The sequence below is a fragment of the Colias eurytheme genome, chromosome 31, assembly GCF_061535395.1.
Source record: "Colias eurytheme isolate Ceu_HAF_F1 chromosome 31, ilColEury1 Martin Lab GWU primary, whole genome shotgun sequence".
Classification (NCBI taxonomy): domain Eukaryota; kingdom Metazoa; phylum Arthropoda; class Insecta; order Lepidoptera; family Pieridae; genus Colias; species Colias eurytheme.
The window spans coordinates 374,468-506,688 of NC_143010.1; the positions used below are offsets into that span (position 1 = coordinate 374,468).

The following is a 132,221-nucleotide window of genomic DNA, read 5'->3' on the forward strand; positions in this document are numbered from 1 at the left end:
CCTTATTCCTGTTGTATTTTTTTTTCGAAACTGATTCAGCCCTTTTTGGTAGATACTGTCTTAATATCAGTTCTTGTTCTAAACAAAGACTATTTAATTAAAAAACTAACATTTTTCAGTAAATGCTGAAAATTATAGTATGTGTATAGCAAAATTGTATGTATTATTTTCTGTTACCTTAGTCTGTTACCTACAGCTTCGGCATTGGTTCAATTTTATTACGAACTAGCTTTCCGCCCGCGGTTTCGCCCGCTTTGTCTAAAACCTAATAAATTATATACTGAATCCTTCCTCTGGAATTACACTATCTATTAAAAAAAACGCATCAAAAGCCGTTGCGTAGTTTTAAAGATTTAAATCTTATATATAAAAATGAATCGCAAAATGTGTTGGTAAGCGCATAACTCGAGAACGGCTGAACCGATTTCGATAATTCTTTTTTTATTATGTTCCTTGAAGTACGAGGATGGTTTTTATGTAGAGAAAACGTAAATATTATATACCACGGGCGAAGCCGGGGCGGACCGCTAGTCTTATATATAAAAATGAATCGCAAAATGTGTTGGTAAGCGCATAACTCGAGAACGGCTGAACCGATTTCGATAATTCTTTTTTTATTATATTCCTTGAAGTACAAGGATGGTTCTTATGTAGAGAAAACGTAAACATGTACCACGGGCGAGGCCGGGGCGGACCGCTAGTAAATAAATAAACGTTTATTGTCAACATAACACAAATACACCAGAGCATGAGATTTTACACAATATAAACATTTAGCAACCTGCAACACACATATAATACAAACATTAAATTATTTATCATACAAATTTAAGCATACAAAGAGACATAGGGACAGAGAAAGCGACTTTGTTTTATACTGTGTAGTGAAACCACGTAATATATTTATATCAAACATAATAATATAATGTTTGTTGTTTTTTTACAGGTTTTATTTCATCATCAAGAAAGCAAGAGACGTGTTTTTACATACTTACGTATTTATAAGTACCGCAGAATGATGAGCACTTTTAACACTCATTTAGAACCAAAAAAAATTGCAATAAGTAAATTGTGATTTGTGGGTTTTTTCTAAAAAGGACAGGAAGAGGAGGGTCTATAGGCCTTTGGGAATACTCATCTTTATCCATAATTATGTATATGTTACAGTCATCTGGTTGAATCTGCTATTTGATAGAATGACTAGCGCGTTCGTTGAATGACGACTGACTAAATCAACATTCGTCCTAGTCATTCAATTAAATATCAGATTCAACCTGATGATGGTGACATATACCATAATATTATTAAAGTATTATGTTTGTTTGTGTTTATTTTGTATGGAATGAGCGCAGATACGAATTACAAGCCGATTTTATATCAATCGTTTTATTTATTAAGCTATTGCATAGCTTCTATCGCGAGCCTTGAGCGCGGGGACCGAATCAAGAAATTCCGTAACGAAAAAACCTCACGCTCCCCACTCCGACGGGCTCGGAGGTGTGGCTTGAAGACATGCTATGCAATAGCTTTACCGCGGCAGTCCCCGAGTGCCACACGTTTTTTTTTTTAATTTATTATTATGAATTCAAATTCAAATTCGAAATAATTTATTGTGATCATAGTTATTGTGAGAGTTATTATGTAGGTAAATTAAAATTAAAAGTTATCGATGATATTTGGCCTATTTTTAACTTACTTCAAAAAAAAGGATCAATTTGGCCGGTATATTTATGAGCATTTTTGTCTATACTCAATGACTAAATTGAAATGTAGCAAGTAACTTTGATTCACTTCCCGGTAACCTATTGAGCTGAAATTTTGTATACGTTTGTAAATTCGATAGCGATAAAACATTAACATGACATAGAGCTGATTTGACGGTGCTACGTGCTACGGAAACCTAGAAAACAATAAAACTAACAACTTCATGAAATTGTTCAATTTTTTATTCAAATAAAAACCTTTTTCTTTATTTTATCAGCGAAATTATTAGTGTAACCGAATGCTTTATACACTTTTGCTTTTAAAATAGCTTCTTCGTTACTATAACTCGAATAAGTGTCTGCTTTCCGAACTATATGTCTTCGTTTATCCCTATATACTTCTAATCCATTTTCTTTCCCATGTACTAAAGCATCTAAAACGTTAGCTTTCAAATATTTCTCATCACTACTGTAATCAGAATTATCATGCATTTTTCTGAAATTTGATTGTTTCTTATTTACTTTGTTGGCAGTTTTTATCAAATCACGATACACCATCATTGGTTTTTGAACGGTTGTTTCGTATTCGATATTTTTGTCAATACCTTGATACTTTTTATTGAAACTTTTACGATATTCATTTCTTATATTTTCATTGAAACTGTCTCTGAAATCTTTAATTTCAGTGTGTCTAGATGATTTAATTTCTTCAATCGTATCTTTATTAGTATTTATATCGCTATTAATAGATGCGCCATCATCATATTTATAATTAAAATTGTCTCTGAAACCATCTTTTATTTTACCATATCTAGATGATTTTATTTCAATAGTATCTTCATTCGTATTTATCCTGCTAGTTTCACTTATTTCATCACTTATAGATGAACAAGTTTCATCACCTTTATCAACATAATATCGTCTCATCCATGGATATAATTTGGTTGTAGTTGTACTGGGTGTCGTTGTTTTCATTTTGTACAAGTTTTTAAACACATGCTTTCTCCAATAGTATTTACTTCGATGCATTGTTGGTTTTATTGTGGTGGTTGTGGTTGTAGTTGTGGTTGTTTTGCCGCGTTTCGTGCCGATTATTCTTTCGCTTTCTCGAATTTTCTGGAAAAAAGATAAGTGAATTAGAGGTATGTAGAATGAAAGTTTTACTACTAAATTCATTCAGAAAGGTAAATAATTTAAATTATGATAAATAATAGGATGTGTCTGCTGGGATCAAACTTCTCACATCACAGATTATATACATACGATTAGCATTTCCTATTATAGTTGATAGCAAATGCTAATCGTAGATAAGTGGGGACGATCCACTGTATATTTATTATCAATGCATAAATATTGTCGAGTTTTATTTAGAGTTGCTTGATTGTCAGATTTTAAGCCTCCGCAAATGCTGAAAGGCGGTGATACTGCTTATTACCAGAGGAACTACCAGCTCCTTTGCTAACAAACATAAATAAACACATATAAGAAATGACTGTCTCCTTTTCCATAACATTACCTTCCATTTCTTCTTATACCGCCTTTGCTTCTTCTTCAGCATCCTATTTATCGATACATTTCTGAAGTAACTCAAGTCGGTCACAACAAACTCAGTTGTCGCCGCGAAACGAAAGTTCCTGTAATTCCTAAATCTTCTGGTGGCTTGTCCACGTCTGAATAGGTTTCGGAGACGCTTTTGAGGTTTCCTTTGTAGTCCTGTAAAATTTAATTATTATTTAAAGATATGAGACATTGTTATTTGCCCATTTAAACGTCTCAAAACATGTATGTATTGAGAAATCTATCCCTATAGCGATATTTAAGATCCTACTAATATTATAAATGCGAAAGTTTGTGAGGCTGTGTGTGTGTGTGTTTGTTACTCTTTCACGCAAATATTACTGTACCGATTACAATGAAATTTAACACACATATAGAGGGTAACTTGAATTAACACATAGGCTAGGTTTTATCTCGGAAATCCCACTGGAACGGGAACTATGCGGGTCTTGCGGGTTCTCCTTTGATAACGCAGGCGAAGCCGCGGGCGGAAATCTAGTAAGATATAAAAGAGTACAATTTATTAAGCTATCATTGATTGAATAATCTTCTTCAATCCAAAATCAACATAATATAAAATACAATTGTCGTCGAAGATTACTTTTGCTTACAAATAAAAAATTTAATCGATTTTATTAACAAGTCGCTCGCCCTGATTTCACTCGAAGATGATCTACTACAACTATAAAGTATACCTTTACCTCTGTAAATATTAATATAGATTCATTTAATAAGTAAATGCCAAATCTACAATTCAAGAAACCAAAATAAACTCACGTCTAAAATAATTCTTCATTGGTATGAACGTAATGCCGCTCCTGCGCTGCATAGGTCCCGGGTTAATATTCACATTTTTAGATATTACATTTTCTATTTCAAGCATTAACAATTGCTCCTTATGAGTTCCCTTTATCCTTGAATACGGTATAAAAAGTACAGCTTCAATCAATTCTTGCACAATTTCATGTTCGTTTTTTGTTGTGTTCGGGAAATCATCTATATTGGCGATACAAGTTATGACGTTTAAGGCATCTTCGTCTGTATATATGTTGTCTATAAGGTCCATAATTGCGTTCACTTCTGGGTTTAGTGTTGATTTTCGTGTTGTTAGAGCGAAGTTTAGGAGGGATGCTTGCGCTATGAGAAATTTTATCATTGTTAGATTGTTAGTAATATTCTCTTTTATTATTGTCCAAATCGGGTAAGTACAAATGCGTAAGTAGTTCTTTTCCTAATAGCTTTGAAATTAGACCTTTTTTCGATATCAAAATAATACAATACAATTAATATCGTTCAAACGTATCTTTACAATAATTTACAGACACAACATTTGACAAATTAGAAAATACTGCAATACCTAATATTTATAGTGCATCTGAATCTACCTATCTTTTAATATTATGAAGAGATTGTTTGTTTGTTTGAACACGCTAATCTCAGGAACTACTGGTCCGATTTGAAAAATTCTTTCAGTGTTAGATAGCCCATTTATCGAGGAAGGCTATAATACATCACCACGAGATCCACAGGAACGGAGCAGTGCGGGTAAAACCGGCACAGCAAGTGCAAAATTATATTATTTGACAAATAAATAAATTTTGAATACTTACATTGTACTAGATCGGCGGGAGACAAAGCCATCATTTGGGCCAAAGCTTCTACTGTGTAGATTCCAACAGGACCAAACATCCCGAAACGATTTGCTCTGTTTAATCTGAAATATTAATTAAACTTACCATTAAATGTACGAATCCTACTATCTATACTTCTATACTAATCTATATACTAATATTATAAAGAGGAAAGGTTTGTAATTATAATTATACTAGCGGTCCGCCCCGGCTTCGCCCGTGGTACATGTTTACATTTTCTCTACATAAGAACCATCCTCGTACTTCAAGGAATATAATAAAAAAAGAATTATCGAAATCGGTTCAGCCGTTCTCAAGTTATGCGCTTACCAACACATTTTGGGATTCATTTTTATATTATAGAAAGAATGTATGTATGTATGTATGGTTTTCACGCATTAACTACTGGACCGATTTCAAAAATTCTTTCACCATTAGAAAGCTGCATCTTCACTGAGCAACATAGGCTACGTTTTATCCCGAAAATCCCACGGGAACGGGAACTATGCGGGTTTTTCTTTGAAAACGCGGGCGAGGCCGCATGCGGAAAGCTAGATATAAATATGAAAGTTTGTATGTTTGTTTGTTATTTCTTCACGCAAAAACTGCTAAGCCGATTTTCATGAAATTTAGCATACAGAGGGTAACTTTTTCTAACTTTTTCTGAAAACGCGGGCAATGTCGCGGGCGGAATGCTATTTTTAAATAATAACAAACAGAAACTCTCCTACCGCATAATCTCCGTGTTGAAAGCTGTCAACAGCAGATGCAGATCACCCTCATCCTTGGAAGCTACCACTCGTGTTAAAGATATCATCGTGGTGGTGAAAAAGCCAAACTTCAAGGTCTCTGTGAGGTCTTTCACTTCCCAGACGATTGGATGGATTGTAGATGATGGTGGAATAATTTGGGAAGCGTCTGAAATTGAATTATCTTAGCGTGATGATATATACCCTATAGCCTTGCTCGATAAATGGGCTATCCAACGAAATAATTTTTCAAATCGGACCAGTAGTTCCTGAGATTAGCGCGTTCAAACAAACAAACAAACTCTTCAGCTTTATAATATTTTACGAAATACAACTTACTTTATCTATTAATTTATTGCTTCGTCTATTTAAAACTTACTTTCAACAGTTACATCCGGAGTAATCAACAACTCAGCTTGATGTGTTGTTGTCAAATAATTGTACAATAGTTCATCTAAATCGGTATCATTTAGAGGCGCTATACTACTAGCTGTAACTGTAGTAGTTTCTATCACTTTAGTAGTATCTGTTGCACTTTCAGTAGCATTTGTTGTTGAATTATCTGTATCACTAAATATAGTATTATCTATAGTTGTATCATTCGCGATAGTATCTTTTACATTGGAATCTAAAGTCACATTAGTAGTTTCTGTAGTAACACTTGAAGTGACAGTCGCTAGAGGTGTAGTAGACGTTACTACTATAGTTGACGTAGTTGTAGTTGAACTAGATACTGTAGTACTAGCCGTATTTATAATGTCATAAACAGATAGTGTAGATGTCTCCCAATCGTCGTAGCTGTAGTCAAATACGTTGTTTTTTCGTAATGTGCCTGGTGTATTCATGGAATTAGCTGAAACGGAGGAATGAAAATATAAGAAACATAAGTTTAAATTAAATATTATTAGATACTACGCTGGTCAGAGATTTAAGACACTCATTTGACAGCTGCGGGCATTTAATTACGGCATTTCTTATATTATTGTCAGGGCCGAATAAAACAAGCTATCCTACAATCTATATATTTTTTGGTATATTTCACTGAAAAACTGATGGAAAACTCATATGTAGATGTTTTTCAATGATCAAAATGTAATTTATAATATTAAAAAACAATTTGGCACTTTAGGTGGAAAACTATGCGAATCCTAACACTCTTTTTTTGCTATTCTATATCTATCTATATACTTACTAGCGGCCCGCCCCAGCGTCGCCCTCGGTACATATGAAAAATAGATGTTGGCCGATTCTCAGACTTACCCGATATGCACAGAAAATTTCATGAGAATCGGTCCACCCGTTTCGGAGGAGTATGCAGACTAACATTGTGACACGAGAATTTTATATATAAGAAGATATAAAAATAAAAATGAAACCCGTTTTGCGTTGTCATCAGGCGTAAATGGGTGGACCGATTTGGATAATTCTTTTTTTATTATATTCCTTGAAGTACGAGGATGGTTCTTATGGAAAGAAAACATAAACATGTACCACGGGCGAAGCCGGGGCGGACCGCTAGTTTTAAATAAATGTAGAGTTTTTTTCAGGTCATGGATAAGTTGAAATTGACTGTAGAATTATTATGTAACATGAAAATTGAAAATGAAAATAAAAATAATACCGTAAGTAAAATCAATAGAACCAAACACAAAAATATAGTATAACCACGTGAATTCAAAAGACATTTGATTTAAACATAACATATAAATATTTTTATATCTTGATAATATTTATTGTTGCATTTATTATTTGATTCAACTACTATGGACGTTGGATAAAATTTGTTTGTACATACGTATGTTTTTTTAACAATTTTTCAAAAAATTTCACTGTAGATTTTTACCTTATTTTCATAAAACCTTAACAGTCATCCATCCATACAATTTACAAACATTCACCCTCAACTTTCATCCATACAATTTTTAAACATCTTTGACCTTCATAATATAAGTAACTAGCTGCGTTCCGCGGTTTCACCCGCGTGGCTCCGCTCCTGTGAGTCTTAGCTTAATGATATATAGCCTTCCTCGATGAATGGGCTATCTAACGACTAACACCGAAAGAATTTTTCAAATCGGACCAGTAGTTCCTGAGGTTAGCGCGTTCAAACAAACAAACTCTTCAGCTTTATAATATTAGTATAGATAAGATGGCATACTAAGGATAAAATTTCAGTTCTTGGACTATACCTGATCGTCCTGCATATAGGAGTAGGTACTAAAAATTATTTAAAGTTTATGATTCTTATGATTTTAAATCTCCTTTAAAACCTTAAATTTTCTTTCTAGAGAAACGACTGTAAGTAACTGTAAGAAACACAGATGTACAGAGACCGGAGTAAAATGTTAGTTTCACATTATGTTAACCAGTATAAAACATGATTTTATTGTTGATATTGGCTTTAATGCAATTCGGTATATTTTTTTTTATTTTAATAATTTATCCGACCAGACAGTCCTTGCTAGTTGCGTAGTACGAATCGAAGCAAATAAATAATTTTATGTGGTTTTCCTTTCTATAATAAAAAAGAAAGGAAAACATGTTTTTCAGCACTTTTATACGTACATTGTACAAGTTTTTAAATTACGTTATAATATTATAATAATATTATAATGAGGAAAAGTTTGTATGTACCTATGTATGGTTTTCACGCATAAACTACTGGACCGAATTTGATGAAATTTGGCGCAGACAATCTTTAGACCCTGAGAAAGAACATAGGCTCCCTTTTTTTGCGAAATATGTACCACGGGCGAAGCCGGGGCGGACCGCTAGTTACGTTAATTGTAAAATGTGAAAATTTCCTTTAGGTGAGATAATAATTAACTAAACTTTTTATTTTTTTGCAGATCCTCTGGAATGTTCAAAACCAAGAAGTGTTAACCTAGCACTCGAAACTGTACTAGAATTCGACAAAGATGCCGACATAGCCTTACTAGATACAGTACAAGGCTTCCTAACTAAAGTAAAATCAACTATAGAAGAAACTAGATTGAATGCAGATACTAGAAGAACGAATTCTGTCTCATTTACTGATATTTTAGAGCAACTGTTATTCATATTACAATCCTACAATGAAATAGACTTCACGACTCTATTAGAAAGTATATTTGAAGAAATAAACAACATTGATTTGAGTAATTGTGATAATGACGATGAAGAAACAAACTTTCTAAGCTTTTTACACGACCGATTGGCTGATATCATGAAAACTCCATTAAGTGATGTTAGAAGGAATTTAGATGATGTTTTACGAAAGATGAGAGATGATGAATACAAAAAGGAAAGCGCTTTGTTCAGTTTTCTTGATACCTTCTTAAAGAAGAGGTCGCAAGATAAATTTCAAAATATTTTAAATCATTTGCAATTGTTTAGAAGGCATCAGAATGGAGCTAATGTAAACTTACGATCAATCGTAAGAAAAAGCATTAATTTGGTGATAACAGATTACTATTGTCAATTAGATAGAGGACAAAGACGGGAAATAAAACAATTAGTGAAACCCTTCTTGAGTAGCAAATCAAAAATTAAATCAAAGAGGTTAAAAAAGAAATCGAAATTACGAATTGAGATAAGAGATAGAACGAAGAAAACACCACTTTTTAAAAATAAATATAAACATTCTAAATTACAACACATAAGAGATAAAAGTGAACATACTACAGAGGAAGATGATTCAAAAACAATACAGATATATAAACCTTTTAGAGGTGTCCAAAAAACAAAAGACGATAACAGTAAATTCATACAATCTTTTTTTAATAAACATGATAGAGAAAGTATTAATTCTCAAAAGATAAAGGTTAAAACAGAATTTGACAATGAAAGTGAAATACCTATTGAAGGAAGCAAAGAATTTATTAAAATAAGAAAAAGAAAAGCAAAAACAACTAAACAGTCTAAAAGGGAGTACGATAAACTAAACGAATATAAAAGCAGAGAATCCGACGAATATAAGAAGAAACGTAAACGATTTAAAATTAAAAATGGAAGAACATCAAAATCCAAACAGGAAAATCAAATAATAAAGAGTACACAAAATTTACAACTAGTATCAAGACATGCAAATTCAGAAAAAAATATAAATAAGGAATTGTTACAAAAGCTTCTGTCAAAGAATGATGATACTGAGTATGGAAGCAAATCAAATGATGAACTACCAGTGTGGAAGAAATATACAAAGAAACGTGCAACAAATAAATTAAAAACATTCATAACTCTATATCCTGAACGAATTGATATTTATAGAGCTAATACTATTACAGAGAGAGGAGAAAAAGAATTAGATGCTGAAAGAAAAAGATTCACGATTGAACCTGATAAAGACAGTAAAGATACTTATAAAATTATTACCACGCATGCTGAAATAGACATTGATATAGACAAGTCTTTAATACAACCGGATTCGTTTTTTAAAAGTATTTATCCAGAAAACAAGAGGTAAGCAATGAATAAATTAAATAGTTAAGGGCTGATTTTTCAATCCTTGGTTAAAACTTTTCGTCGAATAATGTATATAAAACTACCATTATAAAACCGTATTCTAATTGCCCGTATTTGACAGCTTACGTGACATTTTAATATTATCGTGTAATACTTTATTGGACGGATAAGTTTTATCCAAGCATTGAAAAATCGGCCCTAAGTCGAACACTCTATTCGTAATGATGATAATGAAACGATTAGAACTTTTTAACTATTTTATTGTCATGTGTTTAACTGTATTTTTTATTATCTTTCAGGTACAAGGAATCATCTCAAAGAAAACAGCGTAGAAAGAAAACGAAACAACGCACTAAATCGAAGATGGATAATGTTTTTAGAGGCAATGAAAATAACGCTCATACATTAATAGAATCTTCAAGCACAACTGGTGCAAATTATGACAGTGACTCCGTGGAGTATTTTGGCAGTCTATACAATCATAACAATAAAAACAAAGAAATTAAAGGTTACAGAAAAAGTAATGACAAAGACGAGCTTAAAATTACAACTACAGTTGTTCCAGACAATATTACAACTGTTTCTACTGATAAAGCAGAAAATGTAACTAATCCAGCAAAATATGAAACTAAATATAATTCACAAAGTGAAGAAGTAACAGAAACGTTTGGAACGTTAGCATTTTGGGATGGCACGAACGAACCATCCACCATAAAACTAGACGATGTAACTGAAAATTTAGAGATTCTCAATGCAACTAATATAACAACAAAATATTTTAAAATACCTGAAGAGGAGAAACTGCAATTGAATGTATCTACAACTGAAATAGTTTTTCGAAGCCAAGATTTAAACGATACGAGAGATAGCAGGAAAAGTTCATTTGTAAATGATACTTTTAACTTTAATGTAACAGAAGCAAAGAGTTCTAATTTAAGCAATATAAATGTTACTAGTGAACTGAATAACATAATAAGTACAACTACTGTTAAAGAAAATAATGCTATCAATAAGATAAATGAAACAATAGCAACAAAGGCTACAAAACCATTTTTGAGACGGTATTTGGATAATATAGCAATAAACGAAGTAGACGATGACAAGAAGACGAGAATAAAAAGTAAAATTCAAGAGGATTTAAAAAAGCTGTTCATGATCCCAACTTCGAAAACTACACTAAAGGATCCCATCGATGAACTGGAGGAAGCGTTTAATTTGTAACGATTTTAGAAAATAAAATTTTTTTAATAAACAAGTCTTTTCCATTTCATTCCCTACTTTGGATTTTCAGTAGTCAATAGCTTAGGTAGAGATTGTCTAATCTAAAAATGAACGCCCCTCCACTAAACTTAATTGTTTCAATGTGTGAGGACAAATAATTATTGAACCACTTTATATGTGTGCGCGCGTCGATTCTACTGCAAACTTTGACTTTCGCGCACTGATTTGTCAACTAATCGGGCGATCAGTTCAGGTGCCTAGCATTGTATGGCGGGGAGAGCGCGCTATGTACGGAATGACACGTCCGTTCTGTCGTGCATCGCGTCATTTATGCACTAGTTGGCCAACTGGTCCTGTCGTTCGGGCATGGACGGGACTGGAGGACTGAACGACCAATGAGGCAGACCAATTTGTGTGTATTGCGTCTATACACGTACTTTGAATGTGAGCGTAAACACAGTGGAGGGGCGTTCATTTTTAGATTAGACAATCTCTAGCAATAGACGAATCTATCATGATCAATTTGAAATTCAGACAAAGTAAATAAAAAAAAATTGAACTGAAAAATAGGTTTAGATTGTTAGGTTTTATCATAATCAATGTGCTTGTGTCAGTAATTTTCTTCATAAATATCCATACTTTTAATATTATAAATACGAAAGTAACTCTGTCTGTCTGTCTGTTACTCAATCACGCCTTAACTACTGAACCAATTTGCATGAAATTTGGTATAGAGATATTTTGATACCCGAGAAAGGACATAGGATAGGTTTTATCCCTGTGACACACGTGACACTCACACGTGACACACGTGACACTTACACGTGACACACGTGAAACTCACACGTGACACACGAGAGGACAAGTTCATTCACCCTTATGTTTTTTATTACTTTCACACCTAAGTTGGTATTGCCACAGAAAAATAGAAGTTTTCCCAAGGCTATGTATTCTGTGCAAAGGTTAGTTTTTGTACATGAGTTGGTGAGCTCTTGGTCTATATTACTTGCTGTGTGCTTTTGGTGAGCTCATATTACTTGCTCTATGGCAGTATGGCTCAGTGCTCTGTGGTGAGCTCGCAATCGAAGTACTGACTACAGCTGACTTTGCTTTTTAACAGCTCCACGCCTATGAAGGATTGTATTGTTAAATGTTTAATTGTTAAATGTTTTTGGTGAAATAAATGATTTATTTATTAATTTATTTATTGTCTATGTTAAAATGTCATACAAATTATTATTGTACTTCATGGACAGGCCTCGCCCACTTAGTGATGTCTTCACAGAATTATTCAATGATGAGTCGATATCTCGATAAGTCGATAAGTCGATATATCCGTTACAGAAAAACTCCTCTAATAAGTTATATAATTTAAACATAAAGACAACCAAATTGTAAGATAGAAACCAAGAAATAATAAAATATTATTAGTTTAATTTAGTTTTAACATAAAATGCATACATATGTGGTCTTATTATCACATATCTTATTAGTACGTTTACGTTGTAATTATTATTTACGTACGTAATTCGATTTATGATAATATTTTGAATTTATAATTGAAATGATATCACAATCGATAATCTTTTGGATGCTTTTGGACATCACTTCTGGTATCACCCGTCGAGCTGTCAAAAAGCAATTCTTCTATTCTATTGACAGCTGTGTATTACTTGCTCTTTGCTTCGCTTCGAAAAGAACGCTGTTGTTAGGTTGTTGTGACTTGTGATTGATTGAATACATTTAAAGAATGTATTGTGTTGTGAAAAATTGTAAAAGTTTTTGGAAACCAAATTCAGATATAAAATTTCACAGGCAAGTGTATATTTATGTTATTTACAGTATTCCTCAATACCATACATGCATTTACCTGTTTAGAATTATTTTAATGGCAAAAATCGTCATATTTAATGCAAACTTATCATCATTTTAGTAAGCAGTCATGTTAAATATGTTCTTTTCGTAATACTAATCAAGTAAGGAGCTATGACTTTTTATGGATAGCGAAGAGAATATTATATTGTAATAACAATATTATGATGAACATTTAGAACACCATTTCAAAGATTTTTATACTAGTAATGAAACAACACACGACATCGGTATTGCACTCACATGTGGTTTTAAGTTTGTTCTTTTTTACATAGAAATTTATACTTTTTTTTAAGTTACCTAATATTTTATTGTTTTACTTATTTCAGCTTTCCAAAAAATGAAGTTAAAAAAAATAAATGGCTGTCTATAGTGCCTATCAAGGGTAAAATGTATCAACATGCCAGGATATGCAGTTTACATTTTAAGCCTGAAGATTACGAGCCAGGAAAAAAATTTCTTTTGAAAAATGTTGTACCTTTTTACTTACCACATCCTTGTAACTGCTCTTCACCTGTGGATGAGGTAATCTATACTAATATTATAAAGCTGAATAATTTGTATGTTTGAACGCTCTAATCTCAGGAACTACTGGTCAGATTTGAAAAATTCCTTCAGTGTTAGATAGCCCATTTATCGAGGAGGGCTATATGCTATATATCATCATGTTAAGACCAACAGGAGCAGATTAATGTGGGTGAAACCGCGGGGAACAGCTAGTTATATAATTAACCACCATGAGACCATTATATTTCATTGAATATTTTATACTAAAATAACAAAAGTATTTGTATAATCTTAAAATGTGTTTCAGGCGTGTAGTGATTGCATGAAACTTTCAACGAGTACAAATATAGAAGATGATAGCGATCCGATGTCTGTTGACATTGATACAACTCAAGAAGAAACAGATCTGGAAGAATGTAATAAAAATGTTGTAAGTTATTAATTTAAGCATTCAATTTCTTCTTTCTATTGAAATTATAGTCCTTTAACCAATCTTGGGGACATTTGGGTTAGAGTCAGGTAAATTTGTCTTGTAGGGATAAAATTACCTAATTTATTACTTACCAACTTTCCGCCCGCGGCTTCGCCTGCGTTTTCAAAGAAAATCCCGTATAGTTCCTGTGGGATTTCTATACCAGTTGAACAAAGACTCGCCTAATATCAATTAGGGTTTTTTTTATAAAAAAATGGTAGATACTGAATATATAATATACTGAATATACTGAATAATTAATATATAATATAATAATATACTAATATATAATATACTAGTGGTCCGCCCCGGCTTCGCCCGTGGTACATATTTCGCAATAAAAGGTAGCCTATGTTCTTTCTCAGGGTCTAAAGATTATCCATGCCAAATTTCATCAAAATCGGTCCAGTAGTTTATGCGTGAAAACCATACATACATACATACATACAAACCTTTCCTCTTTATAATATTATACAATATAATATACTGAATTGCGCACTCTTTGGTCTATGTGTCGTCGACTGTCAATATGACGGATGGAATACGCCTCAACTGCAAGCGTCATAACCAAGAAGCTTATATCTAATACACTGGAGATTTCAGTATGAACATTAACTTGTAACAAGAAAATATGACCTTGAATGACGCCTGTATGTTTTTTATCTCTTTCACACCTCGGTAGTCAGTTAGGTGTGAAAGGGATAAAAAACATACAGGCATCATTCAAGGTCATATTTTCTTGTTACAAGTTAATGTTCATACTGAAATCTCCAGTGTATTAGATACTAGATTTCCGCCCGCGGCTTCGCCCGCGTTTGCAAAGGAAAACCCGCATAGTTCCCGTTCCCGTGGGATTTCCGGGATAAAAACTATCCCATGTGTTAATCCAAGTTACCCTCTATATGTGTGCTAAATTTCATTGTAATCGGTTCAGTAAACTACTGACGTGAAAAAGTAACAAACATCCATACATCCTTACAAACTTTCGCCTTTATAATATATATTAGAATATTAGATAAGCTTCTTGGTCATACCCTATCGATGGCTGCCGTCGACGTTTTGACGGCTGAAGTAGCCTCTGCCGTTCGTCTGTAAGAACTTATATTTCACTGAATATTTAACAAAGTACCTATATAATATTAAAATGTGTTTCAGGCATGTAGTGATTGCATGGAACTTTCTACAAGTATAAATGAACAAGATATTAGCGATCCGTCGTCCGATGACTCATGTCAGTTGTATTCATCTACAACTCAAAAGGAAACAGCTCTGGAAGAAAGTGAAAGAAATGTTGTAAGTTATTCAAACTCAAACTCAAACATTTATTTATTCAATTAGACTTCTTCTAGAAGCACTTTTGAAACTTCATAACATATTTTTAACATTTACCACCGATTCGGAAAGCAGTATCTACGGAGAAGAATCGGCAAGAAACTCCATAGTTGCTCTTTGTTTTTCTATTCATAGTTTTTCTATTATTTTAAACATTTCCTTCAGCCAACCTTGGGGACATTTGCGACAGAGTCGAGTCAATTTGTCTTGTAGGGATAAAATTACCTAATTTATTACTTTGCTGGCTCGTCGACCGAAAGTGGAAACTAGCCTCCAATCTTTAAATTATACTAGCGGTCCGCCCCGGCTTCGCCCATGGTACATATTTACGTTTTCTCTCCATAAGAACCATCCTCGTACTTCAAGAAATATAAAATAAGAATTATCGAAATCGGTCGAGCCGTTCACGCGTGATGCCGTGACCAAGGGAAATATGGATTCATTTTTATATACAGGGTGTAATCGTTAAGTGTGCACAGGCGATTATTCCGTAACTATTGCAGATATCAAAAAGCTTTAAACTGATTTTTTTTTTTTTTGTGTGGTGTCTCTCAATGTTAGCCAGAAGGGCTTCTACATTTTAACGCGGACGCGGGGGTGAACTGAAGGTTCACCCTGGTAGCGACATGCACAAGGGCATCCCCCCGCCACGGGGACCACGAACCTCGGCTTGAGCTGTCGCTTGATTGGAGGAGGCCAGAAGGGCCCTAATCGGACGGGTTTAAACTGATATCGAAAGCCCTTGTATGGGCGTGTTTGATGTAATTTTATTGGATACTAGAGGTCCGCCCCGGCTTCGCCCGTGGTACATATTTCGCAATAAAAGGTAGCCTATGTTCTTTCTCAGGGTCTAAAGATTATCTGTGCCAAATTTCATCAAAATCGGTCCAGTAGTTTATGCGTGAAAACCATACATACATACATACACACAAACCTTTCCTCTTTATAATATTAGTATAGATTTCCCGTTTTAATTTTAAAAAGTTATTATTGTTATTTTACTCATTAAGTAAAGGTCTTTCGATATCAGTTTTAAATTTTTTGATATCTGCAATAGTTACGGAATAATCGCCTGTGCACACTTTTACACCCTGTATAGAGATTGCCATGCCACTAAAGGTCTTTTAATCCACTTAAACTGTTAATTATTTAAAGCCTACACTTTTTTTTATTATACTTCACAACCTATAATAACTAATGGTTGTTTTAGCAACTCAAAATGATAATTATTTTTTTTATGCAGATCTTAAGGGCATTGTTGGAACCGAAGATTGACTCACAACAAAAAACTTCTCAAGCACAACCCAGACCATCAAGAGATATTAACAAAGTAAGTAAAACATATTATAAAAATAATTTGTGATATTATTTAAGTGATAACAAGGTACAAAATAGAACGGCATTCATTTATAAAATAATTCGATTCCTGAATTATTATCAGAGATATTTGTTTACTGCAAAACATTAATTATTTTGGAAATTATTCAAGTTTAATAAACATTAGTTTTTACAAAATTATCCAAAATATATTACTTAAGTATAGTATTTTTTTTTAATTTTAATTTTTAAGGTTTTCATGACAGTCTAAATAGATAAAAGTTATGAAAGCGCGATCTTAGTTCACTTGTTATTACTCCATCGTGACGTGAAAAACGAACAAACTGACTTTATTAGTATACTAGCTTTTCGCCCGCGTCTTCGCCCGCGTTTTCAAAGGAAAACCCGCATAGTTCCCGTTCCCGTGGGATTTCCGGGATAAAACCTATCCTATGTCCCGGCGTAAAAAGTAGCCTATGTCCTTTCTCGGGTATCAAAATATCTCTATATCAAATTTCATGCAAATTGGTTCAGTAGTTAAGGCGTGATTGAGTAACAGACGGACAGACAGAGCTACTTTCGCATTTATAATATGTATATGAAATGGGCTATCAAACACCGAAATAATTTTTCAAATCGGACCAGTAGTTGCTGAGATTAGCGCGTTCAAACAAACATACAAACAAACTCTACAACTTTATAATATTAGTATAGATATATTGATAAGTAAAAATAAGTGTCATTATATGTGTGCCTTTCTTTTCCATAGGTGAATATTGACACTCAAGATGAACCACCAGCAAAAAGAGCACGTTTCGAAGATTTCAGTGTACAAGTGAAAATTAAGACTCCTCGTGAGATATCTTTAGAGAAGACCAAAAGAGCATTGAAGCAAAAGATCAATCGGCAACAGGAAAAAATAAAAAAGTTGGAATCTCTAGTTTCAACTGTAAAAAAATATACGTTAAATACGGAAATTGATAATATATTACAAGGAAACTTTGCTAATATTTGCAAATTGTTTGATCACGAGCCTAAAACTAAAGTGCCGAAGTACAGCGATGAAGTGAAAGGATTCGCTTTGACCATTCATTCTTATTCCCCGCAAGCATACGAGTATCTCAGAAATGTTATATCCTTACCGCATACTTCGACACTTTTTCGGTAACCTATGACTATGGAAATGGCTTTCGACCGCCTCTTTGGTACAGTGGTTGACGCGTGAGCACCGAAGGGTTCAGGATTCGATTCCCGGTGGAGACGAAGAAAAAAAATGTCTCAGTCTGGCAGGACACAGAAGGTTGATCACCTACTTGTCCCTAAAGAAAATCGATCAGTGAAACAGACTCGTATTCCGTATTCCTGACTAGCTGTGCCCGGCGGTTTCACCTACATTGCTCCGCTCCTGTTGGTCTTAGGGTGATGATATATAGCCTATAACTTTTCTCGATAACTGGGCTATCTTACACCTAAAAGAATTTTTCAAATCGGACCAGTAGTTCCTGAGATTAGCGCGTTCAAACAAACAAAGAAACAAACTCTTTATAATATTAGATTTGATTTTTTAAAATCTGGATATTGTTAGTCTGCATATAAATTAACTGTATATGAAAAAAACGTTTTCAGGATTATGATATTCGGAATATTAAAATTCGAGAACTTCGTAAACTAGGCTGAAATTTTTGCAAAGCTGCTATAACCAATTTTTCTTTGATGTTTTTGACGTGACAACGTCTTATAATTCGATAGAGCCGGCTGCACGCACGAAAAAACATGACTCATGCGGCGTTACCTCGCTCTGAGGCGTTCCATGTAAGGCTTGAAGTGCAAGCGAGAGCGCGGAACGAGCGACAAAGAAGCACAATCGGACGTTGTCACGTTCAACTTTCGTCAGTAAACCGACCATACAGACAACCAATTTTTTTAATCATACATTTATGCGGAAAACAATTTTTTTTTAATCCATCAGTCCTCGGAATCACAGACACAATAGAAAATCTATTGTGTCGCGCCCCGATCGGGGCTTACGGTGGTCAATGGGTTAAATCATATATTTGGGTTTTGTATCGATCCAGTAACACCTCCCCTGCTATTTATTTTTTCAATATTTTCAATGTACAGCATTGACCCTTCTACAGATTTATTATTTATGTAAATGTAAATACTGTAAAATTTGTTCTTGTTGATTTATTTAAAGATAAGCGAGTTAATGTATTACACTACATTAGTATAATAAAAAATGTTTACATTAAATATTGAATGTTTTATTTCGCATCTGATCACCTACACTATCTACTATATGTTGTACAGCTCCTCAAAGACATACGAATGTATTAATGTAAAATCGTTACCACATCAACAAGTCTAAATAACAAGACACTATACCCGGCGCGGCGAATGATGATCCCTATGACACTGACAATTATTCTCAAGAGACAAACTTGTAATGGCGTCACCATTAAATTAGAAACGTATTGGAAGCGTCTAAAAATGGCATTTATTAATTTTTACGTAGCTTTATGCCATAACAATGATATTCTGTTGGAATTATAACAATTCTTAACATTTACGAGAAATTATATCAATCTGACTTTACGTTTACGTCCTACAAAATTTACATCGTTGGCATTTATCGACTAGTGCGGAAAGTATCGATAAACAAATTTCGATAATGGAAACGAGATCACATTTTTTCCATGCTTAAGCTTCAGTTCACTCACTATTGAATGGAACAGAAGTTCGCAGCATAATTAATTAATTAATTACCGTTCGCTTTAATTTACTTACCTATGATAATATAAGTTTTTTAGACAAATTAAATGGGGGCTTCCATTTTCACGATAAAATAATATACACTGTGTTAAACGGGTTAAAAATTACGTGAAAATGATAAGGCGAATTTTTATGTTTTGGAAAACTTTCGTTTTACTTTAACCTACTTAATCTATGCAAAAAACTTAAATTAATACAATAACAACATAAAAGACGTTAAAAATTTTAGTTAAAAATTCATTATATAATATTTATAAAAACATGTTTACCGACGTGGATGAATGCAAACCACGCCTTTGCCTATAAAATAGTAAAGTATCGACACGACCCATCATACGAGCAATCACTAAGACGAACTGTCATAGGGTCTAGGGATCATCATTCGCCGCGCCGGGTATAGAAGTCGTAAGCACGCGTGACCTTGTCGCCACTCAGGTGACTTCCAAGCCACCAGTACGTTCGTCACTATTCAGTTGCTCTCGAGAAGTGCGTGTGTAAACGTAGTGTGTTTCATCATTTCCCATTGCGAAAATTCATCCTGTTATACACTCGGCGTCACAAAAATCGCACTAATAAAGGAAACGTCTTGTCATCGCCAGCTCCTCAACAAGAACAGGTAGAGGAGGAGAGGAGTGAGTCGGTACCAGTTGGCTCAGATTCTGAAGGAAGCTCTGTCACGACTAGCGCGAGTTCTCCTTCCGCCCCTATAGACCCCCGGAGTGACGATCAGTTGACACCTCGTAGATATCCTTTGCGTATATGTACTTAAAAAATGTAAATTTTTGTAATACCTAGTTACTTATTAAGTTATAACTAAAGGGGGAGGGATTGTAGTATATTAGTGAGGGTAGACACAAATAATGTCACCGATCGTGTGTCAGTTTGTTGCCGTGAATAAAAGTGATTGCATCATCCTAGTGTTTCAATCTTAATTAAGCCTCAAATACCATAATAATATATGCCAAAGAACTGTCCTGGGATTCTTACGCGACAACCCTCCATAGATTTCCATCTACCAAATAGTGTTTTCATTCCTTAACGCTGTAATAGGCTCCTGAACTAATACATTTTTTACGTTTTAAATTTAGCACTACTAAACTCTTTTTCTGCCGCGTGTCTAGATATATTGCTTAACTAGCTTTCCGCCCGCGGCTTCGCCCGCGTTTTCAAAGAAAAACCCGTTCCCGTAGGATTTCCGGGATAAAACCTATCCTATGTCCTTTCTCGGGTATCAAAATATCTCTATACCAAATTTCATGCAAATTGGTTCAGTAGTTAAGGCGTGATTGAGTAACAGACAGACAGACAGAGTTACTTTCGCATTTATAATATTAGTATGGATGATGATTACATATTGATAATATGAACAATCCTCCAAACACGAAATTACGACCAAATTTCACTCAAATTAAAGAGATGATAGGGTGCTTTATTTCGTTTTCAGTTCGAATAGGCTCGCTGCGTACTCGCTGAAATACGCAGCTTTGTGCGTGAGCACGTTACGTCATTTATAATATTAGTATGGATATAGCCTTCCTCGATAAATGGGCTATCTAACACCGAAAGAATTTTTCAAATTGGACCAGTAGTTCCCGAGATTAGCGCGTTCAAACAAACAAACAAACTGATACACAAAAAGCTATAAGAAGCTGAATCAACACAACGACGACAACAAAAGAGGGCGTTAATTTTTGATAGACATAAATTTGAACCTCAATGTAATAATAGTTAGGTTTATGTGTGACGATTTAATAGTTAGGTTTGTGTTTAGGTTAGGTTAGGTTAGGTTAGGTTAGGTAAGGTTAGGTAAGGTTAGGTTAGGTTAGGTTAGGTTAGGTTAGCTTTTTAAAACTAAATTATTTCTGGCCACGAAATTTATAATCGTAATATTAGCTGTTTCGTCTCTCTTTTCTCGGAAAATTCAAAATTTTTCAAAATCGAAAAAATTCGGATGTTCAACAACAAAAACAGGTACCTCAATGTACTAATAGTTTGGTTTCTGTGTGACGATTTATTAGTTAGGTTTGTGTTTAGGTTAGGTTAGTAAATTTTTAAAACTATATAATATAATTATATTAGCTGTTTCGTTTCTCTTTTCTCAGAAAATTCGAAAAAAAATTTGGCTAGTCAACAACAAAAATAGGTACCTCAATGTACTAATAGTTAGGTTTCTGTGTGTGTGTGTGTGTGTGTGTGCGTGTGTTAAGGTTAGGTTAGGTATAAAACATGGGTAATATATTATCGAAAAATAGTAAATTTTCCGGACTTAGAAAAAATTTCCTAACCTAACCTAACCTATCCTTTTCCACCTTATAGAAATATTTCCTGACGTATAGAAATTTTCCTGGCTTATATAAATTTTCCTGACGTATAGAAATTTTCCTGGCGTATGGAAATTTTCCGGACTTAGAAACATTTTCCTAACCTATCCTTTTCCACCTTATAGAAATTTTTCCTGACGTATAGAAATTTTCCTGGCTTGTATAAATTTTCCGGACGTATAGAAATTTTCCGGGCGTATGGAAATTTTCCGGACTAAGAAAAATTTTCCTAACCTAACCTAACCTATCCTTTTCCACCTTATAGAAATTTTTCCTGACGTATAGAAATTTTCCTGGCTTATATAAATTTTCCGGACGTATAGAAATTTTCCTGGCGTATGGAAATTTTCCGGACTTAGAATAATTTTCCTAACCTAACCTATCTTTTTCCACCTTATAGAAAATTTTCCTGACGTATAGAAATTTTCCTGGCTTATATAAATTTTCCTGACGTATAGAAATTTTCCTGGCGTATGGAAATTTTCCGGACTAAGAAAATTTTTCCTAACCTAACCTAACCTAACATAACCTAACCTATCCTTTTCCACCTTATAGAAATTTTTCCTGACGTATAGAAATTTTCCTGGCTAATATAAATTTTCCTGACGTATAGAAATTTTCCTGACGTATAGAAATTTTCCTGGCGTATGGAAATTTTCCGGACTTAGAAAAATTTTCCTGACTTAAACGAATTTTCCTCAGATAAAATTCATTTATTTATTCCTACTTTTACCCCTATATCAAATAAATGGATGAACCGATTTTGATAAAACGTTCACTTTGCCGAGTGCCCCGAGCGGAACGGAGCAATGCAGGTGAAACCGCCGGGCACAGCTAATAGGCCAGTGGAAATTAACATTAAATTCGCAAAGCACGATGTAGATTTGAATTTTTGGTATGTTGTTTGGATCAGTTAGGGTGATGTAAATCCCAATTTGCAACTTCGAAAAATTTGTGCTCGCTGCGCACCACGTGATAAACTGCGAAAATTTTGGACTTTTTTCACTTTTTGCTCTAAAAGTCATAAACTATGCGTTTCCGACAAGTATGATTCAGTACATAAATTAAGGTTATTAAATTTGCAACAATTTGAGCCTAACCGCAGCTCTCTAAACCTTATAACGACTAAACTGTGGCCATTCGAAATTGGTTCATTTTTCCCGAAATATTGAAATTTTTAGTTTTGCTCCCGTTTGAAGCAAAATATTGGCAAAAACCGCTCGTTCTATGAGAAGTTCGTATAATAAAGTTGTAGTGCATTTAATTTTCTTTCATAAGAGCATAGAACAAAGTCTGTGAGACAAATATTTCACACACAATATCTGAAAAACAAAAAGAAGGTAGAAATAGATTTTTAAAGAATTGAAACTGAGAGCATATAAAATCATAAAAAGAATAATACTTTTTCATTTGCAGGATAGGTAATTAACAAAATTACAAAATTTGGGAAAGTAGGAAAAAAGATTATACGCAAATAATAAACTGCGAAAATTTTGGACTTTTTTCACTTTTTGCTCTAAAAGTCATAAACTATGCGTTTCCGACAAGTATCATTCAGTACATAAATTAAGGTTATTAAATTTGCAACAATTTAAGCCTAATTAAAGCTCTCTAAATCTTATAGCGACTAAACTGTGGCCATTCGAAGATGGTTCATTTTTCCCGAAATATTGAAATTTTTAGTTTTGCTCCCGTTTGAAGCAAAATATTGGCAAAAACCGCTCGTTCTATGAGAAGGTCGTATAATAAAGTTGTAGTGCATTTAATTTTCTTTCATATGAGCATAGAACAAAGTCTGTGAGACAAATAGTTCACTCACAATATCTGAAAAACAAAAAGAAGGTAGAAATAGAATTTTAAAGAATTGAAACTGAGGGCATATAAAATCATAAAAAGGATAATACTTTTTCATTTGCAGGATAGGTAATTAACAAAATTAAATTTTCTACAACTTTATTTTATGACCTTCTCATAGAACGAGCGGTTTTGCCAATATTTTGGTTCAAACGGGAGCAAAACTAAAAATTTGAAAATTTCGGGAAAAACTGACTATCTTTGAAAGGCCACAGCTTAGTTGTTATAAGGTTTAGAGAGCTGCGGTTAGGCTTAAATTGTTGCAAATTTAATTATCTTTGTAATTTTGTTAATTACCTATCCTGCAAATGAAAAAGTATTATCCTTTTTATGATTTTATATGCCCTCAGTTTCAATTCTTTAAAAATCTATTTCTACCTTCTTTTTGTTTTTCAGATATTGTGAGTGAACTATTTGTCTCACAGACTTTGTTCTATGCTCATATGAAAGAAAATTAAATGCACTACAACTTTATTATACGAACTTTTCATAGAACGAGCGGTTTTTGCCAATATTTTGCTTCAAACGGGAGCAAAACTAAAAATTTCAATATTTCGGGAAAAATGAACCATCTTCGAATGGCCACAGTTTAGTCGTTATAAGGTTTAGAGAGCTGCGGTTAGGCTTAAATTGTTGCAAATTTAATAACCTTAATTTATGTACTGAATCATACTTGTCGGAAACGCATAGTTTATGACTTTTAGAGCAAAAAGTGAAAAAAGTCCAAAATTTTCGCAGTTTATCACGTGGTGCGCAGCGAGCACAACTTTTTCGAAGTTGCAAATTGGGATTTACATCACCCTAACTGATCCAAACAACATACCAAAAATTCAAATCTACATCGTGCTTTGCGAATTTAGGGTTTTTTAGTGTCGATTTCTACTGGCCTATAATACATCAGGAATACGATTGTATGGGATCTAAATAAAAACATCATGAAAATTTGGTAATAGTTTATTTGTAAAATGATACGATGGGAAACAAAAAAATGTATTCTAAGAATCTGGTATAACTTAATAAAATTATACAGGGTGTCCCACTAAGTTAGAATAACTTGTAGTTTTGCATGCACTGATCACGTAAAAAAATACTTAAACGACAAAATTACGTCAAAAATTTTTTGCTCAATTTTTCCTGAAAATACATGTTTGGTGCAGCCACAGAACAATAAAAACAAATAGAAGTGCTTTAATGTCATAATTAGTATGAAAACCAGTGTCGCCAAACCCACACATTTAAACCGATAGTTATACAGTACACTACAAGTAAACTATGCCTTTGATTGGACTGCTTAATTTGAGTAAAAACTGACTTAGGTTATAAATTCAGCATTTCAATATGTACCCTAACGCACCATGTTACGGTTTATTTTAGTATAACATCTCTAGGTATATTAGCTGTTTTGTTTCTCATTGCACAGAAATTCCAAATTCGAAAAACATTCAGCTACTCCACAACAGAGGGCGTTAGTTTTCAATAGATATAACTTTGAACCTCAACACATAGAGATAAGGTTGAAATTTGTGTCACTCAACATTAATGACATTAACTTGATATTTATCTGATGCTATGCCCTGAGGGATGTCAGCCTTGTTATCGATATCGAGATATCGATAATTCACAAATAAATATTTTTTGTGTATTTTTTTTTCTTTCTATTATACGAGTATAGTATAATGTGTCACATTTTGAAGTATGTTTATTACTACTAAGTACGTCTTTTTATATTATTATTATTAAATAAAATAACGGAATAGAATAGTATTAATCTATATTTACAAAATACAAACAGAAAATATGCATTATTTTAAATCTTGGAACTGCCGTAGGTTTGCTGTATCGGTGGCCTTTGTTAGACTGCTTAGTGCTGTTCGGCATTCAGTTAACTCGTCACGTTGCATTTATCCATTTCTCTTTTAAATTAGCCTCTTTGGGAAATCTGTAAATAAATTGGACAAATGAAAGCTAAGGAAAAATAAAATAAAATTTAATATTTATAATGTTTGTCTTTTCTAAAGTATCGATACTGTCGATATGCGCCACAAGCATCACTAAAGCGACATTCGTTTGTTTATTGCAATAATATTCCAGAAATTCTTGTTTGCTGTTCAATCTATAATAGTACTAATTTCTAACGGATTAAGGTTCATTTTGACTAGATATTTGTATACAATTTTGACAAATTACAAGCGAAGATATAACATAAAATATTATATGTAAAATAAATAAAAATAAGACTTACCGATGGTATGAAATGCCTCCATTGCTGATATTATTTCGTCTGCTATCATTTTTGCACTCTAATGCCGAACAACACGTCCTTATTAATGAATAAATACGGAAAAAAGGTTTGACAGCTGACAACCGACTCGAATATTTTTCTGCGCACAACTGAGAGCAAGTTAGGTGATCTTACCTTACAAGTGACACGTGGGCCACGCCCACATCACACTTCTATCTACTTTACTGTTCTGTGGGTGCAGCCGGCATATACCGGTTCGCTAATGTGAGCATTTTGTCTATGAAAACACAATCTTAAACGATAGGTCACGTGCTGGTGGCAAAGTTGGGCGGGTTGCTTGTTATGGGTGTACACAGTACACTGTACACACATAGAATTTTAAGAATTCATCTATATGAAAAAAAATGCGTCTGGAATTTTTTAAGTATTTTTTACGAACTCAGCATATGCAAAACTATAACCTCCTTTGAGCTTAGTATACCAACAGTGGGACACCCTGTATATTACGTATGTATATCATCCATCTGGTTTCCACAACACAAGCGAAAGCTTAGTATGGGATCAGATCGTGCCGTGTGTGAAAATTGTCCGGAAATAATTATATCTGGAATATGAAAATACGGGAAACAAAAAAACACATTTTAAAAATTTGGTTTTATTGCATCTGGAAATTGATTCATCAGGGAAATTTTAAAATTGTCATTCATTGCATCTGTCTTAAAAGTTCTGCCAACCATTTACGGGGTTTTAAGATTCGGGTAACAAAAAATCTAGATGTCCATAGCCATAAAAAAGTGAAGTCCCATATCCCTAGTGGGGCAAGGGGCAGATGCATTAAACATCTGTTTCACTGATCGATCTTCTTTAGGGACAAGTAGGTGATCAACCTTCTGTGCCCTGCCAGACCGAGACATTTTTTTTCTTCGTCTCTACCGGGAATCGAATCCTGAACCCCTCGGTGCTCACGCATCAACCACTGTACCAAAGAGGCGGTCAAAAGCCATTTCCATAGTCATAGGTTACCGAAAAAGTGTCGAAGTATGCGGTAAGGATATAACATTTCTGAGATACTCGTATGCTTGCGGGGAATAAGAATGAATGGTCAAAGCAAATCCTTTCACTTCATCGCTGTACTTCGGCACTTTAGTTTTAGGCTCGTGATCAAACAATTTGCAAATATTAGCAAAGTTTCCTTGTAATATATTATCAATTTCTGTATTTAACGTATTTTTTTTTTACAGTTGAAACTAGAGATTTCAATTTTTTTATTTTTTCCCGTTGCCGGTTGATCTTTTGCTTCAATGCTCTTTTGGTCTTCTCTAAAGATATCTCACGAGGAGTCTTAATTTTCACTTGTACACTGAAATCTTGGAAACGTGCTCTTTTTGCTGGTGGTTCATCTTGAGTGTCAATATTCACCTATGGAAAAGAAAGGCAACATATATAATTACATTTATTTGTACTTATCTATATACAGAGTGTAATCGTTAAGTGTCCACAGGCGATTATTCCGTAACTATTGCAGATATCAAAAAATTTAAAACTGATATCGAAAGCCCTGTACTTAATGAGTAAAATGACAATAATAACTTATTAAAAATAAAACGGGAAATATCCAATAAAATTACATCAAACACGCATATCTGCAATAGTTACGGAATAATCGCCTGTGCACACTTAACGATTACACCCTGTATATAAAAATGAATCCATATTTCCCTTGGTTACGGCATCACGCGTGAACGGCTCGACCGATTTCGTTAATTCTTTTTTTTATAATATTCCTTGAAGTATGAGGATGGTTCTTATGGAGAGAAAAAGTAAACATGTACCACGGGCGAAGCCGGGGTGGACCGTTAGTATCTTATAATTTAAAGATTGGAGGCTAGTTACCACTTTCGGTCGACGAGCCAGCAAAGTAATAAATTAGGTAATTTTATCCCTACAAGACAAATTGACTCGACTCTGTCGCAAATGTCCCCAAGGTTTGCTAAAGGAAATGTTAAAAATAATAACTTACAACATTTTTTTCACTTTCTTCCAGAGCTGTTTCCTTTTGAGTTGTATATGAATACAACTGACATGAGTCATCAGACAACGGATCGCTAATATCTTCTTCTTTTATACTTGTACAATGTTCCATGCAATCACTACATGCCTGAAACACATTTTAATATTATATAGGTACTTTGTAAAATATTCAGTGAACTAAAAGTCGATACGTCGACGGCAGCCATAAATACGTCAAATAATTAACAGTTTAAGGGCCGATTTTTCAATCCTTGGTTAAAACGTATCCGTCTAATAAAGTATTACACGAACATATTAAAATGTCACCTGTAAACTGTCAAATACGGACAATTATAATACTTTTTTGAAATGGTAGTTTAATATGTTATTCGACGAATAAGTTTTAACCAAGGATTGAAAAATCAGCCCTAAGTGGATTAAAAAAAATTTTATTCTAGATAGGGAAGCACTTGACCACATTCTTGCCTGATAGAAAGCTAAGATGTGGTCTAAGATAGTACGCGCTTCCCTATAAGGTACCTGCTCCCCTAGACAAGTGGCTTTCTATTAGCGTAAAGTTGAATAGAATAGATTATGAATGTATGAGATTGACGTAATCAATCGTCGTCGTCGTCGTAATCAAACGTCAATCTCATACATTCATAATCTATTCACTCTACGCTTGAAGACCCTCATATTATATTCGTCGAGGACCACAGATTCAGAAAGCATGTTCCAGTCCCTTGCGTGTGTCATTTCAATAGAAAGAAGAAAATGAATGCTTAATAACTCAAGCCCCGGAATCACAGACACAGAATACATAATAGTAGCTAAACGCTACAGAACGGACACTCTCCGCCTCCCGCCAAAATTAAACACTTACCTCACCCCGCGCGATCGTGATTAAAATGGGCCACATTTTTCTACAAGGACGATACGCAACGAAGATTGACAACATTAATCAAATTGACTTAAAGTAATTTTATTATTTTGGATTTGTGATTATCGTTTTTCGTACAAAATGGTTAGATATTGTGCTGTTTACGGATGTATTTCATCAGAAAAACGCGATTTTTTTTTTTACGCTAGTCACAAATGTGCCAACCATAAAGCGTTAACACACACATATTTTGCAGTCTCTACAGTGTGACTGTCAAAACAATAATTTTGTATGGAGTGTCCGGGGTGTGTCACAGACATAATAGAAAATCTATTGTGTCGTGGACCGATCGGGCCATTCGGGGCTTGGGTTAAATAATTAATAACTTACATTTTTTTCACTTTCTTCCAGATCTGTTTCTTCTTTAATTGTATTAATGTCAAAAGACAACGGATCAGTTTCAACTTCTATATTTGTACTTGTAGAAAGGTCCATGCAATCAATACATGCCTGAAAAACATTTTAAGATTAAACAAATACCTTTGTTTTTAGTATAAAACATAGAAATCTAAATAAAAAGGCAATAGAAGTGGTAAGCGCGCGTGACATTGTCGCCGCTCAGGTGGTTACCATGCCACATGACCATGACCATTCTTATTATCACGTTTAACACAAATTTCAACCTTATTTCTATGAGTTTATGTTCAAAGTTATATCTATTGAAAATTGACAACCTCTGTTGTAGAAAAGCCGAATTTTTGCGTATTGGAGCAAAAATAAACAAAACGTCTCATATGCTTAGGGATGTTATTCTAAAATAAACCGTAAATTTGTGCTTTAGGATACATATTAAAAAGCTTAATTTAATATTTAAGTTAGTTTTCACTAAAATCAAGCTGTCCAATAAAAGGCATAGTTTACTTGTGTGTACTGTTTAGCTTTCGGTTTAAATGTGTTGATTTTGGCGACAGCGGTTTTCATACGAATTATGACATTATAGCACTTCTATGTGTCTTGTTATTTAGATTTCTATGGTATAAAATATTCAATGAAATATAATGGTCTCATGGTGGTTAATTATATATCTAGCTGTTCCCCGCTGTTTCACCCGCATTAATCTGCTCCTGTTGGTCTTAACATGATGATATATAGCATAAATGGGCTATCTAACACTGAAGGAATTTTTCAAATCTGACCAGTAGTTCATGAGATTAGCGCATGCAAACATACAAATTATTCAGCTGTATAATATTAGTATAGATTACCTCATCCACAGGTGAAGAGCAGTTACAAGGATGTGGTAAGTAAAAAGGTACAACATTTTTCAAAAGAAATTTATTTCCTGGCTCGTAATCTTCAGGCTTAAAATGTAAACTGCATATCTTGGCATGTTGATACATTTTACCCTTGATAGGCACTATAGACAGCCATTTTTTTCTTTTAACTTCATTCTTTGGAAAGCTGAAATAAGCAAAACAATAAAAGGTATTTCTTTAGAAATTTGCGGCACGAATTAAGGGGGGGGAGGGGAGGGAAAGGGAGGGGGGAGGTAAGGGGAGACCCCCTATAAAGTGGGGGGGTGCGGAAACCCCCCCTTCTATTTTTTTTTTATTTTTTTTTGAGATTATATTTATACTAGCTTTCCGCCCGCGGCTTCGCCCGCTTCGTCTAAAACATAATAAATTATATATTAAAACCTTCCTCTTGAATCACTCTATCTATTAAAAAAAACCGCATCAAAATCCGTTGCATAGTTTTAAAGATTTAAGCATACATAGGGACATAGGGACAGAGAAAGCGAATTTGTTTTATACCATGTATGTAGTGATGTAGTTAGAAATATATCGAAGATTATGGGCTTTCTTGACTGCTCCGGCGCTGCAGAACGTGGCGCTTGCCCCCGTGTACCTCGTTGCAGGCAGGAGTCTTCACTCGCCTTCGTAGCTTCGGCTTTTTGGTCGCCTTTGGCGACCAGCCTCAGCCACTCCGGCTCGCTTGACTCTGCCTGCTCCTCAGCACACGCGGGCGCCACGCTCCTCCGCGCCTCCGACTTTTTAAATACACTCTAGTGTATGACAGACAAGTACCACGTGGAATCGGGGTGGACAGATTCGGTTCTGTGATTAACAATTTGTGTGCAATATACATACCATAAAAACATTTTTTTAAATAATTATTTATTCAAATCTTGTATACATGTTTGATACAATTTACAATGGCAATGAATGGATCCATTTTATTTTTTCCACCGAGCATCTCCACATATTCTATAATATTATCACCGAAGTTTGCTGGGTGGTTATAGTTATCTTTTTTAAAAAATCTTTTTACAACATGCCACTGGGACTCAAATGGGTCAGGAGCAACAAATGGGTTGTCTGGGTCTGAGTGATTAACTTTTTTATGAACATATCCATATCCCGAAACAATCATATGCTCGCCAATAATCCATATGAATTGTTGTCCACTCAGCAACATGCTTTTGAATGAACTATGGTTTTTAATATGTACATTAAGACATTTGTTATCTCTTTCAAACACAATTCTTGTAGTTTTGTCAATGTAACTCAAACAATTTTGAACATAATCTCGAAAATTAAAAAAAAAGATTTCTCTGTAATTACACGTTTCCTCACGAAAAGCCGCTAATGTATGTTTCAGGGCATCATTATCAATCGATAAAAATTAAAATCGCGCCGAAATTCGTGCCGCACGTTTCTAAAGTCAACCCCAATAAAATATTAGGTAACTTAAAAAAAGTATAAATTTCTATGTAAAAAAGAACAAACTTAAAACCACATGTGAGTGCAATACCGATGTCGTGTGTTGTTTCATTACTAGTATAAAAATCTTTGAAATGGTGTTCTAAATGTTCATCATAATATTGTTATTACAATATAATATTTTCTTCGCTATCCATAAAAAGTCATGGCTCCTTACTTGTTAAATTAGTATTACGAAAAGAACATATTTAACATGACTGCTTACTAAAATGATGATAAATTTGCATTAAATATGACGATTTTTGCCATTAAAATAATTCTAAACAGATAAATGCATGCATGGTATTGAGGAATATTGTAAATAACATAAATATACACTTGCCCGTGAAATTTTATATCACAATTTGGTTTCCAAAAACTTTTACAATTTTTCACAACACAATACATTCTTCAAATCTCAATTCTTTTGACACTTACCAACTTAACTTACGCCATTTAATGACAAACTGTCACTAAGAGTTGCCATAATTTTATTATGGTGAATACCCATAATCAGGGAGTGTGACTTTTTAATGATTGGCTCAGATATTGTCGAGCCAATTTAATAGGCAACATTTGACGTCTATCTCGTCTTTTAGACCTTTTACTCACCTCTCATCCAGACGACTACCATGTCTCAGTTGAAGCTCCACTTGGGTCTTCCGATCACTGCCTGGTGCGGTGTACCGTGCCTGTCGTAAACAAATCTCGGTCAAGACCTGCAAGTTTCCGTCGTGTCTGGCATTATAGATCTGCAGATTGGGACGGCATGCGTACATTCTTTGCGTCCTACCCATGGTGTCAGATTTGCTTTGTGTCCGAGGATGTTGACGCTTGCGCTGACTCTGTCGCTGATGTGGTCACACAGGGTATGGAACTATATATTCCTTACTCTGTGGTACCCGGGTGTTTTCAGGCCTGGGCAGAAGCCACAGCAAAAAAGGACCATAACGCAAAGGATCTAAAAAAAAGGTTTAATGCTGCCTCCCGACAATACAAGAAGAGCATTCAAAAGGCCAAAGCAGAGTTCATCAAGAGAACTGGCGAGAGATTAGCACGCTACCCTTCAGGTACACGTGCCTTTTGGTCACTTGCCAAGGCTATCCAAGGGAACTTTTGCAAATCATCCTTCCCATCTTTACGTAGGGATGACGACACCCTGGCCCACACCGCAAACGAGAAAGCCGATACGTTGGCCTCACTCTTTGCGTCGAATTCGACTTTGGATGATAAAGGAAAAGCACCACCTACCATCCCATACTGCAGCAGCAAGATGGCTGACGTGAAGTTCACGCAACGTGCTGTGCGTAGAGCCCTTCTATCACTTGACATTCATAAGTCGAATGGGCCAGACGGAATCCCTGCAATAGTTCTGAAAACCTGTGCTCCAGAACTGGCTCCAGTTCTTACGCGTTTGTTTCGATGCTCGTACAACTCCAGTATAGTCCCAAGCACTTGGAAAACCGCCCTGGTACACCCTATACCCAAGAAAGGTACGCGCTCAGACCCCAAAAACTATAGGCCGATCGCGGTTACCTCCTTGCTCTCAAAAGTGATGGAATCCATCATAAATTCCCAGGTGTTACAGTATCTAGAGGATCACCAGTTGTTAAGTGACCATCAGTACGGTTTCCGTCACAGTCGTTCGGCTGGTGATCTTCTGGTTTATCTGACCCATCGATGGGCATCTGCAATTGAGAGTAAGGGGGAAGCCATGGCAGTTAGTTTAGACGTGGCCAAAGCTTTCGACCGGGTGTGGCACAAGGGGCTCCTCTCCAAACTGCCTTCATACGGACTCCCTGAGAGACTTTGCACATGGATCGCCAGCTTTCTCAAGGCACGAAGCATTAAGGTCGTTGTCGACGGATCATGCTCAGAGTCCTTGCCTGTGAATGCTGGTGTTCCACAGGGCTGCGTGCTGTCGCCTACGCTATTCCTTTTACATATCAATGATATGTTACAAATACGTGACATACATTGTTATGCCGACGATAGCACGGGCGACGCCGCATATACCGGTCTTGCAAATCTCTCTCAGGAGCAAGTGGACGAGCACCGAAAGAAACTTGTGTCTAAAATTGAGAAATCCCTTGAAGAAGTCTCAATATGGGGCCAAAACAATCTTGTACAGTTTAACCCCTCAAAGACACAAGTTTGCGCATTTTCAGCTAAGAAGAAGCCTTTTGCAGTGTTCCCTAAGTTCCAGAATACTCCGCTCAAAGCCACGCCTAGCATCGGAATTCTCGGTGTCGACATTGCGAGTGACGTACAATTTCGCGGTCATTTGGAAGACAAGGCTAAATTAGCCTCAAAGAAACTCGGGGTGCTCGCAAAAGCGAGACAGTACTTCACGCCAGCTCATCGCCTGCTACTTTACAAGGCACAAGTTCGGCCACACATGGAGTACTGTTCTCACTTGTGGGCTGGAGCACCCGAGTATCAATTACTTCCCTTTGACCGCCTTCAGCGTCGTGCCTGCCGCATTGTCGACCTTCCTGAGCTAACCGATCGGCTCGATCCATTGGCTTTGAGGCGTGATGTTGCGTCTCTATGCGTATTTTATCGCATTTACAACGGAGAGTGTTCTGAGGAACTATTTGCACTGATACCACCTGCACAATTCCATCACCGCACCGCTCGGCACAAACAAAAATATCATCGTCACCATCTCGATGCATGGCATTCGTCAACTGTGCGTTTTGCACGGCATTTCCTGCTTAGAACCACACTCTTGTGGAACAAACTACCACCTTCTGTGTTCCCCAACCAATATGACATGGGAACCTTCAAGAAAAAAGCCTACACCCACCTTAAAAGCCTTCTTCCACCTCAAAACCGGCAATACGTTCCCTAATGTTGTGAACTGTCATGGGCGGCGACTATCACCTACCATCAAGTGGGTCGCCTGCTCCATTGCCGGGGTTGCAATAAAAAAAAAAAAAAAATCAATTTTATCTTCCAAGAGAGGTAACCTGCTTAAAAACATCGATTAAAGTGAATTAATCGATACGGATTTGAAACATTTGTAAATCGAATTTATTAATTTATGATGATTTTTGTTCACAAGTAATCAATGCATTCGATTCTAGATGTCAGATCTCGATTTTTAGAGTAACATCTCTGGTATTTAAAAAGAAAAAAGGTTTATTGACACAAAATTGTAGCGACGTCAGTTCTTCAATTCAGAAATTGTTTATTATGTTTAGAATGGTTCATCAGTAAAATGAAATCTTAAAATTACTTGTATCGGTCATTATTATTATAAATATGTAATCGTTATTGAAAAAAGTTAAGCAAATGTGCAGATCTAACAGAAAGAAATATCATGTTATTCTATGTTGTCGTTACTAGGTTACGTTGTTGAATTTTGTTGAACTGTCAAATGTTGCCTATTAAAATGGCTCTACTATACTTAATTTATTTAGCATAAATAATAATTGTCTCATCCAACAGTGCTTCTGAATGATGTTGTTGGCATTTTATCAACAAAATCATGTACAAAATCTTACCTTTTGCACAGAATATTACAGAAATACTATGTTTTCTATGCCCTGGGAAAACTTCGTATTAATAGTGGCAATACCAAGTTAAGTGTGAAAGTGCTAGAAAACATAAAGATCGAATGAACTTGTCCCCATTCGTCAGTCCTAGACGATATCTCCATTGTTTTAAACTTTGTAATTATTTTGCTTATTACTTATCAATTAAGAACAATCAATGTAACAAAAAAATAATTAATCTAATAAATAAATTATTACGTAATAAATTTTTAGTTTATGACAAATGACGCAAGATGGCGCCCGCCAAAAATTTTGCTCGAACCAAGTTTTAACAATGATTATCTAATTAATTACCGATGAAAAGTTATTTCTTTGCACTTTGCTGCATTACTTGAATTATAAGTGCAATACTGCAACACACTCGGGGGCATATTTGATGAGTTTCTTGGTTTTTTGCTTTAAAACAAACAAGAAATGAACGCGACCATCGCACTAAGCGACTGAGTGCAGTTAAACCATATGGCTTATGTTGAGCGGAACATATGTGATGAAGGCGGTGTCGTCTCCATAAGTATATCTCCAATATCAATGTTCTTGGTCTTGTTATTTAGATTTCTATGCTTTCATTTACAATATCATAGAAAACATTTCCAACCATCTAGCGTTTATATCTGTGGTTTATATTTAAGGATGCTGTCACATTTCTGCGTTACTCAAATTTAGGTGTTGTTCGCGGCAACATCACGCTCACGTAAACATAGCGCATTCCATTTTATACTTGATATTATTTTTAATTTTTAAATTTTATTGAAATTGATTCCAACATTATTACGAACTTTAAAAATTCATTTTGTTACTTTTATTAGTAGGTACCTCAGAGCAATAAACCTTATTCCTCTGAGGTAGGTACAATTCTGATAAATATGTTGGTATATATTCAACTAACTTAAAAAAGTGTGAGTGTTTTACAAAACCTCTAGGAATTGTATGCAATATCATGGCAATATCTAAGCTTTTTAAGAAATGTTTAAAATACTTTTTTAAGAGTTATCATGCATATTGTGTTTATGTATTAAATCCGGCATTGAATAAAATTCTTAGAAAAATATGTATGTTATTTCGAGATACGGTCGGAATGAAATAAATTAAATTCGTCATATTACCTAGGAAATCTTAATTTTTCTTAAGGAGCAAACACATTTGCAAATGTGGGTCGTTTTTGGGGAAGCTATTACCCATATGAGGTCAAAACTAAAATCCAAGATGGCGCCGAAAAGTACTAAGTACTTCAAAAGTGCTTCTAGAAGAAGTCTCTTTGAATAAATTAAGGAATAAAAAAAATGTTGTGTGGTTTTATGAAACCACGGTAAAAGTGAAACTGTTCGAACGGTTCCGAACACTGCTTTGTGTAGCGCATGTCGCGTGTCGGTCGGCTGCCGTGTAGGTATACCTACTCGGCAGCCGCGATACACGCGACATGCGCTACACAGACCAAAAAGTTTGAGACGATGTAATAAAAGTTTCACTTTAATAAATGTTTGAGTTTGTATATAATATTTAAAATAACTTTATATATTTTTAATTTTTTATGCTAGTCACAATTCTAAGTTAAAACTTTCACGCTATATTTTTCGTTATAGCAACACAGTGTGATATTGTTTTTGACACGCCTTGTACGTGATAATTTTGTATTTCTCATTTAATTGTGTTTTGTGTGTTAATTCCTTGTATTTACTGTGTTCTTAGTGTATCTAAGGTGAAATTAGGTGTTCGTAAAGTTGCAAAAACGTAAAACAGGTAAATATGACCTAACTTAAATGTCAATACGATAAACCGGCCGAATTGAGAGGTTTAAGCCATCAATACATTATTTATTGGATTCGACCTAGTTGTAATTTTATCGTGTTATTTGTAGCTTGGCTTTATTTTTGTTTTTAATTAAAACAAATGTTCTATCATTCATATTGTCGATAATAAAACAGTTTTAAAGTATGCTCTTTCTACTTTGCCCTTCGCTAAGTAAATACATCGACTCAAATTACGATATATGAGTCATCAATGCAGGACTTTCACAATAAAAATTGCCCTAGAGGCTTTGTACTATCGAAACAAAACATATATTTTATGTTACTACTTATCCCATAGAAAACATATACATTTAAATCTTTTGAGTTACAAATTTCGAATTATACTCAATTATTATGTTAAGTAAATAACTAAGGTAACGGAACGGAAAAATAGGCCGATATAATATCACACGAAGTACTTGCAATTGCAAGTTACATTTTGCTAATAAAGTATGTTCAAGTTTCAAGTGTCATTGATATAAAAAAAGCTGTATAAATGAAATAAAATCCATAGAAGTCCATTAACTAATGTTCTTTTCATGTAGGATTTGTATTTATGAAAGTAAATTATCAAAAACTTACTACTAGTATATACAGATTTGAAATTTGCTTGACTAGCATAAAACTGCCTTATTTCTGAAGTGGACGCTGTAGGAGTGTGTTATGTACCTACATATAACACGCCTTAACTATTAGAGGATGGATGCATGGGGCCACCCAAGAAGGACTTGCACCTGTTAGCAATTGCGACATCGCGCACACCTGCGATTCCAGAGAGTGTTGCGGCAATCATCACCACCGCGACGCTGTAGCTGCCCCGCCGTGGAGGACGAGCACTCTTGGTTCCAACATTGAACCGGGAGGGACGTAGTTTAAGTTAGGAATAATTTATAATGTAAATTTTTTTACAATAAATTATTAATAAGTAAATTTCGGTTTTTTTTGCGCCTTCGCGGGTCGGTCAATATAATTGGCGCAGTCTTGTGGATAATCCTTGAGAGCCGTCTCTCGGAACGCGAAACTACAAGCATCGAGTATCGCTATTCCATCGGAGGGACGACGACGGGGATCCAGAACCTACACCGTTGGCCGCCGCAACGCGAAGGGTATCCGAACATTGATACTGCAAGAAAGGCCGAAATTTAAATCCTGTAAGTACACTAATTCTCTTAGTGACTTGCCAATCCTAGATTTGTAAGTTTTCCTAGATTACCCATTCACGGGAACCGAGGAACCGTAGCGTGTAGGTTTAAAAAATTAATTCATCGCGAATTAATTTTAGAATTTTACAAAATCAATTTGTAAAATTCAAATATAGATTAATAAGTTTAAATATTAATTCATCACGAATTAATTTTCGAATTTTATAAAATCAATTATAAAATTCAAATATAAATCTATATTATTTTATTAAAGATTAATAAGTTCAAATATTAATTAATTATGAATTGAATTGCGAATTTTACCATTTAATTCATTTTATAATTTAAATTTAAATATATTAAGTAAAGATTATTAAGTAATTTTTTTTTTAATCTAACGAAGTTAATAAATTTAATAAAGTTTTATGTATTCCTAATGGTATTACAGATATTTAAAATGTCAGATTTGGATAAAATTTTTAATGCACTTAGACTTTTGCCAGAATTTGATAGTAATGTTAAATAAATTACACAAATTTTATGGCAAAGAGCAAATCCTTCAAGTTAATTATAGAGAATATAGTTATAGTTTTTACGTTCCCGGTTGTCCTTCATGCTACCTTTGAATTATTTAAATTATCCATAGTTCCAAATAAAGATAGTAAAGTCCTAATTCCACCCTATCCTTTTGTGGCAATTCACGACGAGGATTTTATGTACATGGAGGCAGAATGCCCGAAGTCTGGCCTAGGGTATCTATGTGAGGACAAGCTGAACCATCATAGATCCAAAAATGAGTGCCTACATCAAAGCCTATTACTACGAGTGTTCAAGATAATCAAAAAGAAGAAATAGAACACCAATCGGCGGAGTGTGAAATTTCAGCGATATTAACGAGCCTTGCCCGCCAATAGTCGCTGAACTTCAGGAGGGAGGTGTTATGTACCTACATATAACACGCCTTAACTATTAGAGGATGGATGCATGGGGCCACCCAAGAAGGACTTGCACCTGTTAGCAATTGCGACATCGCGCACACCTGCGATTCCAGAGAGTGTTGCGGCAATCATCACCACCGCGACGCTGTAGCTGCCCCACCGTGGAGGACGAGCACTCTTGGTTCCAACATTGAACCGGGAGGGACGTAGTTTAAGTTAGGAATAATTTATAATGTAAATTTTTTTACAATAAATTATTAATAAGTAAATTTCGGTTTTTTTTGCGCCTTCGCGGGTCGGTCAATATAATTAGTGTCTAAGGTTCACATTGTACAAACAATAATGTTTTGTAGTGGAATGAGGGCAAAATATTATTATTATTTTGTTCATACAATTTAATTACTCAATAGGTTTTAAAATACCTTAAATCTTTTAAAGGCTTACACGTATGTTGAAATCATTTGCATGGAAAGTCGGATAAAATATGAAATATGGTATTATTATGATTGATTTGTTAGACGTAACTTTTGATTTAATATTTTTGTGGATGAGTAGTTGGCATTATGTATTTCATGTCTGAACATGCTTAGCTGTCGAATACTATTCCTCAATAATTATCGAATGTCATATCTTCTGTTGAAAACGAATTTGCTCTCCTAATATTACTCGCAAACAGACAGACTTTGCAGCATTATTGCAGCATTATTTTCACACAATATTTCGACTTCCAGCGTAATGTCGACAATAACCGACCCCTACGGGACCACGGGGACACTGTCCCTAAAGTGGGACCCCAAGAATCTGGAAATACGCACTATGTCCGTGGAGCGGACACTTGAGCCGCTAGTGTTGCAAGTGACCACGCTGGTCAATAGCAAGGATAAGACGGCTAAGAAGAAGCGACGTGAGTTTGTTTTTTATAATTTTTAGTGTGAGAAGTTGTTTTTAAAACTTTTGTTAGCTTCAAATTCAAATTACATTTATTTGCAAGACTGCAGTTACAAATATAAGTGTTGTTATTACAATATTATAGTGCTAATACATTCTACCAACAAATATTTAAACAGAAATAAATTCAATCCTTCCTACTTAATAATATTTGTGTAAAAGAGTAATAAACATCCATACTCACAAACTATCGCATTATAATATTAGTACGATAAAAAAAGTGAAGTCCCATATCCCCTAAAGGGCAGAATATGCACTATACATCTGTTTCACTGATCAATTTTCTTTAGGGACAAACAAATAGGTGATCAGCCTTCTGTGTCCTACCATACCGAGACATTTTTTTTTATTATTCTCCACCGGGAATCGAACCCAGGACCCCTGGTATTACCAGGTATTACGCTCACGCGTCAAACACTAGTATAAGACTCGGCACGTAAGTCTAGCGGTGACCTTCAATGTTTTACGACAAGTTCGCCTAAATAGATCCCTTCCACTTCAAGGTGAGCGCTAAACTTACGTGCCGTGAGTGATACCATATTACGGAGATAACTATTTTTCAATGTTTTATTTTCGTTCATTTCGCACAGCCGGTAAATCGAAACGGGCCAGCGCTCTAGTGGCCACCGTCGAACGGGCGACGGAGATTTTCATAGAGCGAGGTCAGACGATCGCGTACGAGAATCCGGAGATCACGCAGGAGATGTTGACTGCAGTGGAGGAGGTGCGGAAGGCTGGTGAGTTTGTGACATTACATACGTTAAAATTGTTTTTGACGTGATAACGTCTTATAATTCGATATAGCCGGCTGCACGCACGAAAAAACATGACTCATGCGGCGTTACCTCGCTCTGAGGCGTTCCATGTAAGGCTTGAAGTGCAAGCGAGAGCGCGGAACGAGCGACAAAGAAGCACAATCGGACGTTGTCACGTTCAACTATCGTCAGTAAACCGACTTTACAATACAGACAACCAATTTTTTTAATTTAAAGGTAAAGTCAGGTTGACATTTATTAAAAGTCAAGTTTATATAGTCAGGGATTGGGCGTATTCAGAAAGAAAGCTTGAAACTTATAAGCGCTTATCGGCGCTTGTCATGTTCATATATTTTCCTGCGCGGGTTACCAGCGCTGACAAGCGCCGATAAGCGCTTATAAGCGCTTATAAGTTTCAAGCTTTCTTTCTGAATACGCCCTATGTAATGGTAAACAGGGGTGATAGTAAACAACTAACAAAGATTTTTTTTCTATAATCAGTCAGATGACTTTGCAAACGTTTGAAAAACTGGAATCGGAACTATAAAATGAAATATTATTTGCAGTAATTGTAAAAGAAGAGCTATTTAGAGTAGGTATTAAAAGTGTGAGTTGTTCCCAATAACTCCTGTTCACAATAATTACCCACATTGACCCTATACAAGTTCTATTCAAAAACAAGTTCACATCAATTTACTTGAACAATTTTATAATTGTTTTAACAATGTTATATAACCTTACAGATTATAAAGAGCGATTGTTTTTTAATTACATGCATGCGAGAATTAATTTTATTAATTTATTTATATTATAGAGTAGTTTTTATATGTATTATATTATTTACTTGGTAAAAAAAAGCAATGTAATTCCTCTGTCCCTTCCAGGTGCAGCGATGAGTCTAGCAGCCCGTGAGTTCTCCGAGGAGCCCTGTGCATCATCAGTCCGCTCCAGCATGGTGCGAGCTGCTCGGAGCCTGCTGTCTGCTGTCACCAGGCTGCTGATCCTCGCTGACATGGTGGATGTGCATCTGCTGCTGTCGAAGCAGAGAATGGTGAGATCCTGTGCATCATCAGTCCGCTCCAGCATGGTGCGAGCTGCTCGGAGCCTGCTGTCTGCTGTCACCAGGCTGCTGATCCTCGCTGACATGGTGGATGTGCATCTGCTGCTGTCGAAGCAGAGAATGGTGAGATCCTGTGCATCATCAGTCCGCTCCAGCATGGTGCGAGCTGCTCGGAGCCTGCTGTCTGCTGTCACCAGGCTGCTGATCCTCGCTGACATGGTGGATGTGCATCTGCTGCTGTCGAAGCAGAGAATGGTGAGATCCTGTGCAGCATCAGGTCGCTGTAATCACCAGTTTCAATAGACGAGAAATAGCTATGACCTGCAATGGAATAGAATATTTCTTATTTTATAGTAATAAAAAAGTGTGTGTTCCAAGCATACGTGTGTACATGAAACTTCTTTGGCTAGGTTCGAAGATACCAAAATCGTCGCCTTACTCAATGACGTGATGGTTTTGCCATGACGCGGCCACTAAATTTTACTCTTCAAGCGCCTAAAGAAGTCACTTCAACAAATATACAGTAGAAGGCTTTCGATATCATTATAAAGGTTTTTGATATCTGCAATAGTTACGGAATAATCGCCTGTGCACACTTAACGATTACACCCTGTATAAACTTTCGCATTTATAATATTAGTAGGCTTATTTAAAACAATTAATTTCCCTTCCCAGGTTGAAAAAGACCTCGACAAGCTGAAATCGGCATCATCCCAATCGGAATTGATAGAAAGTGCCCGTCAGTTTGGCCGTTCAGCGAGTGAACTGGCCGCTCAGGCAGCGAAGAGACAAAGGGAACTGAAGGAACCGAGGATGAAGGATGAGTTGGCTGCGGCGAGGGCTGTTCTGAAAAAGCACTCTACTATGCTGCTTACTGCTTCCAAGGTATGCACGGACAAACTGACAAACTGTGACAAATATAAAGCGAGGGTATGCTAAAACAAACTGATGAAGTTACCCTCTATATGTGTGCTAAATTGTAATCGGTTGAGTAATATTTGCGTGAAAGAGTAACAAACACACACACACCCTCACAAACTTTCGCATTTATAATATTAGTAGGATGTGTTCCACACACTATTTTACATGTATTCCACTTATAATTATTGTTCATGTACACGACATATTATTCTATATGTATTCTATTGTGGAATACACATAGAATATGTATTTCGGAGATTCCTCGCGATTAATTTCATCGTCCGCCATGATCGTAAATAATAAAAAGAATCAGTGCGCACAACTGGCGCGGTTGGCTGTCGGGTGACGAGTGTCGTTCGAACTGACACCCCCCAACCTGCCAAACTACTGACTCAAGTAAGAGCTAGCGCGCACGAGCAACTTTGTCTCCGCAACTATTTTGTCTCCGCAACTATTTTGTCTCCGCAACTATTTTGTCTCCGCAACTATTTTGTCTCTCCCACCTATGGGCTAGTATGAAAGTACGCGCACGTAGCGACGCAACTCCCCATACAATTGATGGGAGAGACAAAATAGTTGCGGAGACAAAGTTGCTCGTGCGCGCTAGCTCTAAAATGTCATTGTCACTTGTCATTGTCATAAATTCATTCGATGTCAATATTAAAAAATAAAAATACTCACAACTTTACCAGTAGATGGCGTTAATACCAACTGAATAAATCAATACTCCGACATGTATATATCTACTTAACATTCTACCGTGTATTCCACCCACTAGTCTACATGTATTCCACTTACTATTTATCCAAACAAAGAATTTTGTTTGTTCCGTCTTATAGTGTCAAACAAATTTTTTTTCTTTCAAATAACTTAATAGAAAAATTAATTGATAATTCATTATACCAGGTATATGTTCGTCACCCGGAATTGGCCGCAGCCAAAGCTAACAGAGATTTCGTACTGCGCGCGGTTTGTTCAGCTGTTGATACTATATCGGCGGTCGCTCAAGGCAGGCCTACGCCTAATGGTGGTGAGTTTTATTTTGTTTGTTTGTGTGTTTTTAACCGACTTGATATGATTTTTTATAATTTTTTCACGTATTATAGGTACAAACCGTGTTCCAGTCGAAGGTCCGGGAGAGTTGGCCCAAGCTCTCGACGATTTTGACGTGAGTTTTGATTTATTTTCAGTTCAATAGACATTGTTTTTTTGTCTTTTTGCAAAATGTCTTACGCGAAATAAGAACGCGACAGCCACAGATTCGAAAAAAAAAACAAAAAACTTTCTAATACTATAATTAAGACAAAATTACAATTAAATATTATATCTAAATATATTCTAATCTATTCGACGATCGAATATAGAATGAATTTTTAATTAACTTAAAATAACACGAGTCGCCGAATTGAGGTCAGCCGTCGTTCTATCCACAATACGCTGAAACTGCAGCGTCGGCAATCTTCTTCTGTTAGGTATATGTAATTCACGTGCAATTTATATTTAACAGATTTTCTTGTGTTGGGAGCCATTGTATGTTTTTATAAAAAAAAGATTAGAAATTTTTTAAAAATAGAAAAGAATCGATCACAAGGCGAGATTCGAATCCGCGTCTGTTTTTGTTCTGTCGCCTCGATATCGATTTTTTTAATTTATAACGCATTTGAAACAAATATCAAATACAGGAAAGATTATATTTCTGTACTCATTTTTGTTACAATAAAAAACTTTAATATTTTTATATTAATTAAATACCTACAATAAGTATATATATTTCAGGAGCGCATGGTTATGGAGCCACTTGCCTATTCCGAACTGAGAACTAGACCATCGCTGGAGGAGCGGCTAGAGTCCATCATTTCTGGCGCAGCACTTATGGCTGATAGCTCTTGTACCAGGTACTTACATATTATATTTAAATTTTATTGAAAATGATGGCTTGCATTCTACATGTGTTCCATTTTGTATTCTACATGTTATTCTACTTGTGTTAACTTGTATTCTACATTTGTTACACTTTTTATTCTATGTGTTAAAATTAATATTTACATGAGTTCCATTTAATATTCTCTGTGTTCCACTTACTATTTTACATGTATTCCACTTTCTGTTCCACGGAATATCCAAAATATCTTCAGCTTTTGCGCTGATTCTACATGTATTCCAGTCTGTATTCTACGTGTGTTCTGCATACAATTCTACGTGGATTCGATTATAGCTTTTATTATTATGTTTGTTTGTCAAATTGACTGTATAATATAATCATCTCATATAAATGTTTAAATGTTCATCAAAAAGTAATACATGTTTGTTTATTTATCTTTTTACAGGAATTTCTTGAGCGTATTCTACACGTGTTCCACTATTTTTATACGTTTCGCTATATATTACGTGTGTTGAAATCCGATACATATATCATATGAAGATACATATAAAATACTAGCGGTCCGCCCCGGCTTCGCCCGTGGTACATGTTTACGTTTTCTCGACATAAGAACCATCCTCGTACTTCAAGGAATATAATAAAAAAATAATTATCGAAATCGGTTCAGCCGTTCTCGAGTTATGCGCTTACCAACACATTTTGCGATTCATTTTTATATATAAGATTAATTTATCTATTCCCAGGGACGAGCGTCGTGAGCGCATAGTTGCCGAGTGTAACGCGGTTCGTCAAGCGTTGCAAGAGCTCTTGCACGAATATATGAGCAATGTGAGTTTGTTTGTCTGTTTATTTAAAAGTAAAAAATATTTGTTCAAAAATCAAGCATACAATCTTGTTGATACTTATGGCAATAGGGCTGTTAATACAGTAAATTGAATATAAATTATTTGAACCAAGATGCCCATACTAGACTCGTGGCCTGTATTGTGAGCATCAATACAAAATATAAAGAAACAAACAAAATTTGCTTATAACTGTTCTGGGGCCGGAACCTCTTATTTCCAGACAGTTTACGCCGTGAATTGAACTGACTGGCAAATTCATATTATGAACGCGACAACCAGTCATGGATATAATATTTGTAATATGAATTTGCCAGACAGTTCAATTCACGGCGTAAACTGTCTGGAAATAAATGGTCATAATACGGCCCCTAAATATCTTTATATCAATTTTATTATCAGTTTTCTGTATATTTTGTGTAGGAATACAGTGTTGTTTAGATCTCTGTTATGAGTTATGATACATGTAATGTACTGTATGCTCTAAATATTCTGAAATGTATTCTTTATATTCTAAAATGTATACTTTACATTCTACGCTCTATCTTTTATATTCTAACTAGCGGCCCGCCCCGGCTTCGCCCGTGGTACATATGAAAAATAGATGTTGGCCGATTCTCAGACTTACCCGATTTGCACAGAAAATTTCATGAGAATCGGTCCACCCGTTTCGGAGGAGTTTGTAGACTAACATTGTGACACGAGAATTTTATATATTCTAATATTTATTCTTCATACGTCAGGAGGTTAGAGTGCAACAATCCGGGAAGCTCTATATGTAATATAAAATAAAATATACTTTAATTAATAAATATACTATGTAAGTTTTTGCTGCACAGTATCAACTGTATGCTCACCTTTTTTGCTCTTTATTCTGAACTTTATGCTATACTAGCTGTTGCCCGCAGCTTCGCCTGTGTGGAAAAGATAAATTTTCATGGTACAAACTTTCATCCCCTATTTGATCCCCTTAGGGGATGAATTTTCTAAAATCTTTTCTTAGGGGACGCCTACGTTATGACATCTACCTGCATGCGAAATTTCAGCCCGATACGTCCAGTGGTTTGGGCTGTGCGTTGATAGATCACTATATCAGTCACCTTTGAGTTTTATATATAAAGATATTCTTAAGTGTATTTTAAATTATATTCTAATCTGTATGTTTTATGTTTGTTCGTCTTTCTACGCTCTATGATCCCTATTTTTTGTCTATACTTCTATGTTAAAAATATGTATTTTTCCATATAGGCTGGTAGAGCAATCATAGAAGCTCTATATTCTAATATTTATTCTATAAGTTTTGCTCTATATTTTAAACTATGATTTATGCTCTTGGCTCTACATTCTGAGCTATATGTTCTGTATTTTTATATTTATTCTTGCTTTTCCATACTTTAAGCTTAAAGAGCGGAAAAATCGGAAATTCTCTATGTTCTAATATTTTATCTTAATTTTTTATATATTTTTCTATACTCATATACCCTTGTACTCTAATTCTATGTTAAAAATATATATTTTTTCCACACTCCTGGTTGACGACGCGGTTGGCGCAGTGGTAAAGTAACTGCCTACTGAGCCGACGGTCCCGGGTTCGATCCCCGGTCAGGGCAAATATTTGTGTGATGAACTCAATTATTTGTTCTTGGTTCTGGGTGTTATATCTATATATGTATTTATTAAATATTATATTTATCGTCGCCTAGTACCCACAACACAAGCTTTAATTAAGCTTACTGTGGGACTAGGTCGATTTGTGTAATAATGTCCTATAATATTTATTTATTTATTTACTCTAGGCGGGTAGAGCGGAACAGTCGGAGGGTTTAGAGCGTGCCCTAGAGCACATGTGCCGCAAGACTCGGGACCTGCGCCGGCAACTGCGCAAGGCCGTCGTGGACCACGTGTCCGACAGGTATACAGACAGACAGACATACACACTAAATAACTGTAAACTCAAACATTTATATATTCAACTAGCGGTCCGCCCCGGCTTCGCCCGTGGTACCTACATGTTTAAACTATCCTATCTCTCAAGTTGGATCGAACTGCACATGGTGTGCGAATTTTATTATAATCGGTTAAGTGGTTTAGGAGTCCATTGAGGACAAACATTGTGACACGAGATTTATATTATATTAAGATTAGACTTCTTCGAGAAGCACTTTTGAATCGTCATAACAGAATTTTTTAAATTACCACCGATTCGGAAAGCAGTATCTATGGAGAAGAACAGGCAAGAAACTCCATAGTTGCTCTTTTAAATCATGTCAATATTACAATTCAATTTTACATAATATTATGTAACTTAATAATATATCATAATATGCCAACGAACTGCTCAATTTTCTTTTGTCACTCATTTTATAATTCTATTAGTGGACTTATTTTAATTGGCGATTTATTATTATATAGTGTTAGACGTAACTTTTAATAATTTTGTGGATGAATAGTTGTCACTATTTCCTGTCAAAACATGCTTAGCTGTCGAATACTATAAAATGCCGCTTTCCTTTGACTCGTGGCGCATTCGTACGAATCGTGCCTAGGGGCTCGGACGTTGTTTATACGACGTTCGACCCAACTACCTTCACTTTGCTAATAGTCGTTGACTTGCTGCGGTTTGTTATCAACTACCTACATCAATTAGGTAGCTGTGTAGAATTGCAGTACATTCTTATTACATTCAAACTAATATTTAACCCGGCCTCGCGTGTTATTTCTTATAGTCTTATAGGTTATTACAGAAATAAATAAATAAATTTGTTTTTCCATAGCTTTTTAGAAACGAACGTACCCCTACTGGTACTGCTAGAAGCGGCTCGAGGCGGTAATGAGAAAGAGGTCGAAGAATATGCGATTGTGTTCGGTGAACATGCTGGGAAACTTGTTGAGGTATATAATATTAAGTATAATAGTTTGTTTGTTTGAACACGTCATTATCAGGAACTAGCTTTGCCCCGCGGTTTCACCCGCATGGCTCTGCTCCTGTTGGTCTTAGCGAGATGATATGTAGCCTATAGCCTTCCTCGATGAATGGGCTATCCAACACTGAAAGAATTTTTCAAATCGGACCAGTAGTTAAAATTTAAATTTATAACTAGTGCAGCACAGAAGGCGGCCTTATCACTTAACAGTGATCTCTTCCAGGCAACCATATATAGAGTTTAAGAGATTTTTTGTTTTGATTGAATGTGTAAATATCAGGAATTTGCAAACAGAGCAGCAGAGCAGACGAAATTGAATTGAATTTTTGATCGAAAAATATTATTTTTATTTTTTATTGTTGCGCTGTGGTCCTTCGAACCGGATCTATGGATCGTGGGTTCAATACAATTTACGATACTCATATATTGAATTTACAAATATTATATTCCAAACGAATTTCTGAATATTTTTATTTATTTTTTTATATATGTAATTAACATTTTTACTTCTCCAATAGGTTGCAAATTTAGTGTGTTCAATGTCGAACAATGAGGATGGAGTTAAAATGGTGCGACACGCGGCCGGACAGATTGAAGCTTTATGCCCACAGGTATGGAATAATAATTATTATTTGGATTTTTGAAGTGAAACTTCTTTATCGGGTTTGGAAAAAAATTTAGTGTAACATTTTTTCGTTACGCGTGACATTTTTCCGTTACGTGCCATCTTTGATTCGACGTATTTCTGTAACTCAACTCAAATTATTTTTTGAAAAATAAGGTCATAGAGAAGTTTCACTTCTTACGTGTGTACACGTGTACACGCACACATTTTTTCATTATTTTTTTTAAACGCGGGTAGGTGATAAACGCGTGTCGCGTGCTGGCGGCGCGCAGTCGGTCGCGCGTGGCGCAGGAGAACGCGCGCGCGTTCGCCCGCGCGTGGGAGGCGGCCGTGCGCCTGCTCACCGACGCGGTCGACGATCTCACCACTATTGATGACTTTTTGGCTGTTAGCGGTGAGTTTTTTATATTTAAATTGGAATTTATGCAATTTTTGTGTGTTTTTAAGCTATTGCATAGCTTCTATCGCGGGCCTTGAGCGCGGGGACCGAATCCAGAAATTCCGTAACGAAAAACCTCACGCTCCCCAATCCGACGGGCGCGGAGGTGTGGCTTGAAGGCATAGCATGCAATAGCTTTACCGCGGCAATCCCCGAGTGCCACACGTCTTTTTTTATTAATATTATGTCTCCAGCTATTTACGACTATGATCAAATATTATGTTTCGATAGCAAATGTGTTGAATTCCAATTTGGTTGTAACATGTTCATGTTTTGTTCTTTCTAATCGATCTAGATAGATTTAATTTATAAAATTGTAATTTCTGCTGGTAACTGATACAAAAAATGAATGACTTCCATGATTAGTGCAAAAAATGAAGAATGAATGAATTCTCTTCAAAATAAATAGTAAAATGTATGTTTTTGTCACGTTTACCAATCAAGACTAGTTATAATAAAAAATAAATGTAAAAATCTGCCCAAAGGCAGAGTTTTTTAATGTGCGATACAATTGACTTTGAACATTACTACCAAATCATAGGTGTTAATTTCAATTAATGTTGTGTACAACACTGCTCGAACATTTTTAGTTGGCTTTTTACAGACTATTGCGAGTCTAATTGCTTATACTGCGACAATGGCACAATATACTAATTATGAATCTATTTATTCTGGAAACATGGACTCACAATTATAAATTTTACTTTATTTCAATTAAACACAAAATTACATTTTATTGAATAGCCGGATTTCTTAATATTTGAAACATTAGATATCATCATATTTCTCTCTTTGCCTTTTTATGTTCACAGAACAAATTATAACATTCTGAAGGCTATTTTTCTAAAATATGTTTTTTGTTTATTGAAGTGAAACTTCTTTATCGGGGTTGGAAAAAACTTTAGTGTAACATTTTTTCGTAACCCGTGACATTTTTCCGTTACGCGCCATCTTTTTCTTATCCCACGCGTGATTCGACGTATTTCTGTAAAGTTTCATATATGTAGTAAATTATTTTTTGAAAAATAAGGTCATAAAGAAGTTTCACTTCTTACATGTGTACACTAGTACACGCACACTTTTTTACATCAATCTCTCCGTATATAGAGAATCACATCCTAGAAGACGTGAACAAGTGTGTCGTAGCACTACAAGAAGGTGACCCGGATTCGCTCGAGCGCACCGCTGGCGCTATACGCGGTAGAGCTAACCGGTAAGTTTTCTTATTACTGGACTTGACAAAAGCGTTTGACTTCATATTCCATGAATATTTACTGGATTAAAAGTTGAAAAATGATGTAATATGTATCTTAATAGGTTCCAGAGACAAGCATATGATTTTGAACATTAATTAAATAAAAAAGTAGTGTCTTTAATTCAGCATACGAATGTTCAAAATGCGGTGTCCCACAGGGTAGTATTCTTGGTCCTGTCATATTTGTTTTATTTATTAATAATATTGTGAATGTAACAAATCATTGATTAATTTAATTTGATAATGGTATAAATGTGACATCTGAGAAGAAGAATAATGTTTATAAAATCAATGAATGGTTTAATTTTAATAATTTAAACATAGCAGCGTTTTTTACTTAAATTTTTCAATACGTTTTTAGATAAGTTTGTGTGAAATTATACATTTATTTATCTCGAAGGATAAGAATATCGAATATTTATTAGCTATAAGTAATTTTATTTGTTTAATATTTTTGTCTGTTTGTCTGTCAGTGTGTGTTCGGTAGTCACGCAAGAGATGGACAATTACGAGCCGTGCATCTACACGAAGAGAGTTTTGGAGGCGGTCACTGTGCTGCGCGATCAAGGTATGTGTTTGTATTGATACAAAAAATGTTTATATAAATTATAATGAGTTTATATTGTTTTATGTTCATGCAAAACTGTGTAAATAAAAAAGTACGTCTGATTTTTTTGTGTTAACACATTTTTGTAGTAATACAATTTTTTTTAATCTAAATACATAAATGGATAAATTTTGAATTCGATTCGACATGACAAAGTTGCATGTACGTACCTTGTCGTAAACTGCATGGATTTTGATAAAAATTTACTAGTAATTAATGTCTTCAAAAAATTATAAAGTACGACTTTTAAAACTGATGGTATATTCATCTATACTTCTATACTAATATTATAAAGAGGAAAGGTTTGTAATTATGTATGTATGTATGGTTTTCACGTATAAACTACTGGACCGATTTCAAAAATTCTTTCACCATTAGAAAGCTGCATCTTCACTGAGCAACATAGGCTAGGTTTTATCCCGGAAATCCCACGGGAACGGGAACTATGCGGGTTTTTCTCTGAAAACGCGGGCGAGGCCGCAGGCGGAAAGCTAGTTTATTATACTTAAACATCATAATCGAGGTCTTGAATGAAACGACAGCATTTTTTAAATAATTTATATTTTTATAAAAGTATATAAAAATAACACTATACACTTATAATAACACTTATAATGACAACATTGGTGACAACACTAAATTCTCAACCGACACTCAAAAAAATTGAGTTACTCAAGTTTGAGTTGACTAAACTTGAGTTGCTTAACTTTGAGTTGACTAAACTTGAGTTGCTCAACTTTGAGTACCATTTGAGAATTAAATTTTTGAGTAATTCATTTGAGTGGAACGGATTTTTCCGTTAATATTAAGTGGGTTAAGGGAAATAGGCGGTATTCAAGCTTCGGGTTTTGGTGGGTGAGCTCTGATGTATTCCAACGAGCGGATGATGGCCGCTGGTACTGGGGGTGGGGTTGGCACGTGGGAGCCCTGTAATGAAAATTATCGTTAAATAATTTAACTAGCTGTGCTTCGCGGTTTCACCCGCATTGATATATAGCATATAGCCTTCCTCGATACATGCGCTATCTAACACCGAGAGAATTTTTCAAATCAGACCAGTAGTTCCTGAGATTAGCGCGTTCAAACAAACTCTTCAGCTTTATAATCTTCTTCTTCTTCTTCTTATATATAAAAATGAATCGCAAAATGTGTTGGTAAGCGCATAACTCGAGAACGGCTGAACCGATTTCGATAATTCTTTTTTTATTATATTCCTTGAAGTACGAGGATGGTTTTTATGTAGAGAAAACGTAAATATGTACCACGGGCGAAGTCGGGGTGGACCGCTAGTATTAGTATAGATTTAAAAATTTCGTGTATGTCCAATTAAATACTGTCTTACTACTATGCACTATTGTGTAATAAAACCGCTTTAGTTCTTTGATAAAAAAGCCGGGTTGCACTGGGGGAGTGCCGGCAGAAGTGAAAACTTGATTATTAACGTTGAACATGTTTGATATTTTGGAATGGTATCCGTCTTACGCTTTTTCGATCAGGTCACGTGTCCTGACGCGAGTTTAAGATTTTATACCCATTACAGAAAAAGTGCTCAACGCCGCTAAAGAAGTTTTCACTTCAAAAATAATAAATGTATCGCGTTAATATTTACCTGTACTTGGTAGCCGTTCTCGTCGGCTGTGTACGCGAATTGCACCACCTCACCCTCGGGGGTTTTCCATTGCGCCGAGCCTTGCACTATTTGGGATGGGTTCTCCTGTGAAATCGGAAAATCTTATATATAAAATTCTCGTGTCACAATGTTAGTCTGCATACTCCTCCGAAACGGGTGGACCGATTCTCATGAAATTTTCTGTGCATATCGGGTAAGTCTGAGAATCGGCCAACATCTATTTTTCATATGTACCACGGGCGAAGCCGGGGCGGACCGCTAGTAAGAATATAAATAAGTGATCATATAATAAAATCGAAGGAAAGTTAAAACTGTACATTGAATATTTTTTTAAATACTTGGGGCGTGATATACCATCGATATCGAAGCCAAAAATATAGTTTTAGAATGTCCGGGCTAAACTAAAAAAATGCTGCATGGATTTATTTAAAATTTTTCATGTATATTACAAATAGGTCGGGTCAAAATTTTAATTTCATTCCACATCGAAATCCTGCTTCAGGGTCTTAGCATTCCCTTTGCTTAGTTGTTCAATGCGCCCTTAGCTTGCGCAGATATAATATTATCAGTCTCTACCAACCCCTGATATTGCCCCTCTACTCCCACATCGAAATCCTGCCTCAGGATCTTGCCATCTTGCTTTCCTGACTTTATTATTCTTATTTGAATGGTTTAGTAAATGGTTTTGAATACTTACGGCTTGTGGGTTGTTCAATGCGCCCTTAGCTTGCGCAGATATTCCATTATCAGTTTCAATTGCCCACTGGTATTGCCCCTCTACTCCCACGTCGAAATTTTGATTTAAAATGTTTGCGTTACGCTCGTGGCCGACGATGTGGGACACGTCGGCGGCAGCGAAGGCCACTAGGCAAGAGATGAGCAGGAGTTTCTGGGGATTAAAATAATCGTTATTTCTTGCGTTATATTTTATACTAGCTGCGCTCCGCGGTTAAACCCGCGTAGCTCCGCTCCTGTTGGTCTTAGCGTGATGATATATAGCCTGTAGCCTTCCTCGATAAATGGGCTATCTAACACCGAAAGAATTTTTTTTATTTTTTCAATAGTTCACGAGATTAGCGCGTTCAAACAAAAAAACTCTTCAGCTTTTATAATATTAGTATAGATTTATATTTATTTGGCACACTAACAATAAATACATTTGACATTCATATCTACAATGAACATTATAAATTCATTAATATTATGCATTTATCAATAACAGGTGTACACAGCATTCACAAGAGTGTTGCGTTTATATTTATGGGGATTGAAATAATCGTTATTTCTTGCGTTTTATGTTTCTGGGGATTGACTGAATCGTTATTTCTCTAGTTGTTTCTGGAGATTAGAAGAATGGTTAGTTCTTGTGTTTTTATTTCTGGGGATTGAACGAATTGTTATTTCTGGTGTTTAAATTCCTGGGGATTGAAAGAATCGTCGTCGAGGATTTTTTATAAATAACGCGAATGGGATTGTTATTTAATGTGTTTAACAAGTTTTGAAATTAAAGAACTTGAAAGTCGATCTATTCAATTTCAATTCAAGTTTAAAACATGGGTATAAATAGTATAAGGCTTTTGGTATTTCCGGAAGTAACGAGATGGTTGTTTCTAACGTTTAACGAGAGCATACGTTTACATTAGTCTTTCGGAATTTCTAGAAGTAATACATAGGTTATTGCTTCTCAATTATTTTTAGCTTTCGTTTAGAAAAATATCGCACATAAATGGAAGGTTTCTTTTTATAAAGTCCGTTTCTATATCTAGCGATAACTAGCCATAGTGGAAAGCGATTGTTTGTAAATTGAAAGCTTTTTATTACCCGACTACGGCAAAGCAAAAGGAGGGTTATGATTTTGACAGGCTATGTATGTATGTATGTATGTATGTATGTATGTATATATGTATGTATGTATGTATGTATGTATGTATGTATGTATGTTCATCTGTTCCCTCGTAACTTCTAAACTACTTATCAGAATTCGACAAATGACTTATCATTAGAAGCGTCTTAATTGTCCGCTGGTTATAGGCTATATGGGGTTTCACAAAATCTAATGTGGCGCCCTCTAGCGGACAAAACATACAGAGTAAAAAAATAAATTTAAGATAAATATGCCGTGTTTGGTATCATTTGAAAGCTTTTTACTTGCACATTTTGAATATATATATATTACTAGCATTTGCTTGTGACTTTACCTGTATTCATGGGCTGATTGCATATAATTCACATCTTTTCGATCATAGCTTCTTTATTACTTCATCAATTTAACTTTTGTTTTATACTTTTTCAGCGTCGTTTTTTGTCGTAGTTGGGTTTTAGTTGTTTTACTTTTTATCTTGTCACGCTTTTATTAGCTGTATTTTTGTATGTAACCGACTCCTTTAGACTTGATTTTGACCCACTTTAAACGGACAGATTCAATTCAAACTTAAGCTATTGCACGCCTCATAAGCGAAGCGTTGAGGTGGGTACTACTGTCACTTCGCGTAAAACATAATTTTTCTGTAATAGTGTTAAGGAAGAGCGGAACCTCCTGACACAAGCATTTTATTTGCTTACTAGGAGTGTTCCAATCACAAATTTGTTTAAGACCTAATGTAAAGGAAAGAAAGAAATAATTTTGATTTTTTTTTTGAATTACGATAATATCATGAGTTTAAGCGTATTTTTTAGTTTTGTAAAACCATATAGGTAATTATGATTACCTATATAATAGTAATGATCCTTCAACACCCGAATAATTTAACTTAACTTTGCCATATCGATGTTTATGTCGTAAATATATATTTTCCAATACCGTTCACCCAAAGGTCACCATGTACGGTGCCCCGGGCGGTCGACCTCTCGCTTCCTTTGAGATGAGCGGGCGTAATGGTTGATGCAATACTGTTTAAGTGTATGAGTAGTGTTGATGGTAATTTAGGTGTGTGTGTTGAGCGGAAAGCGATTTTTCGTTAGTTTGGATAATATGTTATTTTTACACGCTTTATATTAGCTTCACCTGTATGTTTGTAACCGACTTCTTTGGGCGCGATTTTGACTCACTTTAAACGGCCAGATTTCGTTCAAACTTTGTAGATTTATCGAGGACCGATGACAATACACTAATTTGATAAAAATTTTCTACTTTTTAGTTCGGTTTTCTATAAAAAGCGTGTTTTTTAGTTTTTTTAAACTACATATTATTACGGAATAGGTACTTAGTAAGTTATGATAATTAAAAGAAATGGTATTTATAAGAATGATAGTATGTGCAGTAGTTTTATAGGCATTCAAAACATTTTCGAATGATTTTTTTCAATCAATTGACTTATTTGATCGAATGACTATTTTTTCAATCAATTAATTAGTAGAATATGAACTACTGAATTGTTTTCGATTTAAATTATATTCCGGTCTTATTACATGAAGTATTTCTAAAATAGAGCACTTACAATTGATTTAATTATTTTTGTTATAACACACAATCACGAAATCTGATAAAACTACATATTTCGCCTAATTAATACAATATGGCTTTTCATTAATAAAAAAATGAGTATTTAAAAAAAATAATCAAACTATGAAATTCATACAATCCATTCTCGATTACTTAATAAAATAATAACTTGAAAATAGTACAATAAATTAAAATCGCTATCCGCTCCGCTCGTGCCTAAAACCACACGCTCACGCAAATATGTAACCTCGACATTTGTGAGACGCTCGCTTCATTAAAATTTCATCTTTTTTTGTTTATTCATGATGCTTTATTTATTTAATATACAAGTTGCGTAAGTTACGTTTAAGTAATAACTTGGCTTACTTGAAATTAGCGTGGTATTGTTAATAAGTTATATTTAAGTTATTTTTTAGTTCGATTCTATATAACTTATTGGTGTGTTAGCTTTTGGCAACAATAATGATTTGACTTGGGGATATTTTTCGCACGTACATTGATGGTACAATGGCTTAGCAAGTTTTGATTGAGTTTAGATAAGAGATAGATTTCGAGTAAGTAATTTTTTTTAGAACAGTACGGCACGTTGTATGTTCAGTCAGTTTTTATAAACATTAACTTAGAAATAAATCGCACTTTAAAATGTTAAAATCACTCGCGCTTCATAAAGAGTGTGGACTAATTCGGATGATAAACAGTCTTGCTTTGTCTATTTTTGCTTAAAATTTTAAAATAATAATATGTTATTTAGACAAACTATACCTCTCTGATCAGGCATGCTAACCAAGTGGACCGCATCAGTGCTTAACATCAGGCGAGATCGCGGTCAAATGCCTGAACAGTTTTTGAATTAAAAAAAAAAACTACTGATCGTAAAAAATTGAAATTGGTTGAAAATTTGCAAGTAGGTAATGCACAATGGAAAAATAATGAATCTTATAAAAAATAAACAACACCAAACCTAATTTTTAACTCATTTCAATAACCGATTATCTCCTATATTATATAACACTCGTCAACAAAATAAATCCCGGTTTAAAACGGTTAAAATATGCAAGTATTGTGCCCACAAGGGACAAGTAAATAATGAATTTAGTTTAAATCAATCAATATTTTCACTCGAAATAAACCCACTTTAAAACTTGCAAGATTTAAAACGGTTAAAAATCACTCGTAAAAAAGAAAATGAACCAACCATCTTGTCACTAGGGTATCTGGTACACGACTATACTGTGACATGACCCAGTGCCCATATATATACTTGCTAAACTGCTAAGGTCACGCACTCTGTGCTTTTTTGGTGACCTACGGACAAGTTTTGATGGATCGTCTTTTTTTGGGTCATTATAATATATGACTAGATGTGCTCCGCGGTTTTACCCGCAGTGCTCCGCTCCTGTTTGTCTAAGCGTGATGATATATAGCCTATAGCCTTCCTCGATAAATGGGCTATCTAACACCGAAATAATTTTTCAAATCGGACCAGCAGTTCTTGAGATTAGCGCGTTCAAACAAACTCTTCAGCTGTATAATATCATAGTATATACTAGCTTTCCGCCTGCAGCTTTGCCTGCTCTGTCTAAAACCTAATAAATTATATACTAAAACCTTCCTCGAGAATCACGCTATCTATTTAAAAAAATCAGCATCAAAATCCGTTGCGTAGTTTTAAAGATTTACGCATACATATGGGTATAGGGACAGAGAAAGCGACTTTGTTTTATACTATGTAGTGATGTAGACGAATAAGGGATGCCCCCAAAAATTCTTCATCATAACATCTTAATATATATAAATCTTGTACAATGTTTGTCCTCAATGGACTCCTAAACCACTTAGCCGATTATAATAAAATTCGCACACCATGTGCAGTTCGATCCAACTTGAGAGATAGGATAGTTTAAACATGTACATATCACGGGCGAAGCCGGGGCGGACCGCTAGTATATTATATTTTTTTATCAAAACCTTGAAGCCGAAAAAGAAATTCCAATATTAATTTTTTTTTTCAATACGCAATATGTATTGTCCGGCCATAAAGTATTGATACACCCACGCGTTTTAAAATTTATTATTTACTAGCTTTCCGCCCGCGGTTTCACCCGCTTTGTTTATAACTTAACTTATAATAAGTCTGAGGAGTTTGTCTGTTTGTTTGAACGCGCTAATCTCTGGAACTACTGGTCCGATGTGAAAAATTTTTTCTGTGTTTGATGGTCCATTTATCGAGGCAGGCTATAGGCTATATATCATCACGCAAAGCCCGACAGGAGCGGAGCAATGCGGGTAAAACCGCGGGGCACAGCTAGTCTTCTTCTTATATATAAAATTCTCGTGTCACAATGTTAGTCTGCATACTCCTCCGAAACGGGTGGACCGATTCTCATGAAATTTTCTGTGCATATCGGGTAAGTCTGAGAATCGGCCAACATCTATTTTTCATATGTACCACGGGCGAAGCCGGGGCGGGCCGCTAGTTATATTATAAAAATGAATCGCCAAAAGTCATAGTAAATTATAATTTTAGAGAATAAAGAGCTTCTCTTTAATATTCAATAGTAAACGGAACAAAAAATAGAAAAATAATTTTAAGGTCGAGTTGAAAAAACTAAACATGGGTTTTGACAAAACGTTACGCCAAAAAATTCACAAATACATACGTTAGATATCTAAACAAAAGTAGAGTATATCAAAATGGATCCAGCCGTTCCATATTGATGCAATAACCAACAAAAACGATCAGGGGAATTTTATCTTTGAAGAATGACAAGTAGCGATTATTTGATCATAGTTGTCTTATCAAAATATTTCACTGAATATGTCTTGAGATAGATTTCTTACTGATTTTGAGTGTCATGTTTGCGTAAGGGTTTCAGATAATAGACTAGCACCTTGCCCTGGTTTCGCTCGTGTTCATCGGAGATAATTAATCTTTAAAAAACACACTTCAACGATAGACTGAAATAAAAGTAAAATCAATTTTTTTTTATAATTCAAAATAAGATTCACTCATGAAATTATTGTATTGTCACCGATCCTTGTTACTTAAGTGTACAAAGTTTGAATTAAATCTGCCTGTTTCAAGTGGGTCAAAATCTCAAAATTTTAGTATTATTTTTGTCTAGATTAACAGTGTAATTTTACAGAAATCGATTCAGCAGTTTAAACAATACATATAAATTTAGCATATTCAAATAATTATATTCACAAAAATATTAGTTAGGACACCATACATAATGTGTATGCTATTTTTATATGTTAGGTTGCGTAAAGACATAATGTCAAGAGGAAAAAATGCATGTCTTGTTCATCTTTGGAAATATTTTATTGTTTGAGTGTGTTGAAAATATCTTCATCTGAACTACATGTATGTGCTCATATTATTGACTAGCTTCCGCCCGCGGCTTCGCCCGCGCGGTGTTTTGTTTTGCCTATGTTCTTTCTCAGGGTCTAAAGATTGTCTGTGCCAAATTTCATCAAAATCGGTTGAGAGGTTTAAGCGGGAAAGCGTAACAGACAGACATAGTTACTTTTGCATTTATAATATTATTAGTAGGGATGATACGAATTACGAATAATATCGCTATTGCTATAGTTAACATATTTTTTTTTGATGGATTTTGATATTTAGATAGAGAAGAACCTCGGAGAACGATAGACTATATTTTTTTTTGTCAAAAAACTGTTAAAGAATATATTATATAGAGTCGAATATTAATTTGGGTTCTTTAAATTACATAAATAATGTTTAAAATTTATTTTTCGTCTGTATGTATGTCTTTATGTTTGTCAGTCAAAATCCAATTCCATACACGAAAAATGATCGGATTGCTATTGCCGACAGGTGAATCACTACATAGTATAAAACAAAGTCGCTTTCTCTGTCCCTATGTCCCTATGTACTATGCTTAAGTCTTTAATACTACGCAACGGATTTTGATGCGGTTTTTTTTTAATAGATAGAGTGATTCAAGAGGAAGGTTTTAGTATATAATTTATTATGTTTAAGACAAAGCGGGCGAAGCCGCGGGCGGAAAGCTAGTAAGAAATAAAACACACAGTTTTGTTTATAAATAGTTTATTTAAACAATGTTAACATTACTTGGTTATTACCTTAAATTAATCTTATATCATTTTGTAAATCACATCAATTTGTTAATTAATAAATAACAAATAATTCAAACTGACTGGCATAATAATTATTTTCACATGACGCAAAATAACAGTTTCTAACATACACCATGCTTTCTTTGTGAACAAAAATCTTAAAATGTATGAAAATCCAACAATGTTGATGTCAAATTACATCAAGTTTTTATCTAGCTAAGTATCCTTAAAGAAAACAAATTTAAATACCAATTATTTTACAAAATTCATCATGACTATCAGCTTCTTATTCTCAATGGCAAAATTTACAGTCTTCAATTTTCATAACCCCGCACAGCATGTTTATTCGTGTCGTAGAAAAGGTCCCAGAACGCGAGACGGTTCGAGTAAGGCCTTGTACCCAAATGAACCATAGTGTTGATGTTCATATAGTTGAGGCTGTCCTTTGTGACTGCTGGCCAGATGGTAGGGATGAGATTGGAGGTTTCTGGCGTTGGGTTGCTGAAATAAAAATTATAAATTGTTGTGTGAATGGTTTCGTAGGTGTGAGAGATAAGGGTGAGGTATAAAAGATGTTTAGGATTTAAGAATGCAAGATTTCTAGGTATTTGAATAACATTGTCCAAAAGAGATATATGTTAGTTCAATGTACTTTTTTTCCTTTGACAGATTTAGTTAATACATTCCTGTTATTGAGTATTGAAACTTAGTAAATAGGAAGTATATTAGATAGAATTTCAAGTAGTTTTAGTGATGATTCGCAAACACTAGTTCTATCAGAAATAATAATGTGTTTGCTTGAGTTTGAATGATATAGGAATAATATACCGATTTAGATGAAATTCTGTCATTTGACAATATGTTGCTAATTTATCAAACTTTAGTTTATCTATACTAATATTATAAAGCCGAAGAGTTTGTTTGAACGCGCAAATCTCAGGAACTACAGGTCCGATTTGAAAAATTATTTCGGTGTTAGATAGCCCATTCATCGAGGAAGGCTGTAGGATATATATAATCACGCTAAGACCAACAGGAGCGGAGCCACGCGGGTGAAACCGCAGAGCGCAGCTTGTACAGAATATAATTGATTTTAAAATATATAATAAATAATAATCTTACCCGTGCTTAACAAAATTGGCCCACAATTCAGTAATCCTGTCCACGATGAGCTGGTCTTCTTCACTCACGTCCTTATCAAAGATAGTCATATCGAACAGATATCCCAACTCGTCAGCATGATTCGCTCCACCAATAGTGACATTGGCACGCTTCTTCACAAAGTTCCGACCACCGTTGTACGAAAATATGTAGTGATAGACTTTCTTAGCGTTGCTATTGACAAATCTTTCCACGCTGCGTTGCACGGGATGGTTGATGGAGAAGTCGGAGTAGAAATTGATTATGTTCCACTTCATTTTCTGGCTGATTGCGTTATCTCCGATGTAGAAACGGCGGACCAGCTGCTCTCGGCCGTTTAAGTCTTCCACGTTGAAGATTAAGGGAAGTAAAGCGTCGAACGGATCGTTGGTAGTGAAGTACTCTTCTGGTTTATCCACGTATTGGAGTAGATACTCGTGGTTATTGTAACCGCTCAGTATGGCCATGTTCTTGGCTTTAGCTATTTGTTCTACGTTCACGGGATGGCGCGTTAGGAAGCTCTCGACACCTTCAAACTCTTGTTCCACGCAAGGACGGAATGTCAATGATATTTCGTTCGCAGCAGCTATTAATAGTTTCTCGTCTGTCTTCTTCAAGAACGCTAATGCTTCGTCAATACTGTCGGTTTCGAAACCAAGCTGTTTGGCCAGTTTTGACGGTGCAGAACTATCCGAGTCTTTGATGGCCCAACCGCTGTACACAGACCCGCTTTGCAATATAGCCTGGTTGAAAAGTCGCTCGTTGTTCGACAGCAAATGGTATTCAACTGACGCAGCACCAGCGCTTTCTCCGAACACAGTAATCTTATTAATATCTCCTCCAAACTCTTCGATATTCGCCTTGATCCATTTAAGAGCTAAAACTTGATCTTTCAATCCCTGATTGCCTGGTACGTCTGGCGTGTCCAAGCACATGAAGCCATACGGACCGAGACGATAGTTCAAGGTAACTAGAATGACGTCATTGCGAACTATGTACTTTGGACCATATAGATATCGGCCAGAGAATCCAATCTCGAAACCACCGCCATGTATCCAGACGAGTACAGGCAAACGGTGTCGGGAACTGGCCTTGTTAGGAACGTATATGTTCAAGTGTAAGCAGTCTAGTGTACCGACGATGGTATTGTTGAATTCCTCGACTTGGGGACATATGGCTGAGTCGTCATACGCCTCGAAGACGTCTTCGAATTGAGGGTGCGGTTGTGCTACCTGGGGAGAATTGGTTATTGTGTCATTGAAAAGAATTATGAAATAAGAATTTTTTACGACTTTTTTATTGACGGGATTTTACTTCTCAACTATCGATGTTGATAAAAAAATATTTTACTAAGTACTTATAATTTGAAATTAGATGAGAAATAACCTGATTATACCTATTAAACTTTTACACAACTGCAAAAAAAGCAGTGAATGGCATTTTTTATTATTTCAATTTTTTTTGTTATTTCCAATTCTATGGTTCCGTTACACCCCGGACACTCCATACAAAACACACATATCGTTTTGATAGTCACACTGTAGAGACTGCAAATGTGTGTGTTAACGCTTTATGGTTGGCACATTTTTGACTAGCGTAAAAAAAAATTCGCGTTTTTCTGATGAAATACATCCGTAAACAGCACAATATCTAACCATTTTCTACGAAAAACGATAATCACAAATCCAAAATAATAAAATTACTTTAAGTCAATTTGATTAATGTTGTCAATCTTCGTTGCGTATCGTCCCTGTAGAAAAATGTGGACCATTTTTAGACTGATCGTGCGGGGTGAGGTAAGTGTTTAATTTTGGCGGGAGGCGGAGAGTGTCCGTTCTGTAGCGTTTAGCTACTATGTATTATGTATTCTGTGGTTCCGTATCCATTATCTCTATAGTTTCGTTATTTCCGTTCGTCCGTCAGTCCATCCTCACTTTACTATCGAACCGGTTAGGACTAGAAAGACACACCCGGTATAATTAATATTAGTCCGGGATACATCGCCCATTTTTGCAAGTGATTACTATCAAGCTAATTTTTCGTGAGTAGCTTTATTTTGATGAGATGCCCAATAATTTCATGTACGAAACTCTCGATTGTGGTAGCTTACAGAGGTAACAAGGATAAAAATTTTTGATTTGATGGTTCTCAAATATTTATTACGCAATTTGTAGGACAATAATATGTCTGTTGAATTATATAAGTATTAATTAAGTACAATTAAAAAAATCTGCTGGTTAGTAATCATTTATGATGACTTCGTTATCGATACACATTGGAAAGGGGGACTCTTTGATCAAACCATAGATTTTGTAGGACAAATATTTTTTCGAATAATTTAGATAATTATCTTGAGATTGAAAAAAAAAAACATTCAGTTAGTAATTAATATTTGAGAACCATCAAATCAAAATATTTTATCCTTGTTTCCTCTGGTAGCTACCACAATCGAGAGTTTTGTACATGAAATTATTGGGCATCTCATCAAAATAAAGCTACTCACGAAAAATTAGCTTGATAGTAATCACTTGCAAAAATGGGCGATGTATCCCGGACTATATAAATATGGTATTAATAATTCCCTTCATGTACATTGTACATCCTTAGTCCATATAAACATTTTTAGTTATAATCTATCCTACTAATATTATAAATGCGAAAGTTGTGAGGATGGATATATGTAAGTTTGTTACTCTTTCACGCAAATACTACTGAACCGATTACAATGAAATTTAGCACACATATAGTGGGTAACATGATTTACACATAGGCTACGTTTTATCCCGGAAATCCCACGGGAACGGGAACTATGCAGGTTTTTCTTTGAAAACGCGGGCGAAACCGCGAGTGGAAAGCTAGTTCACAATATATAAGGGAATAATAATAAAATAAAACTGCTTAACTAAGATTATTCTTAAGTATTTTAACCTTGATATTTATCTAAAACCGATAGTTACAAATACGTGATCTTTTATCGGAGTTGCGAAATCGCATCTAGTTATCTTTTTACGTATATTTTTTGTGCAAGTTATGTAAAAAATATAAATTATATATTGCAATGGGATAATTTTATTAAATTATATTATTTCCTGTACAAATGATCGATTATGAGAACCGTATTATCTATACTATAGTCACACCCCAGACACTCCATACAAAATGATCGTTTTGACAGTCACACTGTAGAGACTGCAAATGTGTGTGTTAACGCTTTATGGTTGGCACATTTGTGACTAGCGTAAAAAAAAATTCGCGTTTTTCTGATGAAATACATCCGTAAACAGCACAATATCTAACCATTTTCTACGAAAAACGATAATCACAAATCCAAAATAATAAAATTACTTTAAGTCAATTTGATTAATGTTGTCAATCTTCGTTGCGTATCGTCCCTGTAGAAAAATATGGACCATTTTATGTCTGATCGCGCGGGGGTGAGGTAAGTTTAATTTTGGCGGGAGGCGGAGAGTGTCCGTTCTGTAGCGTTTAGCTACTATTATGTATTCTGTGCTATAGTCGAGCCAATTTAATAGGCAACATTTGACGTCTATCAATTTTATCTTGGAAGAGAGGTAACCTGCTTAAAAACATCGATTAAAATGAATTAATCGATACGGACTTGAAACATTTGTCAATCGAACTTGAAACACATGTCAATTTTAAAATTCATCCCTGTCCCAGTAATATTCTTTCGTAAATTTAAGGAGCAAAATAAGACGAGTATAATACATAATTAAAAAAACACAACGCATTTATTAATTTATGATGATTTTTATTCACAAGAAATCAATGCATTCGATTCTAGATGTCAGATTTCGATTTTTAGAGTAACGTCTCTGGAACATATTTAAAAAGAAAAAAAGGTTTATTGACAGAAAATTGTAGCGACGTCAGTTCTTTAAATCAGAAATTGTTTATTATGTTGAGAATGGTTGATCAGTAAAATCAAATCTTAAAATTACTTGTATCGGTCATTATTATTATTATAAATATGTAATCGTAATTGAAAGAAGTTAAGCAAATGTGCAGTTCTAACAAAACGAAATAGTATATTATTCTATGTCGTCGTTACTAGGTTACGTTGTTGAATTTTGTTGAACTGTCAAATGTTGCCTATTAAAATGGCTCTACTATAGTAATTGGTAAATCCGTCTTCCTAGTACTAGTATGTATAATTATAGTTAAAAAAACACGCTTTAGGGCTGATTTTTCAATCCTTGGATAAAACTTATTCGTCGAATAATGTATAAAACTTCCATTTTAAAAACGTATTCTAATTGTCCGTATTTGACAGTTTACGTGACATTTTTATATTATCGTGTAATACTTTATTGGACGTATAAGTTTTAACCGAGCATTGAAAAATCGGCCCCTAATAGTATAAACTAATTCAATTGTATTGCCATCGATCTTTGGTAAGTGCACAAACTCTGAATTAAATCTGTCCGTTTCAAGTTAATCAGTCGAATGAACCGGTTACATACGAACATGCAAGTGAAGCTAATACAAGCGTGTTAAAAACGACTTTATTGCATTAAGCGTGTTAATAGCTCAAAAATTGGCTCAAACTCACCCCAAAAGGATTATCGCCATCGACCACAGCGTAGGGAATGCCCAGGAACATGGAATAGTCTCCATCGTCAGCTCGTAATCCCTTGATCAGGCCCTGCTTGGTGTCGACCAAAGGGTCCAAACGGAGCCTCGCTTCCGCAGCAGCAAATATGAGAAACAGCACGAACGGTAGCATGGTGATGAATGGAAGATGGTCTGGTCGCTAGAGATGGGTTTGCGTGATAAGATTAGGTGCAGATTAGAGATGTAGATAGGTATAAGGGCGCTATTCCACGAATAATGTGCGCGAGAAATGTGTTTGTAAAAATGAAGCGATATTCACTTAGTTTGAAGTGTTTAACGTTTAAAGTGATACTATTGATTACTAGCTGTGCTCCGCGGTTTCAACCGCGTGGCTCCGCTTCTGTTGGTCTAAGCGTGATGATATATATAGCCTATAGCTTCGATAAATGGGCTATCTAATACAGAAAGAATTTTTCGAATCGGACCAGTAATTCCTAAGATTAGCGCGTTCAAACAAACAAACAAACTTTTCAGCTTTATAATATTAAGTATAGATTATAGATTATTGTCTTCATGTGGTTCAAGAGCGTGCTCGTTGGATTCGTATATGATAAGATACGATTTTTGCATCGTTGCGAAACTCACACTTGAAAATTTTGGTCATATTTATATTTAACTGACTTGAAAAAAATGTACCTACCTACTTAGTTTAGATAATTATTAAAAAAAAATCGCCTTCGAGATGTCAGAAATAAACATTATTTAAGTAGGGCCACTTGGCAAGAATTCAAAAAAAGGAAGAAGGTTCTCAATTCAATTTTATTTTGGATTGTTTCGTTGAGGGTAAAATTTCAAGGTCGCGTCATGGCAATACCGTCATGTCAGGCAGCGAGGCGACAATTTTGGCATTTTGTCAAAGTAGTTTCACTTCTGACACTTGTGCTCGGCACATACGCTCTTTTGTTATTTGACATTTATATCCTACTTCCTACTAATCCTTCCTATATTGTAGATGCGAAAGTTTATGAGGATGTATGTGTGTATGTTTGTTACTCTTACACGCAAATACTATTGAACCGATTATAATGAAATTTAGCACACATATAGAGGGTAACTTGTGTTAACACATAGAATAGGTTTTATCCCGGAAATCCCACGGGAACAGGAATTATGCGGGTTTTTCTTTGAAAGCGCGGGCGAAGCTGCGGGCGGAAAGCTAGTGTATAATAAATTGATGGTCCAGATGACGCTTTATTTAATGGCAAACGTCGCATACCGTTATGTGACGCGTCACATGATCGCCTTGACACAGGCTTTTAAGTTATATGTCAATTTTTTATTAATTTATGACAAAAAACATTTAATATATATACGTATACTAGCTTTCCGCCCGCGGATTCGCCCGCGTTTTCAAAGAAATCCCGTATAGTTCTCGTTCCCGTGGGATTTCCGGGATAAAACTATCGTATGTGCTAATCCAAGTTACACTCTATATGTGTGCTAAATTTCATTGTAATCGGTTCAGTAGTACATATTTGCGTGAAAGAGTAACAAACATACCTAGGTATACATACATCCATCCTCACAAACATTCGCATTTATACCTAGTAGGATTTTTTGTCTTTGTTTAAAATAATATTACTTATAAGCAAATATTGATGTTTGTTATTTTTTTTAGGATTAACTAAAAAAACTATTTGACTTTTAAATATTTTTATTATGTAGGTACTTTTAATATTTTTTACCAACAAAAAAATCACATTTTTTGCGTGTAGCGGATGTTTGTTAAAAACACAGACAACTAATACATATAATATTAGAAGAATATATATTTGTTTGTTGTGAATCAAAAAATATTTTATTTTTAAATTGCGATTACATTTCATTTTTATCTCCAAGCGAAGTCAGAACAAGTGACTTGTATACATATTATATTGTATACTTTACTAGCACAGCGGTCCGCCCCGGCTTCGCCCGTGGTACATGTTGACGTTTTCTCTTCATAAGAACCAACCTTGTACTTCAAGGAATATTATAAAAAAATTATTAATGAAATCGGCTCAGCCGTTATCTTTATTTTATTATAAACTAGCTTTCCACCCGCAGCTTCGCCCGCGCAGTCAAAGAAAAACCCGCATAGTTCCCGTTCCCGTGGGATTTCCGGGATAAAACCTATCCTATTTCCCGGGATAAAAAGTAGCCTATATGATTCGGAAAGCAGTATCTATGGAGAAGAACCGGCAAGAAACTCCATAGTTGCTCTTTTTAATCATGACAGTTTTACAAAATACATAATATATAACATTACTAGTGGTCCGCCCCGGCTTCGCCCGTGGTACATATTTCGCAATAAAAGGTAGCCTATGTCCTTTCTCGGGTATAAAAATATCTCTATACCAAATTTCATGCAAATTGGTTCAGTAGTTAAGGCGTGATTGAGTAACAGACAGACAGACAGAGTTACTTTCGCATTTATAATACAGTAAAAGTTCCTTATTCGCGGGTAATAGGTTCCGTAAATGTGCCGCGAATAGAGAAACCGTGAATAAGGAATGGTAATTTATATGGGATACGTTCTTAGGTGACGAAATAAAAAAGCAATTACATAAAGAAAACAGTTTAATTTAACCAAACATATTTATTAATTACCATTTAATTAGGTATTATCTTCAGGTTTAGGCAATTGCTTGTCACTTTTTACTCGTTTTTCATTTTTTTTAGTCGACATTATAAATTCGTAGTTGCTTTCGCTATTTATCCGACGAGTTCGACTAACGCCCACGCGACTAGTCCGCCGGTACCAGCGTTCTGACCACCATTTTTCTTTTTGTCATTGCGTAATAAGACCCCTGTAGAACCGCCATTCTGTTACAAATGACCCGAAATTTTGTGTCAGTATCTCCCGGCCTATGTGTAGCTTTTATTTTGCAATTGTTTATAAATACAGGGTGATGTAATTGGTGTAGTACGAATATCTAAAAATCTATGAAGAATTTTGTGATACAGTAAATGGAAGAATTATAGACTACTAGATTTCCGCCCGCGGCTTCGCCCGCGTTTGCAAAGGAAAACCCGCATAGTTCCTATTTATGACTAGTTATGACCTGAAATTTAATTATTATTTGATAATTGAATGATTATTAATACTTTTATCCAATTGATTATTATAAGAATAAATATAAAATAATTAAGTTCATCAATTTATTTACTTTTAAATTATAATTTTACAGGTAAATTATGAGAGCTTTCATAATTATATTTGCATATATTTATCTACAACGCACCATTTTACAATTCAAGTCTAAAATGAAACTATAGTCGCATTTATTTTTGAACATACTGTAAGTGAAATTGCATAAGTGTGAGTACTGTGAACATGCCAGCTTTCCTTAATTGACCTGATATGTACCGATGTACCGATTCGATCCGCGAATAACGAATTTTAGGCCGCGAATACAGGATTTAGGTCGCATTTCTTCCATCCGCGAATAGTGAAACCGCGAATGAAGGAAGCGCGAATAAGGAACTTTTACTGTATTAGTATGGATGCGCTCCGCGATTTCACCCGCATGGCTCCGCTCCTGTTGGTCTTAGCGTGGTGATATATAGCCTTCCTTGATGAATGGGCTTTCTGACAACGAAAGAATTTATCAAATCGGACCAGTAGTTCCCGAGATTAGCGCGTTCAAACAAACTCTTCAGCTTTATAATATTAGTATAGATTAGAAGTAATCTTTTGGTTTTATTCAACGATGACAATTTTTTATTTATTATTTTTATACATTATTCATAATAAAGGCAGTATAGTAATAAATATTAATGACCAATTTTAAGATTCAGTGACCCGACCTCAACCTTGGTGTTATGTGATGTCGACATATGAATCTTCGATCACTGTATTTTGATTATTTATGAGATATACAAGGTCGATTGTGTTTTTAAGTTTTTTACTGACTTATAGATATGTCACGGCTAAAGGTAGGTGAGAACATAAACTTAAGATTAGCCGGCTAAACTTAGGTTTATTTTCGACGAGGTGTTAATGTTAGTTTGTTCTATCTTTAGCCGGCTAAACTTAAGTGTAACCGCAGGCCCGTGGCTAAAAATGTCGGGGTGGGTAGATTTGGTTAGCGCCGGGCCGGTGGAGGGCTTGAGGGGCCCGCACAGTGCCAGAAAACACTCGCCCTGTTCCTTACATGTATTATAGTAACCAAATCTACCCACCCCGACTCAGGGCAGAAAGCTGGTGGCTAGGTTAGGTTAGGTTAGAACTCTTAAGACCCGCACGAGCCGAGCGAGCGCAGCGAGCGTGCTGCGGCAGCAGCCGGCGAAGTGCCAGAAAACACTCGCCCTGTTCCTTACATGTATTATAGTAACCAAATCTACCCACCCCGACATTTTTAGCCACGGGCCTGCGGTTACACTTAAGTTTAGCCGGCTAAAGATAGAACAAACTAACATTAACACCTCGTCGAAAATAAACCTAAGTTTAGCCGGCTAATCTTAAGTTTATGTTCTCACCTACCTTTAGCCGTAACAGATATACTAGCTCTGCTTCGCGGTTTTACCCGTAGTGCTCCGCTTCTGTTGGTCTTAGTGAGATGATATACAGCCTATAGCCTTCCTGGATAAATGGGATATCTAACACAGGAATAATTGATGAAATCGTACCAGTAGTTCCTAAGATTAGCGCGTTCAAACAAACAAACTCTTCAGATTTATAATATCACTTGTATAGATTATTATTGGGTATTTGTATGTTAAATTCGTAAAAATATGCATTCGTTCAATATACAACACGTTCCCTTATAACAAACGGACAAACAATCCACTTATCTGTCTATTCAAATATTATAAAGCTGGTTTGTGTGTTTGTTTACTTGAACGCACAAATCTCAGGAAACACGGGTCTGATTTGAAAAATTATTGCATTGTTAGATAGTCCATTTATCGAGGAAGGATATTGGCTATACATATATCATCACGCTAAGACCAATAGGAGCAATGCCGGTAAAACCTAGGGCGCAGCTAATATACAGGGTGTCCCACTGTTAGTATACTAAGCTCAAAGGAGGTTATAGTTTTGCATACGCTGAGTACGTAAAAAATACTTATAAAATTCCAGACGCATTTTTGAAGAATTCTTAAAACTCTATGCGTATACCCATAACAAGCAACCTGCCCAACTTTGCCACCCGCACGTGAGCTATCGTTTAAGATTATGTTTTCATAGACAAAATGCTCACATAGCGAAGCGGTATATGTCGGCTGAGTGAAGCTAGAGAAGAAAACATGGATTTTCAGGAAAAATTTAGCAAAAAAATTTTGACGTAATTTTGTTGTGTAAGTATTTTTTTCGTGACTAGTGTATGCAAAACTACAAGTTCTTTCGCGCTTAGTATACGGATAGTGGGACACCCTGTATAAATAAAGTTAATTAAATGTTAAATGAACTCGAGACAACTGTATCAATAATCATTTCATGTGAACTCTATAAATAATTACGTTGAAAAACACTTGTTTGAAATTGTATTTTATGATCTTTAATGTTTTGATGTGAATCATCTATAGGCGGACGATTTCCGCCCGCGGCTTCTCCCGCGGTTTCAAAGAAATTCCCCATAGTTCCCGTTCCCGTGGGATTTCCGGGATAAAATCTATTCTATGTGTTAATCCAAGTTACCCTCTATATGTGTGCTAAATTTGATTGTACATAATTGGTTCTGTAGTATTTGCGTGAAAGAGTAACAAACATATACATACACATACATCCATCCTCACAAACTTTCCCATTTATAATATTAGTAGGATAGGATATAGCGTATATGTCGTATATTTGACCATTTCCATGAAATATCGTAGATTTGCTCATTTCATGGAAATGGTCAAATCTACGATATGGCCACGATACATACATAGTGTTTATGCAGTATTGTGTACGTTGTTTTTCATCTGCCAAGCGTTCCGTGACATATTTTTTTATAAATACTAGTTGATCCTAGACTTTGTCCTGTCTTCGCGCAAATTGTCAAACCCGTGACGTTTACATGGCCGTTATTTTTTTGCATTTTCTTATTTTTTTGTGCAAATTTCTTGAGTTTTTCTTTCATAAGATCCTTCTTTCAACAATAACGAACATATCGCGATCGTAATAAGAATTATCGAAATCCGTCCAGTTGTTCACGCGTAATGCCGTGACTAAGGGCTAGGGAAACATGGATTCATTTTTTAACCGACATCAAAAAAAAGGAAAAGGTTATCAATTCGGCTGGTATATTTTTTGTATAAAGCGATTAATCTGACTTCGAACGGTCGGAACATGACAAAATGCAAATGGCAGCAATTGTAAGGCACTGGCTTTAAAATAAAAAAGGGTCATCAAAATCAGTCCACCCGGTCGAAAGTATTGAGGAAAAATAATCAAAAATGAGATACCTCTGAATTAAGAACATCCTCTTTTTATGGAGTCGGTTTACAATAAAAAGTACTAACCTTTTGATATTCTATAAACACATTTATTGCACATCACACATCTTTCTTTCGCAAGAAACTAAATTGAATTGCATTGAAGTTCGTTATACTTGTACTATAATTAAAATAAAAACAATTAAAATTAAAAACAATAATCGTATAGAAAAGTCACATCTATACAAATAAATATAATTGGCGTGTCGGTTTTTAATATTGTAATAACCTATTTTACTAAACACATATTGACGTATACACGGTGCATATTTCAATATTTTTTTGTACAAGTTCTGTTTGTTTGTTACGACTGATCTCTTGAACGGCTATACCGATTTTAGCGCAACTCTCACTGGCAGATGGCTGATGTAATAAGGAGTAACTTGCTGTTTTTTTTTAATTACGCGTGACCGATGTCGCGGACAGACACAAAATTAAAAAAATCTAATCTTTGTCTCTCTTTCTGGTAGTGGAAGTATTTTTTGGAGTTAGTACATTTTCGTACAAGAAAAACAATGTATGAATTTTCGAAATGTCGAATGTCTCGAAATCAAAGGAAAAAATTACTAAACACAAAATATATTTTTCTAAAATATGTATAGCCTATAGCCTTCTTCGATAAGTGGGCTATCTAACAACTAAAGAATTTTTCAAATTGGAACAGTTCCTGCGATTAGCGTGTTCATACATACAAACAAACAAACTCTTCAGCTTTATAATATTACTAGCGGTCCGCCCCGGCTTCGCCCGTGGTACCTACATTTTTAAACTATCCTATCTCTCAAGTTGGATCGAACTGCACATGGTGTGCGAATTTTATTACAATCGGTTAAGTGGTTTAGGAGTCCATTGAGGACAAACATTGTGACACGAGATTTATATATATTAAGAAGATTGTAGAAACATAATATCACTTTTTCTCTTCCAGTAATGTCCAAATTCGCGGTCCGTGTGGACGCCGCAGTATCTGCTCTTGGAGGAGGCGGTGGCGGTGGACTTGATGAGAACGACTTTATAGACGCGTCTCGACTTGTGTATGACGCTGTGCGTGAGATACGAAGGGCTGTGCTGATGAATCGGGTGAGTGAGGGGTTGGAAGGGGTTACTGGGGTTGGAAGGGGTTACTGGAGTTGGAAAGGGGTCAGGGGGGTTGGGAGGCGTTTGATATTTAGGATGCTGAGCGAAGTAATGACATGATTTCGTTGGTAGACCTAATTGTAGGGGATACAGTGATTTTATTTAATATCCAATACTAGCTGCGCTCCGCGGTTTCACCCGCGTGGCTCCGCTCCTGTTGGTCTTAGCGTGATGATATATAGCCTACAGCCTTCCTCGATGAATGGGCTATCTAACATAGAAATAATTTTTTAAATCGGACCAGTAGTTCCTGAGATTAGCGCGTTTATACAAACAAACTCTTCAGCTTTAAATTATTAGTATAGATTAATAATTTACTTAACACTTGTTGAATGCAATCCAAATAAATATAGAAACGTCAATGGCCTTTAGAAAAGACATCGTTTTGTCAATAAAATTTTCGTTTATTTGACCTGAATGTTACAATAAATTTTAATAAGTACATCTATACTAATATTATAAAGCTGAAGAGTTTGTTTGTTTGATCGAGCTAATCTCGGGAACTACTGGTTCGATTTGAAAAATTATTTCGGTGTTAGAAAGCTTTTATCGAGGAAGGCTATAGGCTATATATCATTACGCTACGACCAACAGGAGCGAAGCCACGGGGGTGAAACCGCGCGGGGCAGCTAGTTATCGATAAAAACAATCGTGAATTCATTTACTACAGGACCGATTTTGGAAACTTTTTGGAAATTTAAAAAAAAATTCTTTATATTTGGTAATATTTCGCTTTGTATCCCGGACGATGCTGTATCGACTAGTATAATATACTAGCTTTCCGCCTGCGGCTTCGCCCGCTTTGTCTAAAACATAATAAATTATATACTAAAACCTTCCTCTTGAATCACTCTATCTATTAAAAAAAACCGCATCAAAATCCGTTGCGTAGTTTTAAAGATTTAAGCATACATAGGGACATAGGGACAGAGAAAGCGACTTTGTTTTATGCTATGTAGTGAAGAACGATTGGTCAATACAAATGAATAATTATAGGACGAAGAAGATTTAGACCCGGAGGACGTGGAACTCGACGAACAATACACGCTAGAGACGAGGAGCAAATGTGAGCGTTGCGATAAACATTAGGGTCTTGTCTTGCGTTCCGCTTTGTTTGCATGCGGCGGGTGATGTTGGATTGTAGAGTTTAGAAGATATAGACGCGGCTGAATAAATTTCTGATATCTATTTACCATTATTTAAGTGAAATAATGGTAAATAAGTTTTTTTTGTATTTTATGGTATCCAGTCTCGAAGGACCAGATTTTGATTTAATTTGCTGTTGTTATTATTTCTTAATTCTGTGTTAGTTATAATTTGTAATAAATAACAAAGAGCGTGTGTGCCGAGCACATGTGTCAGAAGTGAAACTTCTTTGGCAAGATTCACTTCCATAACTGATTTGTTCTGTTTTCGGAAATATTTTGATGAGTTTTTTTTGAGATTTTATTTATAACTCTTAATCCAATGTTAACTGCTTAATGTTCATCGTGTATGGTCATAGACCTGTCTTTTAAGGATCATGTGTCGAATGTCTGAGGGTTTCGTTTTTGCATGATATATTTTTATTTGTTCGTTCGTTTTTGCGTCGCTGTCGATATTTATTTCATTTGTGTTGTCTTTTATGTTTTTTATCATTGCATTGATCCGAATTTTTTATGTATTGTCTATATTATCACGAGAACAACACAAGAAATTAATTTCTTGTGTTGTCCTATGACAATTGAAAATTCGGGTCGTTATTTTCATTTCATTTATTTTATGTTTTATATTATGGTGCGGTTATTGTGATAGTTCTTAAACTAATATCGTCATTAAGAAGTGTTACCTACACCAACACCCGTGACGATCTCAATGGTGTTGATAGACACTACCATTCTGGCAGATTGTGTAAAAAAATTTTTGATTAGAATTTACCCTTTCATATTTAAAAAAATACACTGAGCAACTGTGTGTATTTTACAAAATAGTTAATCTACATATGTAGCATTCAATTGTTATGCATTAAAATTATAAATCTATCAATGTTGTTGCATCAGGAGAAAGTTAATAATCTAACAACAATAATTTTAAAAAAATAGACAGAAATACTTTACGAATTGAATTATTTTAACTTCGTTTAATTAATTTATACATCAATTGGCCCTTCACTTTTGCCAATAAAAAGGAAGGAGTATCCTCACACGAGGTCCATTTCCTAGCAGTGGCAACGTATATAGGTTGATGATCATTACAAAAACTTAAAAAAATCGCGTTTAAAAAAGAACTAAACACCTTTTAATCGCGTTTAAAAAGAACTGTCACAATACACACACTATAATAGAGCATGCTTGCACGCTGTGTACAGACGAGCGACGATCTCGACACGGACACGGAGTTCGAGCCGGTTGAGGACATGACTATGGAGACGCGGAGTCGATGTGAGTATAGGGGTCATGGGGGTTGGGAGTTGTGGGTTGGTGACCCCTGATGGCTATTGGCTAGTGTGTAGCCTCTTTTTGGTAAATAAGAGCGTGTATGCCGATTACAAGTGTCAGAAATGAAACTACTTCGGCAAGATTCAAAGATACCAAAATCTTTCCCTTACTCCATGACGTGACGGTATTGCCATGACGCGATTTTGAAATTTTAGTCTTAACGCGCCTAAAAAAGTTTCACTGCAAGAATATTGTTTGCGAAACACATCATCTACCTTATAGAATGTTATTCACATCATAAAGAGGCTAAACGCATAGTCAAAATGGGAACAAAATTGGGGTTCATTTATCATTTACATTATATATTTTGACTTGCTTTTTTTCGTTTTTTAATGTTTGTCTTGTTAAGCATGTTTGTAAAATAGATTTAAATATAGATAAATGTATGTATATTGAATGCATTAAAATTAAATAGATTTTGCTTGTTCTTAATATAATTATTTTATTCATTTAAATTTCAAATAACTAGTAATAAATATATGTAATCAAGCCCTTGGATAGGAATCGAACTCATACCTTGAAGAAATTTAATAAAACAACCCTTTTTTCTTACCTATCTTGTCATTTTTAAACAAATCTTAAACAAAATTATCCTTTTAAATTGTTAACTCGATCGTTATTATCAATGGAAGTAAGTACATATTTTTATATACAGTAATGAAAATGACTATAAGTCGATTATATCGTATGTTTGTCTGTTTGTACAGCGAGCGCTCACACGGGTGAGCACGGCGTGGACGAGTATCCTGACATCAGCGGAATTACTAACGCTAGGGTAAGTATATATATATACATATAATAATATACTAGCTTCCGCCCGCGACTCCGTCCGCGCGTAAAAATTAAGATTTATTTTTTTTCTACGTATTTTTCCGGGATAAAAAGTATCCTATTTTATGCCCAGAATAATAAGGTATAATTATACCAAGTTTCGTCGAAGTCGAACCGTTAGTTTTCACGTGATGCCTTCACATACAGACAGACAGACAGACAGACAGACAAAAATTTTTTTTATTACATATTTGGGTTTGGTATTGATCCAGTAACACCCCCTACTATTTATTTTTTCAATATTTTCAATGTACAGAATTGACCCTTCTACAGATTTATTATTTATTTATCTAGTTATACCAATACTACCTCTAATTTAATGTTCAGTCGTTATATTATTTAAACTGATGTGTTATTTTTGATTTTTCATATGAATTCTAAATAGCTGAAGTTGTAATATTTACAAGAAAGCTTTCAATAGTTCAGAAACCATAAAATAACCAACAATTTTTTATGAAGTCGCATGTATCATCTGCAGAAATTATTTTTAAGCTATTGCATAGATTTTATATCAGTCTTTGAGCGCGGCGACCGAATGAAAAAATTTCGTAACGAAAAAACCTAACACCCCCCACTCCAACCGGCACAGCGATGCGATGCTATGCAATAGCTTTACCGCGGCAGTCGAGAGTGACACACGTATTTTTTTTATTCCATTCTTTAGGGAACCTGCGCAATTTTCTGTGATTTCTGATTACTTCACAAAGAATGTTTTGTTTCAATAGCTTTTACCTCACTATAAAATTATCTTTAAAGAATTATAATACATAATAGTTTTCGCCTCATAAGACTATTATCGTTTATAATGAATCGTTTGAGGATCTGCACGTAATAGATTATTATAAAAAAAAAATATTTCACTCTAATAAAACTAATACTACACGATTACTATCTTTTCATAAAAAATTGTCATTGTCATTACAGGAAGCGATGCGCAAGATGACAGAAGAGGACAAGCGCAAGATCCTTCAGCAAGTGGAGCTGTTCCGTCGCGAGAAGATGACGTTCGACAACGAAGTGGCCAAGTGGGATGACGCGGGGAACGATATCATCATGCTAGCTAAACATATGTGCATGATCATGCTCGAAATGACGGATTTCACCAGGTTAGTCTTTAACAAGATGACATATAAAAACGGCTCGACGGATAATGATGAAGTTTTAGTCGGTAGGAATACGACAAAACCCATGGATCCTGCCCCGGAGGCTGTGGTATTTATGCAAGATTACCCCAATAGAAGAAAAAGGTTAGTGTAGAAGGTAATTTTCATATATAGATGATTTAGTTACATAGTTTGGTACAGAAAGTATGGTGTGTGTTGTATACATATAAGGTGACGTTCGACAACGAAGTGGCCAAGTGGGATGACGCGGGCAACGATATCATCATGCTAGCTAAACATATGTGCATGATCATGCTCGAAATGACGGATTTCACCAGGTTCGTGTAGCATGTAGTTTTTAGACAGTTTTCATATTTAGACGATGTTATAGTATTGTTAGAAACAAATCCCCAACTGGCAACCCAAACCGAGGGGGTGGTTATAAAAATGAGTTTGACACTTTGCATTTGGCTCTCGGACGTAACGGTCGTTTTGGTTGTGTTTAGTTGTGTTAGTTATTATTTTTAGTCGATTATTATTTTATTGTTGAAGGTAGACATGTAAAATCATTTTGTAAGGAATAAAACCTTTCTAGGTTGAATTTAAAAGCCCTACGAGTATTATTTGTTACAGTTGTAACTTGTAGGTCCATAATTTGTAAGTGAGTTAATTACACCTGAAGTAGTTTGAAATAAAAGGGTTATCTATTTACAATATTTGTCTGTATAACAGGGGTCGCGGTCCGTTGAAGACAACAATGGATGTTATCAACGCAGCGAAGAAAATCTCCGAGGCCGGTACGAAGTTGGACAAATTGACGAGAGAGATCGCTGAACAGGTGTGTTTATCTTAATATATATAAATCTCGTGTCACAATGTTTGTCCTCAATGGACTCCTAAACCACTTAACCGATTATAATAAAATTCGCAAACCATGTGCAGTTCGATCCAACTTGAGAGATAGGATAGTTTAAACATGTAGGTACCACGGGCGAAGCCGGGGCGGACCGCTAGTTATTTATAAATCTATTGTAATGAAAATCAATAACAACACGCACACACACACACACACACACACATACATATACTTACACTCACACTTGCATATATTGTTACCTTTATATTTAATTATTATAATTATAATATAGGGTTTGTTAATTGTTAGTACTATCTTTTATATTTTTTGCTCACACAAAGTATCTTATTGTTATTGGTGTACCTTGTGATTGGCGTATAGAATTGAATGTTCTATTTCATGTATGATTAGCTGTAAGGTACCTTGTACAAATAAATAAATGTTTGTCTGTCTGTCCATCAGTGCCCGGAATCGTCGACGAAACAAGATCTCCTAGCGTACCTCCAACGTATAGCGCTGTATTGCCATCAGATACAAATCACGAGCAAAGTGAAGGCGGACGTGCAGAATATATCCGGGGAGCTTATTGTTAGCGGGGTAAGTTATTGACAACGTCTTATAATTCGATAGAGCCGGCTGCACGCACGAAAACATGACTCATGCGGCGTTACCTCGCTCTGAGGCGTTCCATGTAAGGCTTGAAGTGCGAGCGAGAGCGCGGAACGAGCGACAAAGAAGCTTAAGACGTTGTCACGTTCAACTATCGTCAGTAAACCGACTTTACAGACAACCAATTTTTTTTTTAGTCTACTAGCTGTGCTCCGCGGTTTTACCCGCATTGCTCCGCTCCTGTTGGTCTTAGCGTGATGATTTATAGCCTTCCTCGATAAATGGGCTATCTAACAACGAAATAATTTTGCAAATCGAACCAGTAGTTCCTGAGATTAGCGCGTTCTAACAAACAAACTCTTAATAATATTAAGTATATTTTTGGAAATTACACACGCGGCGCTGGGTTCAATATTACTTTGAATGTAATAAGAATCACTTTATATACCATTAAAATTTGGTTTTATTTTTCATAAAAATGTCTTAGCTTTCAAGAAGGAAATTCAGAACTACATATTTTATATTTTATCTTTTAAATATGCCGTAATGGCGGCAAACATAGACGATCGTTTGTTGGGCCAACGCTGCCCATTGTGAAGATGGCCCATAAAACTATTGTTACATCGAATTGTTTCAAATGTGTTTCCATTATCTTACTACTAGCTGCGCTCCACGGTTTTACCCGCATTGTTTCGCTCCTGTTGGTCTTAACGTAATGATATATAGCCTATAGCCTTCCTCGATAAATGGGCTATCTAACACCGAAAGAATTTTGCAAATCGGACCAGTAGTTGCCAAGATTAGCGCGGTCTAACAAACTCTTCAGCTTTATAATATTACTAGCTTACCGCCCGCGGCTTCCCCCGCTTTGTCTAAAACCTAATAAATAAATTATATACTAAAACCTTCCTATCTATTAAAAAAAACCGCATCAAAATCCGTTGGGTAGTTTTAAAGATTTAAGCATACAAAGGGACATAGGGATATAGGGACAGAGAAAGCGACTTTGTTTTTGACCAGTAGTTCCCGAGATTAGCGGGTTATAACAAACAAACTCTTCAGCTTTATAATATTATTATTTCGCCACTTTATTTCACTATTTCACAGCTCGACAGCGCCACATCACTGATACAAGCCGCCAAGAATCTGATGAACGCCGTAGTGCTAACAGTGAAGGCATCATACGTGGCCTCCACTAAATACACGAGGCAGGGAACTATAGCGGTGAGTGCGGAGTTAAATATAATTCTACTAGCGGTCCGCCCCGGCTTTGCCCGTGGTACCTACATGTTTAAACTATCCTATCTCTCAAGTTGGATCGAACTGCACATGGTGTGCGAATTTTATTATAATCGGTTAAGTGGTTTAGCAGTCCATTGAGGACAAACATTACACGACAACACGACTCACGAGATTTATATATTAAGATAATAAAATTTAATAAAAATTACACAAAAATTTGAAATTACTATATATTTTATAGTGTAGTGAAGCGTGTGGGAGCTATTGTAGTGCGTGAGGGAGTGTGTGGGAGCTATTGTAGTGCGTGTGTAAGCGTGTGGGAGCTATTGTAGTGAGCGGATAAGCGTGTGGGAGCTATTGTAGTGCGTGGGTAAGCGTGTGGGAGCTATTGTAGTGCGTGGGGAAGCGTGTGGGAGCTATTGTAATGCGTGGGGAAGCGTGTGGGAGCTATTGTAGTGCGTGAGGGAGTGTGTGGGAGCTATTGTTGTGCGTGGGTAAGCATGTGGGAGCTATTGTAGTGCGTGTGTAAGCGTGTGGGAGCTATTGTTGTGCGTGGGGAAGCGTGTGGGAGCTATTGTAGTGCGTGGGGAAGCGTGTGGGAGCTATTGTAGTGTGTGGATAAGCGTGTGGGAGCTATTGTAATGCGTGGGGAAGCGTGTGGGAGCTATTGTAGTGCGTGGGTAAGCGTGTGGGCGGTATTATAGTGCGTGTGTAAGCGTGTGGGAGCTATTGTAGTGCGTGAGGGAGTGTGTGGGAGCTATTGTAGTGCGTGGGTAAGCGTGTGGGAGCTATTGTAGTGCGTGGATAAGCGTGTGGGAGCTATTTTAATGCGTGGGGAAGCGTGTGGGAGCTATTGTAGTGCGTGGGTAAGCGTGTGGGCGGTTTTGTAGTGCGTGTGTAAGTGTGTGGGAGCTATTGTAGTGCGTGAGGGAGTGTGTGGAAGCTATTGTAGTGCGTGGGTAAGCGTGTGGGCGGTATTGTAGTGCGTATGTAAGCGTGTGGGAGCTATTGTAGTGCGTGGTGAAGCGTGTATAAGAAAAATATTGCATATAGTAATTAAATCGATAAAATCAAGCCATTAATTTGCATGTGCAAACCAGATGTATAAAGGACTCTCAACAAAATATGTACTATATAAAACAAAAAGTTCCATCGAAATCGGTCCATCAGTTTGTGTGTCATAGAATATATTTAGTGCATACAGCTTAGCTTAGCCTATACAGCTAATATTATATTTATACCCCGCTTGCCGGCGTTGCAGAATAACTATGTAAGTGCTAGATGAATGGGATAGCAGTAAATTTAAAGTTATATTTATCTCACTTCAATTTTTCAAGTGAAACTTTTTTATCGGGGTTGGAAAAAAATTTAGTGTAACATTTTTTTCGTTACGCGTGACATTTTTCCGTTACGTGCCATCTTTTTCTTATGTGGTAGGGCCACGCGTGATTCGACGTATTTCTGTAAAGTTGCATATAGTAAATTATTTTTTGAAAAATAAGGTCATAAAGAAGTTTCACTTCTTACGTGTGTACACTTGTACACGCACACATTTTTTTTTTACTTTATAGAGGGTATTTTGTAGCAGCATGTAGAATAGAAAATTATTACTTACTTTTTTTTTTTTGAGCAACTTGGTTTGATATTACCGCACGCCTCATTACTATTTATGTTTTTTGGATTTTGACATCAAACTACATAATAGAAAGTTAATTTTTTTTATACATTTTCGTTCTCTATGTGTAAAAATATGTGACAATAAATGGTGTACCTTCTGTATCTTATACAGAGAGTTGCGCGTTGGCGCGTGTAGAGTAAAATTTCAAGGTCCTGTCATGGCCATACCGTCACGTCATGGAGTAAGACGACGATTTTGTTATTTTCGCCAGAATTGAAGTTCGCCTAGGAAGTATTACGTGTCAGAAGTGAAAATTTTTTGGGGAAGATACCAAAATCGTCTCCTACTCCATGACGTGACGGTATTGCCGTGACACGACCTCGGCACACACGCTGTTTTTCGTGTGTGTGTTTTTTTTTTAATTTTGTATTAATATGTGTGCTGAATTAAATATTTATTCTTTCTATCAAACTCAAACGCAACACAAACAAACATTTATTTATTCAATTAGACTTCTTCGAGAAGCACTTTTGAAACGTCACATTTTTACATATTTTTAACATTTACCACCGATATCTTACTAAATTTTTGTTTTTTTACTTGTAGATGTTTTATTGAATATATTTTTTTTCCACCAGTCGCCGATAGTAGTATGGCGTATGAAAGCGCCGGAAAAGAAGCCGTTGATCCGTCCGGAAAAACCGGAGGAGGTTAGAGCTAAAGTACGTCGCGGCAGTCAGAAGAAACAGCCGAGCCCTGTGCACGCGTTGGCCGAGTTCCAGAGCCCCGCTGAAAGCGTTTAGACTAGGCGGATGATTGAATGTCTGGGAGCGTGGAGATTAGGCGGATGAATGAATGTATTGGCTAAACAGCTGAATATGTAGACTAGGCAGATGATTAAATATCTTGGCTAAATATCTGAGAGGGTGTAGATTAGGCAAATATCAATATTTGCGAGCGTGTAGACTAGGCAATTAGTGTAATTGTCGCAGTCATCTGGTTGAATCTGCTATTTGATTGAAAGTCTAGCGTGTTGGTTTAATGACGACATTCAATTGAACCCCTAGGCCGAACAACGAACCTTATCTAACCCACCCCCTTATCAACTACTATGCTAAATGACGTTCAGTCAATACGTTTAACAACTAAACGATTTGTCCTTTAGTCACTCAATGAATGCGCTAGTCATTCAATCAAATAGCAGATTCAACCAGATGACTGCGACATCAATAACCGCTTAGTATCGACATTATATTACTTATTTAATATATTATATTCTTATCAATATTGTAATTCGTATTTATTCAAAATTGCCGAGTTTGTGAAAATATTGACAATTTTCTCAATACAATAAAATGAGCCAAATTTTTTCTAGGTAATTTATTGTAACTTAGTTTAAGATATAGCTGTTCTGGCTATCATTGATTTTCATTTTTAACCGACTTCAAAAAAAAGGAGGAGGTTATCAATTCGGCCGGTATGTTTTTTTTTTTTTATGTATGTACACCGAATACTCCGAGGTTTCTGAACTGATTTACGTGATTCTTTTTTTGTTCGATGCGGGATGGTGTCGAATTGGTCCCATAAACATTTTATTCGGATAGGCCCAGTAGTTTTTATTTTATGAGCATTTTTGTCTGTATATGTAAATGTTGCAAGTGCAAGTTTGAAGTCGGTTGTTTTTAACGCAGTTATTGACTTGTTATTTAATAACACTATTAATATACGTGCCATTGATGAGTACAAATTATGTTAGCTTTCCGCCCGCGGCTTCCCCCGCTAAAAGAAAAACCCGCATAGTTCCAGTTCCCGTGAGATTTCCGGGATAAAACTTATCCTATGTGTCAATCCAAGTCACCCTCTATATGTGTGCTAAATTTCATTGTAATCGGTTCAGTAGTATTTGCGTGAAAGAGTAATAAACACACACACATCCTCACAAACTTTCGCATTTATGATATTAGTAGGATCTTATCCAAAATTACAATGAACGAAGTCAGAACAGCTAAATACGTATTTAATAAAATTTTCATTAGATTAGCATAGCTTGTAGTTGTAGTTCGTTTTTATATCGACTTATATGACAAAAGTATTATATTGACAATTATAATTATTAAAGTACTTGAAAACAATACAAAAATTGTTTTATTTAAGTTTTTTGAAGTGAAACTTTTTTATCGGGGTTGGAAAAAAATTTAGTGAACATTTTTTCGTTGCGCGTGACATTTTTCCGTTACGCGCCATCTTTTTCTTATCCCTACCACGCGTGATTCGACGTATTTCTGTAAAGTTGCATATAGTAAATTATTTTTTGAAAAATAAGGTCATAAAGAAGTTTCACTTCTTACGTGTGTACACTAGTACACGTACACATTTTTTTAAGTTTTTTTTTTCTCAATAATATGCTATTGATGTGAAATCAAAATATACTGTCTTACCAAAAAAACTTTAAACAGGTTTTAACTTTGCGGGTTCTCTTTAATCTGGTTTTGTCGTATTTCACAGACAACTATTAAAGCGACAGATCCCTGGTTTAAAGTGAGACTGTGTTTAAATTGTTTTGTGGTAATACAATTTTGTATTAATTGTAGCAGTCTAAGGGTGTTTTTCGACTAATAATGTGCGAGGATGTGTTTGTGAATAACCAATCATATCGCTTCATTTAGTTTGAAGCGATACCACAGAATACATAATAGTAGCTAAACGCTACAGAACGGACACTCTCCGCCTCCCGCCAAAAGTAAACACTTACCTCACCCCGCACGATCAGGCTAAAAATGGTCCATATTTTCCTACAGGGACGATACACAACGAAGATTGACAACATTAATCAAATTGACTTAAAGTAATTTTATTATTTTGGATTTGTGATTATCGTTTTTCGTAGAAAATGGTTAGATATTGTGCTGTTTACGGATGTATTTCATCAGAAAAACGCGAATTTTTTTTTACGCTAGTCAAAAATGTGCCAACCATAAAGCGTTAACACACACATTTGCAGTCTCTACAGTGTGACTGTCAAAACGATAATTTTGTATGGAGTGTCCGGGGTGTGGCGATACTATTGGTTATTTACCAACACATTCCTCGCACATTATTGGTAGAAAAGCATCCTAAATGAATTTGCTTGCCTATTTGCGATTATATAAGTATCTAATTAGTATTAGAACACATACAACGGTATATTAGTATTTTTTTATTATTATGATTTTTTGCATACACAATGTTAAGTAACAATTAAAAAGATGTATTCACTAAAATATATTACTGTATTCGATTGTTTCTTTGCAATTAAATATAGTGTTATTGACACTGAGAAACGAAAACATTTATTACCAACACATTTTGCTATTCATTTTTATTAGAAAACGGAGGCCGGGTTAAATATTAGTTTGAATGTAATAAGAATGTACTGCGATTCTACACAGCTACCTAGATGTAGGTAGTTGATAACAAATCGCAGCAAGTCAACGACTATTAGCAAAGTGAGGGTAGTTGGGTCAAACGTCGTATAAACAACGTCCGAGCCGCTAGGCACGATTCGTACGAATGCGCCACGATTCAAAGGAAAGCGGCATTTTATAGTATTCGACAGCTAAACATGTTCAGACATGAAATAATGACAACTACATCATCCACAAAAATAATAATTAAAAATTACGTCTAACATTATAGATAATTTATATACCTACAAATATGCCTATAATCACTTGCCTATCAAAAATTGCTCATAACATTTTTTTTTAAATACGTAAGTACTCTGTACTATTTCGTATCTTAGACTAGTAGTTTATGCAATTATTGGCAGCTCATATTTAGCATTATATTATTATTAAGTGTAATACAATTTAAAAGTTAATAGCGTTTAAAATTGGCACACCGATTGTATGTTAGTGGAATTTTATATTGTTCCCAAACAATATTGAACAATGAACATTTAGAAATTAAAGATTTTAACGCATTTTATACGCGATTTATTCATATTATTATCCCGACGTGTGCTCGCTGCACGTCACAGTTGAAGACTAGTAAAAATAATAAATCGCGTTTAAACCTGTTAAAATTTTTAATTTTTAAATATTAGGTATATCGAACATTGTCAAAGTATGAAATAATAAAATTGTAGAAATATACTGCTTTAATCATTCATAATGTTATATTGTATTATCCTGATTAAATACTAAATCAATTTTGTAACCATTGTAGTATTGAAATAAATTATATCTAAAATAATATGTTTTTTATTTAATTACCACACCTACCTTTTCCGATTCCTCATCTATACCGATAATAAAATTGGACTGTCTGTTTGTAAAATTAAAATAACTTTTTTACTAATTGCATATGGATGTATACACAGTAAATATTATACCAAAATAGTAATTTTTACAATTTTTGTCTGTCTTGTTTCGGATGATCTCTGGAACGACTGTACCAATTTTGACGGGAATTTCACTTAAATAAAGCTGATGTTATTGTTATAAGGATCTATGCTACTTTTTAGTCTGATATTTGATAAGGATAAAGGACCTCATGATTAATAAATAAATTAATGTGAAACCGCAGGACGCAGCTAGTAGATAATAAATAATAATGTTTGATTGGATTCAAATGAAACAGCGCAACTAAGCATGTAAAAAGTTTATTTTTTACTTGTAGCGATATTATAGGTATTAGTAGGATACTCAGACTAAAAAAAGGCAGTAAAAATATCACTGCATAAGCTTAGTAGGGTGATTTTTCACCATAGCTGTGAGGAAAATATGCGGTGCGAGAATGCGTTGAAATGACGTCTTCTATTACTCAAAAATTATACAACAGTTAATAAACTTAACTCGCACACATCTCTCGCTTGTTTTGTTTGTGCAAAAAACTAGCATCGCTGAGCAGTTTCCACCAAAGCTGTCCTTAGCGAGGCGAGGTAAATAAATAGATGCGATTAGTTCTTATCAAGCATATTCCTCGCTACACATTTACGCACATTATTTTTTAAATTTTCACCTATCGCCGAGTACGATGAGATTTTTATTTATGGTGACGTGACTTATTGCGCTAGATGCTTGATTTTTTTTGTGTGCTAAGCTGAAAGATAGGCCAATTCAGTATGGTAACATTTACTATCGTTAGATCTTTGAATGGAATAAAAAAAAAAATTGAATGCCAAGAATGATAAAATTACCCAATATGTTCACAACTTCAAGGGCCCGTAAAATCACATAAAAAATGATTTCTGTTTGGCTTTTAAAAACTTGGTGTTAAATTACAAGAAATATTTAAAACGGCCCCCCTGTTGCTTAATGCAAGTGTGACATCACCGGAAAAAAGAAATGGGATTGAAAAAGAAACAACAAACAATTAATTCATTTATTGATACTAGCTCAAATAAAACTTAACATACGTATCACTAAGTATCACATAAAATGAGGTATTGAACAAAGACTTAGGACAAAAGTTACACATAGGCCCTGCGCAAACGGCACACTTTTTGTGCGATCGAGTCTGCGGCGCACAAAAAGTCTGCTTGGCGCGCAAAAAGTCGGTCGCGGATTTTTCACAGACTCAACGCACACGACGCACATCTTCGATCATTTTGTCGGCAGAGCTGTAGGGACGTAGACGCTATGGAAATCGTGTAAAGTGTGCGCCGTCTGCGTTAGCGCGCGTTGAAGCAAACGTTCAATTCTTTTCACACACTTTTGTGCGGAGCGGCGCGGTGCGGTCTGCCCGAATTACACGGATTTTTTGTGCGCCGGACTTTTTGCGCGTCGTGTGCGTTACTGCATATAATTTCATAGGTTCTATTTTCACAGACTAAAAAGTGCGTCACGGATAGTCTGTCGTCTGCGCATGGCCATAGAAAAAATATCATTTTTCAGTTTTCATTGAAAATTGACGCTTATAAAACTTGCTTTTTTTCCTTCACAAATATTTCTTGCTTAAAATTTAAAGGTTTTGTCAAGAATTAATACAGTAAAAAAATAAATAAAAAATGCAAAAGAAAATACCAACTTATTTTAAATATCTTACATAAATAAAAAAAGAGACTAAAGTTAATGGTTTTAAAATTAAGATGTCTTTTTACAAATGGTCTAATTAACTCGAATCTTTTTAGGTATCGGAGATTCTATATCCTCAGACTGTCGTTTAAAAGATACCCTGTTATTATTGTCTTCTTTGCTTTTCTTTCCTTTACCTTTTCCTTTATCTTTTGTATAATATTCCTCCAATTTATGACTATTTTCACCAGAAAGATGTTCTAGAACAATAGATTCATCTAATTCTCTATTTTTTGGCGGCGAATCTTCGTAATTTTGACTACATTCATATTCTTGACTTTCAGCTTCATTCTCTATACTTTTATTCTCTGTACTTTCTATACCTTCTTTCTTTTCATTCTCGACTTCTTTGCTTTCATTCTCATCGTCTTTCCTTTCATTCCGGTTTTCTTTGCTTTCGTTATTTTCTTCAGTGTCACATTCGTCGTCTGAATGAATTATGTTCCTTTTTGGTTTTGATTTTGAACTGCCAGCTGCAAAATAAGAAATATATATTGTAAATATTAAAATTGTTGTTTCTTATGTATTACTAGCCGGTAATTATATTGTAAATATTAAAATTGTTGTTTATTATTTTTTCCGGTTCCGGTGATCGAATTGTAAACACGTACGCGAAATCTGCTCCGTTAATATTAATTAATAATATTGTACACTGCGAAAGATAGAGTTGCTTCACCACAAGTTCGTCCGAATTAGTGATCAAACTATAATTGCAGAAAGTGAACAGTGCCAAATTTACATCTATTTCATCAATAAATCTCAATTTTACGATCGAATATCATAACCTAAAAACTAATTATCACTTCAAACATAAAGGTGCTACCAACCTAACGGATACCGTCAAACCTGTCAAGTGTCAATTGTCAGGTGTCATCCAAAGTGACAGCAGACATTCAACTCCGTGTTGCCAGTAACAGATTATAATTTCCACACAAGGTACTCGGTATTTACCACAACAAAAAAATAAAACAAAAATAATGGAAAAAAGTATGGAGTTGCTCTGGTCAAGATTAGACGAGAAATTAAACCAACAAGTCACGCTCATAACCGAATCAGTAACGCAAAACATAATGTTTGCTATAGATGAGAGAATCAAAACAATAACCGAAGAAAATATTGAACTTAAATCTAAAATATCAAAGTTGGAGTTAAAATTAAATGCAATCGAAAAGGATAAAAGGAAATGTAACTTAGTATTTTTTGGAATTGACGAATTTGGCAAATCGGAAGCAGAACTTGTGGACTACATTAAAGAAACTATTATCGATTCAGGAACGCATCTAGACAGTCAGGAGATAAGTAACATTTATAGAATTGGGAAGAGAATTAATAACAAAAATCACCCCATTGTGGTGACAGTAACGTCAACATGGAAAAAACATCTAATCTTGAAAAATAAAGCTAGACTTCCGCAAGGCATATATGTAAAGGAAGATTTCTCGAAAGAAACGCTGGAAAAACGGAAGTTACTACAACCACAGGTGGAGGAAGAAAGAAAGAAGGGAAACATAGCCTTTATAAAATATGATAAATTAATAGTGAAGAAACCATTAGACCAAGCAAGAGACAAGAGGAAAAGGGAAGCCTCGGGCTCTCCTAAATCTATTCAGAAAAAATTAAACACTAAAGTCACAGCTTATACAACGGCTACAAACTCTAAAGGAGCTGCAAAGGAAAACATAATTAAACCAACTATCCTTAACTTTATTGAACGACCTAGGTCAGCTTCACTCTCAGAAATCCCAAAAAACTTGTAACGACCACCGGCACCTGGAATCAAACCCAGTATCACACAACTTTATGCAAAACAACTACTAAAGAACACACCCTAAGCCGGTTGGTCACCGTGGGGGAAGACGACCACTACCTTCCAACGAAGAACAATAAAAATAAAGAAAAACTTAAAAATATTTATATAGCCACTTTTAATACACTTTCATTAAGGACACCAGAAAAACTTACGGAACTTGAACTAGCTTTAGAAGATATTAAATGTGATATTTTAGGTGTTCGAGCAACGAACAAATATTTTATTTTAAATTACTTATTATCCATAGTTACATTACATTAATGACAATTATTGAGCAATAACGTAAATGAGGTCAAGCTGCCTCAGCATTATTATCGTGCGACGGCCGAGCCGGCCGGAAAACGCAGTTCTTCCATAGCAGCGCCCGAGTGCTAATCTATCCGCTCGAATCCGCGTGAAGTATATATAATTATATAGCGATAATTAAAGTGTTCCCAGTTGTCCCATAATATCATAGCATTCTTAGCAGCTTATAACGCGACCTAAATACAGTCCACATTCGATGTAATACGTAAACCGTACATTTTCGAGCCGGATTACCGTAAAAAAGTGTGCCGCGTCGCGAGTGTAAAGTGTGACGTGGAACCGGAAATCCACGTGTCCCTTCTTCCCCCGTGATATTTATTCAGCGTATTATCTTATAACTACAAGCAAGCAGCATATCATTCAACAGCAGCCAAAATAAGCATTTTAACGAGATACAAAATCCAGCATTTTCAAGCCACAAAAGAGCTTGCGTCAGCTCCACGTGTCGCCACGCACATCGCCCCGAGCAAAGTACAGCCAACCAGCAGCAAAACCCCCTATCAGAATATCTAGCAGCAGCATTCGAGCGGAATAGAAATTAACAGAACAGCAGAATTAGCAGAATCAGAAATTATTTATCAGCGACCAGCATATAGCAAGTAGCAATCAGCAATCCGTGAACTGCAATTAGCATCTAGCATCCAGCATCTAGCAACTAGCATCTAGCAACCAGCAATTAGCATCTAGCATCCAGCATCTAGCAACTAGCATCTAGCAACCAGCAATTAGCATCTAGCATCCAGCATCTAGCAACTAGCATCTAGCAACCAGCAATTAGCATCTAGCACTTGGCATCTAGCCTCCAGCATCTAGCATATAGCAAGCAACAATAAGCGACCAGCAACTAGCATTTAGCAATCAGCATCTAGCAATCAGTATTAAGCGACCAGCAATTGGCATCGAGCATTCAGCAGTCAGCATCTAGCAATCAGCAACTATCAATTAGCATCAGACGATCAGTGACCAAAAATTAGCATCTAGCAATCAGCAAGCAGCAAATAGCCATCAGAAATTAGCAACAAGGAATCAGCAACCAGCAACCAGCAAGACGTAAGCCAGCCGCCTACGTCACCAGCACGTGCCACCACGCGTCAACCGCCACGTCAGCCAGCAACAGCAAGCAACCTAAGGTATCCGGGGACGTAGCCACGTCGACCGTATCCGAGACAGCCAAGTAAGAATTTTCCATTTTATTTTTTATTTCTACCGTTTGATTATTTTATATTACAATGGAAGCTTTATATACGGTCCAACTTGAGATCAAGGACAAAATAAAGAAGTTATTAGCGAATTTTAAAAAAGATAGTGCAGAGCGTAAGAGTATCGAATATTGCAGACAACGTTTAGATATATTAGAATCTTTATGGGATGAATGTCAGAAAAATCATGAAAAGCTTTTAAAATATGAATCGACACAGCATCAATATTTTATGCGGGAAGAATTTATTAACATTCACGACATTTATATTCGAACAAAGGAAGCGATCAGTGAAGCATATGATAATTTTTTATTACAAAAGCAAGCCCATCTAGAGCCGAAAGCGGGAGGATCCGGTTTAGAATCTCAAACGACGCCTAGGTCTACAACATTTCAATCACGGGGGACCAACAGCAAATTAGACGATTTATCTCGAAAGCAGGAAGTCAATTTTAAAGCATTTATCAGAGCAGTAAGAAACATTGAGGTGAATAATTTGGAGGAGAAGTGGGAATATGAAGACTCCCTTCGTATTCTCCACAATCGATGGTCAGCGGTGGAAAATTTACATTGGGAGATAGTTGGTGAACTTGGAGAGGAAGATGAAGCGTACGAAATTAATTTTACTAAGCATGAAAAAATATATATCAATACAAAGAGAGCTATAAATTCGAAAATGTGTGCAACAAGTCATAGAGATAAATCAACTCCGCAGATGGATATACCGACATTTTCTGGCAATTATCATCAGTGGGTATCATTCAAAGACCTTTTCAATGAAGCTATACATAAAAATACATCAATATCGAACGCGCAAAAAATGCAATTTTTGAAAGCTAAAGTAAGCGGGGAAGCCGAGCGCCTTATACAGCATTTGCCTATCAGCTCCGATAATTATTTAGTTTGTTGGAACATCCTTAATCATCGATTTAATAACAAAAAGCTAATTTTTACATCGCACGTTAACATATTTCTCAATTTACCTAATATACAGCAGCAATCATATATAGCAATCAAGAAATTACATGACGTCACATTAGAAAGCTTGCACGCTATAAAAAACCTGGGCGTAGATATAACTACTTGGGATCCGCTATTGGTACATTTATTATCACAAAAATTAGACAGCGAAACTTATTCTGAATACGTAGAATCATTAAAAAACTCTCGAGAGCTCCCTATACTACAAGAATTTTTGGATTTTCTTGAAAACAAATTTACATCGCTTGAATCATCACGAAGAAACCAAAATTCAGCAGCAGAACAAAGATATCATAGAACATCAAACCAATTATTAGCAACGAACAGACAACCCATACATATTAATTCAAATAGAATTAATATTAATAGCCAAGTAAAGAGGTCACTGACGTCAATGCACACCTCAGCGAAAAAATGCCCCTTATGCAATTTCGAACACGCGCTCACTAATTGTCCACAATTTATTAAATTATCATTTATGAATAAACTACAAACGGTTAAGCAACTACGGTTTTGCATTAATTGCATTTTTGATCACAATGGAAGTCAATGTACTTCGAATAAGCGGTGTCATGTGTGTGCTGGCGCACATCACACGTTATTACACGAATGTTTTAAGCAGCAAGCTAGCGAAAATTTTAGAAATAAAAAATTGATGGGTAGCAACACCCAAAGACAGGTCTATTACAGTCCCAAAAATCAATCGAATATGTCTCAGCAAGATGATTCTGAAGTACTTTTAGCCACCGCATTGGTAAAGGTAACAGCTAAAGATGGCAAACAGCACATTATGCGAGCACTGATCGACCAAGGGTCTCAAATTAGTATCATAACCGAACGAGCAGCACAGCAACTGGGCTTAAAACGTCAGCAAAGCAAAGGGATCGTCCTTGGTGTAGGGGGCCAAGAAAACAACTGTCGTGGAAAACTCAAGATTAATTGCCAATCTATATATAACAATTTTACCTTCAACGTCGATACATTCATTATGACTAATCTTATAAAAAATCTACCTAATAGATCGTTTGAAAAACCCGGCTGGTCGAAATGTATAGCGCACTTAAACTTAGCAGATCCAGAATTTAACAAAAGCCGAGCAGTAGATATTTTATTTGGAGCAGATATTTATTCATATATTATGTTAGATGGGATCATTCGAGGCCGCGAAATCTCACAACCACTAGCACAGCAGACGCAATTGGGTTGGTTATTATGTGGAGGCAGTATAAATACCTTCCACTGCAACGTTATTTTGAATCACATACAAGAAATTCAAGATTTTTGGAAAATAGAGGATATACAAGAGCAAAATGATATGTCAGCGAAAGATAAGCAGTGTTTAGATTATTACTTAGCAACTACAAAGCGATTAAAAAACGGACGTTATGAAGTAAGCATACCTATGGAGGATCAAGCGTTAGAAAAATTGGGATCGTCTGAAAAACTAGCGTTAGCACAATTTAAGAATTTAGAAAATAAACTTAATAAGCAGCATGAATTATCGGAGCAATACAAGCAATTTATGAGCGAATATATACAACTGGGACACATGAAACTAGCAGCATTTAATTCAAGCGTACAATGTTTTTTACCACATCATGGGGTACAGCGAGCAGCATCCAGCACCACTAAACTACGAGTCGTATTTAACGGATCAGCAAAAACCACGACAGGCTACAGCTTAAACGATGTTATGCACAAGGGACCCAATATGCAAAAGGATTTACAAAGTATCATTATCAATTGGAGACTATACCGTTACGCCTATACATCTGATATTGAAAAAATGTATCGACAAATATTAGTAAAAGAAGAAGACCAAAAACTTCAACAGATATGGTGGAGATCAAGCCCAGACCAGCCTATAAAAGCGTATCAATTAACAACTATCACTTACGGAACGAAAGCAGCACCTTTCTTAGCAATTATGACGTTGAATCAGCTAGCACAAGATGAGCAAAATAATTTCCCAAAAGCAGCAAAAAGCATTAAAGAAGAGTTTTATATGGATGACTACATCTCGGGAGCACACACAATTAGCGAAGGACAGCAAAAAATAGCGGAGGTGAATCATGTACTTAGCGGAGCAGGGTTCTTATTGAGAAAATGGATTGCAAATGATAAGAGCCTCATTGAAAACATAATCAGCAAAGAACGAGACGAGCAATCAACATTTATGTTTAAAACGGAAAACACGCCGAAAACCTTAGGCCTACAATGGGACCCTATTAGTGACGTATTTGTATTCGACTATGATAGCGTATTATATGAAAACTCAGCAAAGTTAACGAAAAGAAAATTATTATCGGAAATGTCTAAGCTATTTGACCCATTAGGATGGTTGACGCCGCTTACAACAAAAATTAAGATTTTATTTCAAAAAGTATGGTTACAAGCAGATCTGGAATGGCGTGATCCAGTCTCCCAAGATATAAAAAGCGAATGGATAAAAATAAAAAATGAACTAAATACGTTAAAATGTATTAAAATTCCCAGATGGTATAAATGTGATGAGAATAGCATAATTGAATTACATGGGTTCTGCGATGCCTCAATAAAAGCCTATGCATGCGTCATATATGCCAGAGTCGTAAAAAATAGCGCAATCTCAACTATAATAATAGCAGCAAAATCCAGATTAGTACCAAATAAAAAGGAAGTATCTTTACCTAGATTAGAATTATGTGCCATGGAGTTATTAGCAAAATTAATGAATAAAATAAAAAATAGCATCAGCAGCACGAAAGTTGAAATTTATGGATGGAGCGATTCAATGGTAGCCCTTGGTTGGATTAACGGCAATCCCGACCGTTGGAAGCCCTTTGTAGCAAATCGAGTAAAGAAAATTCACGAAACAATGCAACCTCAATCATGGCGCTATGTAAAAACGAAAGAAAATCCAGCTGACGCAGCGAGTCGAGGTCAAACAGCATTACAATTAAAAGAAAACTTATTATGGTGGCAAGGTCCAGAATGGTTATTGAGTACAGATTTTAAAAATAAGCAGCAGCACACTAATTATATGACAAATTTAGAAATAAGAAAACAAGTAAATATCATTCAAAAAACATACACATCAAGCATAATAGATAATTTATTAAACAAATATAGTTCATTAATAAAAATAGTACGAGTATTAGCATGGATATTACGAGCGATTACACCGTCATTAAAACAAAGGCCGACGTATCTCACATTACAAGACGTGAGAAAAGCTAAAACGGCAATTATTAAATATGTTCAATCGACTGAATTCTCAGCTGATTTAGAGCAATTAAAAAAGGAAAATAAATTACGATCGAATAGTGCATTATTAAGCTTAAATCCATTTTTAGATGAAAATGGTATTTTAAGAGTTGGAGGTCGTTTAAAGAATGCAAACATCAGCGAAGATATGAAATATCCAATAATTATTCCATATAGCGGACGTTTAACGGAACTACTTATAAACGAAGCACACGAACTTTCTTTTCACGGTGGAGCAAAAATTACTGTTTCAATTTTAAGGCAAAAATACTGGATAGTTAAGGGATATCGAGCAACAAAGAAGCAACTTCGTGCCTGTATCACATGTAAAAAGCGAGAGCCTACGAAATTACATCAACTAATGGGAGATATGCCTAGCTATCGTGTTAATCCAGCTCCTCCATTTTATCATACAGGAGTTGATTTTACAGGATTCGTCTACGTCAAGATTAATAAAGGTCGAGGAGTTAAAACCACGAAAGGTTACATAGCGTTATTCATATGCATGGTTACGAAAGCGGTACATATAGAGATAGTTTCTGACCTTAGCAGCACAACTTTCATAGCGGCTCTGCGACGCATGGCAGCACGACGCGGAACCCCAAAGCATATGTATTCAGATAATGGCACGAACTTTGTCGGAGCAAATAAAATTTTACAACAAGAATATAATGAATTAATAAGCAATTTTAGCGATAGTTTTTACAAAGAAATCACTGAAATGGAGATAGAATGGCACTGGAACTGTCCATCGTGGCCTAGCGCAGGAGGAATTTGGGAAAGATCGATAAGAAGCCTAAAACAGCATATAAAGAGAGTAGTGGGAGAGCAAGCTTTAACCTTTGAAGAATATAGCACAATCCTTGCCCAGATAGAAGGATGCCTTAATTCAAGGCCTTTATGTTCAATTACGGAAGACGTAGAAGATTTAGATTTCTTAACACCTTCACATTTCTTACATCAGCGAGCGGAGAATACTCTAATAGAAATAGCACATGATGCCAGGACCAGATGGTACTTAGTAAATAAAACTTTTAATGATATTTGGAAACGTTGGAAAAATGAATATCTCAGCCAGTTGACCGTTCGAAGCAAATGGTTAGAACCTCAAAGGAACCTTAAAATAGGGGATTTAGTGACCATTCACGATGATATTATGCCAGCCGGGAAGTGGCCAGTGGGCCGAGTAGTAGAAACCCATCCAGGAAGCGACGGGTTAGTAAGAGTCGTTACATTAAAAACAAAAAATGGAATCTTAAAGCGGCCAGTAGTAAAGTTATCATTATTACCACTCGAAGAAAAAAGCAATCATCAGCAAAATAATAATATATCCATTCCAAACAATAGCAGCGAATTGAAAAGCGAAAGAAAGGAAAGTCAAATCATTCAAAACAACAGCAGCGAATTGAAAAGCGAAAGAAAGAAAAGTCGAATCAGACAAAATATTCCTTCAAAACTTGTAAGCGTCGTATTATCATTAATATTTTTTATGAGCATTTTATCGTACTCTACAGCGGAATATAAGTTAAAACAGCTTGAAAGCAATCTATCCATATACTTTGACTCGATGGGCGAAATGCAACTAGCTAGGGACAAATGGAAGCTAATCGCATATTTTGACATGTCTCCATATTGGCAAGGGAACACAGCGGCAGATCTTTTATCGGATTACTTAGAAAAAACCTGCGCTAATATGAATGAATCGAATCACTGCCAGACTATCTTGTTACAAATACGTCACGATTACAATGAACTGCAATACTACAACCAGCTGTTACTGAATCAGCATTTCGACGCGCGGTCAAGAACCCGGCGCGGTCTTTTCAATGCGGTCGGCTCAGTGGCTAATTCATTATTCGGAGTACTTGATCAAAGCTTTGCTGAGAAATATGAACAGGAAATCGAGCTCATTCAAAATAACGCCAATCATATATCCCAACTTTGGAAAAACCAAACATCAGTCATAGAAGCCGAATTCAACATATTAAAGCGAACTGAAAAAACCATCGAAACGCAGTACAAAATCTTTAACAGACATTTAATTATCCTAAACAATAAAACAAATGTAATCCAATCAGAAATTGAGACCATTCAGGAAGTGACCTTATCAGCAATAGCGTGCAACAATTTGATTCAGAATTTACGGAGAATTCAAGATACTCTATTGGACACCACCACTGAAATTTACCACGGCCAGATAAATGTACACTTATTGTCACCAAAGCAATTACGCGACGAGCTGCAAATTATATCAAGTCAAATTCCCAAGGACGTCACATTACCCATAGAGAACATACATACAGACCTGTATAAAATCTATAAATTGATAAAGGTAAAAGCTAGAATTACCGAAAACTTCTTTATATTTGAAATACTCATACCATTAATTAGCCGGGACAACTTCCAACTATATAGATTGATACCCATACCGAAGCAAGTTAACAGCAACATGATAAGTATAAAACCAATAGCGGAATATATTTCTATAAACATAAAGAGAGATGCCTACATTACATTAACATTAGCCGAGCTACAAGCATGCCAAAACCAGAATGATATTTATTTTTGCCAATTGCACGGTCTCATAATAAGCTTTAGCAATAATGAACGTTTTTGCGAATTAAAAAATAATAAATGTAATTACATTATAAACAGCTGCAAAAGTAGTTGGATACAATTACACGATCTAACTACATATTTATATTTTCAATGCGATACTGCATACATACGCATTATATGTGACGATGACATACAGTCGCGCCAAGTCAGCAAGGCCGGGCTTATATCACTAAACAAACAATGCATAATAAAGGGACAAGATATCACACTGTACTCATTTAAGCAACTTGAAAACAAGCTATATCTGAAACCCGACATATTAGAAACCAAATTAAATCCCATTCACAATCTGATTAACTCTGCTCTGCCTATCGAAAACTACTCCGACGACGAAGATATCAACGCATCATTAAAAACTCTTGGGAAGAAAATAAAAATAATGAAAAACGCTGTCGAGAATACGGATACCTTAGGTATTTCAAAACACGACCTACACCAATACGCAGTGTCATATGGAACACTAACACTAGCAATATTAGCAAGCATCTTTTTCTTCGTGTGGTGGCGAAGGAGTCGAGCGACTCCACAGCAGAGCGTCCCAGCAGCCCAACAGCAGAGCGTCCCAGCAGCGCAACAGCAGAGCGTCCCAGCAGCGCAACAAACTATTCAGTCTCGGACAATACCCCAAGAGTGTGTCGATTCTAGTGTGTGTGTGCACCAAAAAAGTGTTACTAGTGTTCGTGCGTCTCCCTTACCCGAGCGGGGAGAGTGTAGTGAAGTATCATGCGAACAAAACAGGCTCAGACGATGGGCAAGTGGGCGATTTAAAAGGAGCGATAGGTCGACGTCTCCAATAGCTCACAAACGCTCTGCTATAAGTGAATCAGTGGTGGAACTATAATCATTATGCATTACAAACATTTCCAAACTTATAAAATTTTATATATATCTTCTGTGGGCCTCGGGAGCATGTTCGAGCAACGAACAAATATTTTATTTTAAATTACTTATTATCCATAGTTACATTACATTAATGACAATTATTGAGCAATAACGTAAATGAGGTCAAGCTGCCTCAGCATTATTATCGTGCGACGGCCGAGCCGGCCGGAAAACGCAGTTCTTCCATAGCAGCGCCCGAGTGCTAATCTATCCGCTCGAATCCGCGTGAAGTATATATAATTATATAGCGATAATTAAAGTGTTCCCAGTTGTCCCATAATATCATAGCATTCTTAGCAGCTTATAACGCGACCTAAATACAGTCCACATTCGATGTAATACGTAAACCGTACATTAGGTCTGAGCGAAGTAAGACGATTAGGAAACCAAATCGAAGAACATGATAAATATATTCTGTACTACATAGGTGAAACAAAGGGGTTACATGGAGTAGGATTCATGGTAAGAAAGCATCTTAAAAAACAAATCCTAGAGTTCAAAGGCATGTCCGAAAGAATCGCCATACTTAATATACACATTGAGGGATACAAAAATAACTGGACTATAATACAGATATACGCACCAACAGAAGCAGCAGAAGAAACAGCTAAAGATGAATTCTATAGTCAACTTTCAGCTACATTACAGATGGCTCATAAAAATACTATTGTAATGGGAGATTTTAATGGCAAAATAGGAAAACAGAATCAAGGCGAAGAGTATGTTGTTGGAAAATATAGCACAGGAAAGAGAAGTGAAAACGGTAAAAGACTTGTAACCTTAGCTCTCGAAAATAACCTAACTATTATGAATAGTATTTTTATGAAGAAGTCAACCAAAAAATGGACCTGGATATCACCAGACGGAACCTATCGAAATGAAATAGACTTTATATTAACCAATCAACCTAAATCATTCAAAAACGTCAACGTTATAAATAACTTTAACTTTAACAGCAACCACCGCATGGTCAGAGCAAGTTTATTCAACAAACAACCTAGGAAACAACGAAAATATCAGAAAAACAACCCAACAGTAACATACGCACTTCCAAAGAATATACAATTCAAAGAATTAGATAATATGATGCAGGAACTTTACAACTCAGAAATAAATGAGATTTATAAACTAAATAAAATAAAAATTAAGGAAAAAATAAACAAAAACCCACTTACCTCGCAGACGATTGATCTTATTCAGAAAAGGAAACTACTACTTAGAAATAGAAGAAACAAAGCCACATTAAAAGAAATAAATAACTTGAGCAAAGAAATTAACCGTAAAATTAAACAAGACAAAGCTGATAGAAGATTTGAACGTATAAAACACCACATATCGAAAACAGGAGGCATAAACAAGGCATTACGAGAACTAAAAGAGGAAAAGATTTGGATCCCAAAAATGAAAAACAAATTTAACAAACAAATCACAAGGAGACAACCAGTCCTCAAGATTGCTACAGACTATTATCGGACTCTATACTCTACCGAAGACATTCAACTAAATAGCAACTTAAGCCTCGAAGACTGTACAGAAGACATCCCACAAATTCTTGAAAGCGAAGTTCAACATGCAGTAAAATCCCAGAAGAATGATAAAGCACCAGGATTAGACAACATCACTAACGAAATGATGAAAGCTACACTACCGGAAACATCAAAAAGACTAACTAAGCTTTTCAATAACATCCTGAACACTGAATACATCCCCATACAGTGGACATCAACTACCATTACTCTCATTCACAAAAAAGGAGACAGATCTGAAATAGGTAACTATCGCCCAATTGAAATGAAATGAAATGAAATGAAATGTATTTATTGCCACAATAATTTGGATACAAAAAAAACTTAAAATCTACTTAACCTAATAACAAAATTGAAAATAAAAATAAACAAAAATAAGAAAATAAAAAAAAAGTATTTTTGTGGCAAAAGGCCCAGACTCAGCTATGCTGTTTGACTCGAGAGTACTTACTACAGCGCTGATTTTCAGTCTGGCCTTGGAGTTGAGGTTCGCCGCCAACAATCTGCCTACGTAATTATCTACTATATACTTATATATATATATATATTATAACAACGGAAAAACAATACAATAAAAAGGAATCGTCAGTTCACTACTATGTTACGTTCACATATTATACATAATACCACAAATACATATTCAACGCTAAAGAGGTTGAGTTTTTAATTATCACCACTAATCTGTTTTTTTATTAAAAAGATCTTGAGTTTTTTTTTTAAAGTTACATATGCCATATCTAATCTTAGTGGGGGAGGGAGATCATTCCAGATTTTAGTGGCAGAAAACTTAAACCCTCCTCTGAAACCTGTAGATCGGTGTTTTGGAATGGTCAGTTTATTATCTGCTTTACTTCGTGTATTTAGTTCATGCGAATCTTTAGCCCACGACAGTTTCTCATACAGGTAAACAGGCTTACCAGTTCTAATAATCTTAAACACTAGGCCCGCTAGATGAAGCTCTCGTCTTCCCTTCATCTTTAAGATGCCCTTTTTATTGAGGTACGGTGTAATATGTTCGCGTCTCGGTATACCAAAACAGAAGCGGGCACAAGCATTTTGGACGCGTTGGATGGCGCGCTCGGTTTTACCGTAGAGTCGCGGCCCGTACACCGTATCGCAATAGTTGAAGGCTGATAGCACCAGTGATTCTGTAAGTGTTACCCTGGCTTTCTCCGTAAGATGCTCTCGAAATTGGTAAAAAACTTTGAGTTTATAAAAAGCATTCCTCACCAATAGATTAATGTGATCCTCATATCGGAGTTCTTCATCCATCAAAACACCTAGATTTCTAGCTGAATCCACCCGAGCTATTTGTATATTGCCTAACCCAATTTTTAAATCATGTTTTTTTATTTTTTGGCATTGGGTTTTAGTGCCCAATATCATTAATTTCGTCTTACTGAGATTAAGCAATAACGCATTTCTTTTGGCCCACACATTAATTACTTCCAGGTCGTTATTTACTTGCAATTCTAAACATTTCGGATCTTTCGTGTTTATAGGATAATAAATTTGAGTATCATCAGCGTATAAATGAATCTTGCCATTTTTTATTTGTTTAGCCAAATCTGCTGTGTATATAGAGAATAAAAGAGGACTTAGTATAGAACCTTGGGGACATCCACGGGACAGTGTTCTATCGACCGATCTCTCGGAGTTGTCGCCATTTTGTATAATAACGTACTGTTTTCTATACATTAAATAGGACTGAAACCATTTACATGCATTCGTACTGACCCCATAGTATTTGAGCTTTGCCACCATCATCTCCACGTCTATACAATCGAATGCTCTTGTGAAATCTAAAAGAACCAAGAGACTGCCATTGCCTTCGTCACTGTTGGATATTATATCATCTGTGACTTGTGCTAAAGCTGTTGCCGTTCCATGTCCTTTTCGGAACCCTGACTGGACAAGAGGTAGGATATTTTCCTTTTCAATGAACTTTGTAAGTTGATTACACACTATACGCTCTATTATTTTTGACATTACAGGTAAAATACTAATGGCCCGTAGGTCTTTGAAATCGTTGACTATATCTTTTTTAGGTAATGGTGTAATTCTTGCAACTTTCCAGCAGTCCGGGAAAATACCCTCAGAAATAGACACGTTAATCATTGAAGTGATAACGGGCAGTGTAACTGATAGGGTCATTCGTATCATTTCAATTGTCAACGTATCGTGTCCAGCAGCGTTTGTGGATATCCCGTTGATTATTTTGCGAACATCATCAATTTCACATGGCTGTATATTAAATTCACGGTTGCTACAACATTCACTATTATAGTAATTAATCAAGTTCCTGTCCGCTGAACTATAGCCATCTATTGTGATGAAAGAATCTTGAATTTTATTTGCATTATTCAGATGCTGTGGAATGGTGTATCTTTTAGCTGCATTACCAGTTATCGCTATTTTTCTTAAATATTTCCACATAATAGATGGTTTATCAACGTTATTGTTAATGTAATAAGTGAAAAATGCAGTTTTTTCGCGTTTGATAGCGCTTGTTACGAGATTTTTGAGGTCTTTATAATACCGATAGCAAGTGTCATTTTTCTTACGTTGTGCTTTTTCTAGTGCTTTGTTTCGAAGATCCATCATAGTTACTATTGTACCAGTAATCCAGGGACGTGGTGTGTCAGTAATTTTAATTTTCTTTAACGGTGCGTATTTATCGAAGAGGGAAATTAGCAACTGATTGAAATTATTCGCCATTTCATTGACGTTCGTTTCTAGCTGTACACTATTCCATGGTAAGGCTTTTAAATCTTTGTCAAAAGCTTCTGGGTCTATATTTTTTAGCAAACGCGCGTACCTATATTGTGAGCTCTTGCTAATTTTCTTTATATGACATTCACATACAACGAGGCCATGATCACTTAAGGAGGGATTATGGACGATTTTGATGTTTCCGCAAATTTCTGGTGAATCTGTGATGAATAGATCTAAAAGGGTCTGTGATGATTTGTATATGCGTGTCGGTTCTTTCACTAGTTGGTGCAGATTTTGTTGCAACAGAAAGGAACGAAATTCAGACGCTGGGTTTTTGTCCAACTTTTACTGACATCAACAATTAGCCTGATGTCGAACGTATATAAAGTGTTCTCGAAGATACTGCTTAGCCGTATTACCAAAAAGCTCGACGAAGAACAACCGAGGGAACAAGCAGGGTTTAGAGCAGGATACTCTACAGCGGATCATATTCATGTGGTGAAACAGTTGATCGAGAAAAGTCATGAATACAACTATCGACTATACATGGCATTTGTGGACTACAACAAGGCATTTGATTCACTGGAACACCAATCTATATGGGAAGCTTTGAAGAATCAAGGAATAAACAATAAATATATAAGGATCATACAGAATATATACAAAAACAGCACAGGCAGAGTAAAACTGGAAACCGAAGGTGAAGTATTCCCTATAAAGCGAGGCGTGAGACAGGGAGACCCACTCTCACCAAAACTTTTCTCCTCAGTATTAGAGGGAATCTTTAGAAAATTAGACTGGGATAACTTCGGCATAAACATTAACGGAACAAATTTAAATCATCTCAGATTTGCTGATGATATCATACTCATATCTCATAACCCTGAAAACCTGCAAACCATGCTTCTTCAACTGGCACAAGAAAGCAAAAAAGTGGGACTATCGATCAACTATGGAAAAACCAAAATTATAGCAAATAGAGTGCGAACCCCAATTACAATAGAAGATAAGTTAATTGAATATGTCAATTCCTATATTTATTTAGGCCAACTAATAGCTTTCAGCGACCAGATGGAACATGAAGTTGAGAGACGGGTTGCCCATTCTTGGAAAAGATTCTGGTCGCTGAAAGAAATATTTAAAAATACACAGTACAACATCACAATTAAAAGAAAACTATTTAACACCTGCATTTTGCCAATACTAACTTATGGTTGCCAAACTTGGGCTAAAACAAAAAAGCATGACACAAAATTGGTAACATGCCAACGAGCTATGGAGAGGAGTATACTAGGTTATACAAAAAAACATAGAAAAAGAGCTTTAGATATAAGAAACATAACAAAACTAGAAGATGTTGTGAAAAAGACAAGGATTCTTAAATGGAGGTGGGTAGGGCATATGCTCAGAGAAAAGGGAAACCGATGGACAAGGGTGATAACCGAATGGACTCCCAGGGTGGATGCTAAAAGAAAAAGAGGAAGACAAAGAAAAAGGTGGTCGGATGAGATAAGGAGAGTGGCAGGGCCGCTCTGGCTACGGAAGGCAAAAGAACGTGGCGAGTGGAAGAAGTTGGAAGAGGCCTTTGTGTCACAAGGACACGCCAACACACACAAAGCAATTTAATTTTAGTTAATAAGTAAAAATGTAACCTGTATTGGCAATAAAGGCTATAAATAAAAAAATAAATAAAAATGTATTACTAGCTGCTCCCCGCGGTTTCACCCCCGTGGCTGCGCTCCAGTTGGTCGTAGCGTGATGATATATAGCCTATAACCTTCCTCGATAAATGAGCTTTCTAACACCGAAAGAATTTTTTAAATCGGACCAGTAGTTCCCGAGATTAGCGCGTTCAAACAAACAAACTCTTCAGCTTTATAATATTAGTACATATAGATTATGATATAAATTATTATTACCGCCTTTTTATGTTTGGAAAACTAGTTAAACATTAGCTGCTCACTCAAGTAGTTATAGGAAAACTTGCATAGTTCCCGTTCCTACGGAATTTCAGGGATAAAACCTATTCTATGTCCTTTCTCAGGACTCAAACTATATTTGTTACATGTTTTATCCAAATCGGTTCAAGGGTTTTGGCGTGAAGAAGTGATAGACACTTGCCGCGTCTGTCTCGATGTATGCTTAAAATTAAATCTTTTAAAACTACACAAGGTTTTCGTGCATAACGTATTCGGTTTTACACAAAGCGGGCGAAGCCGCGGGCGGTAAGCTAGTTTACAATTAGTAGTATAAACTTACCAATTTCGCCATCATCACATGGTTTTGTTTGATTTGTTATAAAGAAGTTAGTGATCGGTTTCTGCCATTTGGGAGTTTCTCTTGGACACACTGGGTTGCCTCCTGAATAATTTCTGGATGATTTCTCGCCACCTGCAATTAATGAATATATAATTAATTATTGTAGACCATAAAGTTAATAGTTTTACTATTCACCAGTTAGATTATAATTAGAATTAACTAGCGGTCCGCCCCGTCTTCGCCCGTGGTACCTACATGTTTATACTATCCTATCTCTCAAGTTGGATCGAACTGCACATGGTGTGCGAATTTTATTATAATCGGTTAAGTAGTTTAGGGGTCCATTGAGGACAAACATTGTGACACGAGATTTATATATATTAAGATTTCTTCTGAATAGTTTAGTTTTTATTTCTGAGTACTAATAATAATTTTTGCTACTGGTGGCAGAGTTTCTAGGTGTTGCCACAGTATGGAAAAGACGCGGGTTCGAATCCCGTTTCGTGAAGATTCTCATTCTTTAAATATTTCTCCTTTATAAAGCACTAGCTGTCCCGGCGAACTTTGTACCGCCCTGTCAATGAATGTTGTGTTACCTTTTAGCTGAACTAATTTAGGCTTTGATGAACGTAATACAATGATACAAAATAAATATTTATATGGATTGATATGTAATAGTATTTTATTTTATTACTTCAAACACGTCTCAGAGAAAAATGACTGAATTTTAATAATTTGTGCAGCATGGATTAGCTCTTTTCATTCTTTAACTGTTATCGACCACGCCATCGTTTCGTTTCACTTTAGTTGTGATAATAATTTTACCATTATCATTGGGCGATCGACGCTGATACAGTGGGTAACCATCGTTGCCTGTGATGGTCTCTGCCATCAATTTTCGTGGATACCTTTTGGTACACTCACTGTCAACCATGCATGGTGATTGGTGGTTGATGGTGTCACACGGTCCATGAATCATATTCGTGATAACAACGTTATGTCGGTCTAGATCGGTTTCAGGATTAGCAATCCCCGCACACTCATATATTTTATCTGCCCGAATCCTTTCGACTAACCAAATTAAAATGTGTGCATGCTGTAAGCCAGATTGTTGTCATTCGATTGAATACATCCATCATTGAATAATCCCAAAGATGTGTTCCATTAATGTAACTCATCAGTGATCGGTTTTTTTGCTTGAAAACACGTGTGGTGATGTCGTGCCGATCACTTGATATTTGTCCGGGAAGCAGCAGTTGAATAATTTCCATCCATTTCGGATTACATAAAAATGTAATGAATAAATCTGGCCGCCCATAATGACGAACATATTATTATGTCATTGCATCTTGCGCATATTCACTTGGGCTACCTGTGTATGTCGCCGGTAAAATAATCAATAGACCAACATTTTCTGCACCTTCTTCTGTGCTAATTGCATTGCATAAATGGATGTAATCTTCAAAACGCAATTTAGCTTGTTTATAGCAATTTGATAGCAATATTGTTGACGCAGTCGACGAAATCGCAACAAATAATTGTCAGAATTTTTACATTTTTATAGAATTTTTTTATTATTTAAGGGCTTGGTCTAGTAGTGCAAACAAATGCATCCTGTCATCCTATATGTAAATAATACAAATATACTAAGGGAAAGTTGCTCCACTTAATTTTTAAAAATTAAATCATTCTTATGTATAATTTAATATTCGTAATAAGTACCAAAAATGACAATTTGATACAATTTTCGTGAAAATTACACCGGGTGATTTTTTTTTATCAGTACACAAAATTTGCGAATACTTTCTATTGATATCTTCAACTTCATGTTTATATAACTGATCAACTTTTACAAAGAAATTTGGACGAAATATAAAAAAAAATAAGCTTTCCATACAAAATGTATAACTCTATACATTTTTTTCGACCTAAGTTTCTTAGTGAAAGTTGTTCAGTTTAACTAATAAAACGGATAAACAAATTTTGTATATAATAAAAAAAATGTAATGTTTGTGTTAAAAAATTATAAAATAGAAAAATACGCAAATGAAAACAAAAGATATTTATTTCTGACTAGCTTCCGCCCGCGACTCCGTCCGCGCGGATGTCAGTCTTCGCGTCTTCTACAGATTTATTATATTATGTGTAATATATAGATTTATATTGATAAACCTAATAAATTTTTTGCTAGCATTCTGATGCTTTATCGGTTGCACTGGATTTATCTCTTTTTTTTCAATCGCTTGAATGATATAGGATGGGTCCTTGATGGGCATCGAATGCTGAAGTCTCGAATCAATCAATTCTGACAGTAGGCAATTTATGTAAAATCTTGATAATGGTCCATCATTTTATTTTGCCTAAACGTTACATACTTTTTTATATATTCTATTTTTAACGAATTATTCACTCCAGTCCAAACAGCAAATACGCAGACTTCTGCTTCTGCAACGTTTAGTTGTCCCTGAATTTAGAAAAAATAGTCATGATTCTTATCTATGACAAAAGTGTTATTTTTTGCATTTTATTTCAAATATTAAATTTTTTTTAACCGCATCTTCCGCATTCATGTCTTTTGCCGGAATTAGACATTTAACTTCTACTAGTCCCATTTTCCCTTTTTTATATGGGAGTGTATAAAGTAAATTTTTTAGATATATCTCGTTATACTTTTAAAAAGTTATTATTGTCATTTTGCTCATTAGGTAAAGTAATTTCGATATCAGTTTTAAGTTTTTTGATACCTGCAATAATAACGTCATAATCGCCTGCACATACTTATCGATTACACCCTGTATACAATCCACCATCCACATTCATAATGTTTTCCTGTCCTCCTCTCCTTTACGCTGTTCACCGATACATTTGAAATGAGTAAATCTGCTACCACTGAAGGATGTTTCATTGTGATCAGCAAATTTTCACCACTGTTGTCGATTATTTGTTTTTCATTTTTAATCAGCAATTGGGAATCATCAGTTTTGTTTTTTTTGCAGATTGGTGATGTACCCTAACAATACGTCGAAAAGGGAAAGCATCAACGAATTATCGTTTTCGTCCTCTTTTTTTATTCTTCGCGTCTCTGTTACTTCTGTTTGTTTAGTTCTCAACACTCACTGAATTTTCTATGTTATTGTGATCTTCCATTACATCTGAGTTTTGATGATGTGATGATGATCTATTCGTTTTAATATTGGTACTTAGAGTTGGTAGACTAAACTAGAAATGGTGGACTAAATTTGTCAGCGCGTCTGTAAGATCAGAATATAAATCCTGTATTTAAGTTACAAAATTAATAATCAAACAACATGCCGCTACGTTGAAAATGACTAGAAGAAAAAGTTAAAACACCTCGGATCAATTTTGGAGTAAACAAATCATTTTCCCCGTATGGGGATTTCCCCGGATGAACTTGGGAAGTTCAAGTTCTCAATACAAGTTTATATTATATTTCGTATTTCTCAAACGAAAAATAAACATTTTTGGAACTTCAAAAAAATTATATTATAAGAAAATTTATGAGCTTACTTTAGTTTTAAAGAAATAAACATCCCTTTACTGACACCCCGTAAAATAAAGAAATTGTTGCCAATCACCTTTGCAATCTTCATTAACATATGGTTTCATTAACTTTATGTTCGAAGATAATTTTTTTTCTAGTAGTTACACGCGTATTTTTTTCGTTTATTTTCCATATCGAAATCAAATGTTTAAAAATACGAATATTTGCACAAAACTAAGATAAAAATAATCAATTAACAAAAATATTAAATTTAATGAAGTAGAGCAACTTTCACTTCGGTATGAAGGAAAATCGAGCGTAGAGCACACGTCAGAACGCTCCGGCCCAAGGAGCGCGACTAAAGAAATTCGCTAGGATTTTTCCTAATTATTATAAATATTTTTTTAATATTTAAAGAATTATCAAAATTCAAAAAAAAAATTTTTTAAAGGATTAATACTCATTGGTCTTCAACCAACTCGAATAAATTAATGGAAAAAATAACTTTTAGCAGTATTTATCAATAGATTTTGTAAGGCAAAAAATGGGAAATTTAATGAATTTATAACGTTCTAATTAAGAAAATCATAAGTTTTTCGGCAATTGTATTCAGCAGTTTTTAATAACGACTATATAAGGATAATAATGCGCTGATCAGATTGTGTAAATTGTAATCGGTTGCAACGTAGTGAGTGCACAAACTTAGCTCGAAATGTCTTTGGGGGAAAGAGACTTATCTTGAAGGCCTGATTAAGGTAACATAAAGTAACTTTATAAATGTGGAAAAATTCACGCGCATTGCGTATATAACACTTATTGATAAACAAGAAAAAAAAATTCAGTTTATCATTTCATTAGCCGGGAAAAAATTGTCAAATAACTTGTTGAAAACGCAATTTTGCTAGACTGCAGCCTTAATCGAACTAAACTTCTTGGTTAGTTTCCCCACCAAAAATACCTTATTAATTTCTGAAAACACGCGTAAACACAAACATTTGAGGAATTTTTATGTATCTGCTTTTATTGCACTTTTTAATAATTGATTTTAAAATAAATACAAACAATATTTATTTACCCTTTATAATTTTTTATTATTTTACACATAATACATTTTTGAACGCATGAATGTCAAACATTATTTTCCGTATTTGACAGGATTGACAACTAATGATTGACATGTACGAAAATCAAAATTTTGGGAAAATATTTATTCGTCTAGTTTTTGTTGTTTTTATGATTTATTCTTCTTTTCTGGACGGAGACAAAGGTAAAACTGTACATTATAGGGCGTGGAATTTGGGGGTAGTGGGGGGTGGAGAGAGGGAGGGTGGGTACTAGGAACTTCCCCTGTAAAGGGGGGGGCGCGGAAATTAATAGTTTTCGAGATATTTACAAATGAAGTTTTGGTCCGCCTAAAGCAAAGGGGGCGCAAAGTAAGGACTTAAAAATTTTATGATCTAAAGTGAAAATTGTATAGGAATCATAAAATACTTAGAAATTTTATTCAAAACGCTTAAATAAGCATGTTTTATAGAAAAAACTTTTTCTCTAAAATCAAAAATGGCCGAGATATTCGCCCTCAAAGATTGATGATAAAACCTAACTTAACCCTTTCCCTATCTCCTCATGTCTTTTTTATATTGTGTCAGACACTGCCTTAGCTCCGGCGCTACGGGAAGTGCAGCCCTTCCGCCCTTGCGTGACAAAGCACGGTCGCCCGTACTCCGCTTCGCAGCTTCGGCTTGTTGGTCGCCTTCAGCGACCAGCCTCAGCCGCTCCGCTCCGCACGGCTCCCGAGCTTTGTCACGGCGGGCGAGGGCTGCTCTCCCTCCGCGCCTCCGGCTTTTTACATACACTCTAGGGGTAGGGCAGACAAGACCACGTGGAATTCGGGGTTGACAGCTTCGGTTCTGTGGCAAGTCTTATGATAATGCAATGCTTATTTTAGCGTAACGTTTTTTAGCTAGATTCGGACTTTCGCAGCTTAATATTGAATACATAATATTCCATCATTGAAAAAAATTACATTTTACAATCCGTCATGTATCTTGGTAATTATCAAGTTTAGAGAAAAGTTGCCCCAACAAAACATGCTTTTATTAGCGTAATCTTTACGATAAAACAATAATGGTCCGGGAGCCAGCAGCAGATTTTATGACCAAGTTCCTCTCAAGCGGTAATTAGTAAAATGCATCAAAGTATAGTATTATGAAGCCTCGTGAACGTCAGCTGGAGCTCGGTTGGGGGGAAGAGCGGTTGTAGCCTCCCGTATCAGCTGACGGTTTTTCCACCAAGATACAGCCAGCTGACATATATATTTATCCACAGTTACATATAAGCTATCATCAGGTAAATTTTTGTTTGAGAGGAAATAACGGAAAATAAATTTTTCTTTAAATTTAACTTTCATGTTCGAGACACCAGCTGACGTATAATACACCATGTTGTAACCAGCTGACTATTTTTTTTCGTTGAGATATTGGGTTAGCTTCAATTTGACAAATTTTTAGCTGAGAGGAAATGAATGAATGAATGTATTTTTTTTCCTATGTGCGTGGGAGGCTACAACCGCTCACCCCCCCAACAGAGCGCCAGCTGACGTTCACGAGGCTTTATAATACTATACTCTCATGCGTCTGACGAATTATCTCTTGAGAGGAAATAGTTAACCAAATTTGCACCTGGCTCCCTAACCATAATAAATAGGTGTTATAATAATACCAACTCCATCAAAAATTTTCTAAGTCCTGCGCCCCCTTTGCTTTAGTCCAACCCTAGCATGTATTTTTTTCCAGTTCCACATTGATCTGAAGCAATTAATATTAATTATTACTTTACAATAATAGTTTTCAATACTAGTAATATTGCATTAGCTCTTTGATTTGAAATATGACAGATTTAATGTAATAGACATTATGGTTAAATTTTTGAAACATGCTCCCTGAACTTCATTATTTTGAGGTGTCTAATCGATAAAGGGACTTTTCATAGTAAACTGCTTTTCTTTTAAGTTTCTTGACCTGTAGTTTTTTTTTGTTTGAGTGGGAATCGCCCTAAAGTCGCTTCTGGCACTCGCCGGCCGCTGCCGCGGCACGCTCGCTTCGCTCGCTCGGCTCGTGCGGCAGTTCAAATGTTAACCTAACACGCTCGTCGCTTCGCTCCTCGCTACCTATTTGTATACTAAAAGTAAAAGTTTAATGGTTTTGTACAGTTTTAGGGCTTAACAGGAGTACGCACGAAACGATCTCGACTGAAAGGCGGCAAACGAACGGTAACTGAAAATGACGTCGTTATTGTTTTGTTCCACGGTACAAAGCGTACAATTAATATTGTTGTTAAATTATAAATTGCGAATATTCATAATTTTATTTTATTTAATCTATTTTACAAAAAATATACTTAATAATAATTATTTTTAATGTTGTTGTTAAAAATATACAAATTTCATAAATAAAATTTAAATTATAATATTTTTTTTGTTAGATAGAAATGTTTTACCTGAAATGAAACGCGTTTGACAATCGCTGTATGTCAATTTGACACTGTCATAACAGTAAGTTCACGTTTCAAAGATAAAATGGAGTAAAATTTTCCGATTTTCAAAAATTCGTGACTCAAAAACTAAAAGTTTTCGCGGTGTGAAATTTCAGATTTAGGTTCTATAGGACAATAGCTAACCACAAAAAAATTTACGACTCTCAACTCCACGCCCTATAATGTACAGTTTAGCCGTGACAAATCCAACGAATCTAAAACCATGAAAATTGGTTCAGCAGAACTCGAGTTATAAGTGTTGGAACATACAGACTTTCTTTTATATATATAGATTTGAGTATAACACTGGAAATTTAATACATAGTATTCAAACGGTTAACCGCCTTCTTGGTACAGTGGTTGACGCGTGAGCGTAGCACTATTCGGTCCTGGGTTCGATTCCCGGTGGAGACGAAGAAAAATAATGTCTCGGTCTGGCAGGACACAGAAGGCTGATCACCTACTTGTGCCTAAAGAAAATCGATCAGTGAAACAGATGTATGATGCATCTGCTCCTTACCCCACTAGGGGACATGGGACTTCACTTATTCAAATGGTTTCTCATTACTGTCTTACAGTAAAAAGATCTCGAAGCTTTAGAGACAAAGGAAAACCCGCAAAGTTCCTGTTCCTGTGGGATTTACCGGATAAAAATCTGTGGCAATTCAAGATTTGACAACGCGGTTGGCGCAGTGGTAAAGTAACTGCCTACTGAGCCGACGGTCCCGGGTTCGATCCCCGGTCAGGGCAAATATTTGTGTGATGAATTCAATTATTTGTTCTTGGGTCTGGGTGTTATTATCTATATATGTATTTATTAAATATCGTCGTATATATATATATATATATATATATATATAATATAGTATTTATTTATCGTCGCCTAGTACCCACAACACAAGCCTTAATTGAGCTTACTGTGGGACTAGGTCGATTTGTGTAATACCCTCTGTGTGTTCCAAATTTCATCATCAGTTCAGAAGTTTTTGCATGAAGGAGCAACAAACATACAAACTTTTGCATTTATAATATAAGTAGGACTATACCTGAAGAATTGCTGCTACTTGTGGGTGGTGCTACACTACATCTGGCTTTGCTACTCTTTCCTGCCGATACTGAAAGCAATAGAAAATGTTTTATTAACAAATAAATAAATAAATAATAACAACTAGTGGTCCCCGGCTTCGCCCGTGGTACATTATGTTTTCTCTCCAATCACCATCCTATTAATGAAGCCACCAGAATTAATGAAATCGGTTCAGCCATTCTCAAGTTATGCGCTTACCAACACATATTGCGATTCAATGACGTCATAGTGCTGAATCTTATTATTTTATGCTCTTATATCGTTCTAGATAGGTCACCTGGTGGTTCAAATGACCCATAAATTTTTCAACATGGGCCTGCAGTCTATAACATATATGTATTATGTATTTATGTCGACACACCCAACAAGCGTGTAACTTTTCAATCAAACACAATCACTTTAATCATTTAATAAAATAACCACAAAATTATGTACGTCTATTCTATTCAATAAACGAAAAAGAGGATATATAATAAATACAAATGCATTTGTTTTACATTAACGATCGCTAGTTACAATATTATGATAATTTCAAATTTGGTACTGTACAAAACAATGAAATCTGTTTCTAAATGTTTATGAAAAATTTACAATGTATTATACCTTTTGCACCCACTGATGCTTTTGTTCTAGCCATTTTATATCATGCACTTAACTTACTTAAACCACCTGTATGTTTTTCTGATCGGTAATCTTTATTTACCAATTTATAACTTTTATAACAACTTTGAGCAAAACACAGTTTGGTTTGGCGCCAAATCAAATGCCAATTAACATTTAACCTCTGTCGACTGTCAAGTGTCAATTGTCATTCTATATCGTAGTTCTATATGTTTTATATGGCAATTTGCTATTGAACTATTTGCCAGTGTCAAATTTAAAAAGTTAGAGCAACAAAACAAAGAGCAATAAACCAAAGTTGGTTTCACAGGTTGGTTTAATGCTGAGCTAAAATTTTCATAGCTCAAAATTTTGTTTTTTTCACTATAACATGTTAATTAAATTAAAATTATTTATTCAGTACAACTGTGTGTACAACATTTGTGGTCAGTTTGTGGAAGTTTCAAATTATTTATATAACGTACCTGTCTTATTGCACTGGAATGTTTTTGTAGTACAGGTGCGTGCCGCTTATTATATGCTGCTTGTTTTTACAAAACATTGTAATAACCATCTCCTATCGACTAATAAAATGATATCTTTATTTATTTCGTGTTTATCTAGCACCATTTACCTCGTCACTAGTTTTTTACACGAATATATATATGTGTTTATAAGACGCAAATAGAATGCGCAGATTAACGAGTAATAAATAATTTTTTTTCTTTCGATAATTTTTAAATGCTAGAAATACTAGAAATAACATCTCGATTATAGCATAAATTCGCATTTCATTAAAAAAAAATTGTCATCAAACAATATTATTATTTGATGTCTTATAGCGGCAGTACACATGGGGCCAAGGCGTTGGGCCAACGTGTTGGGAAAAAATGAAGGATATCAAGATTCCTGTTCACACATTGGCGTACTGATCATTCTGCATTGGCGCTTCAAAGATGGACGTAGTCCGTAGAAGTTCTTGCAGCCGCGGCAATTTAATTATATACAGTGCGTTTAATTATTACGTACATGTGCATCAATAACAATGAGTGTACTCTGCCGTCTGCGATGATACCATTTTCCAATCTCTATTGTCCTTTTTTTATAACTGTATAAATAAAACATTATTATGTTTAGATTTTTTCAAATGTTTAAAATGTGTACATTTTACATTTAATTTAATTTTAACTACTTACCTATAAAACGAAACTTTAAAGATTAGATTTTAGATATTATTTTATTAAATGATAATATTATTTATGTAATAAAGCACAATTTGATCAAAATAATGCTCATTGTATATTGTTATTTAATTTTTAAGAACAAGTAACTTTTTAATACTATTTTACTCATTTTATAAATATATTCATTTTTTTATCGCATTGTATGAAAGTTAGATAAGAAAAACATCTAGAATAATATAATAAATAGAAAATAGAACATCTAATTTATTGAGTCATATTATGGTTTTATTTTTGTGTAGTTCATGCCGTGGATTCCAAATTATTCCTTCATGTCGATACAAATCTACGAATTGTAAAACCTCGGCGCCGCCATCGCTATCGGAACATGGTTAAACGTAAATTTCATTGACGCGCAACGATACTGTCTCCGCTGACGAGTAACAACAAACTGAACAAGACACCAACGTGTGAACGCTGTTTGTGGAGCGCGCCAAGATCCTTTGATGTGTGCACAAAAAACCGACAACATTCGGTTGGCCTGCCAATATTGGCGCCAACTAGGCTAATGAAGCCAACATACCGCCAAGTAGCTCTCTACACGTTGGCCCAACCCGTTGGCCCAACACGTTGGCCCAATGTGTACTGCCACCATTAGATTTGATGTAGTCTGTGGTCTTATGGCGATAGTGGTCTGCGCGTTCCGTTTTGACATGATAAGAATTTTGAATTTTATGATTTTGACTTCGTCGTGTTGTTTGGACTTAATTTTGACATGATGAATTAAAAACTTGCAATATGTGGAGTAAAAAATAATAATATCTGTTTACTTACGTTATATTTCGACGCCATACAAGAAATAACTTGCCTTCGAAAAGCCTAATTTTTTGCGGAAAATTTTGGTAAGATTCTTATAACTTACCATAAATACATACAACATTATTATATTTTAACCTACATTTAGTATTCGGCTTGTTTTTATATACACACAAATATTATAGTACCGTTTAAACTAATTATATATCAACAAATAAGTCAATAGTAAAAAAATCCTATTGAGGTTATATTTTGTTAAAAATAAATAATAAAACAATAATTCTAAATTTTAAAGCGTCTCGAATATGAATAAGCATGATTTAAATATCAACGGTTGCAGTTTTTAAGGTTATATTCAAATTCAAATTTAATTTTATGCTGTATTTCATAAATTACACAAGGTGACCCTACAGAAAGGATGACTAAGATTTATAAATAACTTAGGTTTTTACTATTTGATTCTTAAAAAAATAACTTATTGAAGGTAATTTATAGTACTCATTGGAGTATCCCATTATTTTTTCCATTAAAAATATTTTTACTATTATTATTGAAGGCTCAAGACACTTTTTGTGTCATAATGACCTTATTGTTGTATCATCTCATTCCCATTTACTCAAAGAATTTTTCAAATCGGACCAGTAGTTTCTGAGATTAGCGTGTTCAAACAAACAAACTCTTCAGCTTTATAATATTAGTATAGATAATGTAATAATAACTAATAGTAAGGATTTAGACCAATGTGGGCAAAGCTGTGATGTGTAAAAAAAAACTTAAAAACTGTGTTTAAAATTAAATATCTCAGAAACAATATGAAGAATTATTTTAATTAGAGAAAAAATTTGATTTTTGCAAAAATCATTTAGATGGAGAAATTTAAATCTCTCCATTGCTATGCAATAGATAAACCAACATACTTTTGCACATGTGCTTGTAAAATTTTATCATTAACTAGCGGTCCGCCCGGCTTCGCCCGTGGTACATATTTAAATAACAACCATCCTCATACTTCCACAAACATTAAAAAAAATTATCGAAATCGGCTCAGCCGTTCACACATGATGCCGTGACAATGCGAAACGGGTTTAATTTTTATATATATAGAAGTAACAATTTTCAAATGCAAAATACATATAATAGTTAATTTCAATAAAAGAGTTGCATAGTTTTAAAGATATAAGCATTCTCTTATTAATTAATTAATTTAAAAATTATTTATTTATTTATTTATACTTTATTGTACATATATACCAGACAGAGAATAACAAGATAACTACAATAATTAAAAAAAAAAAGAAACCAACACAAAGGCACATATGTACGAAAAGGCGGCCTTATTGCTTTAAAGCAATCTCTTCCAGGCAACCCAGAACATTCTTTACAACAACAACATTCTTGATATCATAAATCTTTTTTCAGACAATGTCGTCAGACATTGACATCGAGGAGCACAATGTGTTCGACCATCCGAAGATAAAAACAATATTCCCTGACATTTCGTCTATAAAGACAGAAATTGTGGACATAGATGATGAGGGTGAGTACATCCATATATATATTTCACTAGCTGTGCTGTACGGTTTAATCCGCATTCCTCTGCTCCTGTTGGTCTTTGCGTGATGATATATAGCCTATAGCCTTCCTCGATAAAGGGGCTATCTAACGCCGCAATACTTTTTCAAATCAGACCAGTAGCTCCTGAGATTAGCGCATTCAAACAAACAAACTCTTCAGCTTCATAATAATTAATATTAGTATACATTCTTGTTTCACACACAGTTTGTGATAATAACCGAACTGCTTTGAAATATTTGGATCAGTCTTTATGTAATTTTTTATTTGCATTCAATTAGTCTTATAATAGTTTGTACACTTTATATAAGAAGTGACCGCCTCCTCGGTACAGTGGTTGACGCGTGAGCGTAACACCGAGGGGTCCTGGGTTCGATTCCCGGTGGAGACGAAAAAAAAAACATGTCTTGGTTTGGTAGGACACAGAAGTCTGATCACCTACTTGTCCCTAAAGAAAATCATTTAAACAGATGTATAATGCATCTGCCCCTTACCCCACTAGGGGACATGGGACTTCACTTATAACTATAAGAAGTAATTTTTAGTTTTTACACCCCTAAACTATAATGATGTCCTGGCAGGAAAATGTTTGCCTTCACTTCACTATCACTACATAGTATAAAACAAAGTCGCTTTCTCTGTCCCTATGTATGCTTAAATCTTTAAAACTACGCATCGGATTTTGATGCGGTTTTTTTAATAGATAGAGTGATTCAAGAGGAAGGTTTTAGTATATAATTTATTAGGTTTTAGACAAAGTGGGCGAAGCCGCGGGCGGAAAGCTAGTATAATAATATATTATGTGTAGACTGTAAATTACATGCATTTTGGGATGTTTAATTTCTATGTCTTTGTTTATTAGCTGTGCCGCTGTGTAGACAAAATTGCAAAAAGTATTTTTTAGGTATGTACCATAAGTTATATTCTGGTTACATAAACTACATAACTGCAAAGTATTATCAAAATACTTTCAGTGCTTTTTCCGTGAAAGAGTATAATAATAATTGTTATAGAATATGGTTAATAAAGTATTTCGTAACAATATTCGATTTATCTAGATAATAACAAAACTATTAAAAAACGCATTCATTATCGCATAATGTTAACGAATGTAAACAATATTACTTGCATCATGTTTAAACAAAAATGTTTATAAAAGCGGAAAGAGATTATGATAGCAAATTGAATGACCCTTTCCTTTAAATTTGCGCTATCATAGATATTTTTATGTTTTTGTTTATTAGAGCTCTTATTATTTATTATGTTCCACATATTTTATAAAATTAAAGCAACTATGGGTTTCCTTGCCGGTTCTTCTCCATAGATACTGCTTTCCGAATCGGTGGTAAATGTTACAAATATGTAATGACGATTCAAAAGTGCTTCTAGAAGAAGTCTAATTGAATAAATAAATGTTTGAGTTTGAATTTTTATACAATACCTACACCCTGGTTTCGCACGGATATTATATTCAATTCAAAAAACGGTTTCTTTGGTAAATGAATCATTGTTATTAGACTGCTGCTCAATAAATGTTTTTAATTTAATACATTCCTATCATTTATTTTTAATAATATCCTCATCAAAAATCTCATGCTTGTCACAGGCAGGAAAATAGATATACTATAGGTATTTTATACTAATTCTTCTTCTCTAGGCGCGTTGAGAGTAAAATTTCAAGGTCGCGTCATGGGAATGCAGTCACGTCATGGAGTGATGCGACGAATTTGGTATCATTGTATCTTGCCAAAGAAGTTTCACTGCAGATACGTGTGCTTGGCACACATGCATTTTTTTATCTGCTTGAATGTCCATTCTCCCATTCTCTGTATAAAATAACTATCTTCATTCTTATTAATTTATTCATTGTACGTTTCAGAAATGCCAGAATATGCGGATGACAATGCCTACCTAGAAGAAATGTATGTAGGCGAAGACACAGATGGGTTCGATGGAATCAATGCAAACAATAGCATCGATGAACATGAAGAGATAAATGACATTCATCTAATAGATACAACGAGCTTTCACCACGTGTCGCAAAATAAAATAATCCTAGGAACTAAACCTGTGCCTGAAAGAGATCCATATACCGCACATGTGTCGTTAAAAGACTGGAAATATATTCTCAACAAACATAAGTTCTACTGCCAAGAATGTATGATACTATTTCCTACGCAGAACACGATAGATGCTCACAGAATGGCCGCTCATTCGTTACTTATAGCAGTGCAAGGGTACGATAATGTGTTTGGAGATAGTGCGGAACCACCGAGAGTGAATAAAGCCAAGAAAAGTACAACTAAAAGTGTCGCCATGTTGAATTACAGCGGGTTTAGACACAACAAAGCCGTAAAAAGTACGGCCAAAGTGAAAACTGAAGTGTTTAGTGTTAGTGAGCAAAGTGCGTCGAACGTACTTGGTATGGTGAACCTATTAAAGTGTCCAGTTTGCAAGTGTTACTATTCAAGCGAGAGACATATACAGGGTCACTTTGTAAAGAACCATGGGACTAGTGATTTGATCCCAATCAATGAGTGTTTTAACGGACAGTGCGCGTTTTGCTTTTACAAAACGATTAACATCAAAATGTACAATTTTCACCTTCAACACGTGCATAATAAGATATTTATGAAGTTATGTACGCAGAAATATGCCTGCTCTGAACATGACTTGACGTTCACATCAGCAAATGCGCTGAACATACATAAAGTAGCTGCGCACACGCCTATTAAAGTGACCCCCACGTTTTATACTGGGGTTGTGCCAAAGGAGATTTTGTTCAAATGTGACAAGTGCCCGTTACACTTCCTCGCTAGTTGCGCGGCGTTCTCACACTCCGTACGATGCCTTAAATCACCAGGCGAATGGACGTGTGCCTTGTGTAAACGCGCCTTTAGATCGTCAGACAAACTAAAGCATAAGGTACAACACAGGCTGTTTAAGAAATTCAATGTTATAACCGTCACGCATGATTTGACGAAGCGGATAGTGTGTAAATGTCCTAAATGTGGTATACTTTTCAGTGAAAGAACGTTTTGGAGGTGTCACACGATGGAATGCGTTAAAACCGTGTCGAAACGGTGTGATACCTGCGGTTTGAAAATTGAACGTTCTTCCGTGTTAAAACATGTCAGAATGCACGCGGCAAATTTGAAAATTTTGACAATCGAATTTGTCTCTGGCCAATTGGATTTGAAAACACAAGTGACAGTCAAAAAGAGCGCGAATGCAGAGTATAGGATGCCTAAAATTGAGTTTAAAAGTCCAGTTAAATCGGAGTATATAACTCCGACTGCTATCGAATATAGGAACGGGAACATTTTGTACTATTGCAAATCGTGCAAGACGTATTGTCATTCCAAAACGCAGTTCCATTTAACGGGAGCGTGTTCTGATATGACTTGTGTGAAACGCCGTACTTGTAAAATATGTGGTCTGTGCTTCACGACTAAAACCTTCCCGACGCATGTTGCTAGAGAACACAAAGAGAAGAATTTCAAATTGAGCAACATTCAGTTTTTGGATCTACAAACGGAACAGAGAATCACTCCCCCACTGCCTGAGTGGAAAAAATGCTCGGAATGTAACATAAATTTCTTCGGTCAAAGAGCGCTGCGTAAACATAACTGTTTTGAAGAAAAGTTCAAGATTTGTGCCCAATGTGACGAAGGTTTTAGTGACTTGGCATACAAGCTGCACGCTCCGTTTCACGCTTTTAATACGCAGCAGGAAGAGGAGGTAGAAATAAATCAAGAGGTCGAAATACCGGATTTACTTAAAAAATACGAATCAATGCAATCCCTATGGAACATTATTTATCTGTGCCAAGTTTGCGATATCGTTTACGATAATTACGACAAAGTCATAGAGCACTGTCAGGATCATTTTTGCAATATGGAGAGTTTCGATGTTAAAATCGAAAAGTGCTATATATGCAATTTGCAATTTGACGAAGCGTCGTATAAAAATCATGCGGACATTCATTTGAATCCTGTAAAGAAAAGTTCCTTTCAAATACTCAAATTTAACTATGAAAATCTTCTCAATGACGCTTGGTTTGATATATTCAAGCCGATAACGGAAGAACAAAGAGGCCATATATTAGCTAAAAGCGCGTATAATATAGAGAGATCTATAAGATTTAAGCTAGAAATAGACGGTTTTTCCAACAGTACAATGTTTAAATGCAACATTTGTAAAAATATAATACATAGAGATTGTGTGGTAGAACACGCGAAGAATCAAGATGCGTGCGAAGAGAGTAAGCCAAAGTTTGCGTGCTCATACTGCCATTTGGTGTTTCAGAATAAAAACACCAAACTTGCACACGAACGCGATCATAATACCAATAGATTTAAGGAGAATTCTATTCGTCTAGTTACCTTCAATGACGTGAACGATTTTTCGACAAATTTCGTAATGTGCAACCTGCCCAGAAAGGACAGTTTGAAATTCAAATGGTGTCAAGAGTGTAGTCTCTTGATCAAAACGCAAGACTACAATAAGCACTTATTGAAACATAAGCCTAAAAAGGTAACATATGCCATAAAGAAAGGGATTAAGCAGAAACTATATGACTTATACCAATGTGTGCATTGTAAAGGAACGGTTTTTAATTCGATCAATCTCAGACGACACAAATGTCCGACGCGCCCGTCACCTTTGCTGTACAAAGTGTGCAAACTCTGTAATTTGAAAATTAGAAAGTCCTTCATTGCGAAACATTACGCGTTTCATAAAATGAAACCCAGCTTCAACAAAAATACGATCAACGTTGTACCTTTTGATAATGAAAGAAGTGAATCGCCAATCGAGCAAAGCGAAGAGCCTGTACAGAGAGATACGGAAATATTATTGACCCTATATCAATGTCAGAAGTGTAGAGCATGTGTTAGCAGTTCATCCAAACGAAAGAACCACTCATGTGTAAAAGACAAGCAATTCCTAGTCCCCTGCCCTATATGTAAAGTACTCTTCCGTAGGGTAAAGTTTAAACTTCACGAGAACATACACAAACTAAATCCAGGCATTACCAAAGCGAATGTAATGGTAGTGAAATACAATCTTCGGCCAGATCAAATGTTAAAACGAAAACTAGATGAGATCGCAACGCCTCGTAAGAAAATCAAAACTGAATCGAATACAGTGTCCGAAGACCCCCTAGTGCGTTATTATGGAAGAATGCCTGTGTTATACAAGTGTGCCTGTAATTTACTGTTTGAGAATAGAGTTTATTTGGCTGAGCATATGCAAATATGTGAAAGTGACCGTAACCCCGTCACTTGCAAGATATGCGGATTGCAGTTCCATGAAAAAGATATACAGAGACATAACGAATTGGACAATTTATGTGCGGAAATTAAGTTTTATTTGGTTGGCACAGTCGTTATTAACAACACACACACGCACGACCCTAACCATTGGATAGCCAATTGCTCTCACTGTAACCTTTATTACATGAATGTCAAAGGTCTAAAAATTCACATGGCAAAAGGTCACTTGAAACGGTCGATTCGCGTTTGCACAGAGTGTAAAGTGCGAATACCGGAGAAGCGTTTTAGGGAACACGTGGTCAAACATCACGAAACAATGAAACTCACTGTATCAGAGCTTAATAAAGAAAGTTTTGGTGCCATATCCACCTCTGATTTGGTAAAGTTGAGAATTGGGCCTCCGCATGAGTTAAGTACTAGTAGTGTGAACGAGGAAGGCGAATCCGCGATATTATACAAGTGTTCGGAGTGTGACATGCACTTTACGCAGCGGAAAACACTTTATTATCATTACGAAAGAAATCAGCATGATCATAAAAGGTTTCCCTGCAAGTATTGCGGGCTGAATTTCACACAGATTGTATTGAGGCGGCATGAAACGTCAGAACATACGATCAATGATTTTAACATTGTAGTCGTCTCTGATCCTAAAGAAAGACCGATAAAAAGGGAGTCACAGGACTCGTCGTCTAATTATAGTTTTGAAAGTACCCCAGTTAAAATAGAAAGGATACCGTCGCCGGTGAAGGTTCCTAAGGAGAAGCCCAAAAATGTTGAAGGCATATTCGATGTTTCTAAGCTCAAAGGTAAATATCACACAGCTGAAGAGTGTCGTATAATTCGTAAATTGTCTATAACTCCCATACAAAAACTTAAAATGATCTACCAGTGCGAAGTATGTAAGTTAAGTTTCATGCACGAAGATACAATAGGCAAACATATGAGCGCAGGAACGCATGGTTCAAAATGTATGCCCTGTTTAGAATGCGGACTGCTTTTTACAAAACTGAGTTTATCACGACATTCGTTTATGCACCATACGATCCTAAAATTAAAACCGGTAGACTTTAAAATGAGAGTATATAGATCGGAAACGTATTTCTACGACGTAGACAGTTTACCTATAAGCGTGGAAAATACCGCGAAAATACCTTCTTCGAGCGAAGCTACGAAAATAGTCATAGAGCAAGAAATTCCGCCGGTTATTAAAACAGAGGCGCCAACGTTGTTTAAATGTGCAAATTGCGATGTATATTTCACTTCCTATGATATGTGTTGGGAGCATACTAATAACCATACTCCTTTAGATTCTACAGAATATATAGGCTGTAAAATATGTGACCTACAACTGCTTTGTGAATGTCTTGGTGTGCACATGAGAGGGCATAGAGAAAACACGTTCGATATAGACAGTGTAGTTGTCACGGAGTTTCAACCTCGTGAAAATGAAATACCAGTAATGAATACGTATTTGGCTGCGGAAAAATTAAAGTCCAAATTGATTAGTACTACTACCGAAGACTGATTTAGATTGACGACTAATTTTCTTTGCTGTTTTAGCCTCAGTGATAGAATATTCGTTTTCTATTTAAGTGTCTTTAGCGCTATTAAGATTTGCTAGAACTAGGTTCTATTAATTTAATATTAATAATACATTTGGTAATGTATAAAAACCTCGTTAATGAAAAAGTCACGAATTTAAATCCTGTTCAACCCAGTGTTAAAAATGAATAAAATAATTTAAAAAATGCAATGTTATGTAACTGATTCAGCTTATGATTTTTAAGTAATTTGATGTTTAAATAATATTTGTATAAATGATTTGAAAATATTTTTTAAATGATTATATGTCTGACCAAAATAATATTTTAAATCGAAGCTTTGACCATATCGAAGATTCATATAAAAACTAGGCTTACAATTACATCAAAAATCGTCCAAAATAAATGTCTGCCTATTCGTCTATCAGGCAGAGTTTTCTAATGAGCGTTTACTACTTTGAACATTAATGCTTCGAATTAAGGTGCTAATTTGCTTGAATAAATTATTAAGCCGCTCGGAAAAAAAGTTGACTTTTTGATAAGATTGTGCGTCTAGTCTTACTAATATTATAAATGCTGAAGTTTGTGAGGATTTATATCTCATGTATATGTTTGATACTCTCATGGAAAAACCACTAAACAGATTTTAGTAAGATTTAGCAGTGATGTGGCTTATTTACCGCATAAGCTGTTTAAATACTTGCTTTTGCCTGTGGTTTCGTCTGCGCTTTTATATTAGCTTTACCTGTATGTTTGTATGTTACCGACCGATTTTGACCCACTTTAAACGGACACATTTAATTCAAACTTTGTACACTTACCAAGGATCGGTGTCAATACAATAATTTCATGAGTTTAAGCGTGTTTTTTTTTATTATAATTTTATATTAATAATACGTCAATGTTTTGATTTCATCGATTTTATAATGTATAAAGATATTAATGCCATCTATCTAGAGACAATGATGCTCATTATAAAATAATTTTAATGTAATGATTGATTTAGCCGTAAGGAGGATGTTAATTTATATGTTTGTTTTGTATTTACGTCAATCGGAAACCATTGAAATATGTTTCTTTAATAACAACATACGGAAAAAAATATTGTTTAGCGTCCACTTTAGTTTGGTTCAGTAAATCAGTAAACAGTATTAAAGCGCGTCACACACGGTGAAGATACTATAATATTTTATCTTAAGATACTGTAATATTTACATATTACAGTATCTTAAGGCATCCGGTATCAGCGTTCTGACCATCTTTTTTCTTTTTGTCATTGCGTACTAAGACCCCTGTAGAACTGCCATCCTGTTACAAATGACCCGAAATTTTGTGGGTCTTAACATAAAATATTATAGATTATAGTATCTTCACCGTGTGTGACGCGCTTAATGCATATTTATTTGCTTAAATATACTACAGCAGTATATTTACACAAGCAAGCGTGTTTACGAGAGTCGTAAGGGTATTCTTATATCTGTCAATTGTCATAGTACACGTACGATTATCGTAAACACGCTTGCCTGTGTGCGTGAGTCATTTCGAACGTGTTGTGTGAAGTTTCACTACTTACGATTATTTACTATATACCTATTACTTATTTTTTATTATATAAAAATGAATCGCAAAATGTGTTGGTAAGCGCATAACTCGAGAACGGCTGAACCGATTTCGATAATTCTTTTTTTATTATATTCCTTGAAGTACGAGGATGGTTCTTATGTAGAGAAAACGTAAACATGTACCACGGGCGAAGCCGGGGCGGACCGCTAGTTTATTATATAATGTCCTCCTTAACTCCATTGTAACTGTATAAAATATAAATTGATGTATAAATAAAACTCAATAAACCAAATATGTAAAAAGATGATATGAATGAAATAAGCAAATATAAATTAGCTTTTTCAAGACGAACTTTACCTCGAATTTCTCAATATACTTTGTCTCTTTCTATTTCTATATTTTGTTTGGAAGTGAGAGAGACAACACGATGTTGAGAAGACCGTTACTTAAGCATAATGTTGATAGTTTTTAAGGATATTTGTTAATGTTTGAATGATAAGTGTAAAATTGTAATTTAATAAAGTATTTTGAATACAATTTTGGAGATTTTTTATTTATATACCTACCAATAATAAACTTGTGAGTGTCTGTAATATTTAAAAAAAGCTTTTTACTGAATGCATATGGATGTATATTGTATACACAGTAGATATTACACACACACATTTTGGTTTAAAACATACAAATATTTGTACGAAAAAAATAGATCAAACCATTCTTGTAGATTGTTTTTCGAGGAACATCTTTTATATACATTGAGATAATATTACTACGTATGGAGGAGACACCACGAACAAAATCTGTGCGCCATTTTTTTGCTCTAACTAAGTTTTAAAAATGATTATCTAGTTAGGTACTTAACGATGAAAGTTATTCCTTTGCACTTTTCCGTATTATTTGTGCAATATCGTAACACACACGAAGGCATATTTGATGCGTTTCACTTTAAAACCATTAAAAAATACCGCTCAACATGGCGTATGTTGAGTGGAACATAAGTGATGTAGGCGGTGTCGACTCCATATTAATTATTATCTCAATGTTTATATACAACATATTTTCATTAAGTCAGTAGCTAAAGTTTTACAGCGCTCCGAAATGAGTAAACAGTACTATTTTTCAGTAGGTACTCTTGAAAACGCTAGGTTAGGCTTAAACACAGGCTTAAAAATGTAACATTTCAATGGACTAATAATGGAGTCATTTTAATAGGCAACATATTTTGACGTCTTATCAGTTTTATCTTCATAGAGAAGTGACACGCTTAAAAACATCGCATCGTGTATCGGTCATTATTACTATAAATAAGTATATATATGTACAATCGTAATTGGAAAAAGTTAAGCCAATGTGCAGTTAGAACGAAACGAAATATGTAATATATTATTTTATGCCCGTCGTTACAAGGTTACTTTGTTGAATTTTGTTGAAGACGTGTCAAATGATGCCTATTAAAATGACTAGTATAATAGCTACCATCCATACTATCCATACTAATATTATAAATGAGAAAGTAACTCTGTCTGTCTGTCTGTTACTCAATCACGCCTTAACTACTGAACCAATTTGCATGAAATTTGGTATAGAGATATTTTGATACCCGAGAAAGGACATAGGATAGGTTTTATCCCGGAAATCCTACGGGAACGGGTTTTTCTTTGAAAACGCGGGCGGAAAGCTAGTTATTTATATGTCAGGAAAAACTATTGTTCCATATACATACTTACTATGAACTTATACCAAAAACAGGGATTAAAATAAAAAACAAAACATTCGGAATATTCATTTATTATCTGAAAAATGTGCATAACAATTTGTGTTTTGTGTAGGCAGTAGGTACAATATGAAAATCACAATTGTTAAGAAATTCTGACTTATAAATTAAAATAATATTGAATGCGAACAGCATTTCACTTATGTTTCAGTTACTATAATCTAAAAATATGTTTTTCTTACAATACCACAAGGTAAAGACATATTTTTTGAAGTGAAACTTCTTTAGTCGCATTGAGAGTAAAATTACAAGAAGTCATGGCAATACCGCCATGTCATGGAGTCAGGCGACGATTTTGGTATCTTTGAATCTTGCAAAGAAGTTTCACTTCTGGCACGTGTGCTAGGCACACACGCTCTTTAAAAAAAACAGTTTTTTTGAGTTTTATCGTTGACCTATTATGCTTTTTTGACACCTGTCACATTGCAACAATACGGTCAAAATTATTAACTACGACAGTTACAAAAAGCCCTTAAATAAGAAATAGGTCTTAAAATACAAAATTCAGCTATTTTCCCACTATTTTTATTACTTAAAAATAAATATGTACTTTTGAGTACTAGGAACGAATCCTTTTTTACTTAAAGTTGAATTTTAACGTTTTTCTCATAGACGTTATGTCAAAACTCAAATTTACAAAGTCATTTGACCGTTACGTTCCTGATATCTCTTACCACTTTTTAAGCTATTGCATAGCTTTTATCTCAGACTTTGAGCGCGGCGACCGAATGTAAAAATTCCGTAACGAAAAAACCTAACACCCCCCACTCCAGTGGGCACAGCAATGCGATGCTATGCAATAGCGCTACCGCGGCAGTCGAGAGTGACACACGTATTTTTTTTATGTACTTATTTCCATACACTTTTTGTTATTTTAACTGACAGATAAGTTAAACGAAAATCCAGAAGCTATGAAAATCACTATAGGAGTATTTTTTTAGAAGCGCAATGTCTATACATCGACTAGACAATTGATAAACATACATACATTCATGGACGTATAAAAAAAGACGGACGGTATATCGCCTAAACATTGAGTGAAACCTAGTAATGGCGGCGAAACATCCATGTGTGTGTGCCATGTTGCCATGGCAACAGCTGTGTTGATGACAATGGCGGCTGTATTTTTTTCTATAAATTTTGCCGTAATAATTTTGTCATTAAAACATAAAAGAAATAACTTGCTTCCCTGTGGAATGTAATCCCTTGTGTTTTTTTATTTAAAAATGTACTGTTGCGACACCATTTAACCACGCAAGACGGCATTTTAAATATTTTTTGTGAAACAGTGACGCAGTTAATCAGTCGGTAGTTCACGACGTAATGGCGGCCGACTAGCTTACTATGGTGAGAGTGTGTGCGTGTTTATTGTCTTTACACGATCGCTAGCTTACTATGGTGGCTTCACGTTGTTTGTTCGTAATACGGCGTCCGTCTTTTTTTATACGTCCATGCATACATTATAATTATTTTAATAATAATTTGCACAATGTGTACAATATATAAAGAAATAAGCGTCATGACAAATTGGAAGCGAATAAAAACATATTTTTTATTATTATAAAAAATGTTGTGTGGTTTTATGAAACCACGGTAAAAGTGAAACTGTTCGAACGGTTCCGAACACTGCTTTGTGTAGCGCATGTCGCGTGACGGTCGGCTGCCGAGTAGGTATACCTACCGCGATACACGCGACATGCGCTACACAGACCAAACAGTTTGAGACGATGTAATAAAAGTTTCACTTTAAAATAATATTTTGTTAACATAATGTACTTATTTGATAGTACTTACATATTTACATAATTGTCAAAATATGTATCAAATTTGAAGAACTTAAGGCTGCAGTCTAGCAAAATTGCGTTTTCAACAAGTTATTTGACAATTTTTTTCCCGGCTAATGAAATGATAAACTGAATTTTTTTTTCTTGTTTATCAATTAGTGTTATATACGCAATGCGCGTGAATTTTTTCACATTTATAAAGTTACTTTATGTTACCTTAATCAGGCCTTCAAGATAAATCTCTTTCCCCCAAAGACATTTCGAGCTAAGTTTGTGCACTCACTACGTTGCAACCGATTACAATTTACACAATCTGATCAGCGCATTATTATCCTTATATAGTCGTTATTAAAAACTGCTGAATACAATTGCCGAAAAACTTATGATTTTCTTAATTAGAACGTTATAAATTCATTAAATTTCCCATTTTTTGCCTTACAAAATCTATTGATAAATACTGCTAAAAGTTATTTTTTCCATTAATTTATTCGAGTTGGTTGAAGACCAATGAGTATTAATCCTTTAAAAAATTTTTTTTTTGAATTTTGATAATTCTTTAAATATTAAAAAAATATTTAAAATAATTAGGAAAAATCCTAGCGAATTTCTTTAGTCGCGCTCCTTGGGCCGGAGCGTTCTGACGTGTGCTCTACGCTCGATTTTCCTTCATACCGAAGTGAAAGTTGCTCTACTTCATTAAATTTAATATTTTTGTTAATTGATTATTTTTATCTTAGTTTTGTGCAAATATTCGTATTTTTAAAAATTTGATTTCGATATGGAAAATAAACGAAAAAAATACGCGTGTAACTATGTACTAGAAAAAAAAATTATCTTCGAACATAAAGTTAATGAAACCAAATAGATTGCAAAGGTTTTGATTTGATGATTGATTGGCAACAATATCTTTATTTTACGGGGTGTCAGTAAAGGGATGTATATTTCTTTAAAACTAAAGTAAGCTCATAAATTTTCTTATAATATAATTTTTTTGAAGTTCCAAAAATGTTTATTTTTCGTTTGAGAAATACGAAATATAATATAAACTTGTATTGAGAACTTGAACTTCCCAAGTTCATCCGGGGAAATCCCCATACGGGGAAAATGATTTGTTTACTCCAAAATTGATCCGAGGTGTTTGAATTTTTTCTTCTAGTCATTTTCAACGTAGCGGCATGTTGTTTGATTATTAATTTTGTAACTTAAATACAGGATGTTGGTTTTATATTCTGATCTTACAGACGCGCTAACAAATTTAGTCCGCCATTTCTAGTTTAGTCTACCAACTCTAAGTACCAATATTAAAACGAATGGATTATCATCACATCATCAAAACTCAGATGTAATGGAAGATTACAATAACATAGAAAATTCAGTGGGTGTTGAGAACTAAACAAACAGAAGTAACAGAGACGCGAAGAATAAAAAAAGAGGACGAAAACTATAATTCGTTGATGCTTTCCCTTTTCGACGTATTGTTAGGGTACATCACCAATCTGCAAAAAACAAAACTGATGATTCCCAATTGCTGATTAAAAATGAAAAACAAATAATCGACAACAGTGGTGAAAATTTGCTGATCACAATGAAACATCCTTCAGTGGTAGCAGATTTACTCATTTCAAATGTATCGGTGAACAGCGTAAAGGAGAGGAGGACAGGAAAACATTATGAATGTGGATGGTGGATTGTATACAGGGTGTAATCGATAAGTATGTGCAGGCGATTATGACGTTATTATTGCAGGTATCAAAAAACTTAAAACTGATATCGAAATTACCTTACCTAATGAGCAAAATGACAATAATAAAACATATTTTATTGTGTTATA

At 35.2% G+C, this 132,221-nt stretch overlaps 10 protein-coding genes and 1 long non-coding RNA gene across 11 annotated transcripts; 5 read left to right on the forward strand and 6 right to left on the reverse strand.

Annotated features, from left to right (window-relative positions):
* Nucleotides 1-1,724: 1,724 nt before the first annotated feature.
* Nucleotides 1,725-6,485, reverse strand: LOC149895307 (uncharacterized). Its single transcript, XM_090119119.1, has 6 exons — nt 6,020-6,485; nt 5,623-5,809; nt 4,871-4,974; nt 4,038-4,397; nt 3,220-3,416; nt 1,725-2,819 (listed from the first exon to the last, which is right to left on the reverse strand). Exons 1-6 carry the CDS (start codon nt 6,483-6,485, stop codon nt 1,950-1,952), a joined length of 2,184 nt encoding a protein of 727 aa, XP_089975245.1. The 3' UTR covers nt 1,725-1,949.
* A 1,532-nt stretch (nt 6,486-8,017) lies between these two features.
* On the forward strand, nt 8,018-11,312 carry LOC149895308 (uncharacterized). Its single transcript, XM_090118754.1, has 3 exons — nt 8,018-8,054; nt 8,490-10,080; nt 10,383-11,312. Exons 1-3 carry the CDS (start codon nt 8,018-8,020, stop codon nt 11,302-11,304), a joined length of 2,550 nt encoding a protein of 849 aa, XP_089974880.1. The 3' UTR covers nt 11,305-11,312.
* A 1,675-nt stretch (nt 11,313-12,987) lies between these two features.
* On the forward strand, nt 12,988-18,723 carry LOC149895309 (uncharacterized). The gene is made up of 6 exons (XM_090118885.1): nt 12,988-13,119; nt 13,506-13,701; nt 13,991-14,113; nt 15,311-15,448; nt 16,731-16,817; nt 17,574-18,723. The coding sequence occupies exons 1-6, from the start codon at nt 13,055-13,057 to the stop codon at nt 17,970-17,972; spliced, it is 1,008 nt and encodes a 335-aa protein (XP_089975011.1). The 5' UTR covers nt 12,988-13,054; the 3' UTR covers nt 17,973-18,723.
* Nucleotides 18,724-25,505: 6,782 nt separating this feature from the next.
* Nucleotides 25,506-26,227, reverse strand: LOC149895310 (uncharacterized). The gene is made up of 2 exons (XR_016458472.1): nt 25,994-26,227; nt 25,506-25,690 (listed from the first exon to the last, which is right to left on the reverse strand). It is a non-coding gene; the product is annotated as an uncharacterized LOC149895310 (long non-coding RNA).
* Nucleotides 26,228-26,632: 405 nt separating this feature from the next.
* On the reverse strand, nt 26,633-32,112 carry LOC149895311 (uncharacterized). The gene is made up of 5 exons (XM_090118891.1): nt 32,084-32,112; nt 30,149-30,344; nt 29,274-29,393; nt 28,014-28,151; nt 26,633-27,412 (listed from the first exon to the last, which is right to left on the reverse strand). Exons 2-5 carry the CDS (start codon nt 30,281-30,283, stop codon nt 27,200-27,202), a joined length of 606 nt encoding a protein of 201 aa, XP_089975017.1. The 5' UTR covers nt 30,284-30,344; nt 32,084-32,112; the 3' UTR covers nt 26,633-27,199.
* Nucleotides 32,113-36,796: 4,684 nt separating this feature from the next.
* alpha-Cat (catenin alpha) lies at nt 36,797-85,924 on the forward strand. The gene is made up of 23 exons (XM_090118810.1): nt 36,797-36,942; nt 39,804-39,976; nt 40,611-40,757; nt 41,660-41,826; nt 42,511-42,720; nt 43,663-43,786; nt 43,863-43,924; nt 44,533-44,651; nt 45,382-45,466; nt 47,277-47,392; nt 48,255-48,372; nt 48,923-49,015; nt 49,267-49,423; nt 50,576-50,681; nt 51,197-51,291; nt 73,618-73,769; nt 76,174-76,246; nt 77,011-77,078; nt 78,059-78,240; nt 78,970-79,075; nt 79,556-79,690; nt 80,810-80,926; nt 83,201-85,924. The coding sequence occupies exons 2-23, from the start codon at nt 39,808-39,810 to the stop codon at nt 83,363-83,365; spliced, it is 2,766 nt and encodes a 921-aa protein (XP_089974936.1). The 5' UTR covers nt 36,797-36,942; nt 39,804-39,807; the 3' UTR covers nt 83,366-85,924.
* On the reverse strand, nt 51,895-57,683 carry LOC149895313 (larval cuticle protein LCP-17-like). Its single transcript, XM_090119082.1, has 4 exons — nt 57,598-57,683; nt 53,658-53,849; nt 52,940-53,044; nt 51,895-52,257 (listed from the first exon to the last, which is right to left on the reverse strand). Exons 1-4 carry the CDS (start codon nt 57,598-57,600, stop codon nt 52,165-52,167), a joined length of 393 nt encoding a protein of 130 aa, XP_089975208.1. The 5' UTR covers nt 57,601-57,683; the 3' UTR covers nt 51,895-52,164.
* Nucleotides 60,505-66,501, reverse strand: LOC149895314 (esterase FE4-like). Its single transcript, XM_090119010.1, has 3 exons — nt 66,223-66,501; nt 61,632-62,881; nt 60,505-61,010 (listed from the first exon to the last, which is right to left on the reverse strand). Exons 1-3 carry the CDS (start codon nt 66,394-66,396, stop codon nt 60,824-60,826), a joined length of 1,611 nt encoding a protein of 536 aa, XP_089975136.1. The 5' UTR covers nt 66,397-66,501; the 3' UTR covers nt 60,505-60,823.
* Nucleotides 85,925-88,420: 2,496 nt separating the features above from the next.
* On the reverse strand, nt 88,421-115,037 carry LOC149895315 (uncharacterized). Its single transcript, XM_090118695.1, has 4 exons — nt 114,887-115,037; nt 114,243-114,311; nt 106,161-106,292; nt 88,421-89,091 (listed from the first exon to the last, which is right to left on the reverse strand). Exons 1-4 carry the CDS (start codon nt 114,918-114,920, stop codon nt 88,652-88,654), a joined length of 675 nt encoding a protein of 224 aa, XP_089974821.1. The 5' UTR covers nt 114,921-115,037; the 3' UTR covers nt 88,421-88,651.
* Nucleotides 89,199-101,460, forward strand: LOC149895316 (uncharacterized). Its single transcript, XM_090119028.1, has 2 exons — nt 89,199-90,624; nt 100,019-101,460. Exon 2 carries the CDS (start codon nt 100,120-100,122, stop codon nt 101,458-101,460), a length of 1,341 nt encoding a protein of 446 aa, XP_089975154.1. The 5' UTR covers nt 89,199-90,624; nt 100,019-100,119.
* Nucleotides 115,038-116,764: 1,727 nt separating the features above from the next.
* On the forward strand, nt 116,765-125,609 carry LOC149895317 (uncharacterized). Its single transcript, XM_090118821.1, has 3 exons — nt 116,765-116,966; nt 118,300-118,417; nt 120,332-125,609. Exons 2-3 carry the CDS (start codon nt 118,303-118,305, stop codon nt 125,251-125,253), a joined length of 5,037 nt encoding a protein of 1,678 aa, XP_089974947.1. The 5' UTR covers nt 116,765-116,966; nt 118,300-118,302; the 3' UTR covers nt 125,254-125,609.
* The last annotated feature ends 6,612 nt before the right edge of the window (nt 125,610-132,221 follow it).

Coding starts and splice junctions, on each gene's coding strand:
- LOC149895307 (XM_090119119.1), bottom strand. CDS start 6,485: ATGAATACACCAGGCACATTACGAAAAAACAACGTATTTGACTACAGC. Junction 4,398..4,870: donor TCCCGCCGATCTAGTACAAT/GTAAGTATTCAA, acceptor AATTTCTCATAG/CGCAAGCATCCCTCCTAAAC. Junction 3,417..4,037: donor AATGAAGAATTATTTTAGAC/GTGAGTTTATTT, acceptor TAAATTTTACAG/GACTACAAAGGAAACCTCAA.
- LOC149895309 (XM_090118885.1), top strand. CDS start 13,055: ATGTATTGTGTTGTGAAAAATTGTAAAAGTTTTTGGAAACCAAATTCA. Junction 14,114..15,310: donor AAGAATGTAATAAAAATGTT/GTAAGTTATTAA, acceptor AATGTGTTTCAG/GCATGTAGTGATTGCATGGA. Junction 16,818..17,573: donor CATCAAGAGATATTAACAAA/GTAAGTAAAACA, acceptor TCTTTTCCATAG/GTGAATATTGACACTCAAGA.
- LOC149895311 (XM_090118891.1), bottom strand. CDS start 30,283: ATGTATCAACATGCCAAGATATGCAGTTTACATTTTAAGCCTGAAGAT. Junction 28,152..29,273: donor TGGAAGAAAGTGAAAAAAAT/GTAAGTTATTAA, acceptor AATGTGTTTCAG/GCATGTAGTGATTGCATGGA. Junction 27,413..28,013: donor AAGAAAGTGAAAAAAATGTT/GTAAGTTATTAT, acceptor TCTTTTCCATAG/GTGAATATTGACACTCAAGA.
- LOC149895315 (XM_090118695.1), bottom strand. CDS start 114,920: ATGGCTAGAACAAAAGCATCAGTGGGTGCAAAAG. Junction 106,293..114,242: donor AAGTAGCAGCAATTCTTCAG/GTATAGTCCTAC, acceptor CATTAATTGCAG/GTGGCGAGAAATCATCCAGA. Junction 89,092..106,160: donor ATGTGATGATGGCGAAATTG/GTAAGTTTATAC, acceptor CTTATTTTGCAG/CTGGCAGTTCAAAATCAAAA.
- LOC149895313 (XM_090119082.1), bottom strand. Junction 53,045..53,657: donor CATTGAACAACCCACAAGCC/GTAAGTATTCAA, acceptor CCGATTTCACAG/GAGAACCCATCCCAAATAGT. Junction 52,258..52,939: donor AGAACGGCTACCAAGTACAG/GTAAATATTAAC, acceptor TTTTCATTACAG/GGCTCCCACGTGCCAACCCC.
- LOC149895308 (XM_090118754.1), top strand. CDS start 8,018: ATGATTTTATTGTTGATATTGGCTTTAATGCAATTCG. Junction 8,055..8,489: donor ATTGGCTTTAATGCAATTCG/GTATATTTTTTT, acceptor ATTTTTTTGCAG/ATCCTCTGGAATGTTCAAAA. Junction 10,081..10,382: donor ATTTATCCAGAAAACAAGAG/GTAAGCAATGAA, acceptor ATTATCTTTCAG/GTACAAGGAATCATCTCAAA.
- LOC149895317 (XM_090118821.1), top strand. CDS start 118,303: ATGTCGTCAGACATTGACATCGAGGAGCACAATGTGTTCGACCATCCG. Junction 118,418..120,331: donor TGTGGACATAGATGATGAGG/GTGAGTACATCC, acceptor TGTACGTTTCAG/AAATGCCAGAATATGCGGAT.
- LOC149895316 (XM_090119028.1), top strand. CDS start 100,120: ATGGTAAGAAAGCATCTTAAAAAACAAATCCTAGAGTTCAAAGGCATG.
- LOC149895314 (XM_090119010.1), bottom strand. CDS start 66,396: ATGCTACCGTTCGTGCTGTTTCTCATATTTGCTGCTGCGGAAGCGAGG. Junction 62,882..66,222: donor ATGGCGATAATCCTTTTGGG/GTGAGTTTGAGC, acceptor AATTCTCCCCAG/GTAGCACAACCGCACCCTCA. Junction 61,011..61,631: donor GCCAATTTTGTTAAGCACGG/GTAAGATTATTA, acceptor TTTTTATTTCAG/CAACCCAACGCCAGAAACCT.
- alpha-Cat (XM_090118810.1), top strand. CDS start 39,808: ATGTCGACAATAACCGACCCCTACGGGACCACGGGGACACTGTCCCTA. Junction 79,691..80,809: donor GGGAGCTTATTGTTAGCGGG/GTAAGTTATTGA, acceptor ACTATTTCACAG/CTCGACAGCGCCACATCACT. Junction 80,927..83,200: donor CGAGGCAGGGAACTATAGCG/GTGAGTGCGGAG, acceptor TTTTTCCACCAG/TCGCCGATAGTAGTATGGCG.